The following is a 139569-nucleotide window of genomic DNA, read 5'->3' on the forward strand; positions in this document are numbered from 1 at the left end:
CCCGTGCTAGCTGGTCTCTGACGTTTTAAGCTCGCGGCGGCGCCAGAGTGGGGGAGGGATCTCCGCCCGCGCTCACGTCGCCTCTTCTTACGTTTCCCGAAGCCGATTCGGTACCAATCAGTTCTGGACAAAAGGGGCGCACGTGGCCTACCTTTTGACAGTTGTAGCAAGTTACATTGGGATTGTAGTAATTTCCCGTTGGGGTGTCGACAGGCCGAGCTGCCGAAACTGTTTGGGCACCGCGAGGACCTCCGGAATTCGGGTGTCGTTCTTGCCGATTATTATTATTGGAATGGCTAGAAAAATTCATGGGCCTACTATTGTTTTGCCTCGAACTCCCACCTGAATTCGATTGTTGGGGTAAATTTCCTCGACTATTATTTCCCTGTTGGTTATTTTGCACTCTAGGGGCTTGGTTTCGCTGGGAGTTTGAATTTTCGCTTAATTCGCGGGCTTCCCGCCTTACGATTTGTTCAACTCCTAAAGCGTCGTCTAACAAATCACGAATATTCTCGTATTTATCTAGTTTGACCACTAAATACTTTTTAATATTGTCGCGCATGTTTCGCCGAATTATTTTTATCTTTTTCTTCTCCGAGAGGGGTTCATTCAACTGATTAAATAATTTTTGAAGATTCTCTACAAACTCGGCAACCGATTCATTCGGTTTTTGCATTCTATCATGAATCTTGTCTTTGATTCTCTCATCGTTTCCTTTACGGTCAAACCTTGATTTCAAACCTGCTTCAAAAGCGGCGTAGGATGCGAAAGGCTCATTTTCGATATAAAAGTCAAAGGCCGGGCCATTCAGCGCCGGGCTAATAAATCGTTGTAAGAAATAGTCGTCACTAACATTAAGACTATAACGCATTTGTTTGGCCCGTCCCAAAAATTCTTTCGGACCGGGATCCGTTGGGTTTCCAGCGTAATAAATGTTTGGCAAAGGGGCTGAGTAAACTACGGGTGCCGTTGCCATATTGTAATTATTAATACTTGGACTAGCCACGGGGGCTGACGCTGCGGCCATATTATAGTTCGGACCACCAGTGCTTGGCATGGTTTGGGACGGTACTGCAGAGCTATTTGGGGAAGCTAAAGGAGGTTGAGGGAAGTGAGAGCCCCCCTGACTGTTATTGTTCCCGCTAGCGACTGCAATCGAGCCTGGGTGACTAAAATTAGGGACAAAATTAGCATTTGGGTTTGCAACATTACTGCCTACCGGAACATTAAAATTTAGAGTTTGGTTTGAACTGGAGTTACCCGCAATGTTAGGTAATGGATTAGTGGGTAAAACAGACGCAGAGCTCCCTGGGTTTGGATTGGGTGGAGTATTTGGAACCACCACAGGTTGGGAGGTAGCGACGTTATTATTAGCTAACAGTAATTGTGTAACCAAAGCTTGGAGACGTTTTTGCTCGTCGGCTTGTTGGTTTAGCTGCTGTAGGATTGCTGTTAACATATCAGCAGGCAAAGGGGTGCTACTAGCAGCGGTATTTCCAACTGGAGGAATCGGAATACCTTGTTGGGTATTAGCATTGACCACATTGGTCGGGGTTTGAGCCGAAAGTGTTGGGTTAGTCGGCTGGTTCGTTGCCGCAACCGAAGAATTAGGGTCAACATTAATTAAAGGAGACATATTAGGTGGGTTATTGACTCCTGGCTGAGAACTACTATTCCCTGCTCCTGATGTCAAGGGGGGAGAACTATTATTTGCCCCTGTAGCGAGAGGGGTAGGGGAGTTACTCCTAGAGGGGGGATTACTACGACCAACAAGACCCATAGCTGTATTTTTACGATTACTACGATCGAGACTACGTTTGATACGTGACTGTTTACAAAAGTCTATGTCAGCGGCGTCAAATCTACTGTAATTATTTCTGTCCATAAACTAAAGACCTAACTTAAACTAAACGATGGTACCAAATAACAAAAAAAAAACAAATTGATTTACCTATACTTATTAACGAAAAAAGAATAAAACTTCCTATGTTACTGAATAGCTATGCTACACTATCACCCTGTCATTACCTAATCAATCAAACAAATAAACGAATAAACAAAAGAGGGCAGGTCAATTAACTGCCAACTAAAGTCAAAGGCAACGAGGGGATACCGTAATCAATTCCTAATTCAGCTTCATAAGTGGTTATGGCTAGTTACGTTTTGTGATGGTTTCATCAAATTGTTCCTTATTTCTTGGACGGTTACTTTAAATTTCATGACTAATTAATTGCAATTAAATCTAATCAAATCCCGGCTGGGCCCCCATTTGTAAAGCTTTTTTCGACGACAGTCTCGGAGATACGAAATAAAACGAGAGAGCGACGCAAATCAGTCTTACAACTTAAATAACAAATACTGTACCGGGTGGCTCGCCTACCTTTTCACTATTGGGGGGTGGCGTGTTAGGAGTAATTATTAAAAGAACATAAGGCTTAGTCTAGGTGGAGTGGGATAAGTAAATGAACTAGTATTAAGAGTTGCCATCATGTTTAATATTTTGGGTACGGGAGTACTCCAATAAAAGGGAACAATAAACAATACAATAAAATCAAATAAAATAAAATAAAACAGATAGCATGCCTTAATATTAAACTAAAATATCGCATGCAGTTTATGGATAACGGGTCATGACTCCGATTAAATTAAATTAATTGCGCAAATAGAAAAATGAGTAGATATATATATATATATACAATGGCTTTTGCGAGCTCATGTTAAAAAGTAAAAGTACGTTACGCAAGGCGTCGGAGGTCGGTTCCTTTTTGATGAGTGGAGCACGGTCATCGCGTAGTTAGCGAGTTGTTAATCATTACACCGTATTAGACGTACGTGAAGAAGGGTCTTTCTTCAACCGGCTTAACGCGCGGCGATCGACTATGGGCTACTTGGCCTCTTTTTTATTAAGGTCTCCCTTAAGTCCTCCTCATTTCTTCTTCCGTTCGCAGCCAAAATTCGTGGCTCTTCTCTCGGAGTCCAAGTTAAAAAGTCTCGTTTCTCTTTCACTTTCTTGGAGTCTCCAACTCCTTGGTTACAGGTAAAAGAAAGGGGTCGTGACCCGACTGGCGCCTTGATTCTTTTTGTCCTTTCCCAAGTTCCTTAGGGTCTGGTATTGTTTGTTAAAACTGGCGACACTCAGTCGTTCGCCAAGAGTAATTTCTCTCGCCACTCCGGCGACATAGTTTCGCGCACTCAAATTCACAAAGCCACAACTATTTACACAATACAACACAATACACTATACTATACAGTAGGTAAAAATGAATGCATGCCTGGCAACTCTTAGTTTTTCTTAAGGGGTTAAAAATATAAATCAGGGGACCGAAAGGGGAAATCGCTAAGCCCAATAGGTAAAAGGCAGGTCGTTTGGCACGGGGTATTCGGACGCCCCGTAGCACTAAGATCCCCGTCCCTCCGACACAGTGTCGCCTGGCCAAGCCACACCGGCTGAAGGGGTAAAGGGGGTTGGGAAGGGTGAACCCTCAATAACAACGACCAGCATCGAGATTGAAGATTGGTAATTTAAGTTTTATAAAATCGGAGTTAAATTTTGATTATTGAATGTATTGAATGAATTAAATTTTGATTATTTGGGGATTGGTAGTTTATTACAGAATTTGCGTTACACTTCGAAGCCGCGATAACCTCCGCCTCGAAGATTACATATTTCCCGCTCTATAATTAAAATTAACCGCGAAGATGTCTATTACGTAACATGACGCCAAACGTTGTTTTTGACAAGTAGGCATAGTATAAATTTTAACCCGATAGTTAGTTATAAAGTTAAAATAAAAAGTACCCAAAGGTTTTTTCTTGCCAAGTATTAATGGTTAATTTATTCTATTAATATAAAATTTAATTTCTACATAGTAATCATAAACCAACTTTGAAATGATTGTTATATAGGTTTAATGCCGTTTTCCAATGGTCGCTTGCAATTTGCAATTTGCCTCGTGAAATAATATCGAATGAGATACAAGCCTATCTACGATGTAGTACCAGGGATAGATTTCATTTTTGAAGTACGAATGGAGAACGGATAGTATTTACTTCAGTTCTACTCATAGCCCAGTATAAAGCCCCTCCCTCCAACACGTAACGAAGAGTTTAAATTATCTCATTTACTACGTTTTGATGACGTTGCTGACGGGGACGGCGAAAAATACGTAATTCCTTTTTACCTCTGTCGCTATGACCCACCTCTTCTTTCATTCCCCTCCGTCCCTTGGAAGGGGGTCCGGGACTTTGACGAGCGCCCAGATTACTCTGTTCTCCATTCCTACTTCTCAAATTAAATTTATCCCCGGTAGTACTAATAGAATACGCTAAATTAGAAAACACTTGAATGCGATAAGGCAACGTGTCTTCTTTCCAATGACTGGTCTATTACAGAGATCCTGAAAAATAGCTTTGAAAGTTATTATAATTAATTGACCAAGAAACCGTCAAGTTCTTCGTGATTTACCTAAACAGGGTATTTTGAATGTTAAGGGACACAAACGTTTGCTTCAAAAAATGTAGCTATAGGCCTTGGTAGAAAGTTGATGCTTGCCTTAATTATCCAAGTCTTTGAAGTTGAAGATGAGTTTTCTAATAATATAGTTTTTCTTCCTTCTAAAGAGTTAGATGGGATTTATAAAAATATTAGAATGATAAATATTTTTTCGTCAGGTGATTTTCAAATTTACGCAGATGTTATAGCCATCATTTTGCACCACCGCGGTTCGCGAATCATGTTATTAAATTACTTAATTTAACTTTAACACGCGAAGAAGACAGCCACAAAAAAATTACAAAAATAACTAACGTAAAACAATTATCCCAAGCTTTCCTTATGAGGCATATACTTGGATTTTCTTCTTTTTTTCCTCTCTCACTCACTCTCTGATCACTTACATTCCAAAAAATTAATTACGGTGTTTGCCTAATATTTTCTCAAATGTTACTAAACTTTGATCAGCTGTTAGTTACAAGTTCGGAGACCTCCGTAATTCAATGCATCATTATGCAAAACTCAATGACATTCGAACAAAATACTGCATGACTTTCGATGTTACAAAAGAACCATGTTCAAAAAACGATCAGAATTGGAACCTATTTAATTTTACCTTCGATGAATTTATTTAAACCAAATTTCTCAACCAATTTTTGTCCTCTCCACCTGTTCGTGAGTGTTTACCCATAACACGTGGCAAACAGAATAAAATGAAGAAATCAACATTAAGTTGAACCCATTAATATTTAATCTGTGTATAATTGTTTTTAAATTATTCTTCAAACAACTTTTGAACTAAACTTTATTTCAATCTGAATTTATTTGGTTTAATTCTAATAAAATTGCATTGGATGAAACATTAATCAAAATATCATGGATTTTAACATATTTTAGAGTTTAAAAACTGATAGTGGTTTTTAAATTATTCTTCAGACAACTTTTGAACAAAATTTTATTTCAATCTCAATTTATTTGGTTTAATTATTATAAAATTGTATTGAATGAAACATTAATCAAAATATCATGGGTTTTAACAAATTTTGGAGTTTCAACACTGAGTCGAGCCATTCATTTCGTAGTGTTGGACAGTTTGTACAGGATCCAATTTTGTACGTTTTTGAACATTCTTCTTTGTCGTTTTTTTAGTCGCACGTCTTGATGGAATTAGAGGACATCATTTACGTCGTTTAAGATCGTTTAGTTTTCACGAAGTTCAAGGTTTCGTGATGGCGTAATATAGCTTTTTTTTCAAGATCAAGAACATTTGTTCCTCCAAGAAGTAGGAGGATCAGATCGTGTACTATTATAATTTGTCGAGGTTAACTATATAATTAATTCCAAAGTGAAAATGATACATTAGTCATTAGGTAAAGGCCGGTTTTCAAAGTGTTTTTTTTTTCTTACAAGAGTAATGTTATAATAACGCTCCTGTAGACTATAGTTACAACTATATTTGCATTTTCGAATGTATAGACACGCGATTCTTTCCAAATTACTTGAATTAACATCATTAAGGACGTAATTTGACTTGAAATTTGCATGAAATTTTAGTGCTTTGATTTTTTAATTGAGAATTTAGAAGGTTTTTTTAGCGACTTTAGTCAAATTTCGAATTACAAGTCACATTTTCAACTCAAAATCGTGCACCCAAAGAACATCCCCTTTAATTGTTAAAATGTTCTTCATATTTAAAGACTCTCTCTGTATTAGTTTTAATCAAAACGTATTTCAACGTTAAGTTGTGTGTAAAAAGGGCCCCTAATAAGCGTGTCTTATTTTTTGTTTAAATTACAACCCCCAAGACGACTCGTGTCTTGTTTCGAGTCGTCGCTCATGCGTCACAATGCAAATCAATTGTCAGGTCCGGTACCACTAACCAAAAAAAATAACTGTTAAGAAAAAAACTTTGGGTTTCCGGTCGTCTCGCGGACAATTTACCGGAAGCTTAAACGCCCCTGTTCTCACAACACACATTAATGACGTCATTATATCATGTAATATTACCCAAATAAAAAAATAGATAGCAGGTTGTATGGAGCGTGTGAAGAAATACTGTAAAATGGCGTAGGCGGTTTGGGACTTTATACTTTTTCTAAAGGTGAGACTTCCGTTATTAGGTAAGCCGGATGCTATGACCCGGCATTAAGATAGTGGTTTTCTTAATTGAGAAAAGTGACAAATGTTTATAATTTTAATTAGGTGTTTGGTTTACACAGAGATCAATTATAGATATTGGAGAGGAGACTAAACTCTACAAACATTCTACTAGGTGTTCCAGATAGAGGGTAGGGTAGGACTGAGTTATTTTTCCTTATAAATTTTACTTCGCGCCAGCCCATATTTCAACTTTGCACTTAATCCCTAGCTCTTGATGCGAGAAGCGATGCGTATTAATGCACTAGCTCGCTTAATGACTGTGTTTACAATGGTAATAAACATTAGTAACATAACCCAATGGGAAATGAATAGTCATTCCCATTTATAATTTTTTTAAAAAAACATGCATTTAAAAAACACAGCGAAATGAATGTAATATATATATAACTATATATTACAGGTGTATTTGTTAAATAATTCAGTATGGCGTCGTTTCTCTTCGCATTCCTCTCTTCTTTCCTTAATGGTTATAACACCAAAGGGGAGATGACGATATTAATCTGAAAATTGTGGTAAAATCAGTGGGGTCTATACAGTGCATGCCGGTTAAAACACTAAAAAAAAATGAAGCCATGTAACTATTATAAGTGACGAAAAGCGATTTGAAAGTGGCGACAGCTGTTTCTATAGCTACCTGACGTCCAACTAATTGGTATAATTTCTGGACCAAAACGCGATTTCGTGGTCGTGTAAGCCGCTCTCGTAACAGATGCGTTTGGTTGGCAATTAGCCATAGACCTACCCGAAACATTTTGACCATTATTGCCTCCGGGGGCAACGATTAGTAGACCTACGAGTGAACTCGATGAATAGGGAAGGTCAACTAAAACGACACTCATTCCTGATACCAGAGGAACTATAACTACTACTAACTTTGAAACCTGTTAATTATAAGACCTTTTTGAGTGTTTGCCATTTTACAAAAAATATTTGAGAAACGAAAGTTTTAGAGACCAAACTTGTAATTTAAAAGCGATAATCACCAATTTACTTTAGTTTTTGTAATTGTTATTTGAAGGTTAAAAACAAACCATAAACAAAAGGTGCAGATCGTGTATGTAGAAATATTTGCGCCTCTTCAGCACGCGCTTTTTGAGGGGTTAATCACTCTCGTTTTATTAGTAAAGGTATAAGGGTGTACGCCTATTTATTTTACACCAAGTAACCAACCCCTCGTCCCTTAGTTTTAGTTGTATATTTAAAATTACCCCTGCTATGTTTCTCACAATGCATCAGAAAGCAAGAACAAATATATTTGTTTTAATTTTCATAAGGGCCCCAATGGCGCTATAATTTTAGGCAAATTATGACAATCTCAAGTTATATCTTCTTAAAGACTACGTGATATAATGGTAATTTAATTGTTTTTCTTTATCATTTAAATTTTCAAGGCCGGACAGTAAGCTACTGAATAGGTGTATATTTACAGTGTGGAAAAGATCAAACTGATCTACTAATTATTTCGTCCAAAAATCCGCTTTCGAATGTAGTAACACGCTGTTAAAAAACTATAGCTACTAAAAATAGACCAAATGTTTTTTATATCACATATATAACGTTCAATCAGTAGAGAACATCAGCTCAGTCCGTACGTGCATATAGTCGAGTCGGTTAGAAACTTGCCCCAAATGTGCTTACTTTATATGACGATTAACCTGAACACAACATAAACTGAGAACTTCAAAGCGTCTTGCTTATTTCTGCTTGTACATTCACCATTTTATAGGTCTGTAGTTTAGTAGTATCACTCTGTAATTCCATGCTCAGATTGTTCTTTTCCACGCTGTTCTTAAAGAAGAAGGGCCTAAAATAGTATAACTATTAGTTTGCCTTAACGTTAACTAAAACGTATAATTTACGGGTTTGCCAAAATAGTTTTTTTTGTAATGATGAGAGATTGGTAGAAAAGAATCCAACAAATTATCCTATCTTTTTTATCGTAATCGTGTTCTAATGAGACTATAATCTCTATCAATGACGAATACCCGCGCGCTAATGAATTTATTCAAATGTTTAGTTCAATCGCGGTATTCAACCTCGTGGAACGTAATCCTACCTCAGTTTAAGCTGGTTTATCATATACTTACTCGTCGCTATTGGCAAATTCCGGGTGTTGAATGAGGTCCATCATGAATTTCGTTAGTTGTACCAAACATTCTTCCCATTAGCGGTTTTTTAAACGTATATAAAGATAGACGTAAATTTTTTTTTCTCTTAAAATTAGGCCTAAAGGAAAATGAAAACGTTTAGCGTCGCTTCTCGATATTTTTATTTAAATGATTTTTAATATACTGTTGAATTACACGTTTTTTGAATTATCATGTTCGTTTTAACAAAAGCTAAATTAAGCGCGTCAACCTAATTTTATTTTTTTTTTAATTTATGGACGGTTGGGTGTGCGTTGGCGTCACTTTTTAATTGTTAATTTTAATTTGATTTACTTAATGTACACTTTGAGCGGCGTTTGAGTATTAATGGCGGAAATTTTTACAATAGTTAAATATTTTTAAGGTCACGTGTGAGTTGAAATAGCACGCGAAATTTCATGTTGACCTTCGTATTATATTAGTTCGTAATGTTCACTTATAATCAAAGTTCGAACTTTTCTTTTCACACTTTATTTGCTGAGTATTTTACTCTCCCCTTAAACGAACGTATACTACTTTAATTAATGAAAGGCTAATTAGTGTTTTTTTGGTATCAAATGATTTGATTCGAGTCTAAAATCGTCTTTTTTGGAGGTTGAGGAGGTGGAGTTCCTGATGGTGCATGAACTGGTAGAACTGGTGGCGGCCGTCGTCGGTTTAAAGGCGGAATGGGCACCACCCATTCGAACTAGGGATGATGAAGTTTGTAACGAAGATTGACTAGATTGGGAGGCACTTGCCCCTCTCGCTTCGGGTGTTGACCTTCCGGAACTAGGGGTCGGAGAGGACGGAGGTGATGTCTCACGAGCCATTGCTGACGATGGAACTGAACCTGGTTTCAAAAGGTTCATTCTTTGGTGCCTTCTCCATTTTGCGCGGCGATTAGAGAACCAGACCTGTTGTTATATTTTTGTGTAAAATTAGCCTAAAATCACTGCATTTTCAGGATTTATACCATTTACACTAGGATGCCGGGCTACCTGGAGGTCAGAAACCCGTGTCCTTTTTGTCCTCCAGGTAGCCTGACCATCTGGTGCAAATGGTTTGAATCCTCCATGTGTGTAAACCATCTATATTATTGGAAGGATCTTATTTCAAAGTTGTTTTAAGTGTTTTTCTATATAATTTTAAGCCCTTTCCAAGATTGTAACTGAGAATTTGGTAATAATATCTTACCTGGACCCTGGCCTCAGATAGGCTTGTCTTTGAAGCTAATCGCTCTCGAGTACTGACGCAAGGGTAATGCGTTTTCTCAAACTCCTCCTCTAATACCTCCAACTGATCGGGACTAAACGTTGTCCTGTTGCGTCGAAATTTCGGTCGATCGCTACTGTCCGACGACCCATCATCGTCTCTGTCTAAACCGAGTAATCCCAATTCCACCGGGTCTCTCAGTCCCGGAAAACCGCCCAGGACACCCGGGGGTAATCCAACAAGGCCCGGAGGTTGAAGAGGATGTCCAGGGAAGGGTTGAGGCCATACGGGTCGTCCTTGTCCTCCACCGGAAGTTGAGGCGGCCGCAACGGCCGCTGCTTGTAATGACCACGGGAAAGCTGCCGCGGCGTAAGGGTTGTATATCCCAGCGTACCCCGCTGCTCGGGCAAACTCGGTCGCTGCTCTCTCGGCCGCACGATTACGTAAAATGCGATTGATTGAGCTGACGCTTGGTGCTGTGTTATTTGTGCAGATATCTGTGAAAGAATTTAAAAACAAAATTATTTCTATAATTTAGATAATAAACCTTGAAATAAAATAGTTTTTTGTTGTAGGCTTATACATATTTATACCAAGAAGTGATATCTAGTTTATTAAGGAGAAGGTATAAGATGCCTAAGTATTCGTGACGCATAGTCCCAGTCCCAAGGGGGACGTAAAAGGAGGCCGGGCTATTTCGCAGCCTCTCCTCAGTCGGAAAATATGATTGTAATTTTCGTCATTCGCGTCGCGCTGACGTGAGTTTTCGTTTGGACTGGAGATAAAGCTGGAAATGTGGCGAATTTATACCTTCTCCCTAATAAACTAGATATCACTTCTTGTTTATACCTAGCAGGTACTCGGACCTAGCTATAATCAAGTTTAAGTTCAAACACAGGCGCGCAAAACTAAATACCTATAAATTATATCAATTTTTGTAGCGCGAAACCCGTTTCCCAAATAATGACCACACCCTACAGTATACGCGATATCTTTTCTAATATCAATTATCGCACCCAGTTTTTGTATCGGCTACGGAGGAAATTAAAACGAGCACCCACTAACTCACGTATGTCGCCCAACAACCGTAGGGAAAAACTAAAAGAAAACCACTAATAACCACGAACATTATATTATATTATAGCGATATTTTTAAGGGTATATAATTGTCTTAGCTTATTATAACTCCTTTTAATTGGCCACAGCGTCGCGCGTGTAATCAGAGTCTAACATCTTTTATAATGACTTAATTACCTAATTTAAGTATTTTTTTTTTTTTTGGAAATGAAGGCGCGGGCGCGTTTAAAACTTCCAAATTTACTCAAGGATGAGTGAAATCAAAGAGGGTATAAAGAGGGGGAGTAGAAAGCTGGGTCAAAAGTTGGAAGGGTTCTCGCTAACTGAAAGCCGTGCAATGTGGTTCTAGCGAACTGAAAATGAACAATAGAGAATTTCCTTCAGGGGAAAGCAAAAATACGAGAGGAAATAAATTTAAAAGGATTTCTATTGTTCATCTTCAGTTCGCTAGAACCACATTGCACGGCTTTCAGTTAGCGAGAACCCTTCCAACTTTTGACCCAGCGGGGCTTCGAAGATCGGCACGGTCGCTTCATTGTTAGTCTCAATGCTCGGTTTTCAGTTCGCTAGAACCCTTTTTGCTGGAAGTCGGCCTTAATAAAAATGAAAAGATAAAATTCCCAAAAGCACCTTGCCTACTCCCCCTCTTTACACCCTCTTCGGTGAAACTCTAATGTATACATTTTTTATTAACCTAAATTTAACACTCGTATCGATACACCTATTTATTAATTCAGTCTCACTTTTTTAATCAGTTCCTATACAAATAGAACTAATACTTGGGAAATTCCAATGGAGCTATATAAATTTATATATACAGCGTGTAGGTCGGTATTTAATTAGGATCAGGACATAGCCTTAGGGATCTACGTGCACTCTCTAAACCTTTATTTAAATGCAAAAAATAAATCTTTTAGTAGTATATAGTGGGTACTATTAAAGTTACATCAATCAAATCGCCTTAAAGAGCGATCAAACATAGTTCGGCGACCAAATATACAGTATAAGAAGTATGGGAAAAAATTAAAACTGGTGAAAGAGAAAGGCAAAACTATTTGACCGTAATTATCATCGAATTTTCCTAATAATAATGCTATACTCTTATCCCTTATCCTAAATATAAGAAAGGTATTATTTTTGATCCTGTTTTTTTTTTTTTTTCTTTTCTTCGGAAATCACTAGTTGTATACGATTAAAACACGCGATAATATAAAGAAGCATTTAATAGGAACGAATTTCGTCGCCCTCTGGAGTTGTGGTTACTTTTTTTTATCTTCCACTGCTATCATCATCTTGTGATAAACTTCACTAATTTATGGTGAATTTTCATCCCACTTTTCTTAAGGGGCTATAGCGACACTTTAATAATGGGTTACTAACTTATTAGTCAGATTAAACTTGCCTGTATTACCTTTAAATAAGATTACGCGTTACGGAAAGTAAGACGAATTATATTTCTCGTGAATTATTTTTCACGAGAAACCGAACTGTAGAAAAAAAACCGCGAAAAGTTTGTAAAAGGCGGGAAAATGTATTGAAGACTAATTAGAATTGGGGACTTTGTGCAGTTTTCTACTTTCGTTACTTAATTGTTACAGGGATAGATTTAATTTTAGAAGTAGGAATGGAGAACGGTTAGTATTTACTTCAGTCCGACTCATAGCCCCGTAAAGAGCCCCTCCCTCCAACACGTAACTAAAAGTTTAAATTATCTTATTGGCTCACTTAAACTACGTTTTGATGACTTTGCTTACGGGGATGGCGAAAAATACGTAATCCCCTTTTACCTCTGTCGCTATGACCCGCCTCTTCTTTCATACCCCCCCCCCCGTCATGTGGAAGAGGGCCAGGGACTTTGACGCGCGCCCAGATTACTCTGTTCTCCATTCCTACTTCTAAAATTAAATCTTTCCCTGATTGTTATAATACCAATTTCATCAACACGTACTTAACAAACTTTTCCAGTAGAGAAATATTTGTTAACGAGTGTGTTCAACTTTTTCAGCGTCCTAAAACACCATGAACTAATCATTAATTTTCGCTGTATAACAATTAGTAGAGTATATATGTAATATATATACTGTATAATACAATTTTATATAAACACCCGCGGGTTATTTGTGGTTTTAAACAATGCTATTTAATTCAAATTTGTAAATGAGGAAAACAACGCCCCTAAAATTATTTACGTCGTTATACACGTAAATATTAACCCTTGTTTTGTTGTTTTGTTATATTTTATTTACAGATATTTATTATTACATCAGTGGAATTATAAAGGAGTTCTTGGAAATAACGAAGTTCAAGATTTATTTACACTATTGTGAGTACATTTATCATAATTTTTTGCGTTACTGTGAAGTTAAAAAAAAAACCCGCCTTAATGAAATTTGTCCAAAAATGGAAATTAGCCGTCGAAGCTACCAGTCAATACTGTCTGGGATCTACCATTCTAAATATTCCGTATGTAATGACGTATTCCTTACGATGTCTGTTGTAAAGCAAAGTACCCTTAGCTACGCTGCACCCTCAATTTGAACTAAAATCTTCACTAATAGATGTTGGGAGAGAAAAAAATCTATAATAATAGGTTCCGTCATTTCCCCACCGAAACGACTGGGCTGTATGTTACTTATTCTTTATGCGCTGTTGATAATATAAGGGGAATTTTGAAGTACGCGTACGCGTTTGGTCGGTAAAGATGAATTTCTTCACTGATCAGAAATAGATAAATCTGAAGTTTTCAAGTAGTTTTCCATCTAGCACGAAAGCCCCTAATTCTGAATTTTTTTCTGACTTAACAGAGTTAGGGCTCAGTTCTGTAAGGTAACATTTCACCTTCCTGCCCATTAGGTTTATCTAAAAATAGGGATAACTGGCTCTGTGGTAACAGTGTGTTAGCAATTGAACTACTAGATATAACTATAAAAATCCGAGAACTGATTCATATTTCAAGCCGCTTAAACTTCGCCATTTTAGAAAATGATGGCTATGAAATGTAGCAACTATAGCTTCCCTATACGTTTTAACCGCTGGTCTCTTTCGCTAACTTGTTTTATATTTACAAACTCTGGAAGCCTGGATCAGCGCTGCGGACACACAATAGAGATGTTTCATATCTTCGGTTTCTGCGTTTGCGAGTAGACTTTAAGTTTAAAACTCTTATGGTGGCGATATTTACAGGTAGGGGATGAGTTTGCAAGGTTGGCGGTGTTTGCCAGGGCAATCCATCACGCGAGTAAATGACGATAATTAGCGGGCTACCGCGTATAGTCGGTGGCGGCGGCGACGCGGCAAGGGTTCATTTTCTAAAGCGCTAGAAAGAGAAAAGAAGCGTCGAGCTTTCGCCCTTAGGTGTCAGGTGGAAAAACTGTTGATAGAAAAGGTTTCTCTACACTTTTTTTTCCTTTCTTTCTCTACGCATTCTCTGTATTCTGAGACTGAGAGTGTAAAGACGACGCTGCGGTCGGAAAAAAAATATTTTTTCCCATCCATATATTTTATCTTTTTTTCTTGTGATGGAAAAGAAGTTAAAAACGTCCCAAAGAAATCCGTCCAGACAACGCTTAAGGCCATTCTTTCCTTTAACTTAATATTTTAAACCAACCTTAATTTTTGTATCGTACGCGACGCGGTGCAAATTATTACTAAATGACCCTCAAAGTTTTGGCTCGGTTAGGCTTAAATTGATGCGACATTTCTATTTTTTTCCATCCGATAATGATGCATTTTTGATGATTATCTAATATTAGTTTCCCCCTTTTATGTAATTCTCGCGTGTTGACCCTCTACTGTCAATGAGCTATCATTTTATAGTTAAAAAGTTAACGTGACACTCGGATTCCGAATTTCCAGTTTTCGAAACTTCAGTCTTATCACAAATGGAAACTTTATCAAAAATAACATACCGTGTTTATCATAATTATTCACAATTAAGGTTAGAGACTCAAATTACTTTTAAAAACAGTTGATAATTAATTTAGTCTGGAAATTAGTGCCATTTAGGATGAATTGACATGTTTAGATGTTAGCAGGTATAGCCTATATGAATGCTATATAAGACGCTTGTTATTTAGATGTACACTTATATCGTCATGTACACCTAATACCAAACCATCTCTAATCGCACAATGGAATCTTACATTACAGTGTGTGTATATTTTTCACGCATGCAAACGACTAATCGCGTTAACCTTGAACCAAAGCCGTCCGAGTTTGAACTTCCAAATTACACTTAAGTAGAATATAATTTGTTTGAACAAAGGAGCTACCAAGATAGTAGTAGGCTAATTCGACATGAGCGATGGCTCTCTCGACTCTAACGAGGCTCATGCACTTTCTCCCTCACTTGCCATCAGAAAAAAATTATACCAAAATGTTGGGCCTCGCGTCTCGCTAACCAGAAGGCGACGAAATTGTTTTTAAATAACACATTAAGGGTGTTTACTCAAAAATGCCCAATAGTATATAGGCGATAATGAGGGTTTAAGGGGAGGTTTAGGTCTATTGATGAATCTATTCCCGCAAATTTTTACACATTGACAGCTAAATTCGTTCGAAAGACAAAGTACCGCGTAAACGCAGTGGAAAATGGAAGAGTTAAGACCACGCAGCGGGGTGAATTGAAATGGTTATTTTCACGCCTTGGAGATCCATCCCGCTTTTCCAAACCTTCTGATTTCCTGCGCTCTAATATGTATATCATTTAGTCATGGAACGGATCTTTGCCTTGTACAGACTTATTTTAGGCGAACATTCCTGTTAGTCTAACTCCCCACTAAATTATCTTTGCTCTTAAATTTTACAACGCCATATTTCCACTACACGCTAAAACATCCTTGCTTTCACGCTCTATGACATAGCCGACATCTAGCAGTGACCATTAAGCTACTGCCCAGAAAGTCCCGGGTTCAAATCATGGAAAATGGTAACTTATTATCCATGTCTCGCAAGCTAATTGCGGTCAGAACTACGAGAAAGCTTTAAGTTAATTTGTTGATATAAAACATTGGGATTCTATCTGGTTTCAGTACTAGAATCTATTTGGGGAAGCTACGTTGTTTGTAAGCAAACTGAATGGTTAGTAAGAATGTATTACTTATTATGCATGTCTCGCAAGCTAATTGCGGTCAGAACTACGAGAAAGCTTTAAGTTAATTTGTTGATATAAAACATTGGGATTCTATCTGGTTTCAGTACTAGAATCTATTTGGGGAAGCTACGTTGTTTGTAAGCAAACTGAATGGTTAGTAAGAATGTATTACTACATTTATAATCTACCTTTAAGTTAAAATCTAACGGAAGTGGTATAAAATCTGCTCCAATTTAAATTATAGAAGTCTTTTCCCCTCCTCTTGTCGAATTCAAAGTAACTGAACGTATCAAATTATAGTCGTTTTGTACAGTAACTACGGGTTAGGGTCACCTTTTAATGATCGGGTATGTCATCAACATCTTCCTCCCTATAATGTAATACAAGATCAAAACGAACGAAGGGCGTAATGAGAGCGGCAGATGTTATAATGTTATTATAATCTAGAAACACGGTGGCCACCAAAGTATAACCGACCGACAGAAAAATGTGTCCGAATGATAGAAAGAAAAGGAAAGACGGTGGTGTTATCCCTGTCTTCTCGACGTCAATACTCTAGTCTATTTCTGCTCTTAATTGTCGCTCGCAGATGTTTCCTTTACAAAGGGTGGGATACTTCTCAAAAATTGCTTATCCTTTTTTGCTTAAAGGGATACTCTGGGCTAGCATGTTTCTTTTTACCTCTCCGAGTGACGTATGTCACGGAGAGGTTCTAAATTCGACGTGTCTGTCTGTCTGTCTGTCTGTCTGTCTGTCTGTCTGTCTGTCTGTCTGTCTGTCCGTTGTTATACCCACGTGACCGCGTTCGCAGTTTGCAGATCGGAGCAAACGTGTATTCAATTTCCAGACCGCATTTACAGTCCCGGAAATTGTATTCCACTTACAGGCTATAACTCCATTGTCTGTCTAACAACTGTTCATTTGTCCACCCCACATGGACACCAGTCTGAACTTTCTAGCTTCTAAACACCACCATCTTCTAGTCTTTCGCCCATTCCACATGGACACCAGTCTGTACACCTGGCTTCTAACACCACTATCTTCTGGTCTTTGTTTTTGTCCATCCCACATGGACACCAGTCTGTACACCTGGTTTCTAACACAACCATCTTCTGGTCTTTGTTTTTGTCCATCCCACATGGACACCAGTCTGTACACCTGGCTTCTAACACCACCAACATCCTTAAGGTTAAGACATACGCGGCGATCGGCTAGGGTTACGAGAAACGTCTAGCCTTCCAATGGAGGGGTCTTCCTCCAAGGTTCACGCAATTGCGATGTTCTTATCTACAGCCGCGATTCGAATCCCTTATATACTACCTATTTGAGTAAGTCGAAGCAACCGGCGTATGCTTCATTTCAAACGCCAATATTAGTCAAGTCTCTCTAGAATGTTTAATTGTTCTATATCAAAACGATGTAACGTTCAATAAGGCAAACAACTGACGAAGAAAATATTTAATATTAATTATATTTATTTTAATATTTAAGATAATCTTGTTTCTCATCTCAAAATTAATACGGAAAGAGTTAAAAAGCAGCTTATTTTTTTGTCTGTGTGTGTCCGTCCGTTGTTACACTAGTGCGTCGCGTTAGCAGTTAGCCTTGTGTTGATGTGTTAAGAAATCATACAGAACCTTAATATTCCCTTTTTACATAATATAAAGTGAATATGTGGAAGTATTTTTCGTAATTATGATGCATTTAGTAGTTTTGTAGCTTTAAAGCTCTGTTTCATTTTGATATTCCAAAGATTTTTTTTAATATTGTTATTTGAAATGGCTGTTTATATATTACTTAAGCTATACGACATCTGTATATAGAATAATCCTTGGTTTAGTGACTTCATGAAGAAACCTAAGACCTAGACTCCGGCGGGTAAAACAAGTATTATCCGCAATAGGCTTAGTGAAACAAAGTGTAAATTATTGAGGCCTGAAGTGAAGTAAACTTTTGGCTTTGATTTTCGTGTCTGAAATGAAGAGACATTAACGGTTCAGAGTGAGCCGAAAGTTAAATACACTCTTAAATAATCAGGTAAAGATTTTATAATAGAAGAAAAGATCATGGTGGCAATTAGATTAGTAAAAGGGCTAGTGGTAAACGAGTAGCTACAGACTTTTTATTCTCTTTACGGTGCGCTATGACTATTAGTGCGTCTGGGTATAATTTAGCTTTGGTGTTATTTAACGTTAACATTCGTGTTGGCAAACTAAGAATATTGTTGAGGTGAGACGAGACGATTGTGTTTACACTGAAAACCAGTTGTGAATGTAGCTACCAGAATATAGGGTAAACAGCTGAAGCGTAGACTTCATTTCCTGTTCTTTTCCCCATTGACTGATTTCCATGTGTCCAAGATTTATCCTTATTGGATGTAAAATGTCGTCTACTTTACTGTTTGCTATGTTTGGAATACTACTTCAATATTTCGTAAATTTTTACTTCAAAAAAGTGAAATAACTCCATATCTGGGTAAATAAGTTTGTAGTAGTAGACCTCTTGACTCGGAGAGGTAATATTTTGGTTTTCCCAACTTGTTTTAATTGAAAGAGAGTATAAAATAATGAATATATTAATTGGAATCATGTTTCTATCTAAATTTTAATGAAGATACAAAGCGATTAAGTTTTGTTAATGGATACAATGCGTTAGGCTTCTCCGCAAAGCACTCACTGGGAGTACCCCTATTGGATGAATCCGTCAGGTGGTACTAGGCGTCCAATAGGGGTACTCCCCTGTGCTTCGCGGGGAAGCCTAACGCATAGTGTCCATTACAGAAACTTTACTCCTTGTATCTTTTTTAATATTGTAGATGGAAACATGGTTCTAATTGATAACATTCATTATTTTATACGATCTTTCGATTAAAAAAGAAAAATTCTAGCCCCGGAGTATACCTTTTAAGTAAATCGCAAATAAATACTAGAACAAACAGAATAACAAAACTCATTTGCGCATTTACTTAAAGATTATTCTGGGGTCCAGAATTTATACGAGTTAAAATTATATCTTTCAGACTTGTTTTGAAGTTTGAAATTTCGCTGCATTCTTTAACAACAATTAGGAGAGTAATTAGTGAACACGTTGTTATATATTATATATATTCCGAATTAGATTTCGTACGTGCTAAAAAATCCTAATGTCTATGTCCGACCCCTTGATAAGAGAAACAAGTGCTAGTAATAGAGAATATCAAAAGCGGTCATCAAGCGCGAATTTGACACGATGTTATACAAGATGTTTCGCAAATTGGAGGGTGGGCATGACACGAGAGACACACGAAAGATTTTTTTTAGAGACGAAAAAAAAAATGTTTTGGAAGACACACTCGTACTCAGGAAATGATTGCTAACACGAAACGTTTCGAGCAGTTTCGTTCTCGTGTATAACTTTAACGCGTTTTGCCAATTGCCACAAGGTATATTTTCTCTGGCGATGTCTTTGACGCTTTCAAACATCTAAGAGTTAATTACTGTCTATGTCGCCACGCCGATAAGAAAAAAAAAATAAATTAACCAGGGCGACAGCATACGATAAACCTTTTTTTAATAATTTTGTCGTTTTATCTTGGAATTTAACAACTGAATTAGTAGAAAAAGGTTAGAGACAAGCCCTTCAACTTTATTACGAGGCAGAAGGTACATATTTAAAGATGTACTAAAATGTTATTATTATTTTTTTTACTTGTTAGTATCATCGAGTAATATGTATAGAGCAATTTAATAATTCACGCGCTGGGAAAAGGATCTCGCGTCACGTGTATTATTATATATAGAGTTTATTAGCGAATTCCATTCGACTGCTCGGGGTGCTCTCGGATTGCTCTGAAAACGCTGATTTTTTTTTTATTTGTATTCCATTGGTAAATTAATATCACCTTCTCTCAATCTTATTCACGCCTTCCATTAGTAGCGCGCTCGGCCCGAGTTCCGCTCGGAACTAATCTGTCTTAATAGACAGATCAGTATACAGATCGCGCTGTAAATTAGCATAGATATTTTGGAGGGTAATTAATAAAATAATGTTAAAACCGCACCGGAAACTATGGTAATTTTTGTTTTAGATCGAACTCCATGACTCTGAGAACGATTTGATGTCGGATTTAATGATGAAATAGAGCAAACCACGAGTTCTCAGAGCAGACTATTGGAATTCACTATATAAAAAATTCACCAAACGTTTTAAAAATTTTCTTTTTCAAATTGAGCGTTTTAAGATCTTTTTTCTTAAATCAATCAGCCTAAAAATCGATATTTTTAGAAGAAAGGGTTGGACCATTTTAGTATATCTTTAAAAGGGCGCGTTTTCGGCGGCATTCTTTTGGTTATTTTAAATGGAATTAAACGACTATTAGCGATTTTTCGAGAACAATGAGGCTCGCCTAGACCTTTAATTACTTTGCGATTTCTCTTTCTATCAAAGATTAGATTAGCTTTTTGCGATGGGATTGGCCTAGATCTGTAGTTTCCATGCAGCCATTAGTCGGTAGCGATGGGAAGGTTTTTGGGCAACGGAAATCATTTTCAAACACGAGATCAAAAATTTTTCTCCTTGTCTTTATCGCTTGACAAAATGAAGAAAGAAAAACAGATAGAAAGTGGGCGGAGATTCTAAAATGCTAAAGATTCGGTGGCCCTTGAAGTTTTTTTTTCTCATTTTATTTTTTATATTAAACGGCAGGTGTAAGACATTTTGGGGACGATTTTTATCACTGGGATTTTTCTTTGAATTGATTTGTGTTTCAGTTGAAGACAGTCGATTAGGAACGATCAGAGATACATGGTTTTTAATGTAAATTTTTTTATACTGCTAATTGTACAGTGCCCCATTAATTGACTTCGCCCCATTACCTATCTTGGAATTTCGGTTCCATTTATTTTGGAATTTTATCCCACGATAAAATTATGATGAACAGAATTTTAAACGTAGAATTTATTACGCTTGAAGGATATAAAGCGGTCGAAAGGGGTAATTCGTGAATAACTTAATTAGACGGGTCCCCACAATAATACTTAAAATTTAATTTCTGTTGATTTATTTAATTTATAGTTTTTAACAACACTGAATTAAAATTTTAGTACCGAAACTCATGTATGCAAAAAAGGCTGGTAAACACCTAAATGGGCCACGAAAAAAATTTGTTACACTATAACTATTGCTTAATGAGATTTTATCCGTTACTTAACTAAATTTTAACATCAAAAATCGTGTTTAAATAGGCGAGAAAAACTATGAAACTCGAAAATGATAACCCTTAAAATTTAAATTAAAGTAATTTTTTAGGAATTTAGGCTTTCTTAATTTAAATTATGAGGTTTAAAGAGAATTAATTGAATGTATAAGGGGGAATAATTAAATTATATTTGAGACTTTAAATAATTAAAAACTTCATATGGAAGATAAGTGGTACTAAAGTAATAAGTACTTACTTTCTGAGATGAGTCTCTCTCTAATTTCCCAGGCAAAAATGGTAGGATTTTCTCTTTTGTATTGTTCAATTCTGGACACGACTGTCGGTGTGGCGACTTTGGGTTTACTTCCTCCAATAACGCTTGGTCTGACGGTACTGCTATCGTAATATCGACCTAATAAGAAAATACATTATAAATTCAAACTTTTAAATATTTAAAATTTCTCGTTTACACGCGAACGATATTTTCAAAAATATATTTTTACCAATGATTTTGTTAACAGCGTTTTGCGAGGATAACAATTGTCTGGCGATTTCGTACGAACGCAAGCTGTAAGTCGATAAGTCCGAGAAAACGGGCCGACCAGGATCGGTGCTCGGACCCGGCATTGATGGTGGAGGTTCACTGCCGTTAAATCTCGAAGCAGCCGCGTTCATGTACATAGAACTTAGATTATCTGTTATAACCAGAAAGGATAATAAAGTTCACAATTAAGTTAAAAAATTTTAATTGAAGCGGTTTAGAATTAAGAGGAAAATTAGTTGAAGATTTGCTATTTAAACTGTTAAACAATTGGTCTAAAATTAAAATTTAAATAATTTTATTTAACTACAATCACTCGGGACTTTGATTTATAATTCATTCGTGTTTAGATTATTTATAACGTGTGAAATTTTGGTTAACAAATAAGATCACAGTAGTACTATACACCGCGATAAATAGCACTGTATGAGGAAGTAAATTTATTCAAATTAGGTAAACACCGGATCTTAGGTTTCACGTTGGTAGCGATTAGTTATTTCGAACTAACTAAATAAATACTATATTTTGAAAAAATATCTTTCCAACTTTTGTAACTGCTCTTAAAACTCGCAATATCTCATAACAAGCACGTATAAATAATGCAAGTAACTAAAATGACAAATCTTCAACTAGTTATATCACAGTAAAATATATAATTTAACCCGCTGCTCTTTGACTGTTTCTCGCTAGCCATATAAAATCTTGCAAATCACTGGATCCTTCGTTATTTTTACTCATGATTTAGCAAATAATTTTAAGTGTTTCATTGGTTAAAAAAGCGAATACCGCAATTCGAACGGAATGTAAATCCGTTTTAGATATTGGAATAAATACAATCACTTCACTCTGCGGGTTAAAAACTTGGTTCGCGATGACCCCCCGAGGGGCAAAACCGATATATATTCGACCAATCTATAAGAACCGATCCATCATCGAGTTTTAAAAATATCTAATTTTATTTTTCTTTCCTATCTCTCCCTGAAAACGGCTTCTCTTTGTCAAATGGTGAAAGAGGCGTGGTTCATAGTTCGAAGGAACTGAAACAATCATGGCATGCAGATCTTAAATCTTCTCGCTGGACATAAACTTTTGCCGACCGAGCTAGATTCAAAATCAAAACTGATTCGGTTTTCATGTACGTTCATTGATTGTGAAGCCGCCTAGCTATCTCTATATGGATTTAAGGAACATTTTGATCAAGAACTTGTTGTTCATTTTATAATCGGGGATAAATCATATTGAACAACAGAATCACGAGCGGAGAATTATAAAATGACGATTTTTGATTCGTCGCACGAGATTCTGTATTCTCAAGAGAATAGCTATGATATCGCTGGCATGGCTCGTGAATATTTAACGAGTCTTCTATTGGACGCCGCTGATTGTATGGGGAGTCGGAAAATCAAGACCCCGAGCCTCTGGTCAGTTTTAATATCAAGAACTACAGAGATAAAAACCTTTTAAATCCCCGGAGAGTGCATGCATGGAACCGTAATATACTGCAACCGCTCGCGTGTGATGAAAGAGTGTATAGGCCTAGGAATATGAACGCAAACAGCTCAATAAATACATGGCTTTCATGTGGCATAAAATTGTAATTAGGTATTTTATAGAGACCCCCCCTACGCGGTTAATAATACGAGAGTAAATAGTTTTAATGGCTAGAATCTTGGCAACCCCGAGCTGCGGTTTCATTTGTTTTATATACGTTTTTATAATCGTAATTACAATTTCTTTAAAGGAAGAGTGAATTGAAATTGTTGGTATCGCAACCCGAACATTATATTACTCGCTTATTTTTGAAATGAGCGCGATAATTTTAAGGGTTTAAATTTGAAAGTGATTGGTCACTTACTGGGCATCATGGCGTGTAAATTTCGGGCAGATAAGAAAGCTTCTCCCGGTCCTCCAAGAGACGAAGACGCGGATCCCGCTGCTGCAGCGGCCGAAGCGGGATGCTGGGGATGTTGATGGGGATGATGGAAGAGGCTGGGAAGATCGGGAGCGCGATGCGGAGAGATGGAATTCGGCAATGCCGTTAAGGGTGACGGAAAGTGAACCATGGAGGTCAGAGTTGAACGATTAGTATCCGAATCCGTACTCGACGCGTTATTAATATCAAACGGTGAGGAGCGGGATGAATGGGTCGGCGATCTAGGCGGTGGAGAGTCCACTTTTGAAGTGGCGACGATAGTTTTCCGTGCGGGGTCCATCAACGTTCCGCCGGCTGGATAAGTCGGAGAGAGGGGAGGCGGATGCTGGTGTCGCGGTTGAAACTTTTCCAGCTACGCTCTCTAACTTCATCCCTCCCCTTATAGAATCACTGGATTTGCCCCTCTCCAGCTCGATCACAATCCTCTGACTTTACTCACTCCTGGTTGTACCTTTCGAGCAAGAGGGTGTGGACCTTTTTTTTAGTTGGGAAAAAAATTAGTAACTACATTGTCGCCGCGACGAACTCTATGTATTTAACTAAGAATAATTTAGATTATTATATGTTTAGATGATATAGTTTATAAAATTATTTCATGAATATTGAACTGTATATCGTTACAGTTTAACCAAGATTTTTAGTGAATCATTTAGTCCTTAAACTTCTATTCAAACAATCTAAATATAATTTATGCATTGTAGGTATATTATGAAGCTGGCTCGTTTAAAAGAAAGATCTATGGATCTTTGTGAAAAATTGGTCCAAGAACTTCAGTTTTTAGTTTAAGTAATTTTACATAATTTGCAATAAATTTGAACTTCAAAAGTACAAACAAATAACGAAAGGAATTAAGCTTGTGCATGTTTATATATACTCTGCTAGAGTTCAACATTCAAAGAAATATTAATTTTACTCGTGCTTAAGTGGAAGTCGACGGCGGCCATTTTACCTGGGCGCCCTTTTTTCCCCTTTTTCTTTTTATCACAAAGCAAAACCTTTGTTTAAATTTATTACGTATTTTATTTCTAAATAATTTGTCAGTGCATGCCGCGGCGCCACTGAATTATAAGGCGTTTTACACACACCGCGTTCCGCCGCGATCGAGTTTTTCCGAGGATATGGAATACTTATCTTGATTAGAATGAGAGCTTTTGTATTATTCCCGTACATACATATATATTTTAGAAATTAAAAATGTCCCCGGGCCGTACAACCTAAATTTTCATTCTACAAAAGCCGGAATTAATTATTATATACTTCTTTATATTTCTTGTTAACATATTCCGGTTAAGCGTTTTAACTGGTATAACTATAAGGTCTTGTTGGGTCGTGTTATAACGACGACTAATTATAAAAAGAGATTTTCAAGAAAATTAGCTAGGTGTTTTACGCAAATATTATGATATACTTGTTGAAAGGAATGAGTGAAAAACCACTTTTTATTGTGAAAAAGTGATTAAGTTTCATTCGCATTATAGGTTAAAAAGTGTAATATATGGTTACGCTTTTCGTATGCACTCTCCGCAAATTTTTAACGATGACGCACGCATTAAAGTTAGTTAATTTAATGTTAATGTACATCTTATTAATCCCTATGTAGAATTTCCTACTATATATTTAATGGCATAGAAGAAGTTGGCTTAAGGGTTTAGTTTTCCGTTCGTTTACTTAAGCTAGATTAACGCTAACACAAAACTGGCTTCAACCTGCGCAAAAAACAATTAACTGAACTATATATTCGAAAAAGACAAATGCACAATATCCATTATTATATAACTATAATTTCAGTAAAGCCTAGAGGGATACACCTCACCTCTGCATAGTGTGAATGGGCCGCAGGGTGCTAGCTCGTTGGGAGATTTTTTTATAGTAACTTGTTATGGTGAAAACGAATGCGTTTGACCTTTAATATGATATTTATAATAATGACTGCGGCCGTCAATGCTAATTAATTGATAGTGATTAAATTCTCGAGGATATTTTGGTGGGTTTTTAATGAAATTCCATCCCCCCCCTTATTTCCTCTAAACCATGGTCGTGATTATTTCCTTTTTTTTAATCTTGTCGGAGCTTAATTTGCATGAAAAAATTGGCGGTTTAATTTCTCTCCTTTTATGGTCTGCTCTTAAATTTATAAAATAATCTTTTTCCTTTCTTTTCAAGTACACTTTATAATATTTCCACTCTAGGTTACACTATACGTGTTGTAATTAATTACACTCCCCGCTAATTAATGCGTGTTGGTAAACCCCGAAAGAAGATTTTGGTTTATATACCTAGCTCGATTCAGATATGGTATACTTTAAAGTCATAATATAATATAATAGACGATCTCAAAATTGCCGGAAGGGGTTTTTGTGATAAAAATTTCGAAGAAGAATACTTGATTAAGTTAAGGGCACCCATAGATTATTTTATTTTTTTTTTTTTATTTTTTAAATTGAAGCGGAGTGCGGGGTTGAATTTATATTAATCTTATGGCAAATTGCTACGAAGTAATGAACCTCAAGAACTTGTCCCTTTTTTTGACTTACCAAGAAGTTACCGCAAGCCAATCTGCACGATGGGTCTCCCACTGATGTAGAGAAATTTGTCCTGATGGTTGGTTGGTTAGTTAGTTAGGTGGAAGTTCTGTTTGGTCCTGTAAAGGAGAAAACTCATGAGTTTAAAATATTATTGTACTTAATTGGAAGTACAAAATGCATGCCTTAATAGACTAAATCCCCTTAGATAATCTAAATAACTATTTAATGTTAATTTAGATTAATTTTAGTATTCAAACTAAATGATAAACGTGGAACAATTTAGACACCTTTTGTACTCTCATTAAGTAATATCCGAATTGCGGTCAAACTTGCCCTTTAAAAGGATCGAGGGGGATTAATATGGGAGAGTGAGAAGGAGGAGAGAACTGTTTTTATGGGATGACAAATGTCTATTTTGGATGGTGAGTACGGAGATGAGGATGCTGCATGGAGAGAAGAGAAACTTTTAAGGATTCAAAGAACGTCTCGGAAAGTGTCGCGACTCGCGTGGAATGACAAAGAGATATCGGGGCTCGGAAGCGCGACCCCGAAATGAGAATCGCTTAAATTTTTGATGAAGAAAAGAAAATGATAAAGATTTGATGATGATTCGTCGTAGTCGATATGCCCGGGATATGAACTCGTTTTTCTCGTCGACGGTGTTGGCCCCTACGGCTACCGATGTCTCCGAAAAATGGGAGGGGATAGGTCGAATGACTTCTCTCCTCTCTTGGTATCTCGCTGTCGCATCTGTGTAGGGTGCAAAACGCCAGCAAAAGTGCATGCCCATCGCTCTAGCTTTCCGTCGTGCTCCCGCAGATGGGGATTTCAAATAATAGGTTTAGACCGCGATGATACCCTGGTGAACGAGTGATAATGAACTGTGTTTTTATAAAGCATGCGCGTTATGTAATCGTGAAAAGTAGATTAGCTAAAAATTAATCCAATGAATTGATGAATATTGAGAGAATTTAGTGGTTTATCTTCAAAAATTAAGTTTAATTGGTTACAGTTTTAAAATAAATATAGGTTCTCTTCATACTCTTCGATATAATAATGCATGTGCCACTTTGTCAAATGATAACAACATTAATCACCCGCCTTGACGTAAAGGCTCTATCTCATCTTTTAAACTTAAATAATTCGAATTTGGGAAAACACATTTTTTTTGTCTGCCTTTTTTTTTAATCATCAGACTTAATTATTGCTGGGCTCGAATTTATTAGTCCTGCTTGGAGCCATTTAACCATTACACGCGGAATGATTACCGACAAGATACCTTTTGGATTCTAATTTTCAAAACCGACAAAATGAGAAATTTATTATAAAACCGTATACGTCTCGCAGAAGTCAAAATCATTAAGATATTTATATAATATTTATTTTTTATTTTTTGGGTCTCTACTAAGGGCAAATATTAACCAAGTAGTGTAGATAAATATACTCGAATATTATCTCTAACAGCCCCTAAAGAAATGTTTTACCCCAATGATCCGGTGAAAGTTCTGAAAGCGATTTTACAGGCGTTTGCTTTGCAATTTTAGGAAAAAATCTCTCTCAGATCTCGTTCAAACAGTGTATTTTAATGACGTGATGATTAAAAATGCCAATTGTTGCAGGTAGAATCGTACTCTCCATTGCTTGGAGAACGATCGAACGCACACTCGGCTCGGTACACATACGTTTGTTGTCCTAAACCTTTTGTTTTTCACAATTTGCACGCCATTACCATTTGAGAGGAAAGATTCATCCCCTTTTGTAATTAGAAATTTTTAGCTAGGCCTCGGTCAAAATATTTCGCTATCCTGGTGATCGATTAAACGCGTTCATTGGTTGAAGTCCCTGGAATTCTTCGAAGCGTGGCGACTAATGATTCGCTAGTGAGCTTAGATAATGGATCAGTACTCTCTAAGTTTTTTCGCGTGACTTATTTGCAATTAGGGCAAGTTTCAGGTAAGCACGCCTACTCTTGGTAACCGTTCCCCCCCGCTTTGTTTCATATCCCCATGGTCAAAAAATAAAACTGATCTGAACTCTTTGAATTTCGAGGCAATTTATTGTTAGTATTGCATGATTTGATAAATCGAATGCAAATAAATAAATAAACAACAATAATTCGTCGTTTATATCTGTCAAATAGGAACTTATTTCCGCTTTCCTCGATTTATCACGCAAAACTGAAATTCGAAACATTTGAACTTTTGAGTTTGCACATTTATTTTTAAATTTTGGTGTCTAGGTATATATATTTGTCGATAGCTTTACGCATAACGAAGTAGGGTATATTTAAGCGTTTAATTTTTATTAATTAGGCAAAAATCGCATTGCGTAATTAATTGTCTTTGTTTTATTTAGAATTAAGTTCTAAGAGTGGATGGATTGAAATGATTAAAATCGCGACAAGTTAGAAAAGGGAGTGAAAGATTATCGAGTGGGATTAAACTCCTCCCGGTTGCTAATGGATAATTTTGAATGCGAGCTTGCCATTGGTGATCTAGTTTAGAAAAATTAAGTCCAGATCGTATCCGGAGCACGCGAGGAAGGCTGTCCTTCGTTGCAAAGCTTGGAAGCTCGGCTTAGGCTTCGTGCTCAGTTCGGTTCGCTTTAACCGAGCATGTCCGCGCCATTTGTTCCGCGTGAAGGAGCGAAAATGGATAGAAATGGGGTGGAAGGAGATTATTATTATACAAGAGAGCTAGATTTAATGGAGGTTATATTATTAAAGGAGGGGGGGGGGGTAGAAAGGCTTTTTTTTTACTGTGTATAATGACAATGAGGAAAGGTTTTCCGCTATGAGTAAAGTAGAACCTTCGCTTAACCGTATGTTTGTACAAAAGACAAGCTTTCATAATTTACATTAGAGCGGGAACGACGCAACTCCCGCGCTTTGTTGAGTTGGTCAGGGTCGAACGGTCAAATGTGGTAAAGTCCCTAACACCATTCTAAGAGGTGACTTGACCCATTACAAACATTTGACCAAGCCCAATCAGAGGCGAACCAACATTTTCGACTATGGGCAAAATGGCTCCCTGATGTTAGAGTCCCATAGAGTAGAAAGTTTGAACGTGGGCCTTCGCCCCCGCTGCCCCCCGTGGTTGGCACGCCCCTGCCCAATTAGAAATGGACTTTTCATGATAAGCTATTAACTTTCAAGTATGGACACTGGGGATTTACAATTACCATTAGGAATTGAAGGTTTGATACGGTCAAGTTCTCCATTTGAAAATACCAAAATCCAATGGGTAAAATCTGAGAAAATGAGGGTTGCGGAGTTAAGGCCATTTGGCATTAATTTAACTCTGCGTTTACCAGAGTTACGAAGGGGAGGAAGGGACAGTTCCAGGCAGCTTTTGAAACTTCAAATAAGGCTTTCCAACTAATTTCACCGTGATGCGTGTGTCTATCGATTTTGGAGATATATTTTCTTTATATATTTTACCTGTTTAATAGAGGAGAAAGTAGCGATAGAGTGACTACGGGTCATTAGGAAACAAATAGACGTAAACATTACTGAATATTTGCACGAAATTTTGCGGATGAGCGTTTTATTTGCAAGAGGGGACGTTTGAATATTTTTTTTTTTAGAATTTGCCTGACCAAATTGAAAATCAATTTTCATATATGGATCATTTTCTATATAAGATTAAAGATAGGCTTTTGATTTCTAATAACAAACCCTCCTCTATAATCAAATAATCATCATTCCTCAATTTAATTCCAATCGTTTAATTATAATTGATTTATAGACGTTAATAAAAATTCCCAGTTGGGAAACCGAAGAAGATTTCATGACCTTTGACCTATAATGAAATTACAGATATATCGTATATTCATCTTTCCTTAATTCAATTCTAATCGTTTAATTATTATTGATTGATAGACGTTAATCAAAATTCCCAGTTTGGGAAACCGAAAAAGATTTCATGACCTTTGACCTATAGTGTAATTGCAGATATGGCATTTAAATTGTCCCATAGAGAATCGTATGGATTAATTTCTCCATTACAATTTCGTGCTCAAAGCTATTAGCAATGGTTTTTTTTAATATGGAATTATCAATTGGATGAAATGTTTCGTAATTAGTCTTTATACGGGCCTTGGGGGTTCAATTTCCCGTAATACCTAATACTAGGCCTACCGTTCTGGTTCAAAGTGAGCACATGGGGGCCGGGGATATGTGCGTGGATCAATAAAACCAGAGGACTATGGCTAGACCATACGTAATGATTTTAAAACACGTTGTTAGGCTGTTCCAGTATGTTTTTACTGCAATATTTTTTTGGTCTATTATTGAAAGTTCTTTTTTTTTTAATTTTTATATTTACTGGAAATGTTTCATTATTAAACGTTTTTATTAGAAATTGTCCAATTTCTATTTTAAAATCTCACATTTTACAAGAAAGGTTCATACATACACATAACAGTCCGGTACATTGTCCCCCTCTAGCATTAAAAGGTCAAAAATATATACGAAATAAACAACAGAAGCCTCTGATTATCATAAATATGTAATCTTCAAAACTTTCTGCGCTCCTAAATATCCCGTTAATTAATCGTGCTACGTGCCAAGTCCGTTACTAATGATAGTGAAATAACCGTATATATATATTTATTTATACCCACCAAAAAAAAAATGAAAAAAAATGCAAGTGGCATCCATCCTTGAATATGATTAAATCTTCGTTTCGAAAATAAACTATTACCGGCACGATCTAACACTTAATATATGATTTTTCCATCATTTACTGGTATTTCAGTAAAAAAAAATTAAGACCCAGTCTATAAGGTAGAATCGCCTGCAAAATGAACTAGGCGGATTTTAATCTATTTTCTCAATAATTATATCACCCCACTATTTAGAGAAAGAAAAAAAGAATTCTTCCCAAAAAATTCGTAAATTTCAGAGCGGTGATACGGTACTTGGGCTTTAGTAACGCTTTTTCGAGCTTTTAATGGTTATTTTAGTGACCTTAAATAGAAGGTATAAGTGTGGCCAAGTAATTTATATCTAAGAAAGAAAATAGTATATTTGCGTCCCCCAAAATTCTTATAGACAATCATTGAACTTTATCACGCGAGGATTCTAAGCTGAACTATATAGTAATTAGGCGCATGTCACATTGAAACATTTTTTTTATTTTTCGATATTTCTTCTATTCTTTTGGAGTATTATTTTTTTTTCTTAATAATGCTTAATTAGGGGGATATCGTTGTCTGGTTTTTAAATAGTTTTAGTATTATAACGCGTGCGTTAACTTAAAGTTCTACTTTTATTCTATATATTATATTTGTATAAAGGTATTATATCGGCAAGAATCAACTGGAGGCTATATAATAACAATGAATTATTTTTAATAATAGGCTATAAAAATATTCCTAATTATTATATTTAAAGGAGGTATTTATATTTTTATTCTATACGTTTGTTTGCTCAATTTTCTTTAAAGACTATTTAATCTGCCTTAAACTTAATTTATTATATCTTTTGACGCGTATTAAATATTCTGGTTAAGTAGTTAACTATGTCAAAAGAAAGTTTATGAAATCGACGCCTAAAAATTACACGTGATTTTAAATTTTAATTTTCAAATTAGATCTATTATACTTATTCAAAATCTTGCCAGGTTTCAACTTTTCGAAATCCACCTTATTCCCGATGCGTGTGTCAAGGCTTACCTCTCGAATTTTAACTGACAAATTTAGGACAAAATTACGCGTCGTCTGCTTCACAGTTGAAACTATTATATTTTTTGACTATGATGCTGACTACGCATTATTTTGACCCATATCGGGAATAAGATGGATTGACCAAAACATCTAAAGTACTTCACATTTTTCGGATTATTTCTTGAACTCTCTAAGTCCAATTAGATACAGAATTATAGTGAAAATGCAAGCCATGATTGACGTAATGTCTCCCTGAGGAAAATACAGAGTTCGTACACGCAAAAGTTGTAAAAGCAGCTATACCACTACGGTCCATTGGGATTACACAGTCCCACGCCATGGTTTAGATCCAATCCAACTGATACCCGGTGTCCGTGGGTGACTGACAATTTTGACTATATCTCTCGAGTCCTGTGGAAAAGGGCTGAAAAATTAAAACGATATGACACCAATCACTCTTGGGATACTGTACTCCCCCTCTAAAGTCAACCCCCGCCCGTGTTGTTTTTTAAGCAATGATAGTACCACGTGACTCATTTATACAATTGGTCGCGTGACAATCAATTCCCAATTGGCACCGGTGACTCAAGGTGATTTTTGCGACTCCGGTTAGAAGCTAATTTAAAACGACCCAACTAATTCATAAGTTTTGACTGTGTTTAACTCCCAGCCTTTGTTATTCCGAAGGTCGATCATCCAAAGAGCGGGCTGCTGTTGTTGTGGTGGTGGTGTTTTTGGCAATGACCACGTTCGAAGCACGTTTGAGTTGTACTGATCTCACTTGGGAATGAATTGTACAGGGTTGCGTTTTCGCTATACGAAGTGGCTAAACAACGTGTATTACATAAATTTTTAATTCTAAATATATACCTATTATAAAATTATCTTTTAGACTACAACTCGAGAGAGCTTTTCCCCTCTGGTACTAAAATGAAAATGGCTGAAAACGAGGGGTCAGTCAGTCCAGGGAGGTCTTATTGTGGGGTTAACTAGTATTCTACACCGCGTGATCATAGTGGGAGAATGGGGGTCTAAGGGGTTTAAGTGGTTGTATCTTATTACGTGGGTTACCGTTGTATATTGAGCTACTATTATTGAAATTAATTAAATAAGGGACTATTTTAGGTCCTCTCTCCTTTTCTACTCCCTGCAAACTCACGCTAAAATTTTACAGCCCTAGTGTTTAGCCCCTCGACTGAAAATGATTTTAACCCTTTCATTTTAGTATAATACCGACTCGTACCGTCGAGGTTATTGAAGGGTTAAGCCGATGATAGGAGCGACACACGAAAGAGTTAGGCCTTGGTTAGGTTTAATTCATTCGGGGATATCATTTTTTGAAAGTGGTACCCGCGTTACAGTCGGCGGATATTAATAAAAAATAAAATAAACCGGGAAACGAGGAATCGTGACCCTGGATCTCTTTACAAGCACGTGTTAAGGATCTGTAACGAATGCCAAGCAAACTATGATATATCAAAACCCCCAATTGTATTGTCTGCTCGTATTTTTCCCCCTAAAAGAAATAAGACGTCCCAGATACTTATTCAATATTTCGGCGTGTTAGCTTTCTTTTCGTGCATTTCTGTATTGCGAGGAAAACATTCCTACAGGGGCTGTTGAAATACATCGAAAATAGTACTTACCTGCTGAGCTCTTCAACAGGAAAGCCGACCTGTAAAAATGGAAAATGTTTCACCGTCTAAAGTTATTTATCTACAGACCTTAAAGAGATACTTCGGGCTAGAATCTTTCATTTTTAATCGAAAGAGCGTATAAAATAATGAATATATTAATTGGAACCCTGATTCTATCTACAATATTAAAGAAGATACGTGCAATTAAGTTTCAGTAATGGACGCTACGCGTTAGGCTACCCCCCCGAAGCACTCACTGGGAAGTACTCCTATTGGACGACCAGTACCACCTGACGGGTTCGCCCAATAGAGGCACTCCCAGTGAGTGCTAAGCAGGAAAGCCTAACGCGTAGTGCCATCCATTACGGAAACTTAATTGCTTGTATCTTCTGTAATATTGTAAATAGAAACATGGTTCCAATTGATATACTAAATTTTTTATACGCTCTTTCAATTAAAAAAGAAATAATATAGCCAGAAGTATCGCTTTATAAGTTTTAACTCACACTCATCCCAAACCGCTATACCTACGAACGTTACTCCTAGGTAGTTATAAACTCCTCTTTGTTTTGTAACAACAAAAATTATATATTTTAATCAATATTCCGGACAGACTTATTAAGGAATAGTATAAAACTCGCTCGGAATTTCCAATACAAAAGGGTATAAAATATAAAGGGTAGTTAATGAGGAATAGCTAAAAAAGAAAAAAATTCAAAATCCTCTTAACCTCGAATAAGTTGTTTACAGAAGGTTTAACCCTCTTCTTAAATTTCCTTTCCTTTCCAATTTCAGTCGTCGTAAACCTTATTTTACTCCGTCCGTCCGTCTACACAGATAAATAGTTAAAATCACGAGTTTCTCGTTCCTCTTGTTAAAAAAATTGGTGTATAATTTGAAATTCTGGGGTAAAATGAATCGGTTGGAAAAGTAGTCATCGGTAGTCACGTGAATCACGCTATACTTCCAAATACTTTAACTTCGCAAAAATTGGCTAACATTTGTTCCGAATGGAAGCACTTGTCCAAGAAAATTACCCTTTCTTACCCGGGCTTTTTCAATCCCCATTAAAAATATACCGGAAAAAAAGAAAGAAATATATATATAAGACTCGATTTCGAAGAATCATATAAAAGAAGCGAGTATTTGTCTAGCTGAATGTGTAATTTGTGATCGTAGCTTTTCATAACCAACTATTCTTCGAGGTAATATTATTTTATTGGCAAAGCGTGATCTAACTCCGAGCTGCAATCACGATTTCGAAGACGTGTATGTATGGAAAGTGTATATCGCGCCTTGGAAATGAAACTAAAACGACGTAACTCCCATTTTTTATATTTTTCTCCATTTTTATCGAGAAAAATCAATCGCAATTAATGAAGTTTTCAATAATTTTATATTTAATTTATTAATAAACCGTGCGTATCTTAATTTACGTGGTTTTGGGTTTTCATAATGCGCGGTTTAGTCTGCCTGTTAGTAACGCCTTGGCAACGTTTAATTTGCAAAACATGTTAGTTTTTTAGTTTAATTAGTTTTATTATTAACAAAAGGTGCTAGTTTATTAATAATAATAAAACAAGATGCATTTATTAGTGATAAAATTAAAGCGTTATTACTTAGACAATTCAAAAAACCTAATAATAGGGTAAATTAGCCCTTTATAACACGGTGTCCTGTTAATTAACCCAAATTACCTAGTCACTTAATTGGCAAGAAACGTATTTTATTGAACCCGCAAAGTGCTAAGCTTTTAATTAAACGAAATAGCACGAGCTACACCCGAATTACGTCATAAAACATTAAAGCAAATGCGCGATTAAAAATAATGTTTTGGAATTAAGATCCTAGGTTAAAATATTCACCTTTAAAAAGATGCGTCACGTGACCAAGAACTAATACCTTCTTTGAAGTGAATAGGGACTTTTCAATCTGAATTGAACCGTGCACCACAATGCACAGTAACTCCTTTTATTTTTTTTTTGTTTTATCTTGATGGAGTGACAAAGATTTAAAAGCGACCTTGTTAGGCGAACGATGACTTCGCTAGATGTATCTCATTGTTCAGTTACTTACCTTAATGGTTTTTCAAGATAATAGATCTCCGTGATTCTCTTAATTACCTTTTAACTAAGCTAAGGTTAGAATATTTACCCCCGAAAAGAAAAAAAAAACCAGATTTATTTTAAATTTCAAATCGACGATCGACGCTTGTCAAAACAAAGTGGTTGGTTAATTTTCTTTCTTCTTGGATATTTTGGATCATTAAGAAATCGCGCCTCCGAAACTAAAGGGGGGACCAAAATCGAAATTATATTTTTTTTAGTATTATATTACTTGGAACGGGTCGAAATCAATCGTTAAAACAGTACCTCGTTAGAAAATAAATCTTTGATGCAAATTTACAATCTTTTTTTTTCTTCATCGGCATTTTGATCTGATTATAACGAGCAAACCAGACTTTTGTCATTTGCGAAATTTTAAAGAGGAAGTTTCATAAAATGTTTTACGCATAACCACGATCCATTTTGTTTTATATAGAATTGGGATGTGATATACTTATCTATTTAAATGTATAAAATCTATTAGATTTTTAATTGAAAGGCCACATCGATGTTTTAGATTTTCCATAAATTTTAAGTGGATTTTAAGCGGCTTTCACTCAAGTTTGCTTATTTTTTCTTATTTAATTCGAAAGATTATATAATAATGAGTGTATCAATTGGAACCATGTTTCTATCTACAATATTAAATAAGATACGAGCAATTAAGTTTCAGTAATGTATGGCACTACGCGTTAGGCTTTCCCGCCAAACACTGCGCAGTAGCCCTATTGACGGAGTTGTCCACTGCATCTACAAATTGCTATAGTTTTACCAAAAACAAACATATTTTGATACTTTCCCTTTAAAAAAGTGGTTCTATTCTTTTTCATATTCCCCCCTTTCCTTTCTTAATTTTCTACAATTTTTAATTACTCGGTCTTGTAATTTCTTTTTCGTCATTTTCCATCACCTATAACTTTATAGTATCCAGTTTTTCACCTCTAATTAATGGGGGTAGCCCCCCCCGGGTACCTTTAATCTCTTATTACCGAAGCTGCCGAAATCGAAAAAACCTTAATTGTAAAAGAATTCCGAATGTGAACCATAAGACACATTAACGACCGCTTTGATAATGTATTTACTCTCTAAGTTTTTTTTTTATTTTTTTTTCACCCTCCCCGTTGGAATTAAAAAGAAAAAACAGAAAATGATTATATTTTCAACACGCCACAAATTATGATAAACAAGTAGAACGCGTTTCGTCATCCATTTCAAATAGAAGATGTAGATTATTCCAAAGTTTTCATAAATATTAAATAGATAACTAAATACTAGTAGAAAAGGCATCCTGAGTTATTCCTTACTCAGTGGAAGGGTTGTAATTGTGTTTTTTAGCTTCTAGTTAATCTACTTTTAATTAAATTCGTAGAATTATTAATTCCGGTTTATTATAAGTGCAGGGTCTTCCTATAGGCGCTTTTATACTCGGGAGTAATTATGAAGCGTTAATTACCTTATGGATATATCCACGTGTCATTATTTACGCGTTTCAAAAAATTAGTACACCTTTCATTATCCTATGTTTATTTTAGTTTTGGTTTTTTTTATATTTAAATAATTTGAATATGAACCTCATTTTAAAGTTCTTATTTTAATCTCCTATTAGCAGTTGCAAAATTCTTATTTTGCAAATAAATCCTGAGCTATAAATAATATGAAAAATCCATTTATTCCTCCTGAAATTCTCGTTTTATTTCTAAAATTTCGATTATTTTTAGTTATAGTGTGAAATTTAATTAAAATATTTTAATTTAAATGATAAGTTATGGTTCTGCATATTGGAAAACATTGTAATTTTTTCTTAATTCGAATTTCCGTCTTTTCCCGCTTCTTTTTTTTTTAATTTTCTTTATTTTTTTTCTGGGCGCGCGCCGCAAAGCTCCCTTTTGAGGGAATAGGCCTAAAATTTCAAAAACGTGTTTCCGTTACGTTTATCCCGGTTAAAGTTCAAGAGAACAATGGGGTCGTTTCGCCGGCCGCGCTTTAGCTCCCAAGAAATGTATCAATTTCCCGATACAAGTGTTCAGTAATCAATTTAATTCTTATGTATTAAATTATTAGTGATATTAAGTATCGAAATTAATGAAATTAGTCTGGAAATCAAGGAAATTATTCATCATTCGTGTAAGTTCAAAATTCCCTTTATACTAAGGTTTGGTTTGGGCTTTGGCTTAATGTAGGTTAAATTAACGTTGATTTGAGTGTTATGCGGTAATTATTACTGAGAATAAATAGTCTATTTTTGATAAAATTGTTAAATTACTCTTGAAATTATTAGAATTAAGTGTAGGATTTATTTAATAGCTTCGTCTCGTTTTTGGACTTAAGTGGGTTGATGTAAATCGATTTAAGGATTCCACGGTAATTAATACCACTAGTAATTAGAGTAAGCTTAGTTTAAACCGTTTAATTTTGAAATTAATTAAGAGTTAAGCATTATGTGAGAGAAAATAGAAAGTAAAAAACTATATTATTATTTTTCCCGGTTATGAAATCATTAAATGCCATTGTATAGTATCGCCATCTAGTGTGAGAACTCTGAACTGTTTTTCATTTTTAACTTCAACATTTTACCACCAGATGGTAGCGCTATCCTAGCCTCAAACCCTATTTTTGAAAAGTAGCGGTAAATGTTAAAAGGACGTAACTGTAGCGCATCTAAAGATACTTTGAAAATTGTTACGAGTGCGATTGCGTAAATTGTTTTCTGTCTATGTATATAGTTAAACCCCACGGGTGTCAAGGACATAAGCGTTGAATATATATAAGCTAAATTTACCAACTGTACTTTAACTATGGGAAAGGTCATTCAGGGGTGAGTGATACGTCAAATTATTCAGTATGCAATGACCCTAATAGCCATCGGTCATTCCACGTGGCGTTCAGAGAATAAACGATAGTACGTTAAATCCTCACATGGGTTAAATACTAAAGTATAGGTATCTTTGATGATCCCTCGAGCTACCCAGATATTAACTAGGTAATTTTCACCGGGTTTTGTCAATTTTTGAGTCACGATTTAATACCAGCAGCGCTGAAAAGGGGTTTTTCATGACGTTGATCTCGTTTGACTATGTGTTTTAAAAGTATAGTAATTATTTGGCGTATAGCTGAAAGATAACCGATATTGGGCGAGGCGTACTTAATTGTTACATTTCCTTAGAATTAGAAAAAACCCACGAGGCGATTATAAGATCTTTTTTTTTTCTTCTTCTTTTGGGGTAATTGTGGAACTTTGGAATGTCGGCGACAGTGCGTGTTTGCGTGACTCGGGGTGATCAATTACCCTGGTCATCCCCCCGGCCCTAAATTCAAGCTTGATCATTGTAATTTGCGCGCTCGGGACGCAACCCGCTATGGGTAATCGAGATCGCTGCACGATGGAATGTGTCCCCCCCCCTCCGACATCTAATTTCCCGGGACCTTTATCTATACACGTACCCCTGAGCTAAAATAAGAGTTCAATTTCAAAAGATATGGAATAGGAGAATCTACGAAATTATCTCGGAAATACCGTAATTCATTAGGAACCCTCCTCGGGGTCATATACCGTTAATATTTATTATGTATTGAACTTCTTTTTTTGGGGGGGGGGGCTATATTTAATTTATAATTTTCTCATTAATGATTACATTGAGATATATATGATGAAAAATATTATTGCGTGATCTCTTAATTCTGAGATTTAATAATATTTTTATTGTTATTTGATCTTTGCCTGAAATGATGTAATTTATTTTAATTTCAGATGGTTCTTTGACTGAATGACGTCATGATGGTTATTTCTTCGAAGGGCCACGTTTGGCCTTCAGCGAGCGAGGGATCAAGGTTTTGGCGGTCCAGTACACGAGCTGTACGGAGGGTCGCGGGAACCAAATCACCTTTTGAGTTGACCATCTGGTTCCCCAACGTGTATTGTGTTTCGCGGTATTTTTAAACCGAACTTGGAACTTTGCGTGAACTTCGACTTTCGCGACGCGTGTGGACGGTTATCTTTGAACTTGACGCGATTTGTGGTTATGTTCTTCGAACGTTGTGTGAACTATGACGCCTATTACGATTTTGAACTGTCAACTTTCAACTTGACCTGATTTTCGGCTACCTTCAAGTTGGGTGAGTACAAAATGTTGCGCGCGCATTAACAAATTTTCAGGTCTGAGCGACAGCGTCCCATAGTCCCTTACCCTAATCGCCATGTCAAGAGCGCTGCGTCCCATAGTCCCTTTCCCTAATCGTCATGTCAAGAGCGCTGCGCCCCATAGTCCCTTTCCCTAATATTCAAATCTGCAAGTCAGAAGATCACTTGATCATCGCATCTTGAAACATTTTAAAGTAAGTAAATTATCATTTGGATCTCTATAAACATTATCTATTATGGACTACTAACTTTTAAATTTTTTCCAGCAAAAATGTTTAACATTGTTTTCTCCAAAGACATCGGTCATGGAGCAGCTAGAGGCCGACCAACGAGGGCTCAAGTTTATTACGGTCCTACTTAGAGGGTCGTGGGGAACATGCAAAGTTATAGTGAAAGGTTAACGGTAATAGTTAGTATAGGGCGCTGCCGGTTAGCTGTGGCATAGGGGCTAGCCACCACCCCTCTATGCATTGTAAAGGCGTTAGATAAGGGGCAATAAGTCGCAAGATGACTTGGTCCAATTAGCTAGCTAGCTGAACTTATATTCCGTGACACTTTAACCTACGAAAATATGTGAAACGGTTTCCCAAACTCGTTAAGACTGTAGTGAAAGTGACTTTTTTTCGCGAGTCGCGTTCGCGGTTAGTTATTATTAAGTTTAGCTTTGTGAACTTTCGCGTAATAGGTTAGAATCGCGGTGTGTGACGTCTTCGGATAACTTATTTGATCACCTTTAAAATTGTAAGTATTATTCAATTATTTAATTTTTTTTCGCTCGCTTTGTAGTTTTGTCCCTGACTGTGCTTTTTGCGCTATTGATGACGTCAGGCCCATGATTATTGACCTTATTAGGAGCTGTTTTAGGTTTCACCCATCCCATAAAACCCTAGTAGTACGTTTAAGGGCAGTTTTTAATTTCACAAGTTTAAATTTAACGACAAATGTTAGGACAGCAGAATTCTAGGAACGTGTCGTAGGTGTTATGGATAAAATTGTACTTTACTCAATGATACCACATACTTCGAATCATATTTAGCCTATAGGCACTGTAGATCCTGCCACTGTTGCGAGTTACAGAACTAGTTCCCCCAATTCCAGTTAATACATCTAACTGAATCAAATCTGAAAAGGCCTTAAGAATATACCGACGCCAAAACGTTCGATTAATTAGTTTTGACAATAAATTTATTCACAAACATACATAGTTCTTACTGGAGGTTAGACTATACTATTTCACCTTCAATAAAAATTCATTAATCACGCCAAATTCATTAAATATATTAACACTCAGGAGGCTGGGTATATAAATTTAATATTTTTGTTTTTTTTTTTACCATAAAAGTAATCGGAATTATTAACTTACCGTAATTAAAATAATATTCATAGTATTTTGGCTGCGATTTCAAGGCCGTTATTACCCGACTGTTTTGAAAGGTATTTCGTTTTTTTATCGCCAAAATTTAACTGAGTTTAATTGTTATTGATCAATTCTAATCTTGCGCGTGCTTCCTTGGTCATGAATTAAGAAAAATACCCTTAAAGCACTCGTTAAAATCGCGTAAACTCGCCGATTAAAATGGCCTTAGGATATACATTGGGCAATAGCCAATGGGCGGATAAATCTACTTTTATATTCATTACAATTCCTCTTTTGTTAGCCTTGGAATTATTCAGTGTTAATTATTATCGTACTAATAATATGGTAATCGTTTTTGGTAGACTTTCAATTTCTCATAAAAAGAAGTAATATAGGTTTAATTGCCATAGATTTTCCCAAACATTAGCGAGCGGTTTTAATGTTAGTTAAATACACGTAATTTTAACAAATTAACGGGGAATTTTGAACCAAAAACCCAAATATGGGCATTTTTTTGGTTTATAGTTAATACGCTTTAAAATTGTGTAACTAGGTTATTTTTTTCATAAGGTATAGTTTGGTTCAGGGAAATTTTGCAAAAATTATTTTTAAACTAATTAGGCATATATTTAATTCAATCGATAAAAGTTCTTTATTTTAAATGAGGTGGTAATATTTTCCTCACAATATTTGACAGTTTTCAATCCTATTATTTCGACATAAATGTTGCGCTAGAATCTATAATTCGTTTAAGGAAGTCAATTGGTCTAGCTCATCTTGCGCAGTATAAATTTTACCTTCTTTTAAACTATTAATTTCTAATTTTGTAACGTAAAAATGGCGAAATTTTGATTGGCGCGATGTGTTGGGTTGCGTGTTCAAAAAACACTTGGCGAATTAACGCTATTTTCAAGGCTATGTTGCCACGAAATAATTGATTTTCCCAATCGACCCTGAAAATCTGTTACAATTACTGCGTATAAACAGATTTACAAATATATGGGGAAATGGAAAAAGGTTCTGTATTACCAATATGTTTTTGGTTGGTTTTTCCGATGTCTTAATTTTAATATACGTGAGTGATATGTTTATAGAGGTACACTCTAACGCTCGTATATGATTATTTCATTAATTTACGTGATGAAATTGGTCAGAATTGCAATGTAATTAGTCCGAAATGATGTAAGAGTTGCTTTAGAAATATATATTTTTCAAAACCATTTTGTTAGCAACATCCATGAGTTGCAAAAGTTTCTTTTTTCATTGATTGATAAAATTCTCTTGGTAAAGGAAGCAGTTAATCTCTAGTAGCAGGGTTAATAAAAACCTGGAGAACGACTAAAAATCAGGGAAAACTCGGGGCAATTTATAAGTTTTAGTAAAATTTAAAAATTCGGGGAAAGTTATGAGACTTGAGTAAGTTTGCCTTGAAAGCCCGGGTGGCTCAAGCTAAAAATAACCAATTCCGAAGTTATTACTCCAAAATACTAGGTGGCCTTATCAGGGAAACCCATGGGAAAAAAAATCTGGAAATGTCAGGGAAATCTGTTTTCTAAAAATTGTATGAACGCTGTCTAGGCCCATGCAATAGACGAAATTATATACTCTTACGAAACTAGATGCAATTTACGTTTTCGTGAAAACGAAGAGAAAGGATATTGATGAGCGCGTGGGCGTTTGGTTTGGTTAGTTTTTCTTTTCTCTCTCTCTTTCGGAACTTCATATTTTCTCACCCTTTGTAAAACTAAAGAAGATTCATCTCTTTTGGAATTGACCCCTGTCCCATTGCTTACGGCGTTAACAATCCGTTTCCCATCTCGGCGCGTATACGTGTTAAATTCTTGACTTTTCTTAATCGAAAGGTGGCGAGCTACTAGCAATTTTCTCGCCGTGGTAACTCGTTAAGCGTTCGGCGCCTGGCAATTTCGCTCGATGGTTCAAATACGTGTTCGACTATTTATTTTCCCGACTTCTTTTCGATCTCTCCGGGTATCCATTCGTAATTGGCTAGCTGGTCGAAAGAAAATAAAATATATACACTTTTCTCAGTCTCATTCTCAACCTTGGGACGAAACGTAATTTCAATTTTGAAAATATTTTATTAGTCGCCGATCGACCACGTTGATCTTATAGTTTTGCTAAAATTCCCATGCAGAAATTAGGAACTGCTTCTGTTTTTATTTTATGTATATACGTTTAACGTCAGGAAAGAAATTGATCAATATCAATGTGTTTTTATAACTTATTGTGGCTTTTAATTTACTTATGGTTTCACCCAATGCCACAGTAACGTCTGTTATTCGAGGATATACGTGTCTGTTCACGAACGCAGGTGCTTCGTGCAAATTCAGAGATAGGTCCTCCTTATAGTATAGAAACAGCGGGATTATAGCCCGCTATACACACAGACACAAAAAAACCATCGTCGAAAAATTAATTCTGTATTTTATGACGTATTTATCCTATCGTTGTCTATACATATACGCCTATTTTGACAAGAATCTTTTACGTTCAAAGTATGCTTTTTTTTGTACCTTCTGTTCTAAGAAAGAGTCCGGGTAGCTTTTGTTGAAAGGTGAGGAGACGACGACGACGAGGCGACCAGCGTCCAATGTCTATCTCTTCGTCCGAAAATTTGCATAAGCGGCTTCTCGTTTTTGGATAAGAAAATATATAACTTTAAACTTATAGTTTAGAGTGAATATCCCGCTGTGTTTTTTGGCGATTTCTTATTAAGTTTTGGCGGAGTCTATTGAGTTAGAAAGGCGGTAATTTGTTAAGGGGCTATCTTCATTTGCATGACTGTTTTTGAGTTGTTCTTTCTCATGGGAACCCCGCGATCGTTTCTTCATCGTGGCTCGATTCGGATACGGTTCGAAGGATCTCTAAAGAGGATGGATTCCGCCATTCAACCACCAAACACTCTGTTCTTTAAAGAAAGCGAACGAAACCTCGCTCGGAGGTATAAGAAAATTTTCATCATTTTAAATTTGAAACGCGAGCGTCTTTCGTACTAGACTTTTCTTGATCCGTCGAGATCACCTTTGACCCCGGCGCCTTATTCGAGAAGATGCCAAAAGAGACTTCTCCGAATCCGTCATTGACAGACCGGGGAGATAAGAGAAAGACATTGAAACCACGACCCGAATTCGAATCGTATCAGAAGTGTATAATGCTTCTCTATTATGAGAGAAGTGTAACACGATGGGTAATTGTAAGATGATTCTTCCCAACATTAGAACATTTGGAGAAAGGTTACTAAACCGAATCAACTTATAGACCTCCATAGGAATAGCATTACACCCAAATTTGGAGGCTCATAACTCTGGTTCTACTGGGGATGTCCTTTGAGTGTGTTATAGTCCTATCTGCCCCCATCCAACAATACTAAAAATACGGGGATCGAGTAAACAGGGGCCAAGTAATTGAGGAAAATATTCACAAACATACCCCCTCCATAGGAATAGCATTACACCCAACTTTGGAGGCTCATAACTCTGGTTCTACTACACGGTGTCATGCCCATCTGAAGTTTAATAAGCGGGAGAGTAAACAAAAAGGGGTGAGCCTGGGAAGAATCATGTTACGTAACTGAAGTATTAAGAGAATACAGAGTGTCATCCTTCTTCTATTATGCCTTTCTGATCGCTTATATAGCGTCGTGGACGAGTTGAAATTTTCGCGGTCGTCTTATTCGTTCATCCCAGGACGACGTTTAGCTTTGCATGACGCTGTACCTTGGGATTGATACGAATATCATTTGTGTTTTTTTTTGTAATAGAAGTCGGGCGAACCCCTATGGTTATGGAACCCCTAAAACCACGCCACGCAGCACCCTTATCATACATACATACATACATGGCTCCAAGATTAACCTTTCTTGGAATAAGAAAGAGAAGTCCGCCTAATCAATGTTTGTTCCCTTGACAACTCCAGAATAAGCTTCGCTTTTCTAAGACGACTTAATATCTTAGGAGGAAAATATATAAAACTGTCCATACATAATTTATGAGAGATAGAAAGAGTACGCTTCCATATTTTCCCAAAATAAAAAAAGGGAGGAAAATTCGGATTGACACTACCTCCTTGCCCTATGATAAAAAAACTCCCCAAAGAATTATTATTATTTTTTTTTTTATTTTAATATTATAAATGCAGTTTTATGGATAGATGAAATTCAGGGAAGAATTTGAAGAGTATAAGCACGTAAGCCATTTACGTTTAGCGATAACCAATATCGTATGGTATTAAACCAAGTTTTAAAATTCATGCAATAGTATAGACCTATAGCTCGTGGTTTTTAAGGATTTCGAGAACGTCGATCGGCTTAAAAAATTCAGTTTTTTTTTACTCTTCACCGAAGTAAGTTGCTTCAAATAATATTTACCTTGAATTAACACTTAAAAGGAAAGGGTTTTTTTACCTCTCCGAGTGACGTATGTCACGGAGAGGTTCTAATTTCGACGTGTCTGTGTGTCTGTGTGTCTGTCTGTCTGTGTGTCTGTTTGTCCGTTGTTACACCCACGTGACCGCGTTCGCAGTTTGCAAATCGGAGCAAACGTGTATTCAATTTCCAGACCGCATTTACAGTCCCGGAAATTGTATTCCACTTACAGGCTATTACTCTATTGCCTGTCTAACAACTCTGTTCATTTGTCCACACCACATGGACACCAGTCTGAACTTACTAGCTTCTAAACACCACCATCTTCTAGTCTTTCGCCCATTCCACATGGACACCAGTCTGTACTTACTGGTGCCCATTCCACATGGACACCAGTCTGTACTTACTGGCTTCTAAACACCACCACCTTCTCGTCTTTGTCCATTCCACATGGACACCAGTCTGTACACCTGGCTTCTAACACCACCATCTTCTGGTCTTTGTTTTTGTCCATCCCACATGGACACCAGTCTGTACACCTGGCTTCTAACACCACCATCATCCTTAAGGTTAAGACATACGCGGCGATCGGCTAGGGTTACGAGAAACGTCTAGCCTTCCAATGGAGGGGTCTTCCTCCAAGGTTCACGCAATTGCGATGTTCTTATCTACAGCTGCGATTCGAATCCTTTATATACTACCTATTTCAGTAAGGCGAAACAACAGTCATATCCTTCAATTCAAACGTCAATATTAGTCAAGTCTCTCAAGGTTGTTTAATTATTCTTTTTTAAAACGATGTAACGCTCAATAAGGCGAACAACTAACGAAGAAAATATTAAATACTAATTATATTTATTTTAATATTTAAGATAATCTCTTTTCTCAATTCAAAATTAATACGGAAAGAGTTAAAAAGCAGTCTATTTTTTTGTCTGTGTGTGTCTGTCCGTTGTCACACTAGTGCTCCGAGTTAGCAGTTCGCTTTGTTTTGATGTGCTAAGAAATCCTACAGAACCTTAATTTTCACTTTTTCCATAATATAAAGTGAATATGTGGAAATCTTTTTCTTAATTACGATGCATTTAGTACTTTTGTAGCTTTAAAGCTCTGTTTCATTTTGATATTCCAAGGATGTTTTTTAATATTATTATTTGAAATGGCTGTTTACATATTACTTAAGCTATACTACATCTGTATATAGAATAATCCTTGGTTTAGTTATTTCAAGAAGAAAGCTAAGGCCTTGATTATGTCGGGTAAATCAAGTTTGATCCGCAATAGGCTTAGTGAACCAAAGAGTAAATAATTGAGACCTGAGGTGGAGTAAACTTTGGGTTTTGATTATCGTGTCTGTAGTGAAGGGACATTAACGGTTCAGAGTGAGCCGAAAGTTAAATACACGTTTAAATAATCAGATTTAGATTTTATAATAGAAGAAAGCATCATGGTAGCAATTAGATCAGTGAAAGGGCTAATCGTTATCGGGTTAGTGGTGTGCATCAGAGAATAAAATTTAACATAGAACTTATATACTCTCTGTAAATAATGATATGAAACCTAGGATTAGCGGATGATTATATATTTTGACAATGTAGAGAAAACTATTCAATGGCTTAAGCCTCGTTAGACAAAACAAAGCGAGAAAATGTTGCTCTAGTATTTCGATATTGAGTCTTATACTAGTCTTTTCCCCGACTCGGAGAGGTAATATTTTGGTTTTCCCAACTTGTTTAATGAGAAATCAATAGGCTACTTTAGCACCGCACCATATAAATTTCTGAATTTTATGCTCAATTTTATTTATTATTAAAAAAAAGTATGAGAATGTTTTTCTATTTACCGCTGAAAAAAAAATTAACATAATGAATTTCAACTTACCATTTAATTTTCTTTGCCGTTTCCTTATTGTTTTCCCTTTTCCTATTTAGTAAATAACAAATATTTCTGGACCGCTCTAGTATATTTTGATTTTTTTTAAAACGAACGTATCTTGGATACTAATTTAGAATCGCGATATTTTTCAAATTGAGAAATTTTTTCATGGAAAAAAAGTGGATTTAAATTTATTATCTCGAAGATCTCAAAGGGCCGAAAAAATCTAAAGGCATTTTTAACTTATATAACCACGTTTTTCATGTCCTTTTATAAGTAATTGACTGATCATAAATTCGATTCCGCGTTGGATATCCTGTTTATTTTATTTTACCACAAAACGAATGGGTTACATGTCTGACCTTGTCCTCCAAATCCCTTTTTAATATATTAGTTCATCTTTTTTCCCCCTGCGATTTTTGATGGCTATTGTCATCGTATCTATCCGTAAATCTTTAAGTACAGTCTAAACATTTTAAATGTTTAAATTGTCATTGGGTATAGTTAAAAACTTAAAATATGAGATGTCAATACCTGGAATTTCAGAGTGTCGTAATACCCGACGAGTAAAAGAGAGTCGAGTTTCCATTTTTTTTTTGGGGGGGTGGTTTTAGTTTCTCAATTTTTTTTTTCAATTTAAAACTCTATCAATTAAGAATATTTCAAAAAAACTCGATTGGAATATATATTTTTCTCCTCCTCTTCTAAAAAGTCGCTTCCAATTTTCCATTAACCTATAATCAAAGGCAATCAGAGGGGAATATCGCTTCTTAAAGATAAATATTAGGAGAGTATACTCGCCTATATATTCCCCCCTTTCTCCAGTGCTGTAATAAGAAAATTTTGGTTATAACTAGTCATTAGACGGTTCGCTGTCAAGTCAAAGAAAAAACATTCCAGGGAGTCGGGTTTAGCCTCTTAGTTTTGACGATATAGTTTCATATATGGACATGTAGGATTCTGTCTTACGTACGCTTTCTGAAAGTTCTATAGCGCGAAAAGTGACTAGCAAGATTAATAACTTAATTTACTAAGAGTACTACTAGGCCTATACCTGTAAACGCTCGAAGCTATGCCAAAAAAAAAAAATGTACTCACTCTCTCTAGGTATAATAATAATTGACTCGTAATTGCGGTCGTTTGTTTTTTGCCGTCTCGAATGAAGTGGACATATTGGCAAGTCTCCCTCTCTTAGCTCTCTATTTGTCGATTTTGATGGAAGTAAGGATTAAGGTCGCACCAGAACTTTCTCGCGCACGAATTTTTAGAACGATTTTTCAAACATCTGTTGAGAAATGTTCATTGATTTATTTATTTATTTCCATATGCAGACATGTGCTGTTATACGCGATAGTTGCCTTTCAACATTTGTGATTGTGGAAATCATGATAATATCAGTATTAGTATGAATTACGTGAAAACAGATATCTTCACAATTGGTATAAATGATTATGTATGTATTGCAAGGAATATAATGTAGTCATAGGTAATAGTCTAACATGTGTAAAGAGAAAAATGATAATTCAAAGCATACATCAAGCCGTTGTATGCATTGCAATTTATAAGCTCTCGAACTATATATCTGTGTTTGTATAGATTGGTTTAGTGTGAACGCAACCATATCTGGTGAAAGAAAAGAAAACGGAGCGCGTTAATTTTTTTCTAAACGCCCATGGCTTTTGAGGTTTCCTTAATTGATGAACTAAAACCCCGTGTTTTTATTGGCTGATCATTTGTGAAAATGGAGAAATTCCGTGTTTGAAGTAATCAAAAGTCGAACACGAGAACCTCCCAAAATTTTAGGTGGTCTTCTACCTTAGGTTCCCTTGAATAAAATTAAATTGTCCTTCACGGTGGCTTCGTCGAATATTTTTTTTTTTTCAGAGACTGAATACGTAATTAGACCCCCCTCCGATATGATTGAAAATCGGAATTTCTAATTAATTTCATTAGTAAATTATGCGCCTTGAAATTGAGACATTAAAACTATAGAAAATCTTTAATTTACTAGTTGAATAACTTAATTTTTGTTTTTTTTCGTAATAAGAACTTATACGCAAGATCGTTATGAATTTAATTACTGACTTGGCCAATCATCTACTTGCATATTTTTATTATTATTAAATAGATATGATCTCCTCGAGTTGAATAAATTTTAAATTGTTTTTATTAGGCGAGATAGACATTACATTACTTCATCAAGAATGCTTATCAAGATTTTTCTTGTTGTTACTAACAGTGTCGTTAGTATATAGCGAAATAATTGTCTAATAGTAATTTTAATGATATTATTTGATAACGAGTTCCAATCGTTAATGAGCCTTTAGTATAAGATATTGGGTTTGTTTCACTTTTGAAGTAAATTGCTGTTAAATCAACTTGTATCGATTACCCCCTCGTGTACGACTAATTGTTAGTTAGGCGATGCCAAAAGTACGTAAACTGAACGAACCTTGACGTAAATCGAAGAGTATAGTTGTATTGATTTTGTGACGAAAGATATCGTAGAAGATAATATAGATACCCTGTCGTTGCGTTACCCTGGTGCGTAAGGTCACCATGTCCTCGCTTAACCATGGTGAACCCATTATGCGCCTTTCGAAGAAACCATCGGGAACATCAATAGACTATTCGTAAAAATTTTTGAGCACCTAACAGCTTGTTTTATCACGGTGTTTATTGTTTTTGTTGACGTCACACAGGGGGCGCGCTGTAAAACTATACGTGTGATCAGTTTTCAAACTGGTTTTTTCTCGCTGAACGCCGTCAACAATGCGTCCTACGTTTTAGAAACCTTAGTTAGTTGGCCGTCAATTTCCCAGTTCCCAAAATAAGAAAACTGTTAAAATTGGCCTCGAAGAAATATAAGAATCATCAATATTTTTTGGGGGTAATATTATCAATTAATTGTAGATGATTTTTCACGATATAGACTAGAAGTTTCATTTTAATTGCAATGGCAGTATATATTTAATTCGATTCTTTATTGGTGGCCCATCTCCCGATCATGACAGATTTAATAGAAATTAATTAAATATTTATACTATAGCCTAGATAGAGGATTGTCTATAGCGTGTCGTCGAGAAATATCAATATAGGAAGAAAAAAAATCTTTTATTAAATAAAGATCGCTTCGGGCACTGACCAAGGGATTTCTCTCGCCACCCGCGAAGGTTGCTATTAAATTCTGCTGTCTTTCGTGCATGGCTTTAGATTTGCTCGCGTATCCTTCTATATATCTACAAGAAGTGATATCTATTTTATTAGGGAGAAGGAATAAGTTCGCCACATTTCCAGCTTTATCTCCAGTCCAAACGTAGGTCCGGAGTTAATCCCAGCCTCTAAATTACAGCCAGCATCTCATTGGTTCTTGAAAACTCACGTCAGCGCGACGCGAGAGACGAAAATTACGTATTTTCCGACTGAGGAGAGGCGAAATAGCTCGGCCATCTTTTACGTCCCCCCTTGTGTTTTGAAAGGGGGACTGGGACTATGGCGCGCGAAAACTTAGGCATCTTATACCATCTCCCTAATAAACTAGATATCACTTCTTGATATCTATACTGATTGGCAATGGAGCGTCGCTAATTTCTAATATCGAAACTAACCGCAAATTTCCTTTCGCAAATATCAATCTTACCCTCGCGAAGTTGTTATTAAAAGTCGCTCGAACGCGTGCTAGCATTTATATCTGGGATATATTATTTCCCCTTCAACCCCCCCCCCCACGGGATAATTACTGGCAAACGGGAATCTTATTTAGTACATGCGTGGACCATATTACGCCCCTCAATCAGTATTTTATAAAACAACAAGATGGAGGGATGCTGTTAATACCACCTCCTTCGATACTATTAAGTCCTATCAGGAATACATAGTTTTCTTCCACCTGGAATTTTTAACAGGTCATTTTCTAAACCTTTCTGCTTGAATTAAATGGGAGGACGAGTAAAAATTGTCGCCCCTGACGTGACGTGTAATGTATTTGAAGTTGGAAGCCACGTGGTATTGACGAGCTATGACCTATGAGCGTCGAATTCAAATGTAAACATGCTCTCTTTGCGGCGTCGTGTGAACGAGTAGTAGAAGGTTCTCTAATACCCAATGAAACGCGAGGAAAAAGGAGCGGCCTGCTTAGAAACGTTTTAAGCCCCTCCCCTTATCTTCAATCAGATATCTATGGCTTCTTAAAGATGCCAAGTCGAAGAAATCTATAAATTCCTTTTCTTATACTATTTCTACAACACTTGTGTGCTGCGATATATAAGTATTTTGGTTATTACAGGCTAAAAACATGAAAAAATAAAAATAATCCAAATGACTCCAATTTAGCGTATGGGAAAGTCCCCGATAATTAAGGAGGCGCTTTTACAAAAAATGAAAATGATTACTTGGTGTGGGCCCGCGCCCTGTCACAAAATGTCTACTTCGTCGTATTACCACCAATTTTAGTTTATTATTTATTAAGATTTCCTCTGATTAATTTATTATGAAATTAATTTTTGCTTCATCATTATTTCTCTCCATTTTCGTCTTTATCCCTTGAATTTCACTTTTTTTCTCGATTAATTACTTGATGGTCTCAGTTTTAAAGAATTGTCGCCTACCATATGCCATGAATTGGATGGATAGCCTTGGTTTATACGATGTTCGTATATTATTTTTTTACTTAGAGCTGAATTTCTTTTCTCTATATATTTAAATTTAATTAAGGAATGCGAACAAAATCAATTAAAAATATGAATAAATTTCCCTTGAAAGTATATTTACAAAATGCACCCTTAGTACTTTAATCAACTATAAATTCCACTTCATTATTCTAAATAGAATTAAATAAATTCTTCTTTCTCGCTCACCTTAATCAAAACGAAATTGAAGGCTTATATTTAAATAAAACATAATTATTATGCAATATTTAATAATGGGTATTTCATGAAGTCAATTAAAATAATTCTTTACAACTTAATCGATCAAAAACCTTTCAACTCATTCGGTATTTTTTGTTTCTTTTTAATATTACAGACTGTTTAATTATTAGTTTTAGTAAATATTTGTTTTCTTTCAGATTTAGATGTTTAAAGAATCTAAATAATTTATATATTAAATTATAATTATGTTTACTAAACAAAATTAATCACACGCTTTCAACTAAACCCCCGCGGTTACTTAATTTTTACGAAATTAATTAACAAGTACCAATTAAAATTAGATTAACAGTGACAAAATTCGATCGTCGTATTACACATTGGAATATTGCGAGATTATAGAAAAAGGGTAGTTGCGACTACGTCATAAGTACTTACGAAAGCCTTCTGTTGTCTATATGAACTTATTATATATTCAGTCAACGTTTTCGAGATCGGTTTAACAGCAGAAAAAAGCAAATCGTTTGATTTTGGCGCCAAACCTGTTCTTTTCAGTGTTTCATTCGTTAGTTTTGCAAAATGAAGGCGGCTTTTTTCACTGTTGCAAAAGGCGAAAAAAAGGAGTATGTGTATTCCGGAATTTGTAACGTTGTATGTAGCCATGCAGGGAATGCGTTTAGACAGACACCTTGTGAATGATGGATTTTAAAACATAGTTTCGGGATATTTAGGTTTTGGTCTTTTTACGTTTTGCTACAGAGAAAAATCAATTTGAAGATTTATAGACTCGCAACTGAGCATTAAACCTAATTATAGTTTCTTAGAAGGGTATTTCGTGTATTTATTATGAACTTGAACTTGATCATCGAGGTGGCACCCTACTCTTAACCCCCGACACGTTAAAGGTATAATGAACTCGTTTGAAGATCAAGTGTAATCGATTTTTAAAGTCAAAGGTGCATCGTTTCTTTGGATTTCTTCCACTTACTCCTTTACGCCCAGAAGTTAGTTGAATAATAAAGATCTTTGCTAATATTAAAACGTTCTCTCCATAGTATTAACGACATCTTTTAGCTCTGGTTCATTAAGAGATACAGGGAAGTCCTTTGTATATGTTATAGTCCTATTTCTCACCTTACCAACGATACTAAATTCTTCATGTTGCAATAATCAAGGCCAAAGTAATTAAGCAAAATGTTCATAAACGTCTTCTCGATATTAAAATGAAATTTTCTTTCGGTGTTTCATTCCGCCTTGAAACGAAGGGATGGATTCTTCCACCTTTCTCCCGTGAAACGATACACTGGAAAAATTCAAAACCCTAATCACGTTTTTTTCGGTGACTTAAATTGACCGAGCTTCAAGCCACGGATTTGGAAGTTCGAGCATCGTAGAACGGCTTATCCCCTCCATAAAAAGAGGAGCTTTAACCTTATACCACTTTATCCATCGTTTCGCGGCCGTAAAACGTATACCCAAGGATATCATTATCTAGTTTAGAGTTTTAAGGATGCTGATTGCTTTCTTCGAGACGAACGAGAGTGTCTAGAGAAATATTTTTCAGTCATTGGCCTCCTTCAAAATGTTTTCACCTCCAGAAAGATTCAAAGGTTTATTTATATTTAAAACGGTTTGCGCGGTGAATCTTTACTATTTAAGCCGATTTCGGGTTTGGTTTAGACATGGGCGTGTTTCAGTGAAGATTTATTCCACTCGAGACATTGTATCTAAATGCTAAAATAGTACAAAATTACCTCCTACTCGTTTCGTTTTCTTTTATGTCTTAAATTAAAGAAAATGGTAATACGAAAACTGTCGTTGGTATTGTAAGGTCAGCCACTTGGGTTGTCAGAGCGTCTGTGTTACCGGTACCTACGCGACAGAAGGTACATATTGCGTAGGTACCGGTTTTACCCATGTTACTTAACTTACTTGTCACGAAATTAAATTTGAATTAAATCTTAGTTTTTATTCGCATTCGAAGTTCGAATAAGTTAAAGACCATATCGGTATCTGTTTAATTTCATTTAAAATATTTTTTTTCTTTTAATCGAATATCACAAAAAGTTTCGACTTATTTTACTTCTTTTTGTGTATATCCGTGTTATATGGTTTACGTAAGTTAAAGGGATAGTAAGTTTTTGGATATTGAAACGTTTTTTCGAATATTACGTTATCAGACAGTCGAACGGCGGGATTATTTTTCGTTTTAATAATGTTCTTAATTGACAAATACCAAAATTAATTTATTAGGCTCAATTGTTTATACCATTTTTTAATTATTTAAAGCTTGTGGTAGTTGATTTAAACGCGATTATCAACTATCCCTTTTTAAGAGAAATCGTAAATTGGGAAATTATCGTAACTTCGGAGTTGCATGAACAAGGAAAGAAAAAAAAAACGTTTATTACATTCGTAAATATGTCCGTAGTGACATGTCGAGATTCAACCTTCTTTTTCTCCATCTCTCTCGTAAAATGAAGGCATAACTTTTTTTACCCTCATTTAAGTCCCGCTTGTCTCGTAACATTGGTAGACAACTCTATTCAGTACGCTCTTCCTGATAACATGATTTAGGAGAGAAAAAACTACGATCGTCCTATTGTACCCAACTGGATAGATCCCTATAGCATCTTTAAATTTTCAGTCTTTGCGATGTCCGAGAAAATGAAACCGATACACGGAAAATGAGCTCTAGAGGAAGATTTCACCGAACTTGTAGCGTAATCTTGTATTGGCTTCTTCCGAGACCGAGAGCCGTGTAGTATATTAGAGTGTCAAGAGGGACCGATGTAAAGAATTTTCGATGTGCAGGTATAACAAGAACCGGGTCAAAGTTCAGGTCTCGTAAAATCACTCCCGAATTGATCAGTTGCGTTTTATAACAAACCGAGTCGAATTTACCGTGACATTTCACATAAAATTCTATTTTCCGCACCTTTATTTTTTTCTACCATTGAAAACTGTAGGTAGTAGGCGAGATTGTAAAACATATAATAGTAGACCAAAAATTAGGTATCGGTGTAAACGGTGGAAGGCTAGATAACTCTTTAGCAGTTGATGGGTCATGAGACGAATAGACATGTAAAGTCGATACGTGTGCAATATGTGGCCACTAGACTTAGGTCGTAAATGAAGTAAAGTTGGTTTAAGTACCTGTCGTGATTACCTTAAGTCCCAGACACAACAAAAACAAAACGATATACTCGAATCTGCACTGTTCTTACGAATTTTTACAATTCTTAGCAGCTAACACCTCGTTAGAAATAGGGCTTGGGGACATTAAGGAATCCAATTTCCGATCAATCAGAGAGAAATGTGGAACGACGCGTCAGGAATATATAGACTTGTAATTAAGGCATGCGCTGTCCCCGGCCCGCGCTTATTTTTGACTTGGAAAATTGTTATGGGAAGATGTATGATAGCGTCTAATCGTTTGGGCGTTAAGTTTAATACTCGCGGCAGCGTCGAGCAATTTTCGATGGTGCATTCGAATCTTTTTCGCTCCCATGCGCGCTCAAGTACGTTTAAATTTCACCTTAAGGCGAGAAATTTATCTACATTTTCTTTTCTTTTTCAAGTGAGAATGAATTACTCGTGGAAGAAATTGTCGCCTCTGACCACTGGCCGTTTTGAAAGGCCTTGCATAAGTATTAGAGTGTTTCTATCTCAAACATGGTCTCGGCCTTGATTAAGGCGCTTAAAACCATATATTATAGACAAAATGTCCCCATTGAGTTATTTAAGTATGAAGTATTGAACTATCATTACGTTTTCAGGGATTTTAGTTAAATTTTCGTTAAATAAATGGGCAAATCGTGACGGCCCCGGGTATTGATTTTCGAACATTTACACCCAAAAATCATCCTACAAAGAAAGATCTTTAAGTTTCGAGTCAACTATATGTATTTAATTCTTAAGCCCTGGTTTGAAATAGACATCATTTTGACTTTCCTTATCTATTTGATCGTCCTCTATCGAGAAGTAATACCATGGATATATCTATAATTGCCACCGTTTCACGCCGATAATAATAGTGTTTCTGGTCTACTTAAAGGTCCTCGCTTTATAATAATCTATATTGGCGTATCATAATTAAAACCGAAAATTTGGACCTACTTTTTTTTTTGACATTCGCGATCGAGATCAGAAAAGACTTTGTTTACCACAAAAAATAAAATCATTTCGGTTTTCACGGCGGGTAACATCTTAATGCGAGAATAACATATATTTTTAACGAAATAATTAAACTGTTCAACATTCTTCTTCCAAAGGGCGGACAATTACTTGAATGATGACGATGCGGTGGCCAGTTTTTCTCATTCTCTGTCCTTAAAATGAAAGGGGTTTTCGTACATGGTTAGCTAAAGTCCATCTTTCTTTAAAACGTTTCGGAACCTAGAGAGAGTGAGTGAGAGACAGAGAGAGTAATACTTAGAAGGCAAGTGGGCTGTTCCTCCAGTTTCCGGAGATAGATCAGGCCAAGTTGGGGAAGCGACAGCCGTTTTAAAGTCATTTTTATTTTTTTTTTTTTTGTAAACGAAGTAAAAAAAATTAATGTTAAAATAGATAGATTAGGCCCGTCACATTTATTACTCGCCTTGTCATTCAAGTGCTTGCTTGCTTGCTTGGATTTCAACCTCGAGTCAAATGCAAGATCCTGATTCGGTATAAAATATTCCTGCTATAATGGAACCTACACGCTACACGGGAGGTTGTGCCCCGTAGTCTTACAACAAGTACAACCGGGATGGGAACCAAAAAAGATGAGATAGAAAAACCAATTAGCTCGATGATCAATTGAGTGTTCGCCACGCTCTTTCGAACACATTTGGTTCCTTCATGATGGCGAGAATAAAAAATATCCGCGCGGCTGTGGTGAAGCGACCGACTGAAGCCTCCTGGGTTTAGGTTTAACCAGTCCTAGGGATCTATTTCGTCTCCCGGAGTTTGCCATATTTGCTATGCGATGGTTGAAATAACAAACCATTAACGTTTATGGCAATCTCCGCTTGGAATTGTCGACCTAACCGTCTGTGAAATTTGCTGGAAAGTGGTTCTTTTTTTCGTATGTTTCATCTTCAGTTGGGAAAACGGTTTTTTTTCTACTGGTAGTTCAATTTGTCACCTGCAATTTCTTCCTGGATTTTTTAACTGTTTCTTAATCTTGAGGTTAAGATAGAGAGGAGTACCACTCAACACCTGTTAGATTTTTTTTTAAACTTTCTTTCCTTAGTCCTTAGAAAGGGTTATCATTCTTCCCTTTTACTTCTTGGGCGTTCAATTTGAAAAATCTTTCCCAATTTTTCTTATTTTGTCTTCTCAGTTCTAGCTGCCTTGCATCGACCACCACCACTACCTCAATATTGGAAACTATTGCGAAATTGCGCCTATAGGATGCGGTATCGGAAATTAATTTAACGTTTTGTGATTTATGCCTCTTCATGGTGTGCGAGCTATTTCGCTGTGGTTATAAGTAATTGTTATTTATCACCCCTTTTAATTTCGAAAGCATTTTCATTCAAGGTTATGTTTTTAACGAATTGCATGATGGTCCTACGGTCAAAAGTGTCATGGAGGGTGTGAGAAAACGTTTCTCTTTTCTTTCTGGTGCGACAAAGGTCATTTTATCCATGGGCATTACGTTACATACGTGAGGGCCCACAAATACGTTAAAACATATAACAGCCACCGAATGACACGTTTTTCTTTCTTTTTCTCTTCCACCGTCTTATCATCTGTAAACATTTCGCGAGAAAATTATAGAGGATCATACTTTTAAATACGCTATAATCAATTTAATAATTTAAGGTGGATGTCATGATTTATAGATATATTTTCTTCTTCAGCCAGACGTTTGTACATATCGATAAGGAGAATCTGACAGTTAGGAGTGTTTATTTTTCCACCATTATACCAAGAATGGGCTTCAAATTTTCTCAGGCGCGCCTAGAATTATCAGAATTAAATGCATACGCGACACGCAAGTTTATAGCCTGGTCTTTAAGACATGCACGCTCCGAGATATTTGCGCACAATTTTAGTGCATGAGGATCCTCGTTATGAATTATTCCCGAAACGTTTACGATTCTATTGCAAATATAGGAAGATATTAATCAGAACATTTCAAAGGTTTCGATATCAAGGAATATTGCGTTTGTCACGTGTTCATTTTGTTTCCCGATTCATCCCCAATGAGGATGAAACTTCGTAATACTAGAGACGCATGACCCATGTTGACGTCAATTAAATGGAACTTAATTGCTGGTTTCTTCTTTAATATTGTTGATAGAAACATGGTTAAAATTGATATTTCATTATTGTATAGCCTCTTTCGATTAAAAAATATATAGTCTACCATGATGTATCCCTTTAAAGGATTGATACTAGCTTTTCCCACATCTCTAAGTATCATCAAGGAACGATAAAATATCCTGATATTGAGAATGATTTCATCTGTCTTCGTTCCGAAAAATTAGACAAATAATGCGATTACTTCGAGTTAATATACTTCTGCAAATACCAATTATTTTGTGGTTTTATTCGACTTTCTCTGTCCGTTTGGAACAAACCCAGGGTTTCTGTATAATATGGCCATTATATTTTCATCGTAATTTTTTTTTTTTTTTTCGATTCTTCTTATCTTCGTGGGTCTCTTCCATCATGGCACGGCTACTTATTCTCGTGGAATGTCATATTTGGACTAGAATTTTTCACGGCGTCGTCGATTTCTCTTAAACAAACAGGCAATTTCTTCTTCTTTAATCGGAGAAGACAGTTTGAGGGGGATTTTTTTTGAAGACGTTGAAAAAGTGGCCTTCGGGCTATAGTTAGCTTTTGATCGAGCTTTTACGCGACGTCCAGGGACTTTTACGCTTGGCAACGTGTTATTATTAAGTTCTATTTAATTTTACGTTTATCAACAATGATTGGTTTAGTTCTAGTTGAGTACTTCGGTTAATTACGCTTTTATTTTTACTGCATGGGTTCGTAGAGAAATTTTAATTGCTTAGTAACTAACGGTTTAGAGTCATGGATCTAGGTCCTATGCTTATTATTATTAAATTATATACAGAGAAACCAACTCATAGGGCGAGGCCTCCATGGGGGTATTCTTCCTCATGCCAAGAAGCCACGCCAGACGGAGCCCGAGTTCACTACACTCGGAAGGCTAGCCAACTCGAACTGCATCCAACGGTGGTTCTTGGCTAAAGAGGGAGAGTACCCCAATGGTGACTTCGCCCCTGTGTGTTGGTTTCTCTGTATGTATCCACCGAAAAGGTCTATTGCAAGTGATATTTTGAAGGTAAATCTTTTGTTTATACGTCCTTCGTTGGATGTTGTTTATGGCTATCGTTTTCCCATTTTTCCTCTCCGTTATAAACGTAATTGATGAAATACAATCACGCCATCGCGGTAAATCCAAGTTGGATTGAAATTTATTAAAGCCAGCGGGCATTTAAAAATTGTTAGTCTGACAAAAGCAAGTTATAGCTGGAAGCGTTCGCGTTCCACGGATGTATTTAAAAAGGTCCCGGGGATATATAGAGTGCGGCGCGCGCGATTTCAAACGGGAATGGTGAGAATAATGACCGAGAAGACAATTTAAATGGAGCCAGATATATTTCGGAGATCATTTTCTCTCAATTATTTCGGGAAGTCGCGAGGCATTCTTTTATATCTTGGTCTGTTTTCAGGCAATTCGATCGTAATTTTTTCGATTATAATCTAAATTTTTTTGACATTCGTCCCTGCATGCCGCATACCGCCATGGTTTAAAAGCGCCCATAGCTAGGAAACGTGTGGCTCTTGTTTGTACTGAAACGATTAGTGTAGTTTATAACTATTCATTAAGCCTAAAAAAATATGCCGCGAGCTTTATACAGGGGCGTTAAAACTATCCTCCATGATTTTTAATATTTGAAAAATATTAAATTTTACGACTTGATTTTTATTTCGTTCTTACCGTTCTAAGACGCAATTTATGCACCCAAATTAAAATTAATCTCGGAATTTAATCGCTGTTAATTATTACTTTTGGTAAGCGGTTTGTTTTTCTAGATATAAATTGAGGAAGCTTAGTGATGCTTAGAGAATTTTAGAAATTGGAAAACATTCAAGGGTTACCGAAATAATTTATAATTCAATTATTGTAATATCGTTTACGACAAGTTTCACGTCGTGTTTCAAGCAATTTATATCTAAGAAACACTCACTATCTCTTTAAGCTGAATTAATTCCAAGATTTTAATTACTGTCGATTAAATAAAATCACAATTTGTGACATAATGGCATTATATTTATTATAATGGCGTAATTTTTTACGTATTTTAACTGGTAAAAAGTGTAATACATTTTAAATTTAAAGTGAATATTTAATTGATTTTTTTTTTTAATTTTAATTTTAAAGTGAATATTAAATGAATTTTTTAAATTTTAATTTTAAAGTGAATATTAAATTAATTTTTTATTTTTATTTCAGATTGAATAAAATGCAACGTGTTTCTCCAATAGCAGCCATATTCATTGACATGGTGATATCTACTGAATTAGACCAAATAATAAGGACACATATGGTAAGTTTCCATATCTACACGTGTTTTTGGGTGTGAATATCAACAAGGCTACCGATTACCTTACAACATACGCTTGAATTACTTAACAGAAGTTCCCTTTCCCCTTGCGCAATAAAAATTACGAAATATATTATAGTTAAGGTTAAAATTTACAGACATTTTAAACAATGAAAATTCTTTTAAGAAATTATTTAGCATCACTAAAGATGTCAAATACTCAAATAGACGCCTGATGGATGTACTTTATGGTGTGCTGTACGTTATTACTATTGCAAATCTTATTAGTAATATACCGGGTGTTTCTGATAAGTCTGGAAAGCATAAATTAATTGGGATGTTCTCTGTGTGCACGATTTGAGTCGAAAATGTAAATTCTATCTCCATTTTGCCGTCCGGATCACTGTTTTCGAGTTATAATTTGAATCTTTTAGGGATGACCCCTTAATTAAATTAGAAATCATTGTCTAAATCCGTTTCTTAATTAAATTTAAGGGGTCATCCGTAAAATACTATGCGGACAATCATAACTCGAATGACCCGGGCGGCAAAATGGAGATAGAAGTTACATTTTCGACTCAAAATCGTGCACCCAAAGAACATCCCCCTTAATTTATGCTTTCCAGACTTATCAGAAACACCCTGTATGTAATACTTTTCACGCGTAACAATCTTAACCAACGAATCGCGCCGGACCAAAACTTTAGGAGCTTGTTATGAGGCGGATCCAAAATTCGATGGCCCGTGAATCTTTATTGTAATATAAACGAAACACATCTCGTTGTTCGATAATGGTTATAATAATAATAAGCTAGCCGGGAGAATTTCGGAATTCCACGAAATCTATTTGGGAAATTTATCTTTTCGACGACGTATACCAGCTATATTTGTTGATAATAAGTTTAGTTATCAGGCTGTTCGAAGCGAGCGATCGCTCTTTTGTTCTATTAAACGAGCGTGGAAAGGGCGGGCTTCGGATAAACAAGACTGTTTACGCGCCATTGAACAATGAACGAGGATGGGGTCGAGACAATGGGTGACAGTAATAAGAGGGCCGAGTGATTAAACCCCCCTCCCCGATCTCATCAGCGGGATATATCCGATTTATATTGGGTTTCCATCGCGGTATCAGAAATTGAAATGGTACATGTACCAAAAAAATAGGTGTACTACCATAGAAATTTTAATTTTGATTATAACATTTAATTCTGACTAATAAGGTATAACGTTTTTGATTGTAATTTAAATGAATGCACTCTGCCCAAGAATTTTTATTTATTTATTTATACTTCATGAGAAATTATCTCTATTGCAATACCTATTTCACCTATCTTACTCTCAGCTTCTGTAAGAGCTACTGGGAAGTCCTTCGAATATGTTATAGTCCTTTTTCGCTCCTTTCCAACGATACTAAATACTTTGGGTTACGACAATCAGGGCCCGAGTATTGTAGGCAAAATGTTCATAAACGTCCTATCCATAGGATTAACATGGCCTTATTTACACTCTCGACACCTTAAACTCTGTTTCTCTGAAAGATTCCTTCGAGTATGTTATAGTCCTATTTCTCTCCTTTCCAACGGTACTAAATACTTGAATTTACAACAAGGACTCGAGTAATTAAGCAAAATCAAAAGATAGCCTCTAATCTTTCTGATTTTATAAAATATACAGGCAACTCATTTGATTATGATATATCTAGCTACACCTTTAATTGCTTTCGAACATATTTAGGCCTAGTTTTATTTCAAAACAGTAACTTTTGATATAAGCGTATCGGTTGAAAAACCCGAAGGGCGTATTCGCTTTTGTTTCGAACTTTCGATATATTTGTAGTTTTTGGAAGCGGGGGGGGGAGCTACCAAGGGTATTTGAGAATGTGTGGATAGAAGTCAGCGAGGCTTACCCGTTTGAATATTTAAGCAGCATCGCCATGGTGCTCCGCATCCTGATCGTTGATGTACAAATCCGGTTTCGCGGCTGCCTTTGCAATCGATCAAATGTCTATATTCATATAGATGAGGGCAAAGGGAAAAAGAGATAGAAGGCAAAATCGAATTTATTTTAAAACAAAACAAAATTTACCTTTTTTATAGCGGCGTCATCGTCGCGTCATTGTTTAATGCTATTGTTTTCTAATACAATTAAACATTTCCCGAGTTATTCTCTGAATTCGCGACAGAAGTAAATTAACGAATCGAAGTTTAATCTTGACAGTCATTTATCCATCTTAAGGTCAAGTGCATAATAATGCTTGTTTCAACCCTTTCCCTATATATCCTTTAACAGTAAGTAGTTAATAACTTCGCGTTAAATTATTTCTACCTCGAAATTTTGCTAAATCATCGGTTACAGTCGGAGGACATTGTACAATTCCCAATCAGTATTCAATCGTTGATCCCTAAACCGAAAAAACCTCGAGTTATAGCTTCAACGTTTTTGAAGGTTAAATGAGAGATTTCCTTCGTGTTTTTTTATGGTTTTGTTTTTGAATTTTGACTAATAACAAAAATCTTAATTTCCTGTTCGAATCGAACGATAGATCAATTTAATGTTTCGCAATATGAATGACACCACATCACGCTCCTCCCAATTAGTTAACGAGTCCTTCGTGTCATGACGAGTGTCTATTGTGCAAAAACTTGATTGCGCATATCATATAGTATGTCTAAACAAAAATATTTGTATTTCTGAAATATAACTTACTTCTTGAATCGTAAATATTGACCAACTATTCCAACAGCATTGTATTTACTTAACCCAACAAGGGTCGATTCAGAAATCGAAACGGTAGAAAGTGGGTTGCTTAACATTGGCCGTGAATAGAATACAAAACTTCTTTCACGGTATCACCAAGCTTATTAGCATTGTTTAGTATGTTATAGTTTCAACTATAGGCCTCCCTCCTCGTTGGGGAAGAACTCGCGCGGGTCAAAAGGTCAACCTTATATAGTTGCGTTACTTTCTTATCCTACTCTGATATCTCTCTCGCTCTCTCTTACCGCCAATGATAATGTTATAGTAGCACGCGTCCAAGAAGGTATAATAAGTAACGGTCGGAAATTGGGTCAAATCCCGAGGGGCTTATAATAGGACATACTTTTTTAAGCCCGCGGTAAATGTCCTTAAGCCAAAAACCTATTATTTTTGGCTCGTAATGAAGGATGGATTGATGGTTTGTAGGTTGTATCAAGAAAGCTATGGTAGCGGCTCGTGACTCGCGCGTGCCTGCCAGAAGAGTAGCGCCATTTCACAACCAAGGTCGCGTGGCGCGCGCGACACCATGTGCTATCTAGCAAGTGTGTTTTTTTATAAGAGGTTCAAATAGTTTTTTTTAATATACGAACGTCATTACACCACACTTTCCCCCTCAATTTTTTCGTACACTTCCCGGAAAGTCTATCGAAGGAATGCTAATGAGATATTTCTTGTCGCATGTCGACTGTTGCTCAGATTTTTTGTTTTAAACAAAGCTATCTCTCTCTCTCTCTCTCTCTCTCTCTCGATATCCCCTATAATAATCATTTCCTTTCTCACTACAAATTTTCCGATAAGACTTTTCATTCATATTACGCCAGAAATCAGAAGCTTCCTCTGACAGTTATTATGTTCGAAGGGATGCCGCCGTGAAAGACAAGGACTTACATTTGGGCACGCGAGGCAAAACCACCTTCTCAGAAAATACTTCGTTAACAGACAATTCCCGATCCGTTTTAATCCCTTTTTAATAAAAAAATATACGTTAAATCTCTTTCATAAATTTACTGAACATTCACGATGTTCTCGCGCGGTTCCACATATCCGGTGAGATATCATTAGCGAACCGCTATAACTATAATCTGAAAAGACAGTCAGACCATATGGCGTAGATATTACTTAAACCGAATGTCTTACAATTAATTTTTATATTGGAAACCTTCCTTTAACCGATGCCTTTTAGATTTTTTTAAGGCATCATCATTTAGCTAAGCATCACGTATACTAAAATACTTAACCCGGGTATGGTAAGATGTAATAATAATAACGAATGGAACCAGTTTCAGTTTTTAATCAACCGCTTGATACGTACATACCGTTTATAAAACCAAGTTTAATTGAATACGAGTTTTCGTGTCGAGTTTGGAGGGTTTCAGTCTTAGGGCATAAGTCGGAATCGCTTTTTAATAAGAAACGATACGCTTATCGGAAATAATCGGCGTGCAGTAACTAGTTTTCCATCCAAAGATGCAAAAGAAAAAAAAGAAAAAGATGTTAGTAATTATGATGGGTGCCGAATCTACATGGCCAATTTCTTTGAGGGTGCTATATCTTTAAGATGCTTGGTAAGACCTAAGAGCCGAGTTCGTATGACACGAGATAGAGAAATAAAAGAAAAATATTATTAGAAAAGAGCAAATCGGATTGTCGTGACTCGTGGAAGCACGATTTTCTTGTTACCGAAACACGAAAATTATATTTTCGAGGAGTTAGCCTAAAACGATCCACGTTGTCATTGTCTCGGTTTAAAGAATTTAATTTAAACCCCTAAATTTCAACCTAAACACGGTAGAACCAATTTAGATTATGGCTTCACTCCATACGTCCACGCACGTTTACTAGTATAGCCATACGGAAGAAATTGCTAGCATGCACCGATGCAATTTTGCTTTCAGTTTAAATTTGCTCCACTGTTTAAGTTACCCGAATTAAGTGATAACAATTATTTACCCCCTTGGTAGGTATATAAGAATTGCTATTTTTAAGTCTGGGGAAAATTATGGTTGATCCAAATAAGATCAATAAAATAATAACAACTTAATCATAACATACGAAATCATATGGAACAGAAGAAATTGAGATATCATATAAATTTCTTAATAAATAATAATATTTTGTTTTGCAGAATTATTATATTATATTAAATTATGATATTTATTATTTGTATCTTCAAAACAGTGAGGGATTATGAATGTACATCGTTTCCCGTAAATGGTAAGCTGGTAATTACGTACGTAAATGGGTTGTAATGAAATTGATAACGGAGTTAATTCCGTGATGAGAAACTTGAGGTTTTTCCTTTCCATGAGGCATGAGATTGATTTTTATGATTTTTTTTAGTCAATTGATAGTTAGAAATGGTTCGTATAGCTTGTGAATTTTCAAGTACGAACACGTGGGAAATGATCGAGCTTTAGTCGCCCATGAGTTGCAGAAGAAAACTATTAAAACGAGTTAGAAATTGAGAAGGACGCCTACTTTATAAGCCTATGTTTTAAGACAGCCCGGGTTCTTTTCCGTGGACACGTCTCGAGGCTAATGTTGGCCTTGATGAGATAGGTTGAAAACTCGCTTTCTCTCTCTCTATGTCTTTGCCTTATGCCGAAGATCAAGACACGGAAATGTCCAACGCTACTAACTCGTGTACTCGCTCCTTACCAAGGAGTTGCGTGTGAACGGTGTGAATTTCTCGACGGCGCACTCTTTTAAATGTTTTTAGTCATTAGTTAACCGATAACCTAACGAGATAAAAAAAATATCAGTTGGTTTTAGCTTAACGTTGTTGAAACTTTGTTGATTTCCATGGGATTCTCGCTTAGCTTCCGGCATGACATCATGTATTTTTTTTTCACCTATGATTCATCAGTGATTGACTGGTATGGGAAATAGTTTCAGGTACACTGACGTGTATTCCTACTAACGTTAGATTAATTATAATTAACTGATAATAATTAGTAAGTTAGAGAGATGCATCGGACAATTTCGTACACCCTCATTGTATTTGATGATGTGATGGATCGTACAAGTAAGGTAGAAACTGCATTGAAGAATTATCACAAGAATTTACTGTTCATGTTGTTGGACCTATTGGGGTAATTTGCAATTTATTATTGCAAGTTAATATTGTAAAAGAAAAATTCTGTGATCACAGGCCTACACTCATATCTTTGAAGAAATATAAAATTATGAATAAATTACGGTAAAAGTACAGCGAAAAAAATTCATCCTGGACTACGAGGTCCCAAAACCACGAAATAGCCAAAAGGAGATGGATTATAGAAACGTCGGTGGAAGAAACAGTTCAGATTTATATATAAAAAATACATCTAGGAGAGTCTACGTTATTATTAATGTATAATACGAAATTAAGGCCTAATGTAGGAGAACGATTAGAAATTTATCCGGGAACACCTGAACAGGTACATATATACCGGAGGCGAGTTTCAAGACGCACCCTAAGCGAGATATGTCGCGCTGCTGCCCGTAACGTCGACCTGTTGCTTCATGACTGAAATACTTAAGAACTTAAAAGCTCGGGCGATAACGAGAAGCTTTTTAGGGGGCCGAACATAAGCCATCGTAAATTCGTAATAATACAAAAATTGGATCGATACAACTAATGATTAATTATACCTCGAGAGAGAAAATAAAAATTTTAAGAAGAAAAAAAAATAGAAGTGTCTAATGAATTACATGCGCCGAGCATATTTTACACTCTCCATCATTAACGGCGAGAGAAAGCATCGATTAGATTTTAGTAATTAAACCCGAGGCTATTAGGAAATATTTTTTCAAATTATCGATGGGCGCAAAAGATTACGGGACGCGGTAAAGGATTATAAGAGAAGAAAATTTGAGCTTATACGTCGTGTAATGCCAAACTGATTTTGTTAAACTGTGACCAATTATGGAACGCGAGTGTGGCCTGGAATAGAAAATTAACTAACTAAGCTTATCTTTATAATATTTTTTTTACTAATTTTTAAAAAGAATAATAAATTATATGTTTTCATTAATTTAGTGAGTCATAAGGTAATAATAACAACCCCATAAGTTTGTGATGTAACTGCAGTCATTATTTCTTCCAAGAACAAAAAATTGTTGTAAATTTTGTTGGGTAGATATTTGAAAGGGAAATAATTTATTTTATATTTTTCTCTTGCAATGGTGAACTGCCATGCACCCAGTTATTATACATAGATAATGATAATTAGGAACAAAGGTGAAATTAACACAACCCAAACTAATTACGACGAATTTGTTCGTTAGGGTATATAGATAGATTTATATTAAGATAAACAGAATCTTATCTCTGAACAGGACGATCGACGTCCTGAACGGAACGAAAAAAAGAATTATTAATCCCAATATCAAACATCCGGTGACCGAAACCGTATCCAGGATTGGTCCGAATCAGTTTAGTTCACCCGTTACAAGGATGGACCTTTTTCTTTCGTGCGCCATCCGATTGGATAATCTGTAGAATTAAGTAGATGGGGTCCCTGGCTATATATAGTTCCGCTCCGTCAACAGTGCGGAACCTTTGAATCGGGCGCAACTTCCTATTTCAGAATGGAAATAATAAACACACGTAAAAGGGGAAAGGAACCAAAAACATTTACCATATATTAAACGTCTTTTATTATAACTAAAGGATGACACTATGTTTGCAATGGCGCGAGAAAACGGTCGGTTTTTTCACGGATATTGAAAGGGTGGGATGATGGATAAAACCCCCCAATTTTTTGGCAATTGTGGGATCTAGATAGTCTATTAGATCTATAGTTGTCGTACCATTCATTTAAGCGTAGTTCCTTGAGTACTTATTTTTAACTATAACCGACCGTTCCGTTTTATTTTTGCAGTTATTAGTGTACTGTCACGTGTGTATAAAAGGGAGTTAACTCTCCTTTCATTATTTAATTCGTTATACTCGATAGTAATTATACTCTTGATTGTACAAGGTGTTTCTGATAAGTCGATGGCATAAATTAAGGGGGATGTTCTTTGGGTGCACGATTTCGCGTCGAAAATGTAACTTCTATCTCCATTTTGGCGTCCGGGCCACTGTTTTCAAGGCAGACTTGTGAGAAACACCCTGTATAGTTAGTTATTCGATTTCCGTTGAAAATACTTACCATAATCCTGAAAATGATCTACCTAGTACCTAATTGTTATTTCAACTTTCTATTTTAAATTAAAGTTTATTTATACGAAGTTGGCATTCGTTACTAAATATTATCTTAAACGTTCTTTTAATAATAGGTCAATAAATCAAAGTATTAAGGTCATTGCAGGATTGATCGACTTGGATAGGTTTTATAGTATAACAGATGCGGATAATCTTTTTTTTTTTAGCAGTCATGTATCAGTTTTTTTCTTAACGGTTGTATGATGATATTCATGCGATAAACGTTCAAGTTACTCGACTGACGTTTAAACTAATGATAATTAACGTTTTTTTTAATATTATTTCTCGTTATCTCGCGGTCTGTCTGGCGCGTGGCGTATATCAAGGTTAAATAACCTCCATTTAATTTTGGGCAACGACGGAATAATAATTAAATCTCTGATTAAACTAAGTTTCGAAATTTATCCATTTTTAATTCAATTCTTGCGCAAATATGCTTTTTAAATTAAGGAAAATGTCTGGGTATTTGTAACTGAATATTTTAGTTTCACCTCAACTTCTCAACTTCAAAATGGCTCTAAAAAATTGGATTCTCTGAGTCATGTGAATTGATTTGAGAATTGTTAAATTTCGAGAGAAAAACGAACATTGAAACGTTCAGTAATATATAGTTTTAATTAAACTTAGATGACCTTTGCAAACAATATGTAATTAGTGATTGAAGCGACATAGCGATTTGGGTCGGGTTAAAGGTGATAATGTCGCTAATGATTTTTTTAATCGATGATTTGACCGCTTATTTTTATTTAGTTAAACATGTTTTGAAACTAGATTACGAAATGTTTATCTGTTGCCTCCTGATATATTTCAGGTCAAAGGTCATCGCTTTTGAAAGGTTTATTGGCACATTTTTTTCGAATGCAGCTCAGAAGTAAACATAAACATCTTCGTTCGAATTCCATTTTGTTTTTTTGTAAAAAAAGTACTCTAAATCTAATTTCAAAATGATACAACAACAAAGTCAATTGATTGGGAAATAAGATGTATACATTAAGAACTGAGATTCAGTTTAGGTTAAGACACGCGTGATATACCTATAGTATAATTAACTGTAATTGACTTTAATTTGGACTTGAATAATAATCACTGGGACTTTTTGCCCCAAAGCATATGAAACCTTTTATGTAAATTAAGGTATCAAATTTTATTAAAAATTAAATCTCTCAGGCTAACACCGCACGCGTGGTGTAAACTATTTCGCAAAATGAATCAGTGTCTAGGCCTATGGATTAACGCGTATTTAATTTTTTCAACATCGTTCAAATTAGTTTTTTTTTCTTCCCCCGAAGGTAGCTAACTGCAAGTCTCGCGCGCGTGCCAACTAACATACGAGACGCACGCTTTCCATATGCTTTGTTTTGGGCGCACTTTGGATTTCGCCAGAGCTGCCACAGGCGATATATCGTTAAGATAACGAAACCTAACTTCGTGTATTTTTCATTTATAGTTAACGGAGGGAGCGCAAAAAAAAATCAAATCCCTCTTCCCTCCCTTCCCCCACTTTCTTTGGCTTATTACGAGATACTTAAAATTTATCCTCGTAGTCGAAGACTGCGTGATTTCCCAATAAAATAAGGTAGATAAGGCGTCGTCGTCGGTTTCTTCCAAAAGATTTTTCTCTCTCTCTCTCTTTCTTACTTAAATTTTTAGACTTAAGTAATTATATATATATTTTTTATACCTTTATTCTCTGGGGAATTTTACAGATTAACGTTGGGTACTGACCGCCGTATATACAGGGTGTTTCTTAAAATGGGTGGTCAGACCGAAGTATATCGGGTTCTTGAGCAATTTTGAGACTGAAATGAAACTTCTATGAAGGGACACCTTAAACAGGTTACGATTAGTGTTTTACGGATGACCCCTTAAATTTAATTAGGAAATTGAAAGGCGAATGATAGTTTAATTAAGGGGTTATCCCTAAAACACTCTAATTATAAATTGTTTGGTGTCTCTTATGGTCCTACCAACTTATTTTTTGGAAAACCTTGTATAGTAAAAGGATAGGTACGTTAAAATGCCGACGAACAGTTTATCTTTATTTCGAGCTTCTTCATTCCTGAAAGATTAAACTTTAAATTCGGTTCTTAATTTTTATGTTAAATTTTCTATAGTCGTGTGTCAAGCGTGCTGGATCAAAACTATTTTCGTTTTATTAGATTTAATATTGGGTATCCATACGCCTCAGTTTTAATGCCTACTATCACAAAACTATGTTTGGAAAATAAACATTGTGGTTGAGCTATTTGAGGAAGGCCAATAACTTCAACTTAATAAATACTGAAGAAAATCACTATTACCTATTAATATGCATATTAATAATAAACGTATTAAATTGAAGAGACGAAATTAATCGTACTATAATTAAGAACAACTTTAATAACTCATTAGTGCTCCCTCAATGTTGCAACTTTGACTTCCTACAATATTTAGGACTTATTTATACATATAAAAAATCTTCGAGGAAAAAAACCTTTTAAAACTAATTTTTTATTGACGAACTCTTCCAAAAATTGATTCACCCAACCTGTCCTGTTTTAAATCAAAATTGATAAAAACTAAAACAAAATTTATTGAATAAAAATTTATAGAAGAAAAATAAAGAAAAAAGCATTGATCCGCGCTAGTTTTAAGTTAAGAAGATTGAATCGTTTCGTGATGCCACACTACATGGGTTGTCGAGTCAATGACATCACCCCGCCGTTTATAAAAGGAACTATACTCTTTTAAGTTCTTTTCAATATTGCAGATACATCATGGGAGCTAAAGAAAAATAATTTAAAATAATTCACGGAAAGTATATTATTATTATTATAGAGGTCCCCGAACGGTCATTTATACAGTGTGGTATAGAGAACGACACCTCTTATTCTGTTTGCATAACGCCGTACTGCTGACGAAAGAAATCAGTATGCTAAATTGCAGTCCTATGAAATTGGGTGTAAAATTAGCAATAAACAATATGTATTCGATGTATAGTTTAAATTTAACTATAAGGAATTAATTTACAGCGTTTAAAATTTAAAAGTATTTGCATGTCCTTTGTATTATTTGTAATTACTAATTTAAATGATAATTGATGGCTACTGCAGGGGGAATTAAAGACTTATCTTTGGTACCCATACAGTTTCATAGGTCTGCAGTTCAGTATACCGATTCTTCGTCTTCTTCGTCTTCGTCGTCATCAAAAAAGATTAAGGTTGGTCAATCTGATCTCTTCCATACTGTATTATAAAGAATACAAATTTAGTTTTTGGAAAATTTCGCGCCATACTTTCGAAACTGACTCGTCGTCGAGGAGTCAATATTTTCTCTCCCCCAAAAATCTGTTTGACGTCGGAGATCGATTCGGGTAATTGACGTATGTACTTGTACGTGTAGCTCTTGAGAAACTCAAAGGGAGAAGAATAACGTGTGAACGATAAGAAAATTGGATAAAAAGAAAAATGATGAACGTATATTACGTTCCGGTAGATACCTTTTTAAGTAACGTATTAGTTAGCGCAAAGTTTTCTTCTTTTTTACTGTGGGAAGAAAAATCCCATGCATGCGTCGAGTCGACAATTTCTAAGCATTCCCAGAATAAGATCATCGGTGTGAGCCAGCGCTTTTCGGCCTTGAATGATTTCCCATAGGCCTTTATCACGACGAGATTAAATTAAACACCGCTAAGCTTTTTTATTATAACTAATTTTCGTTACCTGTTTAGTAATCCGTTAATAAAAATAAAGGCTAATTTTTTAGAATTTTTTTTCTCTCTCCATGAGATAACTTTTAATGTCAACGAACTAAGACTTAACTTCTTCCCAAAATAAAGATTATCATTATGATATCGAAGATATGTTCAATAATCTCAATAATATTTAATAAGAAACCTCGATTAAAATCTGAATAAGTTTTTCATTTCTGACAATTTTATGAATTAATTATTCGTGTGATAAGTGAATATTTTCACGATGGAAAAAGGCATCTTTTCGGGCGAGGATATAAAATTTCTGGAATCTTCGCGGTACCACGTAATTTTTTGTTGGTTTATCGTGGTTATCTCGGTAATTAAAAGGGGAAATTCTTGTCCATGAGCAAAACAAGAATAGGATATATTGTTTTCTCGTGATTTTTAGATTTGACTTCGTGACTTCGTTTCGAGTTAACAATATTTTTTATTTTCAAAACACTATTTTGAATTTTCACAGTGAGATTCTTGGCTTTAATTAATTGTTTCGCGCTTACGTCGAATCCGAATCTCCAATTTGTTGCGTAGACCTTCAACTTGGAATAATGGAATATTTATATTTTAGACTTTATTATAGCAGATTCAGTTTTTAGCATCCCCTGCTAGGATCAAGGTTCAGTTTTAGCCACATAGTATGCTCCTACGATGAGGCTATTACTTTAACTAGCGCTGTCGTAGTCGTCGTCGTAGTAGTAGTAGTAGTAGTAGTGTTAAAATGCCGATTCTGAAGCACTAATAAAGGTAGCTAATTAGAGTTACGTGTGAGTCACAGGTAATCATTTTAGCACTGCTAGGATCAGGGATCAGTTTTAGCTACATTATGTATACCTTCCATGAGGCTATTACTTTGACTAGCGCTGTTGCAGTCGTCGTCGTCGTAGTAGTAGTAGTAGTGCTAAAATTCCGATTCTGAAGCACTGATCCCAGGCTTACGTGTGAGTCGCTGGTAATCATTTTAGCATGCACTGCCTCATATCATTCAAAATGCCTGTACGCCTGTTAAGTACTGGTACTATTATGAGCCCAGCTCTTGAGCCACCTTGTTTAACCTCTTATGGTAAAGGAGAAAGGAGGAGGACCGCATTGTAAGCGCCAGAGAAGAAAGAAAAGGGCATTTGTGGAAACTGCGGGGTATCAAAACAGTTCTGTTCTACAAAAGAGATGGAGACAAATATTATATAAGAGGGAATTGCGCCGCCTCAGCCTATGTATCGTTTCTTCTTCTTTTTTTTCTAAACGTTAATATAAACGTGAAAAATGCGAAATGGAAATTTTCTCACGGACCTTTCGGGCGCTATAACATCTTGTCTTCGACCCGAAAGTTTGGGTTTTTAAAAAGACTTAAGATAACTAAGATAATACATTGCCCTCGTAAATTATTATACTTTTTTCACCCTTTTCTAGTTAGTTATACTCGCGGCGAAAGAGATGGTGAAACACACATACACACAAAAAAATAATAATTATAAATTATAAATATACTTCACTCCCAAAATTCCAATTAATTTCTATACGACGACGTAATTCATTCCCTCTTTATTTTCTGTTCTCGTTATCCTTCGATTGTTATATAGCGTCGTATGAAAACACGCTTCCCGGATTGTTATTTCTCAAGCATGTCTTAAATCCATTTTATTTTCTACTTGAATTAACAAATATCTTTACCAAAGGATCTTTACCGTGACGCTTTAGATCGATTTAATTGCTATTTTATTTTCGTTCTCTCTCTTCGATTCCATTATCATTTTCATTTATCAATTTTTAGATTTTTATAGAGCCCAAGCGAGTTTATTAAGTATATTTTTAATTGAACTAATTCTCACGTTTTACGAAACGAAATATAAGAATAATAATCCCGATATACAACTAAAAAAAAGGCCGTCACCGTTACGGTTCATCGAGAACGGTCTATGAAGTAATCCTAAATAACCCTGGTAGTGTTATTAACACCCCGAAAATATTGAACGTGTAAATTAATGGAATTCGATCTTAATATGGCTTGTAGAGAGAGAGAGAGAGGCTAGGGTTTTTATGTTAAACAGCGCGACAAAATTCTAATTTGTCTAGGGCCTATAAACACTTCAAGCGATGCTTTTGTCCCGATATAAAAATCTATTTATATGATAAACTAGTAAATTTCTCTGGTACTCTAGCTTAAGATGCACGGATCATTGCATTTTTGGCCACCAAAATGGCTGCACAAAAAGTGTTTAGCTGCATCATTTGTGTCCGCCATTTTATAAGATGGCAAGAAAAAGCAATCTTTCTTAGTTTCTTTATTATAACAGTTTGTGCTGGGACTTGAACTTTGATAAATATAAATTTATTAAAATAATAGAAAAATGTTTCTTATGTCCAGAAAGGAAGGTGCAGTTTCCAAATTTAACCTACACAAAATTCAAAGTATCATGACTTCAATTTGATCTCTTCGATTTTAGGCAGCTGTCTTCTATGAATTCTGCATCATTGGTTCTTGGGGAGGGGGGCGAAAAACAAGAGTTATTGCTTATAGATAAAAAAGTTGCAATAATTCTTCAACTCATTTCCCACACAGTCAAGCGTCCGATATCGAAGTACCTTTCTTCGACCATCATCGCGTCCCAGCGCACTCCATCAACTTATTTTTTTTTTACCAGGGTTTCCCAGTGGGTCCCGAGTTTAGCTTATCTGGGAAAAGCAGAAACGATTCAGAGACGAACGAACAACTAGAAATTACTAGTAACAAATAAGATAAACTGCGAGTCTCCCCACCAAAATCTATAAAAACTCTACACTATAGGTAGAATATTAACCATCTGGGTTATCGTCGTATATTTTTAAACAGGGTGAAATACAAAATTTTCTCTACGTGAGGTCCCACCGTTTTATTTTTAAAAAGTTTATACTATTTTGATGACACTGTTTTATCGATACGATATTCTTTCCAAAAGTCATGCGCAAGTCAAATTTTTTGAGCATTTGTCTCTTTATATGACCCAATTCGTCCACGTGTTTTCCACCACGTTCTAACAAACAATCGATTTATAAGATCTGTGTAATTTTAAATTCAATACCCCTCCTGATTAAATTTAACAGAAGCGGATAAATATTAATAGAAATTTTAAAACTAACTTAAATGGAGGGTTAATCGCGGTTAACGACCTATTGTTTGTGATTTTTATATTTTAAACGCGTTATTGGACATGTGTCTTAATTGAAATGAGCGCTAATAAAATTTTGGCGCGAAATATACCGCAATTAGCCTGTCTGGTTCACGCTCCTTCGGCCTTATGTTTCTGACTATATATTTGTTACTGTTATAATTAAAAACCACCTGTACTCGCGAACTGTAGGCCCGGTAAATTATGTTGGGGGATTTTTTTTTGTCTAACAACGTTTATATATTTAGTCAGACTGTATTTTGCCTCCAACAGCAGGTGTCTAGCGTGGAAAACGCCACCTTAAGAGACACACTGTCACGCGTTTTAGTACAAGGTCAAGGTTCAGCTTGTTCAATACAGAATTAACAGATCTTGCTTAATTTATACCCAAGCCTTCGTTAGGTTTTCATGGGGCTTTATTTCATGGGTTTTGGTTTATAACAGCGTGTATCTTCAGCTTTTATGGTCGAAAATATAACTAGTATAGTTAATTTTAGTTAAATAGCTTCAAACTTAAAGAAGTTATGACCCAACATCCCAGAAAAGCTGTAGTTTCATCATACTTGGTCTGAGTTTTTCGAGCCAACATTTAGGGGTAGCATTTCCAATGTATTTTAACATAGCCCCTGTAGAAATGTTTTCCCCGTTTTACACTGATGCTCAGGGTGAAGATGAAAATCAGGGGCATTAATGAGAAATTCTAGTTCTCTATTCCAGGCTTAATCACCTTGTTAATGAAAGTGAATTCGTAATAAAACTCTAGTTAACCCTAGTTGGATTTAACTAATACTTCAAAGGAAACGATTAAAATGTGACGCACATGTTTTCAAGCACCCTTTTTTTTATTTCGTTTGTACGTCTAACAAATGTTATTTCCAATTAACGCGTCACGCTTAATGTAAATTGACGTAATATTTAAGATTATGTAAGGATATAATTATAATCGATTTTATTATATTTTAAAAACTTAAAAATATATTTAAAATATGTCTATGACGCACGTAAAATACGGATATTGCGAAAACATTATAATTTTAAATGATACATCTTGACAGAAATTGTAATCGGGGAGATTATTTAATGGAACGTTTAAGAAATTGAACTAAATAAGAAATTGAGAAATAAGACTTTTCCAATTTTCATTCTCTTAATAATTATTCATAACCCCTACACGTTTAACTTAATTATTTACTATCATATTAAATTAATGCGGAACTTCTTAGATTTTATTTGGTTAAGTTTAATTCTTAAACTCTCTATTGAATGATCTGATTGATTTATCGATTTCTCTTCCTTCATCCAGTTTAATCTTTAATCCTTTAAAATTCTTATTAAACCCAATTTTAAATAATAAAAGTCCTGCCGTATAAATTTCAAATATAAAAATATTCCAAAATTGATTAATTTCGATTCCAAAACCCGCTTTTCTTGACAACTCCAATTTTTTTTTTAAATCGACCTATAAGGTATAATATATACCCTACAGGGTTTAAATAGCGTTCCTACAACCTTTTTTTTTTTTAAAAAAAAAATCTTTAATCTCAATGGTTAGAAGGAATTATAATGCGCACGATTTTCTTTTCAGACCAGATTGAAGGTCTCCGCCACCGAAAATCTTGGAGAAACCTTTTTGAGAAAATGCCCGCCGGCGGATAACGGAGTGTTCAGCGGACTTCAGTTCCAAGGGGAAAGCTTGCCTCTTATACTAAATTTGTGTGTGATCTCCTCGTCCCAGAGATATTGAAGGAAGGTTCTTGTGAGAAGCAGTCGGTTTAATTTAAGGTAGACTAATTTGAATCAAAGACCAATGTTTAATTTCAAGTATCATATTGCCTGTTGTGTGGCCAAAAACGCTCTACCGTTTACATAGATGATTAATTTGGATTAATCTAGTTTTTCTTTGTGGTCAGACTTAATTACAGTATTGCAAAATTTAATTATGTAACTAGGGGCAATATTATAAGTTTTTCGTAGTTTTTAATTATTATTTTCCTGTGGTATTGAACGTTTAGCTCCGCCTGATCATTGTATGTCCTCCAAGTATAGAGAAAGACTAGAGAGAGAGAGTCAAGAGTGTTACGGTTGCTTAGCTACCATTTTTTCCCACCCTCCACCTACATTTTCCCGCCATTTTCGTTTGGATTATTAAGCGGGGTTTCCTCCCCTTCTCTTTGATATAATATTATTACATCGGATAAAATGACGTAGTGTACAAGGATAAAAAAGCTTTAATAAAAGGCGCGCGGGCGTGTTATCGCGTTTGACGCGTCGTCACGCGTCCCTGGTCGCGACCAATGACGAGACGAGAAGACCACGGTGCGCAAACCTCCCTGTACTTTGAAAAGCGCTCGCGAGTGAACAAGCGTCTGCTTCTGCCAAGGCGAGAACCGATCGCCAATAACCAACGCGACGTTTTAACAATGGCGTAAGGTTTATAAGAAGAGGGGGGAGATGTATTAAACCCCCCTCTGTATTTGGTGCTACGAAGCCCGATCAGATCGGGCGGAGTTAACCAGCGTAAAAACGATTGAAATAAAGTGAGTGAGTGAGAGAGAGAGAAGGGGGGTATTTCGATATTTGATGTTTTTAGTGGTTGGGGAGGGAAGAAAAGTCGCGTTAAAATCTAAATTGTCTTCTTATAACGTGAATGGGGGTCGCGAATGTACGATATCGTCGGGGAAAAGAAGCTTAACGAGTTGCCAAAAAGGCGAACAAGTTGGCGAGAACTGGGCAGAAGCGTCCTAGGGTCAGAGCGAGGTAGTCTCGAGTCGGTTTTCGCAGCTCTCTAACCATAGTCGTACATTTTCGAGCGCTCCTCCGGGGATTATTTCACTCCCCCACCCACCCCCTCCGGTGATCTTGATCGGTCGACATCATACCCCATCCCCCCACCATTGCGAACGCCCCCTATCTGCCTTGACTACCATTCATTGAAAACTTTTGGTGATCGAGGTGATCAGAAGTTCGCGAGAACACAGATAGAAGGCGACACTGCACGGTTCAAGTTTGATGATGATTATTATCCTTGATCGCAAAGTCTGAAAAATGTATCTGTCGCTCCTAGTTCAACAGTTGTGAACTCGTATACTACTTTTCGTTAAATTTAATCTTTGCATTGCGACAGACTGATTTTGATTTAGACTTGTTCGGTCGGGGTTGTTATAACGCGACGGAACTAAACGAAACGAAACGCGATCATTGTTTGGACTTAATTACTTTAACGTGTTTAATTAATTTGAATAACGGTTGAAAAGTTACGACGAAGAATCAGACTTGATATATAGTTAATTGAGTTGTCAACAGTTGCGGGTCGTAATTTGAAATTTACTTGGGTAAGTGTCGAGCCTTAATTCCTTCACTCGGGGTCAATTTGAATTTACGCGAGGAAATTTTAGGTGATTAGCAATTATAATTAACGCTTTGCTCTAATTGGGGTAATTTTAAATCCTGCAATTAAAAATAATTCAAATATTATGTAATTAGTTAAGCGTTAAACGCACTTAGCAAAGAGGTTATTCAACTATCTATAATCTTAAACCATCTTTGCCTAATTTTTTCTTTCTTATACTGACCAAATATTAACTTCCGAATTCATCAATTTATCATTAGCTTTGTAATTATTCGTCGCCTTCGGACAAAAACACGCTTTCAATATGCAAATGAACTCTTAAGATTGATAGATAGCCTAGCTATAGGTCTTTGTAATAAAATTTCCATTTCCCCTTGATGTTTTTACTTAAAACGCGGTAGGCTATAATGATAAAGTACATGGCATTGATAGATTATGAATATCGAATTCGGGCCCATAGGCGAGAATGATGGTTGATTCTTCCATTTCATTTCCCAAACCGGGCCACTTCTTCTTCGCTGCAACCGCAGTCCAAACCGTTTTTGCTCCGCTATTTAGGTTCATGGCGTCAATAAATTGATGGGTCCTATTAATAATGTATTAGCCCTCAAGACTTGGGAAATCTTTTCGTGATAGCATTTTTTGTTTTAAATAATTTTAATAACAATTAAGGCTTGGGAATTTTTATTTAATTTCTGGAACACCAATGCATGCTGTGGTGTTCATTCAAGGTGGTAGGTATACTATAGGTGTTAAATTATAAATTATTTTATTTTATTAATTGAAGGGTGTTATAAGGTGTCTATCTAATGATGGATTATCATTTTTTATACCGATTTAATTATTTTGTAATTAATACGAGACGGTAAATCGTGAATTCTGTAGTAAATATCTACCAGATAAATTAGGTTAACTGTATATTGAACAGACTGAAAAATAATTTGCAGAACTCGAGATAGCTCAACTTTTCTTGAAAAATAATTCCGTAAAATATAGTTTTTTCGATTGATGCTCCAGAAGTATTCGTATTTAACAATACCAAAGGTACTTAGCAGCCGGCCTTAGTAATTAGCAAATTGGCAATGAAAAGCTTTTGGCGATTATTTGCATATATATCCTATAAGAATGCTTTTAACAATTTATATATAAATTTGTTATTTCATAAAAATAATTCATTAATCACCACCTATAAGAACTTATTTCAATAACAGGAAATATTAATTATATTACTAAATACTTTAACAATAATTTTGATTATTATTATTTTTTTTTAATATTACAAATCTTAATTTATCAATCTATTAATTTAGATTTTAAATACAAAATGCTCGCGAATGGGAAAACGTTTCTAGATATGTACTTTTGGAATTAACTTCGCCGCGTGATGGAATCAGTCTCTTTTTGGGGTAATTTCCGCCCCCACCCCAATATTTCTTTTTAATTTGAGTCTTTAATATTGGGATGAAGATCATGAGAAAATTTGCCGGCGACTACAATGAAAGATGGGGGCCCCCGCTCCGCTACCGACCCTTCAATTTCTAAAGTTTTTAACGCGCTTTTAAAACGCGTCGCTTATGGCGGCTATGAGTGTACATAAAAAACCGCTTAAAAATTTATTTCTCTTTTAAAAAAAAGGTTTTGAGAAATCAAAGAGAAGAAAACTGCTTGATTTAAAAATAATAAAAATAATAAAAAAAATGCTTCATAAAGCTTATTACCTCCCACTATGGTACGAGCTTGGAACAATATAATGAAAAGCGGTCTTATATGAGTCCCGTGGTTCTCACAATTTTTCTTTGAATTTCGTATAGGGATACATACATCCCATGGGATTAGTTTTTTTACCAAGCAACAATAAATTTTTGGTTGGGACTAGGGGCCGTGTGAGAGAGAGAGAGAGAGAGAGAGTGAGAAAGGATGCTTGGGCTCCTCCTCTACCCCCCCCCCCTCCCTCTTACACCCATCATTAAGAATTAATTTTCTTTTAATCTTAAACGCTTCCCAGGAACTTTTTCATATCATAGACGTTCAATTTTCATTGTTATACCCGCTACACTGTTTTATTAAAAGCCCACTAACCTTGGTTGATTCTGGAAATTATATTATAGAGCTTATTACCGTCCCACGGTGAGCAATTTGAAACATTTTTAGTAGAGAATTTATATTTTAGAGAGCTCTAGGAGTGGTGGTGAGACATAAGGTTGTTTTAGTTGCTTCAGTGTATGGCGCGACATTAACCACCCGCTGTTATTTAATTACATCAAGAGCCCGTTTTCTTTTATGAGCGAAAAATTCTTTGTACCTATTCGGTTGGCCGCCATGCTTATATTAAAGCTCCCCCGCTTGGAATTCGTTTATTTGGTTAAACATCTAATGGAAAGTCGCCCGGTTTATCAATTGAAACTCTTTTATTTAATTTTTAATTTAAAGATATATATATTTTTTAAAAATAAGAAGTTTAGGTTTTATTCATTAAAAGTTCAGACTGGACCCTTTTGTCCATTGCGAGGGTTAAGAAATCTCCGTGTCGGTGTATTTATATATATATGTTTTTAATAGATTTTTCTAATTTAATTTTTTTATTTTGTAGCCCTTTTTTGTATGGCCTAACATGTTTTACGCGCTTTTTAACGCCTTTGTTTAATTATAAGCGTCTTTGATTAAGGAAATGATAAATTTAATTAATAGAGATTAATTATTATTATTATATTTTGTTTTTTCGGTTTTTCTTTATATTACTACCGACATTTGTCATTAATTTTAAATTATTACTTTTTTTTGTTGTATATACTTGTGTCATTTTAGAATATTTTGATGAACTTGAAAGAGGTCATTTATACGATGCTTAGAAAGAAAAAAATATTACGTATTTAAAATAATTAATCTTTCTTCATCTATGTTTAATTTATTTTGTAATTTTTAGTAGGAAACCAATTGACGTTACTTTTAGGTAGTAATGCACAGCCATAGGCGCCATTTTTCTATCGTAAGAGGTATGAAGGTTATTCGCGTTAGTTTCAACTTACAGTAAAACACCTTTCACTTTATAGTCTATTTTTGTAAAGAAGGACATCTATCTATGAAGGACATTTTTAGACAATTTCTCTCGTATATACGCTTAGAGCATATTAAAAATAGATGTTCAAGCAAAGGTATAACTCTTGAAAGAACTCGCGACAGCAGGTTAGGTTAGGTCTACCAATACGCAATCCGACGCATAAAATCCTGGGATTGGAATTTGTATATATGCATCTAAAAACCGGGGGTTTAAAAGACCGCGATAAAAATTATTGCGCGAATGGAGAACCTTCCGACATCTAGGAAGAGGTATTCGATTCACATATGTAAGTTAGACGAGTTCACATTTATCGAATGGTATTTCTCGAAGTCTGTAAACTTTGACCTTGCCTATATAACGGGGGTATTTACTCGCATACTGTCTCACGTTATTCATTTTGAATGGCGTCTCTTCATACGCCATCCCATAGAGATGGGAGGAGTTACGGGGACGTGACGTCAATATTGGTAGTCTAAATTGTTAGGCCTTAGCTGACGACTTCCAATATGGTCGCAAAAACCAAGGTATGAGATAGGAGGGTGTGACGTCACGAGAACGTTCGTGGTAGCAGACTATATTAAAATCCAATAATAAGTAACGTGGTGCACCTATTGGCTATATATTTTTGTCCAGAGTTACCTCTTAATTCTACTGCATCTTATGATTTTTACTATACGAATCCATCATAATAGATATGGAAAAAATTGGACCCAAGTTCCGTGTCAACTGCCTGTAAAAAATGACCCGTACTCTTTTCCCAACAGCTGCTTAGGTCAGGCGCCGGCCGTTTAAAATGTAGGTATCCTCAATAAAAGATGAATTTGAGACAGCGGGGACGGTAACAAAAACAAGTAGTTGTAGTGGAAAATAATTGCCGGCGGTAGGACCGGGCATATTGTGGGTGGAATACTCACTGCTCATGTGTAGCTTTGCCTAGTTTGCTCACTCTCGTAGTATCAACAGCCTTTTACGTCCCCTTGAACCCAATGGCACCATCCAAATAACAATACGATATTTCTACCATTTATTACTGTTATTTCATCCTATGATATGATCCCTGAGAGTTTCAAACATGATTTCAACTCCAACGCTCGCTTATTATACCGGCGGTAGAGTGGGACGACTTGAACCTTTATTGTTTTCAATACCAGGTGCGTTTTTTAGAAACGTCGGAACGATGATGTAAAAAACTATGTATGTATATTTAAAGAGGTACTTAATCGTAACAAAAAGTATTTTTTGGAAGCACGTAAAATGTGCAAAATTTATTTAAATATTCATCCTTTAATCAGAAATAAAATTAAATAATTATAAATTTATTCTAAATGTTTTAAAATACACATTTAATAAATTTAAATATAGATTTTATCTTTTAAAGACGTAAAAATCGACTAAATTTTTAAACTTTCGCTAAGAATTTGAAAGAATACCTGAGTTTTTTCGAGCTATCCAAAAATATAACCCTAAATCATTGTCTTTTTCCGTCACAAATTTTCACCATGGAAAAAAATGTAGGAACTTTCAAACTATGCTTTTAGTTGAGCGTTGTTGCATGTTTTTTTTTCTGGACGTATATTGTTTGTTCGTATTTAAGTATTCCTTTGAGGCTAAATTAACTTTTAGTAAAAAATAATTCGTTGTTAGATCGCGGGGTCTAGAGGGTATATTTGGTTTCCAATTTTCTTCTCTTTTAAAAAAAACCAGCATTTCGTAGAAAGATTTTTGAAACGCCAGGTGTATGTCCACCATGTTACATTAGAAATAATTCAAATGTACGGTGTATAAACTCGTTCGGTTGAATCTATCTCCCATGCTAGTTAAAGATGATCACGAGCTCGTATACAAACTTCTTCTCTCTTCGGATAGATTAATTGCTCTCTACGTAAACCTCCCACGCTGTCCCGAGCGGGATTAAAAGGCATAACTCTTCGTCGATTTTCTTCTTTTTCTTTAAGTTTGTTCTTTGCTCTCTCTCTCTTTGGGCTATCGGGCCATCGGCTCGATCTATCAGGTGCCGGAGAATAATTAGAAATTCCTTTGGGTGAAGAAGTTAGGAAATTTAAAGGGGTTTTCCTTTTTTGTTATTTTTTAAAAATGGGATATAACTTTAATTGTTTTTCTAGAAAATACTCTAGGGTATCAATGAAGAGTTTGCACAAACAAAGATTCTAGAGAGTATGAAATTGAATTACATACAGAGTTTTGGTTTTGTTCGAGACATAGGTATCTTCTTTGTTATATTTCATCTTGAATTTTGTGAACTTAAGCCAGGTTTTAAAGGCAAGTGTTGAGGGTAAATAAGTTTTACCTTCGTCGAAGTAGTAAATGTTTCATTAAACGTAACCCATAATGTGAACGCGACTCTATAGTGCGGGTCTATAATGGAGCAACGCCGCCAGTACGGCGCTCTCTCAATTTTCGGCGGCGAAACCTAGCGCCATTTTTGGAGGTGCAATGCTGCCAGACACTTTACCTTATCAATTCTGATGAGTATTTTTTGGACTGATTGTCGGCAGCTATGAAGCGGACGATAATCAGTTACCAAAACCACTTACTGACACGACGTCAGCTATTCCAACTCAAAAGCTCTCTCCATAAATGGCGGCCGATCACCGTCACGTGATCATACTTTTGACGCGGAAAACGCCGCCTGATTCTTGAGACATACGCGGCTTTCGAATGTACCAATACTATATTTGAAATAAGGTTTGAAGCAGCTAGTTTCCATGGGAGTGGAGCTATCCGTCTATGGTTCTTAATCGAGAGGGGTCATCTATAGCAAAGGTCAAGCCTAATTTCCTGGTGGTCTCTCCCCCGCTTACTTAACATCGTTCCGGGAAAGGTGTTTCTTCTGAAAATGTGTAGTTTGGTTAGGCTAGCTCCCGCCAAATCCACCCTCGCACGGTAACCGTTTTATTATCCAAGTCTCTCTGGTTCTACTCCCTCTCTCGCGTGGTAAGGCCTAACGATACAACATCCTACTTCTGTAATAAAGTATATGGGCTAGAGTGAGCGCTTTTACCGGCTAATTAGGGTTCAAAAGGCGTCTAAAACACCCGAGTTACAGGTCGGGAAAGGGATCTCTTAGCACAGGGAATATAATAATAATGAATATACCTGGGATTTTATTTTTCTATACGCGTTTAAAAAGCCATAAAGACACCACCTGGTGTTTTGGGCTTCCTGTATAAATGTTAACCTCTGCTGTTATAAGAGTATATCTTTTATATTCTTTACTATCCCGAGTGTTATGAGATCGAGAAATAATCCTTAAGGATGACTGCAGTTTGAAGTATTTATTTTCTCATCTTTCTCACACCAAGATGTTTACTTTTCCAGCCATGTACTGACTGGACGCTGGATGAGGCTGGGTTTCCTACAGCGCCATCACGATGAAATATTGTAAGAACGAAACCCCCGGGTATTCTTTAACACGTGATACGTATCCCGCTTTTTAATTAGTCCGCTTCAAATAGAAGAAAGATGATGTATACTAAATTGCCCCCTTGGGTTTTGACTTAAAATGCTTATCGATTAAGAGAGCCGAGTTGTAGGTCGAAGAAGGTGCAATCGGGCGCGGGATTATAGGCCTACATAGTTTTTAGACTATGAGGATTGATACCATTTACACCAGGAGGCCAGGGTACTTGGCGGACAAAGTGCAGTACTTCGTAACTGCCTCCCCTCCTGGTGTAACATGTATCAATGCTCCTATTCTGAAAATTATGTATTCCGAACCTTGTTTTTTTTATTTTTTTAAGTTTTTGGAAGACGACTTTGGGAATCCGTTACGTGAGGAATGGAAATGACCCTGAGAGGTCAAGTCGCGCGCGGGCAAATAGGCCACAACGCGATGAATTAAGCATTATTCCAACGGGGAATAATAATAAAAAAAAAAGATGGGAAAAACGTGGAATGTTTACGGAGGCGCAAACATCGTGCCTTTCGGGAATGATTTTTTTTTCTTCAACAGACGGACTATATCGGCTGGGGAAAAAGTCTCACGACTAACCTGTAAGACACGGAATTGTGGGTGGATGTAAAGAGCGCGGGGGTGTAAGGGAATTCGTGGCTCGGCGATGCTCGATGCTCGACCTTTCGGGAGAAGAAGAAGAAGTGGGGGGGATGAGCAGGTGTAAGCGGAGGCAATATGATCATCGCGCCAGTTAATCGAATTAACGGAGCCAGTTCCGCACGCACGAATTTCCCATTGAAGGGGCGCTAAAGACCAACGTTTCTTCCCTATTACAATCTCCGCCTAAAGCCAATACGTACCCGCACCAACTTCATCTTTTCACTCTATACGCGCCATCTCTCATTCCCGCCCTTTTTCTTACTACTTGAAATTACTTAAACAGTAATCAGACTGCCCTGGCGACTATTAGCCCGCCATAAGGACCCCGTTTATACGGATATTTCTTTTATTTTTATTTTTTTTATTTTACCTTTCCGTATTTCGTTCGATTCTTGTTTACACGCATGCACAATTATTCGCCATCTATTCTGTAATAGAGTGGAACCTATTTGAGAGCGGATTTAGGTGCTAATAAAATTCTATTCTATTCATTAATTGGAACGAAACGAACGCCTACAAATTGCGTAAACGTTTATACAAGAGGGGGGGTTGTGTAAAATACCTTGTGATTAAATGAAAATGAGAATATATTACGTACGTACGAATGGACCACCGACCTTTTACGCGTATTAGTTAGTCATTTATACGTCGGGCGAATTTTGTTTTCTTGGGGGGGGGGGATAATTTTTAATGGTTTTGCAAATTTCTTTAAGAAAAAAATGTGAAATTTTTTTTGAAATCGACTCGCAGCCGGCTTTTGGAGAAATTAGTCGCTTCGAAGATTCCTTTAGTCACGATTGGATTTTTTCAAAGCAATTCGTCGATAAGGGCACGCGGATGGTTAAAGGTCTCGTCAAGAGCACCCATCTTTTCTTTTATCTTCCAATCGTTTCTCTCATACTCTCTCCCACCAGCGATTCTCCTCCATCCACGGCGGCGATATGCAATGCAACTACAGTTAAAATAAATCAGCAATAGCTCGCGCACGTTTCGGGTTTTTAATTCCTTCTCCAAAAAAGAAGAGAAAGATTAAAAAGTAAAATATTTTCCCATAAAACTTCGGGAAATAAACTTTTAAGCCGATTTATGCTAATCAGAGACAAGGTTTTTTATTTATTTTTTTCTATTCACGAAAAATTATGCGAGTTCAGATTCAGAAGTAATGATTTACATTTATTGCGGAGAGAGAAATTTTTGTAAAAACAGGAGATGAATTATTGAAATTACTTCGGGTGTAATTTACTTCTGTTCTTGCAGGTTCACTTTATTTCATAAAAAATATATATATACATAACTTTTTTTTGAATAATTAGAATTAAATTCTAGTTTTTGAGAAATCGAATAATCGCGTTTGTAACCTTAGGCGATTAAGGATTAAAATTCGGGAAATTCTGCTTGCCTTTAATCTTATATTCATATACATATATATATGTATATATTTTCATCATTAACGCCTAGCGATACAGTACATACAATACTACGGCGGAGGGACTTTTAATGTATCGTTCCGATATTCAAAGTATATATCTTAATATATTCAATATTAGGGCAATAAATTGAATTTTTGTAAATTCAAGAATCAAGAGTGTTTATAAAAATCGTGCTCGAACCTACGCTGATAAGAAACGGGAACGGGTTATATATTTAGAGAAAGATGAATATCCCCGTAATTAATTTCATTAAGTCAGATAGATTAAATATATAATTTATATTATAAAGAGCTACCTTATGAAATATATGGCGTTATTAGTTTTCCTTAAAAAAATAATAAGAATAGCGCTATTTAAAGTCACTCTGCTATAATTTAAATAAAATTAATTACTTTTCGGAATTATAATGATTTAAATAGAACTGATTTAGGTTTTTTTTTCTCCTTTAAATTCCTACGATGAAAGAGAACGTTTTAGAAATAGTAGATCAAATCAAATCAACCGTTTTAAACGATTTTAAATCATCATCTCTCCTGAAGGTTTTTTTTTATATCAGCTATTATTGCAAAGACGTTAAGCGAGTTCGATTTCTTGAAACGAAGAAATGAAAAGAATTCTTATTACATTATAGAGTTTAGTTAAAAGGCGTTATGTGTCGGTTAATTTCCCTAGTAAATGGTGGTGCCCTTAATGTATTGCTTGCCTATACTCCTCCGCTCTAGCCGTATTAACAGGTAACAGAAAGGTATAAAAAATTGGACAAATCAGATATGATTTATTACATCGTTTTATGATGAATACAGCGCGGCGCCGTATCAAGAAATAAAGCGTAATTGCTTATACGCTCATTTTTGGTTACTACCGTTTCGTTTCGTAAGAAAGCAAGGAGCTATATACAACTGTGAGGGGTTGGATAGTTAGGTATTTTTTTGGGAGGGAGTGAGAGATAACAGGAATTTAAAAGATTCTGTGATATTTTCTTTCTGCTGAATTTCGAAAGAGATGTGAAAATGTCTCTTATTTTTTTTTAAGCAAGTGTCTGATCTCTCTATTACCGCATGCTTTAGGGACCTTGTTATTTTGTATATACAAAGGTACACTTTGATGAAAAGAGACCGCCAAGCTTCTAATTCAGAATTATGTTTACGTTCAACCTTACATTAGCTTTCAGCGGAATATGCAGTAGTTAACCTTGATCAGATTAATGCCATTTTTTCTATTGTTATTTTGCATATTGGAGTGATATAATAATGCATTATAAGCTCCTAATGGTGCACGGCAGATATCTAGCATTACTTCACTTAGTTTTAGGTGCTGCATTTATTTTTGAATTTATAAATACTTTCACCGTTTATTTTCAAAGATTTAAAGGGACAATAATCATCATTAAATATTATATTTTAAGGCCTGGATTTACTATTAAAAGTCTTACATTTCATCCTCCATTTAAGAAGAAGAGAAATTCTTACACCCTCTATATTATAGAAAACTTCACAAAAGGGGTGACCTTGGAATTATTATTTTTTTTTCTTAATTCGAAATATGTACGGGAGCTGGCTGGGTCTAGTAATTAATTAAGAATTGTGCCAGGTATTGAAGCTAGGCTTAACACGGGTCTATAAGGGTCTACCTTTCAATAGAGAGTAGTGAGTTTCTATAAGAATATAAGAAAAATAAAAAGTCCTGGATAATATTGATTATTGAGATTCGCTACGCGGATAAATGCGTTTTATTGATCATCAATAATCTCTCGGATAATAATATAAAAAAAAATGAAAAAAAAAAATAAAACCTTCAGCGCGCCATAAAAATTTCAAAAGAATAAAGCCGCCGTATCTTTTTCATTATTATTACCCAAATTCTTAAATATATTCCTTTCTTAATTTCATTTGGAGAACCGTGTAACAATTAAAGCGTTAATTATAATTATTTTTCATGATATCCGCGTACTGTTCCCATAACGTCTATAATTTCCTTTCACGAATACCGTGTTAACAATTGCTATGTTTATTTTTTTTATTTTTCAAGTTAAGCTACTGGCTCATATCGTTTATTTTTAAAAATATGCTTTGAATATAACTAAAATAATTCTATATTATACAGTTTACAAGGTGTAAATTAAAGGACAAAGCTAATTGAAGTATTATTAACATATAGTAACGCTTTTGAGCTTAAGTAGTGCTCATCTAGTTATGGAAATATTACGTAGGAGAGACGCTAAACTAAACTATAAACAAACCTTTTCATAGGTTTTTTTATTTTAATGACTGTACACAAATCTCCACCATCGTCATCAGCTCTATTTGGTTCTGTATTATGGCATATACAGTACGTGTATGTATAGGAAAAAAATTCACTTTCACCAATTACATTGGGTTCGGGAAACTTGGCGAAAGAACTGTAATTTGGGGCAGGAAACTCCGACTTTAAGGGGCGCGTTATAGGCTTAAAAATGCGTTAGGTTCGATAGCTTAACGAGCGTCGGCCGAGAACCCACCGAAGCTGCGTGGATAGAAAGGAAGGGCTTTTTGAAAATCGATTCCTCCCACGAGTTTGTCCAAAGTCCCGGTGATCAAACAAATATTAAGAGAAGAAATAAAAAAAGAGAAGGGAACGATATTGCGCCAGCCAGGTCGAGGAATGACCAAACACGAACGCCCCGTGTCCATGGCAACGCGAACTTAACTCGACCCGATCACGTGAATCGATTCAATTATCCGGGCAACGCTTTCTTTTCATTGGACACACCGTCAACCTTTAAAGTTCCCTCTCGCACGCGATTCTTTCCGTGTTGACAAATGAGGTTACGACACCATCGTTGTCATAACAACAGCTTACCCCCAACCCTCGTCAACACTAACTGACCTAAATAGACATAACATAAATGATAATATCACCCAAAAAATAATATTTTAAAGATTATTCAGTTGTCTAGACAATCATAAAGTCATCACTTAAAGGGAATAGGAAAGATAATTATGGCATAAAATTTCAAAATAAATTTATATGCCCCTGTAAGTCAGCTTCACCCTGCTCATATCTGTATTGCAAGTGAAACATTTCTACAGGCGTACTATGGAAATTCAATACAAATTAAAACCCTATATGTTGGCATTTCTGTTAAGCATTGACGTGGAAAGGTTACGACATTTATACAGGCGTCTTTATGTCGTTTAATCATTACACTTAACCTTTAATGATCCTAGTCTTATTTTTTTATTTTTAAATAAAATTGTTTTAAACGTCAAGTAAATTTTATACCTAGGAATAAATTAAAAGTCAAAGGCAGACATAAAGAATATTTAAGAGAGCGTGATACGAGGCAGTCATACACGCGCGTAGACGCCCGACAACCTACCTACCTTTCTTTTATTTTTTATACATATAAATTTCGTCGTTTATTGCCTAAGTAATTTTACCCTAGAGCCATTAAGATGGAGGAAGATATTTGAAAGTCTATTATAGTTATTCAACAGGTAGGGTATAATAGGATCATAAGCAGCGCTCACCAAACACCCTTACCTCTCCTACCCTCTCTACCCCTCCATCGCCGCTTAAGTTACCCAGAAACCAAATTGATCTATAGGCATATATATACATTCCTAAAAGCTAGTTTCGCGTTAACTTTTTTGTCACCGTGGTACCCGAGGCTGGCTTTTCTGTCTCTTTTAACTGTTCTCGCCCTGAGCTAAAGTAGTACGACCTTTTTTACCCCCCTTAATTTTCTCGGTCTTATAATCTACACAATTTAGCAAATTTAAAGGGAGAGTATCATCAAAATATTATGAATAATTACGTAGTTCTCAGATTATTTTTTTCTTCTAGTTTAAAATATTTACAGTTAATCGAATTTAGTACGTACATTTAAGCAGTTTATGCATTTTATTTACATTGCATTTCTTTGTAGATTGAAACGTGTAAATTTTTAGTTACTTGATTGAGCACACGTATATAAGGAGATTAAAATATAGTATTATTAACTATATGAAGAATGAGATAGGAATGGTGTGTATTGATTACAAACATGGCTGTTTATACAATTCAGTGTTTACTACAGCTAGGTTCTTTTTTACCGATTAGATAAAACAATAGACCAAAGATAAGATTAAATTATAGACAGTAATGACGTCATGGAAATGAAAAATCTACACTTTACACCGATTACACCAGTTCTTAACTAAGTTTAAAAACGTTCACACCGTTTGCACTGATTTAAACGAAAAGTTGTATAGCTGAAATTGTCCCTTTAAAATCCCCCATTAGTCGTTGGCTTTTTATTTGGCCGGAAGGCAGAAGCTCGGTACCTGTCGAGGGTGCGTTGAAAATTGTGATCTCTGATCACCAAACTTGCAATTAGGAATCATTAAAATGCCTTGCAAAAAGTCTCTCTCTCTCTCTCTCTTTCTACGTACGACCCCGCTCCTTCATTTTTTTGATTATTCCTTCCCCCCTCCCTACTTGGTTTTCTTTTTCTTTTTTTTTTGGGGTTTGGCTATCTTTTGAAGAACTGACGATGTCTACTACTTTATCTAATGCGCGCACCACCGCAGTACCATGATCGTTTAGTTGGTTATATGACGAATTCCAATATTCGGTTGTTTTTTTATGTATAAATTTTAATGCATAGGAGACATTTTTGGTTCGACGGCTACAGGGGATGAAAGGAGGAGGAGGGGGTGAAAATATTAATCATATATTCCATAAAAATTTAAAGAAAAACATTAATGACGTACGTTTACCCGTTAGGCTTAATAGTTTTAATAAGGAGGGATCTTTCCATCAGGATAAATTCACATGAAGTTTACATGAACATGAAAGAATCACCAATTTAATTTTTAGAAACATTTAAGTAAACAAACTTGGATTCGGGCATCCTTTATTAGGGCTTATCTTATCGATACAAAAAGACGTAAATGATGTTGTTCTATAAAATGATAATGAATGCATTTAGGACAGAAGTAGCACCCATAAAGAACAGTTTCTTTGATTACAATCAACAAAATTATGGCGAAGTAATATTCCACTGTAGTTAGTTCTCTAGACTCGGGTAAAGATTAAGACCCTTTCTAGGGTAAAGTGGTCCTTTAAAGGGCTATTTTTATTGTAAGGGCGAGGTTAGGAGTTAACTAACGTGTCTTAAACTTTGGTAGTCTGTAGTATTGCCAAAGCTGGCAACATGTAATATGGTCGCCCAGATAAGAGGGTGTAATTCCTAATGACAAACATTTTCCCAAAAAAATTCCATTTTCTTTCAGTGAATGTTTTGTGCAATTTCCCTTTCCCCAAACTTGGGTATTTAAAAAAACATCTATGTATGTCCATTGAGGTTTTATTATTTTTATATAGTTATATAGAGATGGAGAGAGGTGAAGGAAGGGAGGTGCAATAAAAGAGATAAATTTACACAGAGAGAAGAGAGAGAGATAGATGGAGATTTTTTTATTACTCCGAATATTAACAGGGGAAGGGGGGGGGGATTAGTTACCTTCGTAGAAGTTTCAAAGGTTTTTGATCGAGGGGGGGGGGTAAAAAGGAGCAGGGAGATCTAAAAAGAGACGACTATAATTACCCGTAACAGTAGCCGAGCAGGGTTAAGCTTGCCAAAGGGTAGGCAAACCATTAGCGAAGACGCGGCGGTTTTCGCATTACTCGAGAGAGAACCCCATAATAGGGCGGACGGGGGCAACCCGAGATTAAAAACCGGTTTTTTTTCTTCTTCTTCTTAAAGATAGAAATAGATGCTCCTCCTGGCCCTTTATCCATATTATTTCTATACGCAACACACTCCATTTTTATCAACTGATAATTTTTTATTTTTTATTTTTCACTTTAATACTTCTGCATGCTCATTTAGAACATCTAAGTCGAATTTTGTACGATGTTGGTAGAGGTGTCTTATGTATGAAGTCAAGTGAAAAATCTATACTTATTACATGTAGGCATAGTAAAAATAGGCGGTTAACGTTTGTGTTACAATTCCAACTGACTATCTCTTGAAAATTCAACAGAAATATGCCTAAAGACTAAAGGTATTGGCGCGAATACTTGAAATTGCGCTTTTCTTTTTGAAGCTGACATATCGACTTATCCGAAAAGTACACACGTTGTATTGTTTTTTCTATGCATATTATTATTATTATTATTATTATTATGATTATTATCAAAGGATTTGAAAACCTGGCTTTTGTTGTGTCGGAACCTCCTCCGTTACCATAATTTATTTCCTCGTCTTATTTAGCAATTAAACCTCGTTCGCGACTAATTTTTGGGATTTTTAGTTCGACCGCGCCGCGCTGTTGTTACGGGTCAACTACTTTATCTTTTTTTTTTGTTATAAACGAGACACGGCAAACCGTCAATTTAATTAATTTCTATAATAATAAAATCGTAAAAATTACTTATACGCGCTGGGACAATTATAAAACTCGTAAGTAGCAACTAGCAACCAGCTCGCTGCTTCTTAGAACTTGTATTTTAATCATCAACCATCCGAGAAAATCTTAATTTGTAATTTTTTTCTTTTTAGGAATACAATTAAGCAGCACGACAATTCGTGTAATAAATCGAGCAGACATGTTTTAATTAACATTATCTCGTTTCGTGTAACTTTATCTTCAAATTAATTATTATTCGTTTGACCTGGCAATTATATATACCTTCAGGGTTATTGGCATTGTAAGACACGATGATTTTATTTCAAATGATTTAGCAGTAGAATTTGAACTCTACTTTGTTCAGGGGGAAAAGAAAAAACTGTTCAGGGAATATTCGGGAATGAATAATAATAATAGTAAAAAAAAAAAAAAAAAAGAAAATGATGTTTTAAGAAAAATGATCAAATTATTGTTTGACTCCGGGGCTAGGCTGTTTTCTCTTAAAATAGATGATGGTCCGAATAATTCGTATGGTTTTGGATGTTATTTTCCCATTCCATTCCATTTTTCTGGGGGTAGTTCAACCTCCCATAGCTTATATAACGCATTGTTAAAAGAAAATTATATTTGGCGGGTATTTTTTTTTTCTTTTTTTGGCTTTTAGTGCCAAATTTGAAACGATTGCTGGGGCCAAAATTGTAGTTTTCCTGGGTTAACTCTTTTCATAAATGTACAACTTTTAGTTATGACAGAATTCAATCATTTTATTTATTAACACCGCGAGGAATCTTTATCTATTTCCCATAACGTTTTTGGATGAAATGGACCGGTTCATCTCATTTTTAAAAATAATAAGTGTTTTTGAAAAACATGGAATATTTCCTGAAAAACTTCAAATTAATTAATTGTTAATGGCCTGTAGTAGATTGCGCTGCATCGTGTTTTATTTTGGGTGTAAACGTATGAGATGCTTTAGAACTATATATATACCAATCTACCTGTTGTCCATGTATGGAGAAACGTATCTTTAAACATTTTATTTACCTTCTGCGTAGAAGATAGGACTTTTAGCTTCTGACCTCCCTGCTTGATTTCTCCCCGTGCATGACGCTCCATGGCGACACTAAGGACCATGCAGAGTTTATGTTCTAGGTAGCTGCTAGTAAGATAGGTGGTTTCTTCTAGCCTCTGGACACAGGGTGCGTGGCGAACTGAGCTTTTCTAAACCTAAAATTTCTAACTCCTCGAAAATCGTTAGCAATTTTTACCCGGGACCGATAATTTCTAGATAAGGTGTATATATATATATATATATATATATATATATATATATATATATATATATATATATAAGAAGAATTTTAATGCTTCGAAATTTATGCGATTCAACTTGGGTAGAGATAGTCTGCGGTTTGGTTTTAGACTCCCTACCTGAGATGCCAATTTTCTCAAAGAGAAAAAAAAAATTGAAACGATTGGAACAGCTTTACGAGGGAGCTTGAGCAATTATTTTTCGTAGGTGAGCTATTTCTTTTTTTGAGCCCCGTTTCGTATATACCGAATAGAGCTTAACACATTTACCTGGCGTAGGTTGATACTAAAGGGTATATTTCGTTTCTTTTTTTATACTATAACAACTTACTGTTGAATGTCGATTTTTTTGGCTACAAGTATTCTCTTCAATTCCAATTAGCGTGGGATTGGAAGTTGTCACGTTTTGAGTATCGTAAATACTTCAAACTGTTTTTTTTTTCTTTTTTTGTGTCAACCGCGTGCCCAGGTTATCCAAATAATGCCACACGATATCAGAATCCTTATCCAAAACATGTAACAGTTTCTGATTATCTAATTCTGTCAAGGGATTAAGGAGATCGTGTCAGAATCAGAACGGGCCTTAAGTTCAGGGTTTAAATTATTGAACGGTTGCTGTTTAGATGTATACTATTATTGACGAAAAATACACATAATTTTTAATCTAAAGTTTTTGGTTTATTTCAAAATTAAACTCCAAAAAAATGTTTAATTTTTGAACTAGCGTATTAATTAAGTTTTAACTCAACTTCCATTGCATTAATTTTAAACATTAACAATAATCCCTTTAGGCTTAAAAATATTTTAAAGGTCCCTAGGCTTTCGTAATGAAGTTTATCTCACGGATTGATAGATTCAGATTATTTAATACGAAATTTGGGGGTAGCTGGCGCGAGTTTTTTTGTCTTTAGTAAGTCTTAAGGGGTTAAAAATTATAAAATTACAGTCGACGACCTTGGCGTAATTAAATGAATGTGGTATTTTTTAATTTGAAATTTATTTATATATATAAAAAAAGTGCTGTAGGGACGTTCCCTTTTGGTTAGTACCCCCATTGCCATGGCTCCTTAAAGTCTATTATTTGATGAAAAGGTTTAATTCTATTTCTCAAATTTTTATTGTACACGTATAAAGGGGGTCATTTAAATTTTATCGACGGTTTAATTTGTAAACGTCACGACGAGGTCAACTCTTTTGCCGAGGATATTGATTAGTTTTAAATCCATTCGCTCATAACTCGAATCGAGGAAGGACTCGGATATCGGGGGTATTTAAGAAAGAATAAGGAATCGCACGCGGATATGAAAGAAAACTCCTCCTTCGCGTTTGACGTCAGGTGCCATATTAGCCAACGAAGAAGCCCGAATCACGCCCGAAATCCTTATGTTCGCGGTAACTTTTCTCTTACGCATTTTGATAAATTATAAGCTAATTCCCTGGTAGGACGGGTTTCACCCCTCCCTCCTTCCCCCTCCTCCCTCGTGCATGCATGTTTCGATATATCTAGAATTGAATTGAATCAATTCTCCCAAGAATTCAAGCTGCGACTAAGAAATCTCCAATTTTATGGTGGAATTCATAAATGTTGGACGCAACGCATGCAGTTTAGTACAGGCGAAGGCAGGGCGTCTACGTGCGCGAACGACCTGTCTTTTGCGCACGACGCCCTGCCTTCGACTGTACTTAATTGCGTTGCGTCCGGCGTTTATGAATTTCACCTTAAATTAGGCGACGTCAACCTAAGGTCTTGGTTTTGCCATGATGGGTTCGATTCTTTGGAACCAGGTGTATTTATTTTATCATATTTATAATCATTAAGTAAAAGAGGGCCTGGAGTAGTGACTGATTAATTCCTCGTGTTTTAAATATTAGATATTCATATAACTGTTAAACAAACTCAGGGTTTCATCTGTAAGCTCTACGCGTATATTGCCTCATCCCCCCTCCGGTTTAAATTCATCCCCTAACTCCTTCTCTTGAAAATTTTAAAGTATCAAAAATCGTAAATATCAAACGCCAGCCAGGGTCGTAGGCCAATTAAACACCCAGCGAATATACTCGCTTCGAAATAATATAAGAAAAAGAAATCAAATTAATTTCGCCTTAGGGCGTTTTTTTTGGAAACATATATTCCAATACGGACTAACTCAAGCCTTTATCTCGGCCATGGGGGATCTCTGTATTCAAGAAAACTCGTCGTGGAATATGCTTGGTATATATTATATCACTGGTCGCACGGCGCTCCTCTCCTAAGTCTTCTTCTAGAACTCTATCGTTTTAAAAAAATTATTATTTTTGTTCGGCGGGCGCGTTAATTTTTTTTTCTTCTTCTTTTTTGCTGGAGTCGAAACAAGAGATTTGGTTCCCTCTAACAGTCAGCTACAATGAAATAGGTGTGAAAAAGATTGGAGCGAATTAAAGTGAGCCAAACAAAAGGCAACCGCGGGCGCCTGCCTTAATTAATATGAAAGATGCGTCGTGTGCATCATGCGTATAATTGCCTCTCCATTTTTCATTTAATTTTTTTTCTTTTTGTTCCTGGCTGGGCTCACTTGGGCTTTTAAAAGGGAAGATGAAATTGCGTTAAAATGCTGTATTTTTTATCAGATTGCGTTGTTCTTGGTGTTCTTTCGGAGCGCTCTGTGAAATTTGGCATGTTCCATTTGGGTTCGTGCTCAACCCAAGATCCGCTTCGAGCTGATCTGTATTATAATTTAAAAGACATATCATTTGTTAAATAAGCGTGGACAAGAAAAATAATCTTAAAACCTCTCTAGAAATGAGAGATAATTTTTCTTTGAGCTGGTCTAATAGTTTTTGTCGTATTTGATGAAGAAATAGTAGAAAATCATGAGAGATCGTGGCTATTTCCCAAGAATAAACAGATTTAATTTTAACTTTTGTAATAATATTAATACAATGTTTCAACTTCACTTGAAAGGACAAGCTTTGGAGTATCTATTTCCCCATAAAATTACGATAGGAGTTATTCTCGTACATTTTTTTTTTAATTTGGCCGCGGCGGTGTGACAATATAAACTATACTTCCATTGTATTTGCTTTATTTTTTTAATTTTTCACGTCTCTAAAATGAATGGAGAAATAATTAGTCGGAGAAAGCGTCTGGGCTTACGCCCTACCAGTGTTAAACGTCATTTCGGGTTCACCGAATCGCCCCCGAAACTCACTCTTTAAAATTCATAATTAATTTATAAAAGCAAGCACCCCATCCCCCTTTTTTACTACCCCCTTCACGTCCTACCTGCTCCTACACCTTTTTATTATTTTAAATATTATATAGTGTAAATATTGTTTATTATTGAGCAATATCCGTGGGAACGCTTAAAATATAAGACTGGTAGCAATTTTTAAAGATAAATTTATAATGTTCAATACAAACTTCGTGGGAATATTAAAACGCTTTCTTGTACAGTATAAGGAGATGGGGGTGTGAGGAGGAGAGATAAATGATTAGAAAAGAAAAAAAAACATTAAATAATGTTCCTTTTTTATTATTAAGTATGAATAGTCCAATTTAAACTTACACGAAAGATTTGAATCAAAAAATCGTGATTTTTGCTTTGGGAAAAATTTTCCAACTATAAAGTATAAGCGAATCATAGCCCGCGCATTTTTATTTTGTGCGATAGCGAAATGTTTTTCTTCAAGAAAAGAGCGAATTTAATCTCATTAGCCACTTTAGATAACGTGTGTTCGAAGTTAAAGGGGTCCCCTGGCCAATTCGTTCGTGAAATGCAGCGTGAATGGATTCGTGATCATTCTGCCATTGATTGCCGGCCAATTATTATTCCCCCTATTCTTAACCATGGATGGCAACGCCGCTGACATTTTACTTTGAATCATTCAGTGTTATTCTTACAAAGATGAGCAGAGCACATAAGTTCATTGAATCGTGAAGGATTTCGTGATCATTCTGCCACTGATTGCCCGTCTATTATTTATTTATTCCTGCACTTTCTTTAATCAAGGTGATCATCTCATCTGACCACGAATGCGGCGTGATTTTTCGCGCATTGTTAACCCCTCTCCCCTTTATCTTAAGCTGACCACGAAGTTTTTTATTACAATTCTTACTGGTTTAGGTAGGTTCATTACGGACTTAAGTTTAAGTTTTTTGGTGAAGAGTTTCAAAGAGTTAGTGGACGTCAGTTCGATCACTATGATTTCGTGATCATCGCGCCACTTACTAACTGACCTCGCTGCAAAGTAACTATACGCTATTTTAGGTCAGTTTTACGGAAATTACCAAGGTGTACTTTCATTAGAGTTTCATTCCCACGACTGCCAATTATTCTCACTTAAAAAAACTGTATAAGAGGAAATTTTGGAGAGCGTTGAGCTCGCTCCCTCAAAACACTTCTTTGGGAGCTTGAAAATTCTCGAATTTGACAGATCGAGCTGCGGTTTGGGTATATTATTCAACAACGGGAAAAGGAGAATAGCTAGACGAAGGCATTAAGTTGCCGCCGTTTTCTAGTATAATTTTTGTTCCCTCACTAGCTTTTAAATCAAAGCTTTAGCACGCTTTTTTATTTTGAAGGTAGTAAGGGGGAAGGATGAACTTTTTTTAACCAGAAACCTTAGGTAGTTCGGCCAATTGGACTTTTATAGTACGTGAGCGCTCATTGAAAAAAGGCGAAATAAGCGCCGCCGACGATTTTTAAAACTCTTGATTCTAAGAAAGGGAAAAAAGGTCTCTCTCTCAGAGTCTTTTTCTTGAAAAGGAAAGAACTTTTATTTTATTTATTTTTTATTTTTTCTCTGTGGCGATGCTTTTGTGGATTCACACTCAGGCTGACGCGGAAGGCTATATCCACGAAGTTAGAGACTAGCATTATTGTTCGACCCTCGCCCGGAATAACTAGCAATTACCTAAGAAGCCCGGCTGAACGGCTACCGAACTGACGCGTTCTCTTTCTCTCCCTCTCTCTCTTTTTGAAACTCCAATGGGTCGAATATAACGAGATTGCTGCAACTATATTCGTAGGCTTACGATACTACATTATACCGCTAACTTACCGACCCCCCGCCCCAAAGGTCTACTGAAATACCGAATATCAATTTTTCCCACGCCAAGGTTATGAATTCTGAAAAACCAACAGATGCGATAAATATTCTCTTATTTTATTTTTAAACAATTTTACTATACAACTACATTTGATTTCAAAATCGTTTACATAAACCGTATAAACTAGCGCCTTCCAAGGTTAGATTTAATTCGTTTCGACGCAAACTAACAGCTAGCTGTGATATATGACATGCGTGGTAAGCCAATCAGGTTGATTAAAATTGTTTGCTTAGTTTTGGTAAAATTAATATAATTTGAATCTCCAAGTACCATTTTTTTACTATAGATGCTAGAAATGGGTACTATTTCACTGCCCCTTTAGAAATTGGAATGTGGTTAGTTAGAGCTAGAAAAGGAAGAAGAGTTTTAAGAGTAAAAAAAACATCTAAGGAATCATTCTTCTTTTTCGAATTGCTCGTTGAATTTTTATCCTCCGAAAATACAATAAATCATAAAATGATTTTTTTCTCCTTAAATGGAAGACAACCGACACAAAGCCCAAAACTTTAAGAGGAGCCAGAAAAATCTTCCCAGTCGCATTAACGGGGCTGAGAAATTTCAAATTTAGTTTATCCGGGTGGATATAAACTTTTTTCGTGTTTACAACTATCGCGGAGTGATTGAAAAATACAAAATCGCAAACCTCCTCCGTTGTCTGAAGAACTCTAAACAAGTATTAGGGTAGCTACCCCTCGAGAATGTTTTCTTTTTTATTATTATTTGTATGGGAAAGTAATTTGAACGTAATCCATTGTATTCATCATTCCCTTGGCCCGTAATAATTGGTTCGCTCAAAATCACCGTATACTCATTGGTATCTATTGAAAACTACAGTCTGCAGCGCTTAAATTACTACCAATGTTTCGGTACTTCAAAATATAGGTATAAGTTGCGTAAAATACTAACGAATAAACAACCGTATGCCCTTGAAATTCAAAATGTTATTAGAATTAGGATTTAGCTGCAGTTTTAGTTTTCAATAGCGTGTTTTGGAAAAAAATGTCATTTGAAAATCTATGCTAGTAGATCGTTAGATTCGAGGGTAAGTTTGCGCTTAGTCGTCTATATTGCAAGTTTCTAGCTTGCCATAAAAATCGTATAGTTGAAGTTGGTATAAATCAAAATCTGACTCATTCTCCGATGCAGGTTTAAAAATCTACCGGTGCATATTTTCGTGATTTAGCTTGTGGCTTTGTCGACGATTAAACTTAATCTGGCGCTCTGCCGGCAATTGAAAAAATAATTGCCAAAATAATCCCGACAACTCGCGTATGTACAAGTGTAGGCTAGATTAGGGCGAAGTATTTTGAGGGGGATGACTCGAAACCCGCTTTTAATGCTTAAGTAACGAGTAAACGCGACTTCTCTTTCAATTTCTTAAGGGGAAGAAAGTCTGGGTCTGGCTGGACATACTCGGAGATTAGAAGTTTTTAAGAGAGAAAACTCTCACACACTCGGAGTCTAACGATCTCTTCTCTCTCTCTTTCGATCGCCGAGTTTCTTGGTTCGATCCAGCAACCCTCGGCCGCTCCTGCTGCGGGTTTAATCAGCTATATACTATATAAAACTCGTCAGATGAAGGAAAAATTAAATATAGAAACTTATAATAAAACGCTGAGGCGAAGTTATCATTAGACTTTGGTGGTGGTGGTTCAACCTTCGGGCGTTTCGTTCGGTCAAGCGAGGCGAGATTCGAATTCAACTTATTTAGGAGATTTCGGGGCGCGTACGTACGTACCTACGAATTCTTTCTTAATTGGTGACTATACGATTAGCGCGTCAAAATCGACGACCCGTACCCTATCTCGACCCTCCTTCGCCACACCGCCAGCAGCAAGCCGGCCGCCGCGTCTTCTTAATCATTGGGGTAATTCATCTCGTCTTCTTACCCCCCCCCTCAATCCTCCTTTAATAATCGAGCCTAAGAAAGTACCTTCGCAGCCCCCTACCCATTTTCTCTGAAAGAGATTGCTGAAAAAAAGTGAGACGTTTTTTCGCGAGAACGAATGGATGGCGCGAGAGGTGGAAAGATCAACAAGTTGACGAGTAGAGCCAACGATTCCAATCGCGATTCCTCGCGTTGAAACGCGCAAGTTTTCTTAGTTTCTCACACTCAAGAAAAGGAGAGACGTTAGGAAAGTTAAAAGTTCGAACGGCGTACTCTCTCTCTCTCTCTCTCCCTCGCTCGCTCGCGATTATAAGTGCTTCTAAACAAAAATATCTGTTTTAAAATCTCTGACGTCCCATAATGACTTCAGTAAATAATTTGTTTTGATAATTACACTTTGGGGTAAGTTAAGGAATTAATTGTTATAGTAATATACTCATAATTATGTCTGAAAATTATATTTGTCAACGTAATAGTTTATAAGAGCGCGTTAAAAAAGAGTCGATTGTGATTTGTTAATTTGAACTCCCAAGTTGATAATTACGAAGTTTATCGTTTTGTTAATGAAGTTTAATGTATCTTAATCGTCTTTTGATGGTTTACTAAACAAATTTTTTATTTTTATTTTGTATAGGTGATTCTATTAAAGATAAATCATTCGTCGGTCAAGTACCGCCGCGATTGAGCCGGGACGACGTCCGTGTCATGAATCGTTTCTGAGTAGAAACGATACCATCCATCACCCTTCCGCCGAATTTTTGGACAATTTGCTGAAAGAAATTTGGGGTCGGACTTCGACCCGCCAGAGTTCGGTTTTGATGGACTTGACAGTGCCTAAACGGCCCGCCGTTCCCGCCTCACCGGACCGGCTCTCTACTGGCAGCGGACTTTCAGTTTGCAGTCCCAGCACGTCGGTCAGTCCCGAGCCTCGATCGCCTTCTCTTTCCGGAGGTTCGAACCAGCATCCACCATCGACGCCTTTGAGACCTAGTCCTCAATTGCCTTTCTCTGGTTCCGCTTCTCCGGGAACCACTCATTCAAACAATATGGTCCATTTTCCGAGCACCGCCGTTTCGGCTCCCTCCTCCGTTTCTCCTCATCGTCCGGAACTCAGCCCGGCCGCCGCTGCCGCCGCCAACCTCTTACGATCATCCGTCGAAGGGGGTACTCCTATACCCGCTGGATTATTACCCGGTAAGTCTACCTCTCTAAATTTATCACCTTTATATATGAAATGTACATAGTCTTTGCGAGATCTAGTATAATCCTCCTCTAGAGCAATTTTCAATAGCTAGGCTAATCGCTCAAGTGGCTCTATTTTGCAGAGTACCCTTGATTAATTATTGCCTGTTAACACTTACACTCGTACCAACGTACAACTTTCATTATTTTTAATATTTCACCACAAGGTTTTGACCTTAGATTATCAAATTACCATATCAAAACAGTATAACGAAATGTTGTGATCCTGCGTGTGCACTGTTTTCATTGCCATATAAATTAACGTATCGGTAATTCAGCCTAATTCCTCGCTAACTTACGAGATAATTAAGCTATATAAATATTGTTTTACCATGCATATCTCTCGGATCAACGATTATGATATTAGTAGTTAATTTATAGAGGATGTAAGCGTAAATTGCTATAAATGATTAAGGGCTGAATTATGTTATGAATAATTCCGTATTGAAAGTATCGAGGTTTCTGCTTCATATTCGACGATGATACGACGGTTTAACCGTATACATGAGAGCTTAATTTTGTTTGAATCTTTTAATGTTTTCGCTTGAAAATTATTTCTCCTTGAAACTGTAAACCTGCAATTCTAATAAGTAGTCTGAATTGAGTAAAAGTTATTTATGTAACAATAGCGAAATTATTGCCACCTAAGTTGACGACCGTTAAGGTTGGATGTCAATTGTGAAATTGAAAGTCTTGCTATACAAGTGTCCTCAAACTAGTTTATTAGTACACCGCTGTTTCGTAGTATATGCCTAACCTTTTGGCATGACAAACAAAAGTGTAGTATGGCTAATGCGAAGAAAGGTCCTTGGAACAACATAAATTTGATCCCAAATATGAGTAGAAAACTCAGAAATGTGTCAAGTTTAAAATTTGTTTTACCCTCACTTACAACTGTTGCAGAGTGACGTCAGTAAATCGCGTGATCCGTGTGCTATCGTATCGTTAGCAGGTATTTCTGCTCTCATCCTATCGGTAAATAGACTAAGTATAGTCGTGCCCTGGATTGTACGCACTTTGAACTCCTCTACATTATGACGCGCAAAAATTATAAACTACGTATCTATTTACGTGAATACAAACCTTGGAACTGAATGTTTTCAGGATAAAAAATGTTTGGATATCCCTTTAGTTTCAGTGCCTTATGAATTAACAGGTGCGAATGGTACAGCTTAATTTCATTTGTATACCAAGAGAGCCGTTTTATAAATACTATTTGTTATGGGAGCTATGCACTTCTCCGCAGTATTATGCGTGAAAATATTGGAGTGCGTACTGCGTATGCATTTACGTGAATACTAACCTTGGAACTGAATGTTTTCAAGATGTGAAAATTACTTTTATTTCATATACCCTTCTTGCAAAAATGTTGAGAATCTAAACTGGAGTGTTGTTAGGTGAAAAAACGCTTTTAAAATTAATTTAATTCACTCTAGAATTGAATAATTTCATCTAAATTCCGAAATTGCTAAAAATTGTCTACAGTTTAATCTGTATATTTCATATGATACAATTCGAGTTATATGACAAGGATAATAGCATGCATATACCGTTATTAAATATATTTTAGCTCCGGTTAACTTTACGCTTCAGCTGTTACGATTGGAAAACTATTATTACGACATCTTGCGTGGAGAGGTTTACTGATAGGCCAGGCCCATAGGTGAAGTTTTAACGCGATTTGTGGATGACGGTAAAGAACTGGTTAACCAATAGCACCCCAGATTGTCCTTGTAGTTAAGTTCTAAAAGCGGTGCTCAATATCTTTACCTTCTCCCCATGGATCAAACATCAATTCATAAATAAATATAGACCGATCCGATAAAATCTGCATTAAAATATTTATTCTAATGAAATATATCTCCCTTTAATTTAATGGAGTAAGATCCCGTGGCTATACAGCTACTGTGCAAAAAGATATTCATCAAAATTCATCCGTATATGTTTTATATTATATTCAACAAGTTCGTTCGAGTCAATTTTATCAAAAGAGCTGCATGCATGTTACAAGATAATATTTAAATTTTCTAATCGTAATTTTATTTTAAGCATAGGTATAACGCCCGTGGGGTAATTACTCAAATTTTCTTCGCGTAGAGCTGTCTGCTGGTATCGTGATACAGTTGCCAAAAACATTTAAAATGCAGACGATTTGTTGCAAAACACCGAATTAAGTTAGCTATTACTGGCGTTCACCTTGTTTACCATTTCGCGATTAAGAATGCATCATGCATACATACATGTTTTGTTAGTATGGTTAATGATTCAACCTGTCGTTGGGTGCCAAGGCCTTGTCGACTATTCCCCCTCACCTATGATGATGAACCTAGCTCGATTCGTATCACATATACTATACGCCCAGTCATTAACGAGTTTATATAGATGGAAAAGAATAATTTAAGCTCATGCATGGTGCAACGATATGATCCCCGGTCTATTTGGTGTCGTCGTCAAAAGACGCGTAACCCAGTGCGCGAATAGGAAAAAAAAAATAAAAAGGCAACCAAATAGAATCGAATTTTAGGTATATTTAAGACGCCGCCGCGTTTTGGAATCCCGTTTAGCCAAAGGCGATCGAGCTTTCGAACCTCAAAGTTCAACACGCGATGGTCGCGCATAAAGGGAGGAAGATCATTTTTCCTTCGTTTTTCCACCTTAATTGGTATCTCGCCGCCGCCACTGCCACCAGGAGGCTCGGCTAAGGATAGGCTGGAAATTGAGAGGGGGGAATGACGTTTTACGGTGACTTCTTTCGCCCTGAAGGTACAGATATTCATATACGCCAACAATTATTATGCACGCAAAACGATTTAATCTTCGAACGCGACGAGATGAAATGAATATTAGACGACTATAGTCCTGTTCTTAGAAACTGAGACGACGGTTGGACACTTGCCGTATAGCGTAATACGATCCTTAAACTCGTAATCTCGAACTCTAGCACATTGTCCGATCATCCGGTAACAGTATCGAAATATTGCCTTGTTCAAACGAGCAATTACCGTATGGTGGTATAAGGTTTTTATAACGGAGGGGACCAATACTTTACGCGGTGACTCCACCTTGATTAGCCCACTAGGCAAACGTATAGACGCGACACGTATACTGTACCTTACGGACTAATGATTCTTAGAAACTCGCGATGCCCGCCTCAATTTTAGAAACCTATTCTATATTAAGTTTGGTAAAGAGAAGAAAAAAGTACTTTCAGAAGCCGTAAGTCGAGTGATACACGTAGATACTAATGATTTTCTTACTTCATAGCCTGTAATTCGCTCCTATGCATATTTATAAATTATATTATATGCCGCGGAAAAAAGCGAAATGATCGTAAATTTATAATCTTGCCCAGAAAAAAAAACGTCCCATACCCATTTGGTTACAGAATTACAATTTTGCAATCCCCCAAATATACGCTTCATTACAATGATATTCACGTTTAGCTTCCAGGCTTTGGCTGCAAGTAGCGATGGGTGAAAATGAGGGTTATAGGCAAATTTTTTTTTTCAACTACCTAAGTCGATTGGCCCATCGTGGCAGACTTAGGTCTGAAAAATATTCTCCCAGGCTATCAGTTGAATTAGAATGAAAGGGGTTATTTTTAAGTATATTATCGTCTGCTAATGTGTTACCTAGGCTAATTGCGAATGTATTCTAATTTAATTGCGTTTTTTTTTGCAAGTCTGGAAAGTGTTTTAGAGCATTTATATTTTGCGTTCCATTTATGTCTTATATAAGCAATTGTTTGTTTTGTTTTTGCAGGCAATTTAAGTCAACTATACTTGAACTCTCACCTCCACGGAGCGGAGGCTGGTCTACCATTACCGGGATCAGTGGGTTCAAACAGAGGTATCGCTGAAATGTCGCCTTTCAACGTGAGACCCTATGATTTCGCCAGGCACTTTTTAAGTTCGCAAAGTGCCGTCAGCAAATTATTAGGTAAAAACCTTAAATCTTTGTGTTTCCGAAGACCACTCCCCTTTCCTTTTTGCTGTCTTAGTCCATAATTAAAACTATTAACCGAATTCCATAACTAAAACACTTTAATTTCTAATTAAACTCCTCCGTATAAGTAGACACCATAAATTCCGATTTTATTTCATAGACAAATAAATCACAATTTAAAAGAAATATCTTCAAGAAATGGCGCAACCCAATTTAAAAAAAAACTAAATAAAATAAAAATTATCCCACCACTATAGCACGCGCCATATATCGTTAACGTCTTGTTAATGTCATTTAAGGTAACGATTTAATTGATTTTTTCAATCGATCGCTGTGTAATCGAGGTTTACGGTCTAGGTCATGTAATATATTACATATTTTTTACCCGTTTACATATGTTAATTCTGTTTGAAATTAGGGCTATTTAATTTATAGAGTTTATCGCTGTTTTTTCTCTAATACACCCAGAAGGTAATCAAACTCGTAATCAAATGAATAACAGAAGTTAGCATTAATTTTCACCCTTTTTTTCGCGATTTAAACAAGTAATATAAAAGAACCTTTGATGTGTACAGGGAGGAATAGAAAAGGAGCGGTATTGTACGCAATTTTTAGACAGGCAACCGTAAATCGTAAAAGGGAGAACTTTGTTATCGCCTAACACGTGGCAAGTAGCATCAGAGTTCCCGCAATTTCGAATTACGAACTGCCCTCTCTTGAGAATCTTGAGAATGAAAAAAAAAAAACACTTTTGGCAGTAGGCCTAGTTGTATTTTGTATTGGAGAGAGGGCGCGAAATAGTAGCTCAATATACAAACGGTAGCTCACGTGACAAGATGGAACCAATTTAACCCCCTTTGACCCCTTTTCTAACACAATACGTCTCCTTTTTTACACCTCCCTGATGATAAGTAAAAACCGTCAATAATTTAAGAAACCTCAAAACACAAATGGAAATTTCGATTTAAGAAAGAATTTTTATCGCCATTAGGTTTAAACTGTATCTGATTTTTCTATTTGACAATTAACCATTTTGTCGTTGTGTCGTAATTTACGGTACGATACCGTACTTTAAAAAAAACCGTTAATCCTTTGCGCAATTATTAGATTGAGGTTACTGTGCTTCGGGTTAAACTCATCGAGAACATAGATTACTCGAAACTAATCCGACAATTTTAACTAAATGATAGTTTCAATTAAGTTACTTTTCTTCAAGCAGGTGTGAATTATAATTTCGGATGTGGTTAGAGCATGACAAAAAAAAATAATTGCCAAAGGTGTCCTTTTTTATAATTTGTTATGTCATAATTTATTGTGCTAAATTTAGAGGCAAGATTTATGGGCTCACGTACTTAAAGAGAACATGTTTTGTTTTCGGAATTAAGATGTCTTAATTACATGTAGTATTTATTATTTTTTTTTTGCCGCAGCCTTAGGGTTTTCTTGGGCCTTAATTTAGCCATTAAAAAACCTAAGAGTTAATGGCTAATAAGGGTTTTAACGCGCTCGAACGGGCTTCAAAATACATTTTCATGGTATATTTTCTATATTACAAGAGGGGTAATTGGGAGGAGGGCTAAAATACTGAGATTTATGGCTGAGTGTTGCGGCCCTTCTTTATATTTTATCTATAAGAAGACTGAATTGAAACATCAGCTTTGGACCAAAAAAAAGGTAGATTCGCCCCTCTTTAAGGATCTTCGGGGTTATCCAACACGTTTCATTTCTTACTAGGTATTCAGCCTGTTCAATTTGGAGTATTCTATGCGTTAGTAGTATGGAGCCCCTCGAATCCTCGGTTTGGGCATTGAAACGGGCGTTTTTGTCGCACGATGAAGAAAAAAACTCGAGGTTTAGTTAGATGCATGATCGTGGTTCCTCAATAAGCAATAAATTTCTTCTCCTAACAGTTTTATAATCACCTCGGGTCAAACTAAAGGAAAATGTCTGATGCAGCGCGCGAGCATTGCAACATTTTAATTAAGTCGTGGACCTACGCGTCGAAGATTCCTGATTAAGATTTTTACCAGCGCGTATATACAAAAGGAGCCCCTATCTGAAATTTATTAAAATAATTCGTGCCAAGATGAGAGCCAATACATCGTAGACATAATTTGGGGGTTAAAATACCGGCAAATTATATACTAAATTTCTGGCCCGCGTTAAGTACCCATAAGTAATTCCAAAATCTCGAGTTGTTTTTCTTTATACACTAATCAAAAGTTTTGGAAAACAGGTTTAACCATATTTTTATATCGCAATTCAAATAGGTTATTTTGAAAATTTTATCCATTAAAATTTTACCAAACGCACTTCATAGCCAGCCTAGCTACTTGAAATATTTCCTCAGCTATACTGTGATGGCACTAGACTCTATTCTTTCATAGGCGATAATAAGGTCAATAGTAAACGCCCGCTGATTGTCTAATATGTTTTGGTTATACCGTATATCCCGTTCGTTGAAGAAGCGTTAACCCTTAAGTTAATTAGGACCGGCAGCTAAAGTCTGTTTAGTAAGGATATTAATGATTATTTGACGGGTTCAGCGAGATACCATAAACACACCGTGCCGGGTGCGTACCTAACCAGATAAACCTCTCTTAATTGCGACCCCGTCAAAATTCTATCAATTATAAAGAGGGAACAACCGTAATTACTACCTTGGCATAGTGCTATACTTGAATCGAACCTAAGCTAAGCTATAGGTGAACAATTTCTTTTCTCTTTTCTAATCCAGTATTTGCCTAGCAAACGAGGTGATGGTACGGACCTTTTTTAAAGTGTTTGGTAACTCGCTAATGAGCTCCAAAGCGCCTAGTATCTACCGAAATCGGTTTTAGTTTTGCGGGGCGACAGAAGAGGTTCTTTTCTTCTTCGCGACGCCGTTCAAAGTGGTTCCCTTTGTTTTACCTATAATTAGTTTATTACCTAGTTGAGATCCCAAAACAAACCCTTATCGAGCTGAGGTTAAAGACTTGGTCGATATTAAAAGGGACAAAAACAGTTCCAGAAACGTTTGGATTATATGGGGACATTTGTCTACGCGGACTCTAGTCCCAATTTTCGATATACTGTCAATTATTATGTAAGAAGTGGGAGTGTATATATATATTTTTTTCGCCTTAGTAAATACGTTGATTTATGCGAATATGAAGGTTTTAATTGCACCTTTTCAAATTCCAAGCGAATCTCGGCATCTTCTTTCCAGTATATACCTAATCCTGTTTTTATCTTCATTCGTAATGAATAATATTTCCGCGTAGGTGACGCGACACGATCATTTTAATGACTATATACTTAAATTTATTCCATATTTAAATGAAGTGTTTATTTATTTATTTAAAAAGAAACGTGCTAGTAAACAATACGCTACTTTTAATGCCTTTAACAGTTAACGCCTTAGGGAAACGGTTTGGTTAAGAGGCGTTTGTTTGATGTTAGTTTTCTTTTTCCTCGTTTCATTGGCAGATTTACGAAGAGCCGGACTTGCCGGACATAAATTGGACTCTGATAGGAGTTATCCTCATGGACTATCGGGTCCAGCCACTCCTGGACGCTTTTACCAAGAAGGACATCATACGAATTCACTCAGGCCAGGCGTCATAGGAGGAAGTAAACCCAAAGTGGCCACACCAGTCGTCGTGGCGAAAATTGAACAGTACAAACGTGAAAATCCGACAATTTTCGCCTGGGAAATTAGAGAAAGGCTGATATCCGAAGGTAAAAATAATATCCAAATCGTTTTGTAAATTTGGATTTGTCAGCAGACTTGTGTTTAGAAGTTTCAAAATCCTTTTTTAATTATTAAGCGCGGTTTTACCGCGAGTATACCGGTTAATTGCTAATGAGTGGTTTGTTTAATGACGCGTGTGTCCTCCGCTAACTCACGAACCTCATTAGTTATTAGTACCTACGTTTGTTGATAGACTTGGCGGCAAAAATATATACAAAATTTAAGTAACGATGACCTCAGGGGTTTTATTTGTTAGTTGTGACCAAGACAAGTATCTTCATAAATATTCAAATATATTGTCTAGAAATATTAAACGTTGCCGGCATATTTTTGCCGCGTGGGGAGATCAAACCAATTAAGGAGAGAAGAGTTTAGGGGCTTACTGAGCCCATTTAACCTACATAATGTCAGTCGTTTTAGGAGATTTAGGCAATGGCCGATCATTATTGAAGATTCTCTCGCGTTGGGAGATAGATTGGATAGAGAGTGGGGAGGATGTATATTATATCAAAGTAAAAGAGCGAGAGGCGAGGAAGAAACGTTTTGGGCCCATCATTTCCCGCTACCGCGCGAGCTCATAGCTTCTACGTGACCTGGGTGCCAGTGAGACACTTTTTCTCTAGACTCCATCGGTATTTACAGACATACCTCTTTCTCGCTTTTCACCTCACCCTGAAGATAAGTTACCCAAGGGCCAGGGTTTGGGAACCGTTTCACTGACAAGAGACTCGGTTTATGGGTACATTTTGATAGACTTTTTTAACGGGAGGCGCCAACAGGTGATCTTCTCAAAGATGAAAGCGTCGAGAAATGAATTTGCTTTCCTAACTCGGGGGGACGGATCAAGAGGGAAAGCTGATGGGCATTTAGACTTGACAGGTCATAAAGAAACTGATACTCTGATTTTTTTATCTCGAAAATTTTCGCGGTCAGTGTCTTATCGTTGAACCTCGCTACCAAAAACTGGTAGCCGAAGATTAAGTTGTTTGAACGTTTATAAAAGTTTGCTTAAGAGATGGGAGTGTTTAGGGGATTGGTGACTGCTGATTATTATAAATCCAAAACTGTCATGTTTAAAGATATACCAGCTTTACGTACCCTTGTCTTTGTCAGAAACGTTCTCTGATAAGTAAATTCCGTCATTGATACGCTATGATACGTCATATCGAGGAAAGAGCAATGATCAACCATTATATTTTCGTTGCTTCTTTTATTTATTGATACGCATATTTCTAATTGCCCTAACTTAATTTTTGTACAACAATTGTCTTTGAAGGTGTCTGTACAAATAACACAGCGCCAAGTGTCAGTTCCATCAACCGAATATTAAGAAACCGTGCGGCGGAAAGGGCAGCCGCGGAATTCGCCAGGGCAGCTGGTTACGGAATCTACCATCCTTATGCCGCAGCGGCAGCGGCAGCTTTTCCTTGGAGTGCCGCGGCAGTTGCCCAAGCGGCAGCAGCGGCGGCTTCGACTCCTCACCTTTGGTCGCCCTTCGCCGCCTCACCAGTACCACCCTCCGGGAACGGTTCCTCACCGACCAGTTCAGCTTCGGGAGGAAACAATGTCGGTAATTCCGGACATCCCGAATCTGGACACGGTCATCATCTTCATCTCTCTTCACTCGCTCATCTAAGGGACGATAGATTAGGTAAGTAACGTTTATTCATCTTCCGTGGTAGCTATCCCCAAGGGAGACCAGAAATCGGACAAACTTTCTCCCACGTGTGATGGATGGTATAGAAAAACTGTTCTCTTAATTCAGTTTGAGGGCTGAGTCCACGCTGGTCCTTTTGGGTTGGAGATTCAATTGAAACGCAACTTCCTGGTTACTCTATATAGACGGGAAAATGGACTTAATTCAATTAATTTCAATCGAAGGTAGTAATTTGGAGGGCGGACGATCATCGGCTTAATTTTAGAGCGTGCGGGTCGATTTCTTTGATTAATTTCGGTTTGGTTGGAAAATGTATTTCATTCGATTGTTGCAGTCTCGAATGGTTTCAAATTGATAACTTGGCGGTTTCATTAATAGAATCGAATCTGACGCGCCATATCGCCGTCGTTTCGAAAAAGGGCAGTTTCGTACGCGTTTCCTTTACAATTCGGGGTGCCCTCGGGGCTTCCATTTCTTAATAGGTGGTCCCAATTCAAATGGGATGCGATGTTATTTCGTTTCGTTTGCACCAAGTCATAGATTTTTATCCGATCGCGTTCGACTTTTTAATTTAGCCGAAAGTTTTAAATGGTTTTATTTCAATTTAAAAAAGTGTCCTCTCGTGATACTGGAGTGAAATTGGGAGAGAAAAAAAAATCAAGGTGTTATATACGAACTCACGCCGAATAGAAAAATATAAATCAAGAGCTGAATATTAAACTAGTATTTTCATAAATCACTTTACCTTTAATTAATTAACTTTTGATAGAATCCGGTATATAAATCGCTCGCGCATTTAGGTTAGGTCATAGCCGCTTAAGAATATCCCAAAAAAAAAAAAAAAAAAAATTGAAAATTGATAGAATCAGTCGTAAATAAAACGTTAGATACCCGAAGGGGGAGTGTTATAAGCGTGGTGTCTTGGAAAAATAATTTACGTCGCGAAAATATATCTATAAATTGGATGGCGCGTTTTTTCCTGGTAGTCAGCCAACACCTCGTTTATAAGTGATTTGGCATGCAAGCGCGAGGCGATGGCGGCATCCCTTCCTTGATATATTATATCATTTGGCCAAAATAAGAAGGCTGATTATTGGCAAGACGATTAAGGTATACGCTCAATTGAGCCGGCGTCCAGGCGAGAGATGTGAATTTTTAGCTGCTAAAGTAGCTACTGATAGCTTTCCATCATGTATCTAGCGGTGACGAGTTACCCGGTTCTGCCTTTCTATATACCGTCCCGTTTGCAAGAGTACTTGGGGGGGGGGGAAGAAGAAGAAAATAACCACAGGATAGGGATAAGATTTCTGGCATCATTGGCGTAGCATTAAAAAAAAAGGGCTTTAAGGTGATAAGAGTCGGAGTGTTTTTCTGGCAAAGTGGCATGCATGAGCATCCAATCGGTAATGACAGGGTTGACGGACAAAATGTCGAGTAGAAATTGGATGTGCCTCGGGCGGGCAAAATTTAAACTTACGGATACTTTTAAAGAGACGCTAAAGTGACGAGGTTCACAGAGTTTCACTCTTCAACTTGGTAATAAGGATTTCTAATGGAGCTTAGTGTTGTGGTTTATTGAATACTCTTAATATTTTAACTTTATTTGCTGCCGACTACGCTAGCTCAAATCAATACACCGGCGATTACAATTATTACTGTTTCTTTTTATACTTTGTTATTTAGTGTTTTATCAATTAGGCCTATTCTAATATTATACCCTTAGGTCTACTACAACAGTTAGGTTAATAAGTTTACGAATTGGCTAGCTCGTATCACCCTGTGTCCATGTATGACTGCTTTGTCCCTGCAAGGTGTCCTCTGTTTTAAGACGTGGCAACCTTGGTGCACTAATGACCACCAATAATCATGGTAGACACGTTGCGGTTCTAAATGTATAATGTATAGTGAATGAGTTCGGAATCGAGGGCGTTTCACTCTCCCTAGACGAAAATCTTCCGCGGGTATCAACAATGATTTTTGCGAGTGTACTCATGATCTGACATCGTGGCAAACGTGGATATCTCTTAACGTTCAGTTTTTTTTTACACGAAAAAAGGGGGACGCGTTGCTTGCTACGCATGGCTAAGTTTCTAGTCGATGCTGATACGAAATTTAAGTCTGGTTTTCTTTTTTTTCTCTCTCCATCTCGTACGCTTTTGGATGGAAAAACGTCGCTCTAAACTATCTAATTTATAGGCTTGGAAAGCTCGTAACCCCCGGAGGGGGCGATTATTTAAGGTTTTTTTGAGGGTTTTATAAGCTATTTGACCACGCTTTCAACGAGTTTCCGAACCAAGGAAGCCAGCTACCTGTAGGATTACAGCTTGACTTGCTAGAAAAGAAATCAGATCGCGAGTCGTCGAGCTAGGAGAGAACACTATCCATTAGCTTTAATATATATTCGAGCAATTTTTAACGCACCGCGGCTTGACTCTTCCAAACCTTACTATTATCGTTACAAGTAGAATGACGTTAAACTAAAGTTGTGTATTCTCCAATCTCTACCAGCCATTCTTTATTTCAGCCATATTGTAAAGCATTTGATAACTTCTACTTGTAACTAATTAATTTACTTAATAGTAAAAAAACTCGTTCGTCGAAGTTAAATCGAAATAAAAGGGCGAAATATACCATTTCTTCGACTTCTCTCGAGATAATAATAAAAAGACTGGCTGGTGTCTACAGAAAGGTGGGGACAAATGTTGGAAAGGGGGGGATTAATATAAAATTATTTTTTCCACTTAAATTACCACCACGACGAGTTAATAGGGGAGCGTCCACGAATATAAGAGGTATAAGGAAGAAAAGGGGGTGACCTAGCTGGTCGGGACCAAATTATTTCTTTTTCTCGCTTTAATACCCTAAAGGAGAAGATATAATTTGAAATTGCAGCAGCGAAGGGGAAATCTTATCTGAAGCAGTTTTCCGAGAGATTTAATGGATTAATAAATACTGGCACCGCGCAGAACCGCCGTCGTCTTACAAATGGAAAGAGAAAAAAAAATAAATGTTCATATACCTTTACCAAAGACAACGCTGAACTCGCACCCCTAATTATCAAACGATAAAAAGCTAGTTCTCTTTTTGCAATTCCAGCACTTCTTAATAAATGATGGACTCGTAACCAAACAGGGAATTGAATCTCCATCTTAAATTAAATTGCTTACGTTGAGCCTTGCCCTATATATTTTTTTTTATTAATTTTAGTCCTTGCTATGGATAGAGGGTCCTTGTTAAATTTAGAGTTTCATTCGTTACCTACCCCCAAATTGGTGTTTAATATATATTTTTCTTATAAATCGATTTCGAAGGCCGATTTATATTCCTGGGGCTAGGTCGTTTTTTTATTTCTTTTCCTTTAATTGAACTACCACTCTCTGATTATTTTTCACTTGTATATTCGCAACTGGTTCTTTAATTGATTTTTTCCCCCAATTTTATTTGATATTTTAGGAGACAAAGATTCCGACGAAGGCGCATCTTCGGACAGCGGAGATCGTCCCAAATTTCGACGCAACAGGACAACGTTTAGTCCCGAACAATTAGAAGTCCTCGAGGAAGAATTCGAGAAAACTCACTATCCTTGCGTCAGTACACGAGAAAGACTCGCGTCAAAGACAAACCTTTCCGAAGCCAGGGTCCAGGTGAGATACGAGTCAGTACTATATAACTTTAAGTCTAGCATGTTGTCTTATTCTTGTTTTCGTTTAATGTCTCCATATCTACAATTAATACATATCCCATTGCTTGGTGCTTTTGCTTTGAGCGGGGAAATTGGTGTGGTATTTTAGAGTTTGGTAACTTATTGATTTAACGTATTGCACGCTTTCTATTTCCCAAACACGTTTTATAATGAAAAAGGAAATTAAATTCAAGGGCGTGAAACTCGCGTGAACCACATGTCCGTTAAAGTTCCAGAAAGAAAAAAAATCCAATTTTTACGAAGGGAGCCCCATAATGAGACGAAACATATATCGGTACAATCGTTATTCGTTTGAATATTTAGGTGCCAGAATTGATTTTTACCTTTAAAAGTTAAGTAAAACTCGGAACGTAAGCTATTTATTCTTCGATTCTCTTACATTAAAATGACCACGCCTACAGCAGAGGTCATTTATTTAGACCCTTCCCCCACTTTGCTCCTCGGACACAGTTTCGATCGCGTCCTCCTACGTAGTTCTTCCTCTCTCTTTTTTTTGTAATGAGATCGAGAGAAACTCTGGTAACTCAAACTCAAAGTGCACTTAAATTTGTTCAACATTGCTCGCGTGTAGTTGCATTACCCGAACGTCGATTAATAAATCCATCCCCTTTAACGAAAGGAGATTAACTCGAAGATATGTATAGCCTCGTTGGGTGGATTGATCGTGAATTCTTTAACGCGAGGAAAGAACAACAACTTCGGACAAATTCATTTCTGTCTTTATCATTATGAAGGATATCGAGGCGGGAAGGCGCTGCTCAGGGTGTTTTATTTGTAATTTCATCACCATGGTAACCCGTATATGATCGCTCCGGTATTGAGTCTGCGCGAGTTTCTGAACCGTGTGTTGCCGTATTAAGAGTGAACGATTGTCCCGGTTACACAAAAGCAATTCGAGGGCGGTTCCCCAACGACGACGCCATTTCTACGCGAGGACGGAGGGAAAAAAGTAAATTATTGGTCTGGAACTTTTTTATACGAGGACACAAAATATATAATATATCCTCACCTATCGCGGTAGCTCTACCCGACATGTACATACATGCAGGCCTAGGAACGGGAAAAAAGCTTTTCAATGAAATGTTCTAGCTTAGGGAGAGCGAAATTGCAAGGGCCAGGTACACAATACCTAGTAAGAGCAGTGGCTGCGTTCGATAAACACGACTCCGTTATTTTTTCTTCGTATCACGGTGTGTGTCGTGTCCAACCCAATACGCAATTTTCTCGGCCCCTTACGAATAAAACTTTACCTTCGTGATCACACACCCACAAAATAAACTGACGCTCCTATATATACGAAAGGCATTACGGCAACTGTTGTTAGGCGTCGATATTACCCAATCCAAGTCCCTCGGAATTATTGACCCAAGAGCGCGTGGAGAAGCTCGGACAACGCGACCTTTTGACCGTTAACTCATTTCGATCGATAGAACGAACTGACGTACTAAGATTGTTTTTTTAACATATAGTGGATAAGGAAATGGTTTTGGTGCATGTTTCTCGGTATTTGGACTGGTTTCTTAATAGTTGCTTATTTTTGGGCTTTTTTCCTCACTGGATTGGTTTATAAGCACTGCTTCATTTCATCGATATGATTATGGCATGTTTTCCTACATATTCCATTGGTTCATTCGGTTCATCTTTGATCGTTGGATTTCATTCGAATTGGTTTACGTCGGTGTTTTGTTCATCAATCCGCACCGTCGGTCACTCACTCACTCACACTCCTTCGTCTACCGCTGAAGTTGTCATAGCGAGCACATGGTCATCCTCCACCAATCAATTGTGATTGTTTGATATACAGGTGTGGTTTTCTAACAGACGAGCAAAGTGGAGACGCCATCAGAGGATGAATCTCTTGAAGCCCTTGGACGATCGAGGAGACTCTCACCTCCGCAACGTCCGACAGTACGACTGCCCTTCGCCGGACGGCCGCAGTTCCAGCCCTATCTCCCCTTTACCGCCGGCCTCTTTGCAACTCCTGCATCAGCACCATCGTCAGCACCCGGCGGAACCGGCGCATTCTAGTCACCAATCGCCTACCCACAATAATAACAATAGCAAATCCAGGGACTCGTATCCGAAGATGGGCGGCGAGAATTCCGCCTTTTCACCCGCGCGTCCATCTTCCGCTACCACGAATGGTTCGGACACGGAATAACGGACGTTCGCTCGCCATCAACCTTTAAGTTATAGACAATTGTTTAGTAAGAAACCGAAACGAACTTGACCGTTTCAACGTAAGAAACTCGGACAAACCTCGCTACTCGTTTTATAAATTATCAACTCGTGTATATCATTTGACAAGTACCTCGTACAATTCGCCTTCGTAAATAATTGCATCCGGACACTAAATATAGACCCTTTTTCCTTCAGGGTTGTCGCGGGGCGAGATACCTCCTTAGAGAGGTTAAACTCTAAACTCCAGTTCGGGCCGTGGGCGTCGAAATGTAATTAGTCTATCGAAAAGAAGAAACATTTTCCGATTACGGGGCCACCTTGCGAGTATTTATAAACGAACTAACGCCAAAGGTTCATTAATTATCGTTTGATTAATAATTCGACTAGTCACACGAAATAGGCCTGCTAGGTAATTAGGCCTCCGTATCTCGAAGAGGCCTCGAATCGGATCGGATCTATAGGCACGTAGCTTTATTCTCGTTTAAAAAGTGTTAACAGAGTTCTTTAAATTAACTTTAAGGCGTCAATTCGAGACCCCCTTGAACTCATTCGTAGTTAGTTTTCGAACGATCTGAAAAAATGTAAACCCCATCCGCTTCTTTCGTGGAAAGAATGGCCAGTTGTAAAGCGCGTACATACCTAACTTCCCTAGCTCAGTTCTATTTATCAAAACTTTTTTTTGTTGATCCAAAATTTATAAAAAAAAATTTCAAAAAATATTCGTGAAGCGCACGCCTGGCCCCTGGGGCTCTACTTTCATTTTTATATTTCAAAGTAAGCGGGCACCTTTTTTTTCTGAAAATTGATAATTATCGTTCGCTTACATCTCCGTCCGTGCCCCATAGGTAAATTAATAATTAAAAAAAGAACATGTCCAGGAATTTTCCTAGACCCCTTATCAAAAAATTCGTCCATCGTTTTTGTAATAATTAAGAGTTAGCCGAAATTTAGGAGAAGTTTTGTAATTTTTATTTATAATAGCGTAAAATTGTAAATATCTAAACATTCGGATCGAGACTCGTATTGGAAGCTAAACATAGTTGAGAGAAAAGACTTGAACAATGATGGATTTAGTTGCTTCTTGGTCCAAACATTCGTGGTTACGTCCCTCAATACGAACAGAATAGGAAATTTCCGTCCATTATTTGAAAACCTGTGAGATTTTTTTAATCAACGTTGTTAAACAGTTTCCTTGAATAATTTTTCGGGGAAATTTTGCTTTTGTTGAAAAATTACTGTACTGACTTGAAAACAAACCATTCCCTTGTTTGGTGGTGATAAATTATTACGGATTTTTGCATAATCTATTTAATTCCGTTCCTATTGAATTTAATTCGTTTCTTCTTCAATCTTCTGTCTGATACCAGTCGGGTTTTGTTTCGGATTATTTTTACAAACTCGTCAACCAAAGGGTCGATAGCTTCTGGTTCTCTAGTCAAAAAAACCGAGACCCTCTTTCGTATAATTCAACTTTAAAATATAAAATCAAACATTCCATTTAAAAAATGGTTAAGTATTGATCGTGACAATTTTTGCCATCATGATCCTGAATTAACTTAGCCGATCGCATTATTAAACATCAGTATATTATTATCATTCCTAGCTATACCACCACGTCTTTATGATTCATTATTTTTTTTTAAACGTTAATGTATTTTTTTTTATTGTATAATATACCTGCTACGATACCATTTAAATAATATTGTATAAGGATTTCCTCCCATTTTTCTCGACCAAATAAAAATGGTTTTGCAATATGATTATTCTTGTGACAAAATATGTACATGCATCTACTTTTGGAAAATTATCGCCGCATTCATTGATTCTTCGAGTTGCAATTGCAATACATAGGTTGTTTAACTATCCAGAAGGATCAATTTAGGCCTAATTAATGTGTCAACAATAAATCAATTAATTACCTGATTACATTAGAAAATTTTAAGAAGTTATTAGTCAAAGATTAGAAATAGAAAATACATGTTTTTTTTGTTCTTTTTTAACCTTGGCAACGTTTTTCACAGACTGAACACAAGACAATCGGTACAGAAGCCACGTTGCGATGTCATACAACATCAAACGACGTTGACAAAATTTATTGAAGTTTGGCGCAACAGCTTTGAATAATCGTATACAGCCAGAAAAAAATATCTAAGGTAATACATAACAGGTTTGTAAAATATTTTTTTTTATTAATCTTTATTTTTTGATTGGGTTACTAACTTAGTCTGCGCACACAAGTTCGCGCATATGTACAAAAGGTGTTTATTTTGCAACGCGGCTTATTGACATGACAATATTACTCTAGGCGACAAAATGAATATTTTTCTTTTTTTCTTTTTTGAGGTTATAACGATAAATAATAACAACAACGCGTTGTAGAAGTTAGTAATCATTTTTCAAGAGCTTACAAGTCACCCCGACATTTCTGACATAATGTTACGTTCAGGGATCATCCATACGGTGTAAACGAAGAGAATTATTTATCTCAAACGTATTCAAATTGGATTTTAGGAATTTAGAGGTGACCCCTTTAGCTACGCAAGAACAGATTTCTAGGGAGTAAATAAGAAGGATGACTCGGGGAGGTTATCCTTCATTGTATGAAAAGTTCCTAACCATCTTTTGTGCCTGACTGACCTCTGTTTATGTACAGAAAAGCGGAAGTATATTACCACGTGCATTTTAAACAAAATTAGGTACACCGTATTATTGCCCCATTCTTTATATACTTATAACTCTCCTTTGTTTGAAAATTGGCTTTAAAATACCAATCAAAGGATGAATTCCTGTTTGATATCTTCACGTTAATTAACTTTACGGATGGCGAGAAGAAATTTTTATTACATTTAATTTTATTTCCATTCATTCAATTTCTTTAAATAATTTCTTTATAAAATTGGGTGTAGTCAGTTTAGTTACACGGGGTACACTTCGTAACGCGCGCGCATTTTACCTGTTTTTTTCCCGCCAAATTATTTATTTTTCTTCTGATTATAATAGACAGATTTACAACTATACGGTTGAGATAACTGCTATTTATCAATTCAAACAAATTGCGAGGTTTTATCTATTTAATATTCCCGTTGCTTTTTTTAAAAATAAGGTTTATTTTAATATTAATATAACAATTTCGAAGGCAAAAATGGTGTTAAATACCGCAAAAAATTGGGAATAGAATTCGCTGAAATCTAGACATAGTTGCTTAATTAAGCGTTTCGAATATTTAATATAAAACGGAGAAAGGAGCTTTTTTTGGGCGAGGGGGGGGGGAGTTATAGTTAGACGTTTTCAAACACGCATGCTTAAACACCGAGGTTGTTATTAGTAGTAAAAAGTAATTTGTTTTATTTGAAAAGAATTAGGGATACATGACATCTGCGTATATTGAAACCTATATTTGTTTTACATAAAAACGGGGCGCCAGTTTTTGTCCTATAGAGGTATCGCTAAATTATATTTTATTACTGTTTCTCACGTATTGAATTTGATAGTGTAATTTTTTTTTGTCAAATTCAGCCATGTATATTTTTTTTACATAATTAAATAACGGCCATGAGTATAGAGTATATAGGGGTAAGTTTGTTCGCCCTCGCTATATACATGTGCTTTTGAAATATCTCTTTGTTATAATATAGAAGGCCGTCTGTGTCGATCGTCTTCCGGTCCATAACACGATTTCATCTTGTTGAATGAATTTATGTACAATTTTGAGGCTCGGGTCTGAAAAACAATGTTTTAGGGTGTTTTATTTTGACCCTGTTATGCTAGCTGTTAGGGGAACATAAACATATTTTTTTCCCAAACACACTTCTAAATTTAAACACTTCTAAACCAATTACACATAAAGGTATAAACACAGTGTTGAAGCGCTAGTAATTAAAAACTTAACAGATATTTTAATTTAAGCCAGCGAGCGCCCTCTGCTAGTTATTGATAATCTATTAATTAATCTTAGTTTCAATTAAGAAAATAGAATTAGGCATATATATTGTTAAATATTTTTATTTTAATTTTTATTTTTAATTCTGGGAATATTTTTAATAAATAAATAACAGATGGTAGTATTTTTTGACTGTTTATGAAACAAATTTTTATGGCTTTGATGTGACTTGAAACACTTGTTTTGTTACCTCTGTTATAATCTAGGGGATTATAATAATGGTTGGATTATTAAGTTCGGGAGCGACTAAACACACAAGAGATACAATTGGCCAAAGCCAAACCAGGTATCCCGGTTACAATAACTAAGTTCAATAGCACGTATCTCCAATTTATTATTATTATTAAATTTTTGAACAATTGATATCTATTCCTATTTTAGGAAGTCTCTAGAAAACTTAAGCTTAAATTTTAATTAAAGGTAATTTGGTTTTTAATCATTGACGCAATCAAATTAAAATTAAAAACTACACTTTGATGGAAAAGAAATAATTAAAATAAATAAATGGAGATACGTTGTTTTTGAATTAAGAGTGATATCCCTCGGATATAAGCGGTGTAATCCATGGAATTACTGCACAGGTGTACACATAAAAGCCGTAGTTCTTTATTCTCAATAATGTATTTTTTTTTTTTATTCTGACTGGGGGAATTGTTTGAACTGTTATTATTTGGTCAAACGTAACCCGGGTAGCCTAGCTCGGCTTGAAATCGCTTTTTATACGCTTCCACGATAACGTAGAAAAGAAGCCAATGATAACTTGTATTATAGGTGAAGCGGGGAGGGAGGAAGATGTGTATGTATTAAAAAATCTAGCAGGATGTTGGAATATATGTCAAAATGACTCCCACAATCTTATTCTTCTCTTTTGGCGCATTCGATCCCCTTTGTCGCCCGTGTAATAACACCGTGCATAAAGATTCAAAGCTACAAGGCAACGACCAAACAATTTCTTTTACTTTGTAATATTACCATGGACCTTGCCTCAAAAGGGATTGAAGTAGGACTTTAATCCCCTTTTACACAAATCAAGGCGATAGAACAATTCGGAAATTACACGCAAAAAAGTATAGGTATTTTCGTTGACGAGCCCTATCCTTCGGTAGGCGATCGTTAAGTGCTGTCGCTTAGCGTCATTGGTTTTGTATGAGAACTAACTTCTATTTTTAAGTCACAGGTGGCATCCTTTACGTTTAGGTACCGTACGACCCTACCTAAATGCTTGAGGATTCTGGGAGGACTTTGTTGCCTTAGATGGGGGCACAGAGGCAACATTATATTTATGGGATTTTCACTTCATCTCTTTCTCCACCAAGATTCTAGTCCCTATTTATTACTCTTTAAATATTCGGTCCCTGAATATTGTGGCGCCATTCTTTTGAATCTTTTCGGGGGTAATAATCTAGCCAAATGTTTTTGAATGGCTGACGATGGTTGCGCCACCTACACAAACGCGGGTTTCCATTTCCTTTACGAGCCCTGATTCCAAAAGTTTTTATATTATTTCTTTTTCTTTCTCGAGCTTCCGGACACTTTTCTAGCCAGATCTCTTTTTCTCGGGTGTATTATAAGAAAGATGTAGGGGTGGATAATAGGCAGGCTACCAACGATGGCTCGCTTTGGCCACGAGGCGACCAGCGCTACGGAAAATTGCTTTTGAAAAACCGCGTATTTTACGAATTGGTTACGCCACAATAATGAGAAACAGTGAGAGAGAGAGATGTAGAAAGGGGAAATCATTCTTGTCTTGGTCTAGCGCCGAAGGATATTACACGTTATTTAAACCCCTTTTATACAACAATCCAACGCCCAACTACTGTTTTTACACCATTTTTTGTAAGAGAAACGGTGTAGAACTGTAGATTATGACTGATTTTTTTAAAGGGAGGAAAAAGGCTTAGTGTTACTCATTGACCGGAAGTTAAGAATCGTAGTTGATGATAGTATTCCGTGTTTCAAAGGATGTACTAAGACGATTTAACAAAAACCTTGGATATCTCGATTAAATTTCAAAATTTTAATATCGATAACGAATTATCTAAGTTATTTTATTTCAGTTCGGAATTTTAAAAGTTTTCTCTCCAGGAGAAACCGAAAGATTAATTTGATTAGATCTTAGTGTTTGACGAAATACGGTCCTAGAGAAGCTATAAATTGAGACATCTTTCAGCAGATAGGTCTAATTGGGGACTTACTTCTAAAAAAGGAAAGAAGGATTTTACTTTGCCAAAAATTCTTACAAAAAACTCTTCTCGGTAGCGACAGGTAAACAGTTAAAAATGAAAGGTTTTCATTTTATCAATCTAAAACTGATGAGAGTTGGAGTTCTTTTTTTACCACGTGCGCTTTTGATCCCATTAAAGTTGGTCCTCTAATAAATTTGTTTCCTTAACGAATTGAAAGATAAGGGGGAGGAATTCAGGTGTATCGTTTTTAATGCTTTCAAATTGTTAATTCTGGTTTCCAGTTTCAGAGTAGTTCTCAAATAAAATGTTAGCGGATTTAATTATAGTTGATTAAATATTATCTTTTGGTTTAATCTTTCACGTGATTGGCACCGTTTCAGTTTGATTTAATTAATATGTATAAAAGAGTTTACTCTTAAACAATTTGGACCAGAACAGAGTAGGACATCTTTGTAACGAATCAGTTCGTTGCGAAACAAATCAGTTTCATAAATAATTTTATGATTTCAGATTTAATTTCTTGATCATGAAATTCCTTCGGATTTTTGTGTTTAGTAAGAATTTAGGCATCTTCCTTCGCAGTTGGTATACTGTCCTCTGATGAACTTATTGCCCAATGTTGACTCTGTTTTTTTCTTTTACATTTTTTAAAGTTTAAAGTGATCATCAATTATATTCAGAAAAAAAAACCTTTTGACGTCATAGTGACGTTGGTTCTCGGGTCAGGACATTTTTCAATTTAAAATTTATATTTTAAATCAGAAAATCGTAATTTATAAACTCTCTCGTAAATCGTAAGCAAATCAAACGAAACTAAAATTTATGTATTTACCTCGAATCTGACCACCAAAAAAATTTAAATTTCCAAGGTTCTTTATAAAATTAAACGATTAAAAACTGGCATAAACTTTAGTTTTAAAAGTTAAGTAAGCAGTGAGCACGCGAGCTCGGTTTTAAACCCCTCCAAATTATCGGTGTAGCAGCCAATCGGATTATTTATCAGGTCGTAATCGAAGTAATAGCTTCAGGGTTAGAACTAAAAAGAAAAAAAAATGAAATTATCTTAAAATTTAAAGAAACCCTTCATGATTAAACCTAAATACGATTTTTATTAATTTAATATTTTTTTAGCTTCTTTCGACTTCCCTCTTCGTGGCTAAAAGTTCAAAGCGTGACCCATGGCGCGACTTTTCTAGGATAATTCTCGATTAATGGGTAATTTCAAACAGAAAATTTTGCGAATTTTAGAAATTCGTTTGAGATTTTTTTTTAAGAACAAATTTCTAAATAGAAACCTGTTCGTGTTTATCGAGATTGAAGATTAGTCGTTGGGTAATTCGACTTCGTTATAAAGTTTTTTTTCTTCAAAGGGGCGCCGCTTTGCGAGAGAGAGACACTGTATATCTCTGTCGCGCTTCAAGCTCAAGAAAAGTGACACTAATCTTGACTAAAATGTCGCGTACGTTCGTCCTTCTTAAAGTTACTTTGGGCATACCAATTTTTTTTTACAAAGATCTCGCCTGGGGAAAATGAAGCTAGACCTGATCGCGTGTACGCAAATAATTCATATTGCGTGAAAAAACCGGTAATTTTAGATTGTTGTTTTTATTTACTAACTGAATAATAGTTGCAATATCATTGATAGCAAATTTTTGGATTAAATTCCATAATATTTTGCCGTTTAACACTATATTTGAGTTGATATTTTGGAACCATAGCTTAAGCAACGGAGAGCTATCTTTGAAATTATGGGTTAGCCCTTAAAAGGTTCATAAGATATGCTCCATAAGTTTGTTAATCTTTGGTTACAAACTGGAGCTTGCCATGAAGTGACGTAGGTCATAGATTCGAGGTAAAGCTATACGCCAGGTGAGACGCTGCCAAAGGCTAAGTACAGACTAAAATTGCAAAATTAACCGAGTGTAGTAATGCAATTTTCGCTTGTCGTTTTCGAACTAGCTCGAGCTGTAAGTTTCTAGCATTACAGAGTATAGGATGTGTCATACTTATGGATCGTATCTTATAAACTTATGATTATTGCAAGAAGTTAGTGTCATAGTAAAACCATTCTACGTTTCTGTACATCAGAAAAATTAAGATTAGTTTGACAATTTTGAGTCGAGGCGATGCACATCGTCGACGAAACTTACACCCTGATAAAAGAAAGGAAACATTGAAAGCGTGTTTTGGTATTAACCGCGGTGGCAACTAAATTTAAGCGAGAGAAAGGTGTGGTTCTTTAAGATAAGTAACAATCTTTGAACACGAAGTTAAGGTTAGCCAAGGATCGAACCTTACTCTCGAGAATCACCGCTCGGAATCGTTTAAAAGTATAGGTTTTAAAATCGATAAATTCGGAAATTTTTGGGATAGTCCCTTTCTAGTAATAAACCCAACCCAATTTATACACCGAACGATTCTCGGTCCTCGTTGGGGTGCATGGATTGTGACCCCGCGTGCCCAGTTAAGGTAACTTTATTCGGATCACGTAGAACCTTAACTACTCCGGGGGTAATTCCAGGAGCGCTTTAACGTTTTTCAGATTTTCTTTATTTTTATATTTTTGGACTTTCCAATTAATGATGGCCCAAAGAGAGACACTTATACTTATAATACGCCCGGCCGCTTCTATATTTATACACCGGCGTTTCAAAAATATTTCCCTTAGGGGTAACCAAACCCGAGTTTCGAAGTTGATAATCGCCAAGATATACTGTTCATGCATGCACGTTTGATCCCCGATCGTTCGATTTAAACGATCGAATGTTTGCCTTAACTGTCGAAATTACGTCTAAAAGCTAGCGTTTCTACGAATTTCTTAAGGGGTGGAATTTCTTCAACTTCGATTTATCAAGTATAAGCAATTATTACGTAATAGACACGAAATATTCCGAGAGATTTACTTCAGTAATTTCGATTAGAAATAATTCTAGGTATCGGGCAATTGACTGTAGCTTTTTCTATGTTATTTTTGTATTCTTTTTGTAAATTTCATTTCGGCTGAGCTCCCCTGATAAGGGAGCTGCCCTGCTTCAAATGGGTGTACTTGGTGCGGCAAACCAATAAGCCTGAAAACTTGGAGTATCGCAACTCTACCTGAAGTGTGATACCTAATCTGTTTTGAATAAGTAATTCGGCAATAAAGGGTTGAGATTATAGGCTTTAGAATGGCTTAACTCTGGCTTAATTAAATAAACATAACCCCGCAAATAATATTTTAGGGTCTGTACTTCGTCCCAGTCCAAAGATGTTGAAACTGGATGACTTGATTAACAAATAACAATGAATAAAATTAATTGTTATAAATAATAATTAAAAATTTCTGCTAATAGCCTATTTAACCTCATTGGTTTAAATTCTTTAGGTTTATTTAAACTGGTTTTAGGTAATTTATAAATATTATTTGACAAATATATTTTCGAATTGCTACTCACGTACGATGGATACTTATGTCCTCTATTAACGTCAAAATATTTAAAGAAATGTATAGCTTTGCGTAGGTAGTAAGTTAAATAGTTCCCTTATTTCAATTGCTTAACAAGATTCGGTAATTATCTTAATAATTTTTTTTTTTCATTTAAATAAATCTTCCAGCCTGAGGGTTAACACGAGGAAGATTACAGGCCTTTTAATTTCCATCTGGGATATATCTTCTTTAATTAATAAGCGGGGTCAAAGGTCAACGACGAATGTTTTCATATAAATGCAACGGGAAATTAATAATCTCGGTTCCTCTGAATGTTGCCCCGTGGCAAAATTAACTCACGATTCACGAATTAAGTCTTTATTTTTTTTATATTAGTTTTTTTCTCTATTAAACTGAGGTTAGTTTATCGGGACCTATTATTTAAAAAGTCGAAATTTACATTACCTAAGGCTACCATATTGTTGATTTGATTTGATTTAATTAGTTTATTATGGAGACGAGACGATCTTAGATTGAAGACTAAATTGGAGCGAAATTATAGATAACTCCTAATTGATATCTTAGGAGTTTTTTCTAAATGTAAAATTAAAAATATGATTTCCTCAAATTATAATTAATAATTTGGGCAAAATATTTTTAAGAGAAAAATCATGAAATATAATCACAAAAGTCTATACTGTATAAAGTTGAATTTGAGTTCAGCTTAATTCTTTTTCTTGTGATCAAAGTTTACTCGTTATTCCCAATTTATTTTTATTTCACTAATTGGCAGTCGGGAAATCGCTTAAATCATTCGGTTAACCAGGCATAGGCAATTATTTCAATTAGGAGGCGAAAAAATACATATTTTTTAATTTTTTTAAGAATTCTTTTGTCTATATCTCGGACGTGAAAATATTATTTTTTTTTCTAGTTAAAGTTCTTGTTAAATTGAGGGGAAAATGCGAGTTATCTAACTCGAGGGATAGGAAAGGAGAGAGAGGAAGCAAATTGAAGCCAAAGGGCCCGTCGTGACTCTCATTTCGGTCACGTTCTCCTGACTGTGAAAATATTAATAAAGCCCAATTTCATAAAGCTTAAACACAAGACCGTATAACTATATAACCCGATATAGCCTCAAAACTCTTTAAAAAAAAATTATCTCCGCGGTCATAACGAGTCTATATCTGATCAAGAAGTGATTTCTAGTTTATTAGGGAGAACGTATAAGATGCCTAAGCATTCGCGCCGCGCCATAGTCCCAGTCCCCCTTTCAAAATACAAGGGGGGACGTAAAAGGAGACCGGGCTATTTCGCTGCCTCTCCTCAGTCGGAAAATACAACGTAATTTTCGTCATTCGCGTCGCGCTGACGTGAGTTTTCAAGAACCAATGAGATGCTGGTTGTAATTTTGAGGCGACGGGGATTAACTCCGGACCTACTATACGTTTGGACTGGAGATAAAGCTGTAAATATGGCGAATTTATACCTTCTCCCTAATAAACTAGATATCACTTCTTGATCTGATCATACTGCCAAAATGGGAGATAGATATCATAGGTTGATCAGGTTTAAACACGCTGCTGTAGTGTCTAAATCTATAATTTCACTCGTATCAAAAAATAATGAAGATTCTACTGTAGTTACGAATAAGTTTGAAACCACTTACTGATAGTTTCACAAGTGAAAAAGTCGGTCTCTACTGTACGGAAACTTTCATATACTTATGTGTTATAATCTTATGATGATATTGAACGAAAGACCACTAGATGATGAACCTTTATATAGTCTAGTAACGACATTGATTGCACCGCTACTCACCCTACGCTTTAGCTCAAGTTTCTTCTCCATTTTTTATTGCGCAATTATAATTTCCCTGTCATATAATAATTTTTAGAATGATGCTCGCCGCTATCACGAGTTTCGTCTCAAATTAAATTAAGCCTTCCTAGCTGCATGCCCGCTGATTTTTTTTCTTTTCCTAGTTTTCAAAGTTTTTCTAATGGAAAACCCGACACACCCTCCGTCGATCGTCTTATTACGTAATATTAAGCGCAATTAGTCCACTCTGTAATTTTGTTTGCGGCAACTATTCGTTACCCTTTTATCGCCAGATTAATGAGTTTCATCTCTCTCTCTTTCTTTCTCTTTTCCTTCGTCTATTAGCTGATTATTTTTGTTATATTAAAAAAAGAAATAACTTCAATGGGTATTAGACTATAATAGTTTCTTCCCTCGTGTCAAATTAGTATTAAATTTAAAAGCGTAGATTAGAAATCGTGATAGCCCATGGTGTAATTTTAATAAAATGTTTTTAAGGCTTGTATTTAAATGAGTGACGCGGTTATCACGAACTCGGGTAGGTATTGTGTTTACTCCCTAAAATATTAATTTTTAAAATATCTCGATTTTAAGTCTCGAATTTCGTGCATCCGTGGGTGCAACCTTTTAGTTTAAACTCAATGTTGATCTAAATTAAATTACTCTCGTATTTTTTTTTATTTTTGGCGAATTTTCCAAGAATCATTTTTGTAATTTTAGAATAATATTTTGTTTAATTTCTTTTAATTATCTTCGCTACCAGAATTAATATTTCGAATATATTTTTACTCTTAGATTATTTTGTTAATTTAATACGCTTTATCCATGCCTAGTAAATTATTTCAAGTTCTTTTTTACTCCCTTGTGGTCAAATTGAAGTTAAACGCCGCAGGGTTTTAGAACTAATACATTTCCATATTTGCATATATGCAAAACCTTAGAGCCCCAGAGAATTATTTAATCTATTTAGGCAAATATTCAGTTTCGTTGCGATTTGTTTCATGTTTTCGGGTTAATGCTAACAGTATTTTTGGATGTCTTTCAGAATCGCTTAATTTTCTGTGAAATACATGAAAAAATACTAAGTATGTTTCTTTTCGTTTCAGCTCTTCGACGACCACAAAATGCGTGATCAATTGATATCGATTTGTGAAATCAATACCGATCCGTTATCACGTAAACTTCAGGGAAATGTTTGAAGTGAGTAGAAGTTTAACTATTCACCCCTTTCAACATTAACATTAACTATTCATATCACTTTTTTGAATTATTGTGGGATTTATCGAGAGTTTAGTGGGTATACTTTCACTGCTGTTCAACTTCGGAAAATTGCGACCGGGGTTCTGTGGGTACTCTGGGAAATTGCGACCGGGGTTCTGTGGGTACTCTGCGAAATTGCGACCGGGGTTCTGTGGGTACTCTGCGAAATTGCGACCGGGGTTCTGTGGGTACTCTGGGAAATTGCGACCGGGGTTCTGTGGGTACTCTGGGAAATTGCGACCGGGGTTCTGTGGGTACTCTGCGAAATTGCGACCGGGGTTCTGTGGGTACTCTGCGAAATTGCGACCGGGGTTCTGTGGGTACTCTGGGAAATTGCGACCGGGGTTCTGTGGGTACTCTGCGAAATTGCGACCGGGGTTCTGTGGGTACTCTGCGAAATTGCGACCGGGGTTCTGTGGGTACTCTGGGAAATTGCGACCGGGGTTCTACGGGTACTCTGGGAAATTGCGACCGGGGTTCTGTGGGTACTCTGGGAAATTGCGACCGGGGTTCTACGGGTACTCTGGACATTTGTACTGGGGTTCAGCGGGTACTCTGAGCATTTGTACTGGGGTTCAGCGGGTACTCTGAGCATTTTGACTGGGGTTCGGCGGGTACTCTGGACATTTGTACTGGGTTTCGGCGGGTACTCTGGACATTTGTACTGGGTTTCAGCGGGTACTCTGAGCATTTTGACTGGGGTTCGGCGGGTACTCTGAACATTTTGACTGGGGTTCGGCGGGAACTATGGGCATTCTGAATGGGTTCAGAAGAAACTTATCTTAGACTCAGATTCACTGTGTTGGATCAGATATTTTTCGCGCAAATTTTCTAGTCGTATGACGCTGATCTTCTCTTGGTCCATCTTGTTTGAAGTCGGTAGCTAACGCTAACTCAACGGGGCATCCAATTATAGCAGGGAGAGATCTAAAATACCCTTTTTTTTGCTCGCGCGGGCAACCCTTAAATTCTAAATACATTAATCTTAATTTTTTTGTCGGTGCGCCTTGTATCAAAAGCGGTTATTAGCTACGCGAATTACACAAAAATGCAGCCACCACCATCCTTTTTCTTCCCTCACTCGTCTTACCTATATAGCGTAGCAATCCCGAATCTTTTGATATTAACCAACCATCATATCGTTTATCAGACTTCGCGTTTTTAGTCAAATCAAGAAAATGAAAAAACCCGTTCTATTTCAATTCAAAGCTAGTGTAAAATCTCTACCATCCATTTTTTCTTCTCTCTCTCTTTAATCTCCGGACAAAAATAGACAAAGTGTATTTCTATATCCGAGCGAGAATTTCTAACGTAACAGAACAAATTAAATTTGATCCAGCTTTTGAATGCTTGTCTAGAATGCTCGTAAATTTTCTCAAGTTCTTTAAACTCGCGATTTCTAAAGGGAGAAATTTATTTTCGCCGAATGCATGTGCATGCATGCTCGCTCAGAAAAGATGTAGTTAAAAATTAGTTTAGTAATGGATTAAGGAATTTGTGCCCAAAAGCATAGATTGCCAACAAAGCTTAATTTACGATCGCGTTTTTGATTGAATGAAACATTTCTATATCACGATATCATTAATTCCTTTTGAAATATGAGCACCGCGCATTCTTTTAACCCGGCCGTGGGCTTTTTAAAATAAAAATGCATTGTGCGTGGCTCGAAACATCGCTCAAAACGAGAGGCAACTTACTATAATGAGCTAGCTAGCTTAATTTCATCCTAACGTATCCTGACAATGCTAGACGGAATTAGTAGTGATATACCCCTCAGCTTAAAATTTGTTGGCCATACCCCTTGTGGTTCGGGTAACCAAAAGGTCAAAAACGTAAATTGAGTTTTTTCTACACGGATTTTTTTTTATTCACTGACAAATGAACTTGTCATATTTTGCCATCTATATCCAGATCGCTTTCTCAAAGTTTTGTTTTTCCCCTTAAGCACGAATGATTGTATAAGTTATAAGCTCTTGGCGCGAGCGGCTTGCCGACCTGTCAGTCTATTCCCGGTAATTTTTACCTCACGGCTCACTACACTCTAAAACACGTTTTAACTTAAGTAGAAACAATACGTAATAAATGGCTGAAATATGTTTTTTCGGCGAGTTTAATAGGCTTCGATGAGTTATGGCACACTCATTTTTTTCCCTCTTCAATGTGTAACCGTTAAAAAAATTACAAGTATACGCGAACGTAATTTCAAAGGTGTCTATTTGAATGTTTATACAACTCGATATATTTAAATTAGATTTTTTCTCGGAAAGACGTAGGTGTGGTTAAAACGTTACGCGGCATACATAAGCTGTGTCTTAAAAATATTAAGATATATACTGAACATTGTCTGACCGACCGACATTTGATTACCTTCTATATAAGGATATGTTGATTATGGGTCTTTCTTGACTGCTACAAAATTATCTTGTCAGTTATACGAAGAATTTCGTGTTTTACTATAATCAACTTAAGTAATGGGCGTTTTTTATCCCTAATAAGTTGACCATTGAGTTCATTTTAAACCGGTTCTTTTGTCCAAGAAATTATTCTTTATTTAATTAATTTCAATCTGTCAATTATATTGTCTGTTAATTAATTAGCGAATGAAAACTTGTCCCCGGACTATATATATTTGACCCGAGGTGTTTAAAATGTACTGTACGTCTGTCAATTTTCTTATACTGCAATATTTTAGCGCGCTTTATACGCAAGGAGGCAAATTGGATCTCTGGCGGATTTTCAAAGATGAGAATTGTCGATAACCTCGTGCCAAACGATAACACCGGGGGAGATGGAAATGCCAATATTTGAACGGGAAAGTAATATCATAGACGCCTACGAATTAACCTTTTTCTTTTTCCTTTCTAAAGCTGCATGCCCAAGGAATTATCGAGGTAGGGTATGCGAGTATAAGAAAATGGAAAGATCATACAATATATAAAGCTAAGATGATTTGTAAGCTTTTAATCTGCCTAAGACATCGTATCGTTGCTCGGCGTCGACTCGTGGGTTCCACGCCCATGGCGTAGACCAAACTGTCTGATCGCGTTAACGTCGCTCGGCTTCTATTCTCTTTAGCGATTCTTCACGCGCCTTCCGTCATTCAATGCTCAAAAACAAACTCGTCAACTCTATATGTAGTTAGTTCCAAGCGGCTCATAGCAAAACCCTCGAATCAATCATATTTCTTTCCAGGCTGCATGCTTTTCCATCTTTCTTGTTTTTCCTTCTCGATCCCTTTTTTTTCTCGGACCGCCCTAAAATATTCCACCCCGATTACGAGATGACGTCGATAGCCTGGACCCACACGCCGCCGAAGAACTTACTACACGTTTTATACACCTTCGAAAGAAATGATTCGAAACAAACCAATTTAATTCGCTTCCGTTCGCACTTATGGACATTCTGAAGCGCGATTCGAGACTTGTTACAGTTAAATCATACTAGTCTTATATATTTCTCAGGAAATTTTAATATTGCCTAGCTTAGAAATCAATTTTCTTTCGGTACGTCTTACTCAAAACGTAATCATGTCGTTGGTTAATTGCTCAAAGGAGTATTTTTGAACTTCATATTTTTAACTTGCGCACTTAAACTTGGGTAGAAAGATGGCTACGCTCAATTCTTGTAATTTTAGATTATACTCTAGACCTAAGGGTAATTTTGTAGAATCTGTACTAATCAGGGTGTTTTGCGTGTTTCCTCTTATATTTTTTCCCCTTATCTCGGGTATAAATTCTACCACGCAAACTTCAGTGTCGAACTATAACTTTTTTTCTTGATCTTGGTCTATCTCTCTGGTTTGTGGGTTTGGCTCTTGAGGGATTTGGGCGTGCATTTGCGTTTCCATATAAAAATAATTCCGTATAATAATGGTGATACGCCCGCCAGATTACTAACTTTGATAACGTCTCTTATGCCTTATATATTCGAGATTGAGAGAATATATACCTATATACAAGTAGGATTATTACTTTCCGAACTATCTATCTCTGTTTAAAACCATGCATCCGCCGTATCGTATCTGCCCTACGCATCGAATCTGATTTCTTATATATATTTAATTTTCAACCGTATATATTTTTGCTACAAATTGAAATAGAATAATGCATGTTAAGGCGAGCTGGTGATAGTTTGAAACGTTTGACGAAGTGTAAAAAGATGAAAAATCTCCTATGGCATTGGTAGAATCAGAAGTGAGATGAGACTAGAAGTACTGAGCTAACCAAATTCTTCACTCGACGGTAGTGAATATTCTTGATAACACACCAACGGTTGGCCCTCTAGTAGCGGTTTCTGTTATTTTCCCTCCAAAACGTGAGACGCTCGTGGTGGTAGACGGCCGAACTAGATTCAAGCACAGGCGTCCGTGTTCCGTGGCTTTAGGTTGAGGGGAACGGGGGTAGGAAATGTTTTTGGAACTCGACCAATTTTTTCTCTGTATAGTGTAGGCGCGATGGAAGCGGCATAAAATCCTCAAATTTGTTCACTAGTGCCAGGATCTACTATCAATGCTAGAGCCCTTCACTTCTAGTCTCATCTCACTTCTGGTAGAATATTGCTATGAAATAATAGATCGTTTTTGTTGGCAACTAAAGCGTTAGATTCGTTAAATACTTAACTAGTTAGTGATCTTAACTAAAATCAGGCACAGCACGCAAGAAAAGAAAACCTTATACTACTTCTTTTGCGAATATCATTTCTATGTTTACCACTCGTTTGGCATTGGCTTCTCTTGTGTAATAACAGGAAATAATCACAGCCCACGAACGTAATATTATTTTTTACCTCTCCGAGTGACGTATGTCACGTGAGAGGTATTACACCGGCCGTGTCTGTCTGTGTGTCTGTGTGTCTGTCTGTCTGTCAGACCCCACGTGACCGCGTTCGCAGTTTACAAATCGGAGCAAACAAATACCGGATTTCCGGAACGCGTTCGCGGTTCACGGAAATTTGGTCATTCATCTACCAACACCAGTCTTTACTAACTGGCTTCTAAGGACCACAATCTGCTAGTCTTTGTCCATCCCACATGGACACTAGTCTGTACGTGCTTTCTTCCAAGCACCACCAACTTCTGTTCTTCGTCAATTTCACCTTGACTCCAGCTTCTATAAACCACCATCTTCTGTTCTTCGTCAATTCCACATTGACACCAGCTTCTATACACTACCATCTTCTGTTCTTCGTCAATTCCACATTGACACCAGCTTCTATGCACCACCATCTTCTGTTCTTCGTCAATTCCACATTGACACCAGCTTCAATGCACCACCATCTTCAGGTCTTTTGTCCATTCCACATGGACGCCAGTCAGTACATTCTGGCTTCTTTCCCTCCGTCATTGTTTGGTTTCAAGATATACGCGGCGATCGGCTAGGGTTACGAGAAACGTCTAGCCTCCCAATGGCAGGGCTTCCACCATCGGTTCACGCAAATGCGTTTTTATCTATTATTTGGTTTTAAGATATACGCGGCGATCGGCTAGGGTTACGAGAAACGTCTAGCCTCCCAATGGCAGGGCTTCCACCAAAGGTTCACGCGAATGCGTTTTTATCTATTATTATAATGGAATCGAAATGTATATATACCCCAAAATTTGAAAAAAGCGGGCAAGAGGGGTACCCTTCACTTTAAACGTCAATATTAGCAAAGTTTCGAAAGATAATAGGAACAACTTTATTTTAAACGATTTAACTATTTTTAAAGTTATTTACTGGCGATTAAAATAATTAAAAATAATTATATTTATTTAAATATTAAAGATAAACCCAAGTACCGAAGTCGTTAAATCATTGCCTCCTATATCTATCAAGGCCCGTGCATTGCGTTATATTTCGTACATTGCCTCTTATATCTTTTTAGGCCCGTGCATTGCGTTATATTTCCTACATTGCCTCCTGTATCTATCAAGGCCCACGCATTGTGATATATTTCCTTCATTGCCTCCAATATCTATCTAGGCCCGTGCATTGCGATATATTTTTGAGAACAACAACCAAAATGGGAAGCTCCTCTCAGAACCATAATAATTTGTTTTCTCTGTTATATGAAATGAAAATATGGATAATATTTTCGGCAATTCGATTTGAATGGCTCTTTCTGATGTATCATTCTCTCAGCACTGTTCATAATGGACAGGAACGTAGAGATTCGAGACACTTGGAATTACGATAGTGTTTCAAATCCTCTGTAATGAGGGCTTAACGACTTGGAGTGACTGGAAAGATAGATACACATCCTATTTTTTAGTTGTACCATGCGTACCACAATGTTGCCAGGCGTTTATTGAAGGATGCTTGGGTACTTGGTACAGACTGTTACGTCTACCAAGTTTCCTAGCATCCAAGAATAAATAGGATTCATAGAAGCCAGTGTTATGGGCATGTCATGGGTCAAGTCGTTAAATATATCGACGCAGTTAAATAGCTGATGGCATTATTTTATCCACTTTCTCATTGCGTTTCGAGTGGAAGTTCAACTTTGGCACGGACGACAGATGGCGCTCTTAACCTTCTGCTTCTACCCCCAAAAATCGCTGTTGTCTGCTCGTTTTCCCCTTCCGCGCTTTTTCGTTATAAACTTATGATTTAACGAACTGTTAAGATAAAATTTCATATTTCCTTAAACAGATAAGCTTCTACTCCTTTCATCTTACTCCCAGTTAGATTTAACCTTGTTAAAACATAATCAGATGAATTTGAGTTATAATGTCGTAAAATCCTGTGCATACAGTTACCTAGGAGTGATAGAGACATTTTTACCGATGTCTAGAGATGTTAAGCTTAAGCGAAATTGTTTTACGTTTGAATAAAAATACCGCTTCCAGTAGTGGGTTTATAGTACTCCTTGTTTGTGTAAGATTAGTGTAGCTGTAGAGCGTTGTTGCTGTTTAGTTTATACGCCCCCTAGGCCTATTTGTGAAAGACCTTTTTTACGCACTTTTATCATTCTTTATTTGAAAAAAGTGTTGGCAATGTATATTTTTTAAATATGACGGAATTGCTGTTGGTATGATAGCGCCCTATTAGCGAAAAAAACCTTTTTTTAAACAGTTGATTCATTCTTTGATAGAATTTCGAAGGAAGCAGTTAAGTTTTAAATTTGCTCTATTAATTTTGTTCGGCAAATAATATAATTAAGCCTTACGTATTACTGAAGGAGATTGATTTTGCCAACCTGTGTGAGTATTTAACTGTTTAATAATTATTTTGGTTAAGTGGGAGCCTAGCTTATGTGTGATTGGGTTGTGGCTTCCATGATTTGGGCACATTTGCTTTTTGTGTGGCGAGGTATGATTCAGCTTTGATATGGACAAATGTTACAAATCATACTGGTAGACTAAGAATGCGGTTGAGGTATAGCGAGAGAGTAGAGTTTCCACAGCAATTGAGAGATATTGAAAAGGCTTGAACAATAGACTATTTTAAAATTCAATTCCTGCACTTGCAAAGAATTAAAAAAAGCGATAGATGCATATATTTAGGTTGTTTAAGGGGTAGTGATAGTCATCTCCACTCGGAGAGGTAATATTTTGGCTTTCCCAACTTGTTAGAAATTCATTTTATTATTATTATACGTAGGCAGGCTATAATTACAATTTGTAATCGAGTAATTTCGTTGTACTTGTATAGAGAGAGGCTCGGCCAATAAAAGAGTCTGCCCAGCATAGACTGATTGATAAGGTTAAAGGAACGTTTAAATTTTTTTTAGATATTCATCACCGTCTTTAATTGCCACTAGAGTAATTGATCGCTGAGAAGAAAAAAATGCTACTAGACCTTTCCAGTTATTGGACAGGTACATTTTTTGTTCGAAGTAATTTGGCAATAATAATATTAATAAGAAAAAAAGGGGGGGGTGAATATTTTTAATTTATAACGCGTGTAGGTAAATTGGCCACCGTTTTACTTTTCGTTACTTCGTTTGCTATATTTATATATAGCTTGGGAAAAACGGTAGCCACGATAGTGATCTTAACTTACGGGTGGGCTCAACAGTCAGGATTTAGGACCGTCAAAAAATCGACCGCGAGAGCAATCACGAATTTATCTATTTTTTAACCGAGGGATGGGATAATACCGGGTTGAAATTCAATTTAACAAAGTGTATTTAAGGTACTGGTCTCGACAAGTGTCCGATCTTTCGTTGGTATCCCCCTTTGT

The 139569-nt window shown here is 36.3% G+C and overlaps 2 protein-coding genes and 2 long non-coding RNA genes across 11 annotated transcripts; 1 reads left to right on the top strand and 3 right to left on the bottom strand.

Moving 5' to 3' along the window:
* Window positions 1-8905: 8905 nt before the first annotated feature.
* LOC149661620 (paired box protein Pax-6-like) lies at window positions 8906-26446 on the bottom strand. Of its 2 annotated transcripts, XM_089843146.1 has the most exons (6): window positions 26347-26446; window positions 23735-24286; window positions 21842-22033; window positions 21595-21750; window positions 9976-10490; window positions 8906-9695 (listed from the first exon to the last, which is right to left on the bottom strand). In XM_089843146.1, the coding sequence occupies exons 2-6, from the start codon at window positions 24090-24092 to the stop codon at window positions 9336-9338; spliced, it is 1581 nt and encodes a 526-aa protein (XP_089699272.1). In that variant the 5' UTR covers window positions 24093-24286; window positions 26347-26446; the 3' UTR covers window positions 8906-9335. The 2 variants fall into 2 exon arrangements, with proteins under 2 accessions (XP_089699272.1, XP_089699273.1); XM_089843147.1 differs by lacking the exons at window positions 23735-24286; window positions 26347-26446 and adding an exon at window positions 22542-22677.
* On the bottom strand, window positions 18263-18715 carry LOC149661621 (uncharacterized). Its single transcript, XR_016368961.1, has 2 exons — window positions 18608-18715; window positions 18263-18529 (listed from the first exon to the last, which is right to left on the bottom strand). It is a non-coding gene; the product is annotated as an uncharacterized LOC149661621 (long non-coding RNA).
* A 14004-nt stretch (window positions 26447-40450) lies between the features above and the next one.
* On the top strand, window positions 40451-120961 carry LOC149661622 (paired box protein Pax-6-like). Of its 7 annotated transcripts, none has more exons than XM_089843144.1 (9): window positions 40451-40625; window positions 60848-60941; window positions 77345-77541; window positions 102968-103527; window positions 107338-107514; window positions 110989-111240; window positions 112530-112904; window positions 116364-116554; window positions 120816-120961. In XM_089843144.1, exons 4-9 carry the CDS (start codon window positions 103152-103154, stop codon window positions 120891-120893), a joined length of 1449 nt encoding a protein of 482 aa, XP_089699270.1. In that variant the 5' UTR covers window positions 40451-40625; window positions 60848-60941; window positions 77345-77541; window positions 102968-103151; the 3' UTR covers window positions 120894-120961. The 7 variants fall into 7 exon arrangements, with proteins under 7 accessions (XP_089699270.1, XP_089699268.1, XP_089699269.1 ...); XM_089843142.1 differs by lacking the exon at window positions 120816-120961 and adding an exon at window positions 118435-120554 and having other exon boundaries at window positions 116364-116565; XM_089843143.1 differs by lacking the exon at window positions 120816-120961 and adding an exon at window positions 118435-120554.
* Window positions 116484-118421, bottom strand: LOC149661623 (uncharacterized). The gene is made up of 3 exons (XR_016368960.1): window positions 117743-118421; window positions 117623-117663; window positions 116484-117538 (listed from the first exon to the last, which is right to left on the bottom strand). It is a non-coding gene; the product is annotated as an uncharacterized LOC149661623 (long non-coding RNA).
* Window positions 120962-139569: the final 18608 nt, after the last annotated feature.

Source organism: Phalangium opilio, unplaced genomic scaffold, assembly GCF_054372755.1.
Source record: "Phalangium opilio isolate 3A_F unplaced genomic scaffold, DU_Popi_V2 ptg000070l_1, whole genome shotgun sequence".
NCBI classification, from domain to species: domain Eukaryota; kingdom Metazoa; phylum Arthropoda; class Arachnida; order Opiliones; family Phalangiidae; genus Phalangium; species Phalangium opilio.

What these genes read in the sequence shown, in the direction of transcription:
- LOC149661620 (XM_089843146.1), bottom strand. Translation starts at nt 24,092, where the DNA reads ATGGACCCCGCACGGAAAACTATCGTCGCCACTTCAAAAGTGGACTCT. An exon ending in TTTACACGCCATGATGCCCA is followed by an intron (nt 22,034 to 23,734) that starts GTAAGTGACCAA and finishes TGGTTATAACAG; the next exon opens with ATAATCTAAGTTCTATGTAC. An exon ending in TATCTGAGGCCAGGGTCCAG is followed by an intron (nt 9,696 to 9,975) that starts GTAAGATATTAT and finishes ATATAACAACAG; the next exon opens with GTCTGGTTCTCTAATCGCCG.
- LOC149661622 (XM_089843139.1), top strand. Translation starts at nt 103,152, where the DNA reads ATGGACTTGACAGTGCCTAAACGGCCCGCCGTTCCCGCCTCACCGGAC. An exon ending in TGCCGTCAGCAAATTATTAG is followed by an intron (nt 107,515 to 110,988) that starts GTAAAAACCTTA and finishes TTTCATTGGCAG; the next exon opens with ATTTACGAAGAGCCGGACTT. An exon ending in TTTCCGAAGCCAGGGTCCAG is followed by an intron (nt 116,555 to 118,417) that starts GTGAGATACGAG and finishes TTTGATATACAG; the next exon opens with GTGTGGTTTTCTAACAGACG.